This window comes from Lonchura striata, chromosome 27 (genome assembly GCF_046129695.1).
Source record: "Lonchura striata isolate bLonStr1 chromosome 27, bLonStr1.mat, whole genome shotgun sequence".
Taxonomy (NCBI): Eukaryota; Metazoa; Chordata; class Aves; order Passeriformes; family Estrildidae; genus Lonchura; species Lonchura striata.
Genome location: NC_134629.1, coordinates 4588806 through 4722431, shown reverse-complemented (window position 1 = coordinate 4722431; position 133626 = coordinate 4588806). Strand labels below are relative to the sequence as shown.

The window sequence follows — 133626 nt, the reverse complement described above, 5'->3', positions numbered from 1 at the left end:
CTCAAAAGATCTCCTTTCCCTGCTCTGCAGGTGAACACCCGGATCTCCAAGCCTTGTCCCAGAAGATCTCCAGGCCTCAGAGCAGCTCCATGGACTCCTCTGGACTCACTCCAGCAGCTCCACATCCTCCCTGTACTGGGCCCCAGGGCTGGAGCAGCTCCGCAGGTGGGATCTCTCCTGAGCAGAACACAACACCTCCTCCCCTGCTGCTCATGTTGGGGGCTCCGTCCAGGCTCAGGCATCTCTGGGCTGGGGCAGGTCCAGCTCTCACCCACCAGCACCCTCAGGTCCTCCTCTCAGACCTGCCCTCAGTTCTTTCTCTGTTCAGTCTGTATTTGTCCTGCAATCACCCTGACCCAGGGCAAACCCACTGGGGACTGTCAAGTGATGAGACAACACAAAAATATCTTCTCTCTGCAGTTTATTGGTACTGAAGGACCCTGGGACCAGGGCACTGGCAGGAAGCAGCTGATTCACACGACAGAGGGGTGCAACAGAGCCACACACTCCAGGCAGGAAGGAGAGGAGGGAAAAGGATCCATAAAACATTAAAGCTGCCAAATTACTCCATCTGGGGAAGGTGGACAACTCTAGAGAACTGCTTCTCACTCCTAAATGTGATTATGGGACATCATCTCCTTCTGTTCATGTGGGCTCCTGACACAGCTGGAGCAGGATGAGGGGACCCATGAGGTGTGCGGGGCAAACACAGGACTTAAAAAGTGACAGGAAAGAGCAGTTTTCCAAAGGCTCCTCCTCAGCTGGTGCAGCAGTGCTGGGGAGCTCTGCAGTGCCGAGGACCCATGAGGGAGATGTTTTACCCCAGTGGGACTCAGTGAGGGCCAGGCTAGGCCAGAGGGATATGTCTTGTTTTCAATCTCACTTGGGGAGATTTCCCCCAGAAACAGTTTCTTTCCTCCTGAATACCAATGGGGATGGAAGGGGGCTGTGCTGCTGGTGGGAGGAAGAGGAAGGTGCTGCTTTCCCTGGGAGGACGGAGAGGAGGGCTCAGTATTTGACCCCAGAGGATTTGACCGTTGTGGTGGTGACGCATCTCCGCACAGAGGAGGAGCCCCCCCCAGCCATGAAGTTGCCACCTGCAGTGCTGCACATCCTCCCACTCCCAGAGGAGAAGCCACCACTGAGGATCCCTCCTCCCATACCACAGCTGCTGCTAATGATGTTCCCACCACCGACTGTGCACACTCCACCACCGACCGTGCACACTCCTCCACCCAGGCCATTGCTGGCTCCAAAGTTGGCTCCAGATCTGCCTCCGCACACAGTGGTTCTGCCTACCACGGCTGGAAGAGAGGGAGAGGCTCATTGAACATGAGGCAACATCCTGGGGATCTTCACAAAACCAAAGATAAAGGTAATTGGGCAGAGAAAACAATGAGCGAATACTTACAGACATTCACGTTGGAGGGGTTCTCTAAGCAGAGCCTGTGTAGGGAGAGGAACACCAGCTGTAAATCTATATACAGTCCAAAGCAAAACTCTTTCCCAAATATTCCTTTTATATCATGTTTCATGTAAGACCAATCAAGCCCCCTGAGAAGTATTCCCCGTAGGAATCATGTTTCTATTTTGGGCTTCAAATTTTGGAGGAGAAAAGGAAAGTAATCAAATTTTATATGTTAAATGTGTTGTGAGGAATGATTAAAGATTAATCTGACCCACGGGGCTCAAAAGCCTGGCCCAGCCAATGGTGGGAGGTCTCACCTGTTCTCCTCCCCCTCCAGCAGCTTCCTGTACATGGCAATCTCAACATCCAGTGCAATCTTGATGTTCAGCAGCTCCTGGTACTCCTTCAGCAAGCGAGCCAGTTCCTCCTTGTCCTTGCTCAGGGCACATTCCAGCTCTTCCAGCTTCCTCCTGGCATCCTTGACGGCCATCTCCCCCCTCTCCTCGGCCTCAGCAATGGCTGCCTGCAGCTGCTGGTTCTGTGGAGAAGAAAGTAAATTTCCTAATTCCCTCTGCCCACCCTCTACTGGAGCATCCTCGTGACACAAACTGGAGGGAAAACAGAAAGAATCCGTGAGACACTGGCCAACCCCCACCTGCTTCTTCACATTCTCAATCTCAGCCCGCAGCCTCTGGACATTCCTGGACAACTCCTGGATCTCAATCTTGGTGTTGCGGAGGCTGTCCCCATGCCGGCCAGCCGTGCTCTGGAGCTCTTCATACTGTAGGCGTGGGGACAAAGGCACACATCAAGAACACAACTGACAAAAACTCAGGTGGTTTTGAAGCTCAGGTGCCTCAACCCCTTCCCAACTCACCCGGCTCTGGTACCAGGCCTCAGCCTCAGCCCGGCTGTTCTGAGCGATCTGCTCGTACTGGCGCCGAACCTCCTCAATGATGCTGTCCAGGTCCAGGTGCCGGTTGTTGTCCATGGACACCACCACGGACAGGTCCCGGCTGATCGTCTGCATCTGAGACAGCTCCTGCAACCAAGACATGAGTCAGAGGCACCATCTCTTGAGAGGAGAGAAGAGCAGTAGCTCCAGGCAACCTCTCCAGATCAAACCCACAAAGACGCCCAGTCCAACCTCAGTGTCTTTGGCCACCACACCCTCATTAAAACTTCACCGAGGGGAAGGGAGAGCACCTACCTCCTCGTAGATGCACCTCAGGAAGTTGATTTCGTCTGTCAGAGCTCCCACCCTGGCTTCCAGCTCGACTTTGGTCATGTAGGCACAGTCCACATCCTAAAGGAAAGATCTCAGAATTGGACCACGGCTTCCTTTCATCACACAAGAGCTGTTGGCTCTTCCTGTTGGGATCTGCCCGTCTTGGAGCAGAGTCCTTCCCATGTCTTTGCCTCCTGTCCCCCCTCACCCTATCCCTGCTGGTGTCTCCCAGACTCACCTTCTTCAGCACCACAAACTCGTTCTCAGCAGCCGTGCGACGGTTGATCTCCTCCTCATACCTGTGGCGGGGGCAGGACAAGGTGAGGCTCTGAGACCCCAAGTCACTCCACCCGTGGGGTCTCTGCATCAGCTGTGCTCTCCAGGCTGGTCCCTCCCTGTCTGTCCCCACACTCACTTGGTTTTGAACTCCTCCACATACTGCCTCATGTTCTGCAGCTCCGATTCCAGCTGGCCTCGCTGCCCCACCAGAGACTCCAGTCTCCTCCGCAGGTTCTGGATGTAATTCTCAAAGATCACATCCAGGTTCTTCCTCGGCCCTGTTGGTCCTTGCTGCTGGAGCAGCTCCCACTTGGTGGAGAGCACCTTGTTCTGCTGCTCCAGGAATCGGACCTACAGCCAAGAAAGGGTGTGAGAGACATTCACCAGAGAGACATCCCACTGCTGAAACCTCCTGGGAGCTTTGGAAAGCCATAGATCATTCCCCATTGCTTCCTAGGGCAAATTCCTCCTTTTTTTCTCCTCTTTTTCCCCATTATCCTTAAATTCCTATGCTCCTATGCTCTTTTTAAGAGGTAGCTATTGAATTGCTTCCATTCCAATTTTACAAATGATTTACAATACCAGCTGGGATTTTTTAACATTAATTTTCAGGAGCATCTGATCCTTTTTGACCTACCAGTGAATGAAATCCCATTGGTGCCCATATTCAAGAACATTCCTCTTTCAGACACTGAAATTATTCCATATACACATCATATATTTAAAAGACATGGAGCACACTTATAACCAACATTCTCCCTGTTCAGATAATTTAAACGGAGCTCATCTGCACTTAAAGTGAAAGAAGAAATGGTTGAGATTTTTTTAAAATGTAATTCCTAAATTTTAAGTTCCTTGTGACAAAATTATCCCAGAGAAAGGACGACTTAAAGAAACACCTTGGTCACTGAATATATTCCCATCCCTTTGGCCTGTCTGCACTGGAGTGAAAACCAATGTGAATCCACCAAACCTGGAGAAAGTTGTTCAGTAGCTCTTTGGATGCTAAATTTTGACACTTCCTCAGGAGGAAACCAGACGGAACCAAATGGAAACAATTACAGCCCAACACTGAGCTGAGAAGGACAATATTTCCTTCTCCAGAGCACAAGGAATTTCTGCTGTTTTCCCATTCCCAAGCAAATACAGGTCCAACCTCTCACCTTGTCAATGAAGGAGGCAAACTGGTTGTTCAGAGTCTTGATCTGCTCCTTCTCCTGGCACTTCACTTGCTGGATCTGAGGGTCAATGTCAACGTGGACTGGCCGCAGGAGGGTTGGGTCCACCTGCACTGGTTGGATGCCTCCAGGGAACCCGGGGCCACCTCTGATGGGGCCACCAAAGCAGCCCATTCCTCCACCAATGACACCTCCTCCAATGCCACCAAATCCTCCTGGAAATCCTCCACCAAAGCCACCAATTCTACATCCGTAGCCACTGCCATAAGAGCTGCCCATGGAAATTCTTGTGCTGCCCCCCAGGTTGTGGAGGCTCCGGCTGCTGAATCCTCCACAGCGTCCACTGCCACCTCCAATCCCCCTGGATGTGGAGAACGAGCTGTAGCTGATCCTGCTCCGGTTGCCGCCTCCAAAGCCACCACCAACAGCAGAGCAGGAGCTGAATCCCCTTTTGCTCCCCACTCCGAAGCTCCTGCAGACAGACTGACGAGACATGACTGCTTCTCCTCAAAAGAGCCGAAACTGGGGAAGATGAGGAGATCCACAGAGCTGAGCTGGTGCTGAGGACAGAGAGAAGCGCTCAGAGTCTTCTCTGGCTTCACAGCTCCAGGCATTCCCTTTTATCTGCTCCTGGAGGTGGGCTGGGACAACTTGGGCGTGAAGAGGAAACAAATTTACTGTCTTCATCAGCTTGGTGCGGTTAACAGTTTTTTGCCAAATTGGTGACTCCACCCAGAAATCCGCTTCGCCTTGCAGAAGGAAAAGCAGAAGCACTGAGGCAGGTCTCTGTGAGTAAGTGGACTCCCATATCTTTGTGTCATCTGGAAAAATATATTTTACAGTGATGTTGTCATGTTTTTCCTTCCTCCCACTTCCCTGCCTGCTCCTAACCACTCCACAGGTTGTCTGACTCCAGATTTTTTTGCCTGACACTCCACACCAGGCAAGGATTTTGGTGAAACCCAGACAGAATGAGGCTTTCACAATTCCCCCAAGCACACACCACATCTCCTTGTTAAGCCGAAAATTTCCAATGGCTTTCCAAGTGGAAAAATGCTGCATCATTAGCATTTAACAGGAGTCAGCATTTCTGCTTTATCCAGAAAGGAGCTGCTCAGTTCCTTCCTAAGAGCATCAGGTGGGATTTTCTCTCCAAAATGTGTCCCACAAAGTCTGAGACAGTCAGGTCCTGGGATTCTGAGCACCAGAGCAAGAGAACAAGGATGTCTAACTCTTTGCTTGTGTTTTTCCAATGACCACAGGGCTTGTCAAGCCACAAAGGACAGAAAGGACACTCCAGGCAGTAGATGCTGTAATGATGACTGACAATAATGTTTAATTTCATGCACCAGCTCCCCTGCAATGGATTCAGACATCTTTGATCTTTGGACTCGCATGAAGGACATCTTGCAGGTGAGCTGCCCTTCTGAGCTGCACTAATCAAATAAATATTTTAGTTACATTTATTAATTTTTTTTTTTTTTTTTTTTTTTTGGTAAAAACCACCAACATTTCCTTCATTCTTATTTCCAGAAATCATGAATAAAAATCAAGGGAAATATATATCTTAAAACACTTCAGCAGTCAAAAAATATCCCGTTTTTAAGCTTCCAATTGCATGTGTTGAGTTTCCATGGTCACACCAGAGAGATTTGGGAAGGTAAATGTGGTTTGAAAGCATTCCTAGGAATCAGCTGGTGGCCACAGACACAGCAAACACTTTAGAAAACCAGCCAGGGAAAACACTTCCAAAAGCCACTGGAGGAATCGGAAACATGAATGTCATTGACTGTCACTGGGATGAGGCTTCTGGAGCCACAGACTGTGTGGAATGGGAGGAAGGAGACGATGTTACTCTTGACGGGGGTTCAAATGTTGGCCAAGATTATCCCACCCCTAGGGACTCAACAGTTGGCAACAGTTATTCAGCAACTGACTAGCTGGCCAAAAATTATCCCTCCATTAAGGAACTGAACAGTTGGCAAAGGGTTGTCCCACCCTTGAGGGACACAAGTCATGGTTGGCCAAAGGTTACCCAGGTGTGTGTTCCTGCAGCTGGAGAATGGACAGCACCCCCACAGCACAGAGGGGAAGCCCTCCTTTCCAAAAGCAGCTGCAATCAAGATGGGCTGGTTTCTCCGTGGTCATCTCCCAGATGGAGATTTAAGTTCTCCACACCATCCTGCAGCCCAGCGCACTTATTCATGACGAGCAGCCCAGGCCAGCTGCAGAGTGGCTCAGGTTTAGGTGGGGAAAACAGGTTGTTCCTTCTCCTGGCCTCCCTCCCAGCTGCCAAACCCATGGTATGAAGGCACCAGGACTTCACTGGAATATCCCACGAGGAAGTTCCACAACGAGGAGGAAGATCTGCAAAGTCAGCCAGATGCCTGGGTGCTGACCACACTCAGCTCCTGCAGATAAGACGCCCAGATTGAGTCACTCTGACGTCTTCAGACGAGATGTGCAGATTATTCCAAACCTGGAGTCACCTGAGTCTCCTCCAGGTAAAACTCAACAGGCAGCTGGGCTCCAGCCATGCCCTCAGATCTCTTGTGCAAGGAGCTGTGCACAGCAGAATTATCAACACCAGGGAAAATGTGAACTCGGCAGAAAACATGAATCGAGACTGAGCTGCGCTCCAGCTTCGCATCTGACCCAGCCAAGAGCACGGAGGAGGTGTCGCAATGACTCTTCACAGCAGCGCTACAACGCCATGTAAAGCTCGTTGTAAAGTTTAGAAGAAACAGGCTTTTAAAATTATACACCGAAACAGGTGATTAAGCACCAAAACAGGTGACTCTTGCCCCAAGGCAAACCTCAAAGTGCTCCTGGCACAACACCAGCTTCACACAGGCATTGCCTACTCAGCATCTTTATTTGGGCCAAACCTAGTCACAATCCCAGCTCCAGCACCCTTCAAAGCAGGGAGAATCCCCTTTTCCAAGAGCCCACTGACTTTCCTGTACCTCTTCCTCAGTCTGCAGCTTCCTGTCCCACTGTAGGAACATCAGCAACTCCTAGAGGCTGTTGTGGGACTCCTGAACCACCACTGACAGCATTTTCTGCCTCTTTGATCTCTCCAGGTGGTGGAGGAGCCACAGATCAAACATTCCGGACTCCCCTCCCAAACCCCACCTTGAGCTCCTTCAAATCTCTCTCTCCGGCTCTTGGAGCAAGGATGAGCCACTGGAGAATTAATTGGCTTCTCAGGGAGAGGATGCTACCTGGGCTTATGGATGGGGATGAATCACACCTTCACAGCCCATCGTGTTCCCACAACTAGTCAGGGGTGGTACATGGCTCTCCGGTGCTCCCTCTCTCTCTGAGTGCTGAGCTGTGCCTCCCACCTGGCCGTCCACAGCCCAGGTGTGCACCAGAGGCAGGTGCTTGACCAACATCCTGATCCATTGTTATCCATGTTCACCAGCTCTCCCACCCAAGGGGCTCCTGCCCTGCCACTCCCTCATCACAGCCCAAACACCATTCAGAAGCAGTCACCTTAGATGACACTTATCCAGTGCTGGCTCCCATCTGCTGCTGCTGATTCTCATTATCCATCAGCCCCTGTGGGTCTCTACTGGTCTGGCAACAAGGCACTGGGAATGTTCCTGCCTAAATCCCAGGACACAGGTTTTTGCAGTCCCTTTGCAGAGCTTCCAAAATTCAAGAAGGGTTGAGAAAGTCTCTTTCCTAGAGCTTCAGGAATTGGAGTGCTGCCACATCTGGAGAGATGTGATGTGGCCACTGGGGCACTGAGGCACTGAGTGCCTCTGTGTGCCTAAAACTGAGCCCAAAACACTGGGACGTGGCAGCTCAGTGACTGGGAATATACCGGAACTCTTTGTGCTGGAGATTTCCAGACCCAACAATTGCAGAAATCTGCTGTGGGAGTAACTCTACAGGATTCCAGGGATGAACTGGATTATTCACTATAGTCAGGAGATGCCTAAAAATTGAGCAGGCTCCTGTATTCCTCAGTTTGGTCTTGTGCTGGCTCAGTTACTGAGCGTTGTGTGAACTGAGCATCCAGCATGCACCACCTGGACTTGTGCCCTCAGGTGAGAATCAGTCATCACTTGAGCTGTGATGGCTGCCCTGGTCCACCCCCAGCTGTCCACCTCCATCAAAGCACAGGTACAACACACTGAGCAAAGAATGACCCCCAGCCTCATAACAAGCTGCCTCCCCAAAGCATGAACCACCCTGCCCAGAGTGGCTCCTGAAGCATCGACACAACATCGTGAATGTTCTCTGCAATTTATTGGGAATGGCAACATCCCAAGGAAGGGCGTCAGGATACACACACAGAGGAAGGGATGTGGGGACACAGAACAGGAGGAGAGAGGAGGAAAGAGGAGTTTTATACACATTTGCCACAAGAAATGTACAACACAGCAAGGAAAGCAGAACAGCCCCTCCTGCCAGGCAGCTCCCGGTGCCGGGACACCCACGGCATCGCCACCAAACCGCCGGGTGGGACCAGAATCTGGGACAAGCTGGGTGGGAGGGACACAGTTCATCCCATTGCAAGACACCAGAGCTGGGCTTCAGGAGGCTGGGCTGCTGTCAGGAAGAGAGAGGAGGTGCTTCTTTCCTTGTCAACCTTCGGGACTCAGAATCTCACTCCCGAAGATTTGACCGAGGTGGTGGTGACGCATCTCCGCACGGAGGAGGATCCCCCGCCAGAGCCGCACATCCTTCCGCTTCCAGAGGAGAAGCCGCCAGCGTACATTCCTCCCCCCATCCCACAGCTGCCGCCCATGCTGCCTCCTCCAAAGCTGCTGCCTCCTCCGCAGATGCCGCCTCCTCCCATTCCTCCTCCCATGCCGCTGCCGCCTCCGAATCCTCCTCCCATTCCACAGCTGCCGCCTCCGAATCCTCCTCCCATGCCGCTGCCTCCGAATCCGCCTCCCATGCCTCCTCTGCCTCCAGAGACAGTCGTCCTGCCCACCACAGCTGGAAGAGAAGCACAGGTTATGTCCCGTTGCCCAAAAGAACAAGTTCTACTACTTCTGAAGGACCCCAGGGCGGATACTTACAGACATTGACGTTGGACATGCTGTCGTTGCACAGCCTGTGAAGGAAAATTGGACAAATTATTCTTCTGGGAAGTGCATAGCTCTTCAGCTAAGAATTTCCCGTTTTGAACAAGTTTATATTTCTCAATTATTATTTAAAAATTATCAACCTATTCAATTTTTTTCCGATTTTTCCAATTATTCTTTAAAGAAGTGAGCAACCCTTACCGTTCATAAGATGGAAAACCCACTTAAGTATGTTTATGCTTAATATAATTAATATATACTTGGAAATAGAGCGTGAATAACACAAAATCAGTAATTAGTGTGGATTCAAAGATTTTACCCACACATACTATAATCTGTTAAGAATTTAGTCAAATTGATGCCAATAAAGTACCTGTTCTCCTCCCCCTCCAGCAGCTTCCTGTACATGGCAATCTCAACATCCAGTGCAATTTTGGTGTTCAGCAGCTCCTGGTACTCCTTCAGCAAGCGAGCCAGTTCCTCTTTGTCCTTGTTCAGGGCACATTCCAGCTCTTCCAGCTTCCTCCTGGCATCCTTGACAGCCATCTCTCCCCTCTCCTCGGCCTCAGCGATGGCTGCCTGCAGCTGCTGGTTCTGAGGAAGAGAAAACCAGTGTGTGAGATCCCTTCTGCCCACCCTCTACTGGAGCATCCTCGTGGCACAAACTGGAGGGAAAACAAGCAGAAATAATCCATCTCCTCCAAAGGGTGTGAATTTTCCTGATTGCTTTCCTTCTCACCACCCAGCCCCATCCTGACCCAGCACACAGCTGTTACCCAATGAGGTGCTGATGGTCCTTTACCTGCTTCTTCACATTCTCAATCTCAGCCCGCAGCCTCTGGACATTTCTGGACAACTCCTGGATCTCAATCTTGGTGTTGCGGAGGCTGTCCCCGTGTTTCCCAGCAGTGTTCTGGAGTTCTTCGTACTGTAGGCATGAACAAAGCCACCCATCAGGGACACATCTGACCAAAAACTCAGGTGGTTCAAACAGCGGGGACTGTCCCAAGAACCTTGACCCCTTCCCAACTCACCCGGCTCTGGTACCAGGCCTCAGCCTCAGCCCGGCTGCTCTGGGCGATCTGCTCGTACTGGCGCCGAACCTCCTCAATGATGCTGTCCAGGTCCAGGTGCCGGTTGTTGTCCATGGACACCACCACGGACAGGTCCCGGCTGATCGTCTGCATCTGAGACAGCTCCTGCAACCAAGACATGAGTCAGAGGCACCATCTCTTGAGAGGAGAGAAGAGCAGTAGCTCCAGGCAACCTCTCCAGATCAAACCCACAAAGACGCCCAGTCCAACCTCAGTGTCTTTGGCCACCACACCCTCATTAAAACTTCACCGAGGGGAAGGGAGAGCACCTACCTCCTCGTAGATGCACCTCAGGAAGTTGATTTCATCTGTCAGAGCTCCCACCCTGGCTTCCAGCTCGACTTTGGTCATGTAGGCACAGTCCACATCCTAAAGGAAAGATCTCAGAATTGGACCACGGCTTCCTTTCATCACACAAGAGCTGTTGGCTCTTCCTGTTGGGATCTGCCCGTCTTGGAGCAGAGTCCTTCCCATGTCTTTGCCTCCTGTCCCCCCTCACCCTATCCCTGCTGGTGTCTCCCAGACTCACCTTCTTCAGCACCACAAACTCGTTCTCAGCAGCCGTGCGACGGTTGATCTCCTCCTCATACCTGTGGCGGGGGCAGGACAAGGTGAGGCTCTGAGACCCCAAGTCACTCCACCCGTGGGGTCTCTGCATCAGCTGTGCTCTCCAGGCTGGTCCCTCCCTGTCTGTCCCCACACTCACTTGGTTTTGAACTCCTCCACATACTGCCTCATGTTCTGCAGCTCCGATTCCAGCTGGCCCCGCTGTGCCAGGATTGAGTCCAGCTGCCTCCGCAGGTTCTGGATGTAATTCTCAAAGATCACATCCAGGTTCTTCCTCGGCCCTGTTGGTCCTTGCTGCTGGAGCAGCTCCCACTTGGTGGAGAGCACCTTGTTCTGCTGCTCCAGGAATCGGACCTACAGCCAAGAAAGGGTGTGAGAGACATTCACCAGAGAGACATCCCACTCCTGGGAGATTTGGGAGCCCAGGGAATCATTTCCCATCTATGTGTCATTCAGGTATTCAAGCTTCTGAATGGCATGAGAAGTATTATTTAATTTATTTATTATTAGACAATTAAGTTATGAGTCATTCTGAACTTCTCCCTTGGGGACAAAGCGGTGTTCCCAGTAGAAAACATCATCCCAATTTTCATTAGCATCAGGGTTGGACTTTGCCATCCTCTTTCCCGCACTGAAGTCAAGAAAGAAGAAATTTTTATTCCCTAACTGCCCATGCATTGTCTTTGGAGGGATTCTCTATTTCTTTGGCTTTTATTTGAAATTAAATAATCCAAGAGTATTGGAAAGGGGTTTAATGCTTCTTCTCAATGCTTTGAGAAGAAAATTTCACTAAAAAGCAAATCCCAGCAATGAAAACTCTTAGGATAATAAAATTTACAATGATGACTTTGCCCTGAATCACTCAAAATGAGGCTGCAGAAGTGCCTTGGCAAGACAATCCCCAGAATACCCTGCAGATGTTCTCTTTAATCTTCCACTAGCACAAAACCTCCTCTATTGTTCAGTGTTACTTGTTAAGTAAACCTAATTAATTACAATTCGATGCTGAGGCATTGGTCTGACAACTCCAACATTTGTTGGTAGGTGAAAGAATTCCCAGTCCATTTCCCAAGGAAGTTATTTGACATTCCACCCCCGAAAAAACCCATCCTAAACTCTCACCTTGTCGATGAAGGAGGCAAACTGGTTGTTCAGGGTCTTGATCTGCTCCTTCTCCTGATTTTTGACTTGCTGGATCTGGGGATCAATCTCAACGTGGACCGGACGCAGGAGGCTGGGGTCAACTTGCACCGGTTGGATGCCTCCAGGGAAGCCTGGACCACCAAAGCCACCCATTCCACCCATTCCCCCACTGCTCATTCCACCACCAAAGCCACCCATTCCTGCCCCACCACCTATTCCACCACCTATTCCACCACCAAAGCCACCCATTCCCATTCCTCCAACACCCATTCCACCACCACCCATCCCTCCACAGCTCATTCCTCCACCAAAGCCACCCATCCTGCCACCGTATCCACCACCACCATAACATCCGCCCATGGCAATCCTTCTGCTGCCCCCCATGCTGTGGAGGCTCCGGCTACTGAACCCCCCACAGTGTCCTCCTCCACCTCCTCCCCGGGATGAGGAGTACGAGCTGTAGCTGATCTTGCTCCGGCTGCCGCCTCCAAATCCACCACCAACAGCAGAGCAGGAGCTGAATCCCTTTCTCCCACCGACTCCAAAGCTCCTGCAGACAGACTGACGAGACATGGCTGGTTTTTTCCAAGTGGAATCAAAATCCAGAAGAGCAGAAAGACCAACGGAGTTGATGAGGGCAGAAAGAAGTCTGCAGAGTCTTCTCTGGCTCCAACAGCTTCGGGCATTCCCTTTTATCCGCTGCTGGAGGTGGGCTGGGACAGCTTGGGCGTGAAGGTGGAAAGCAATTTAATATTTTCATCAGCACAGGGTTGTTGACAGATTCTCCATGAGCTTTGCCATATTTGGGGCTGCCCAGAAACACGCCCTGTAATCTAGAGGTGAATAAAACAAGAGCATCGAGACACGTCTCCATGACTAAGTGGACTCTCGTATCTTTATGACATCTTGGAAGTCAATTTTATTCATAATCCCCTTTTATGAAGCCCTTCATTGGCTATCCAGCTCTCATTAGTGGCTCCCAATAATTCCAGATAGAGATCTCCCTATCAAAGCTCCACAGAAAGGCTAAGTTTTGATGAAATTCCATCTATAATATGGCTTTCACAATTCCTTACACACACCCTTAATCCCCTTTTTATATGTTAAATTGCATTTGCGTTTCAGGAGATGTTTCCCAATCCTGAATGGGAATTCACTACACCAAAATTTGAGGAGACTCAGCATATTCTCCTGCTAGAGAGGAAAAAAAATCTCCTCAGAGCATGTGGTGTCACTACAAAGGGAGTGTCTTCTGCCTGCAGACTCAATTCCCTCCACTTGCAACTCCGCAAATCTGGGACAACTAGCTGGAGTTTTGGATGATGCTGAAGCAGAGGGAAGAATGTGACTGGAATTATCCCACTCTCCTCAATGTTCTGAGGGTGACAGGGAGTGACAGCTTGAGGAAGAATGAAGGCACATATTGGGAACCCTTTGGCGACAATGTCAGAGACAGACAGACAAACACTATGGAAGAGGAGCGACAGACTAACAATTTGAAGTGGTGAGGGGTTCTTTCTACTCTGGTGAATCCCACAACCTCTGAATTACCTGTTTTTTCCCAAAAATGAGATGACTGACATGGAAAAACCTGCTGAGAAATGGAGCTGTTACAACCCCCAAGGCACAGTATAACCTTTTGCTTCCAAATAATTTATTGTGAAAGGAATGTGGTTTAGGAATGTGGTTTAGAAATGTATTTTATAGAATATCTCTGAAATAAACCTTTTTTTTTTTTGTATTACATGCAAATGAAATTGAATTAATTACAGAAAATACAAATAATATCAGTGCGTTCCAAAAAAAAAAGTCGATTCTAGTTCAAAAGGAAGCCAAGTCTGTAAATACTATTTAAGAGGCATTCTAAAGGTTTTATCTACCTGAATAATATTAATTAAATACCTGAATAATTTAATTAATTAATTATAAAATGAGTGTTCACATTTTCCTAGAAAAGAGCACAAGTAATGAAAAATAACAGAAAATGCACATTCTAGTCCTTGAAATACTTAAAACATGAATATAAGGCCATTCAAAAGACCTGTATATGAACACAGACCTTCTGAAGGAATTTTCAGAGACTCCAATGAGATATGGGCAACTAAATGTGGTTTAAAGTATCAAGTGTCATCAAAAACGAAAATGTCCCTGACTGTCACTGGGACGGGAGCCCCCCAGTGTGCATGGAACAGGGAGGGGAGAACATTGCCCTTGAGGGAGTCAATGGTTAGCCAAGGGTTATCCTACTCCAGAGGAACTCAGTAAGAGTTGACCAGGGGTTTTTCCACACTTGGGAGCTCAGTAACACTTGAAAAAGAGTTATCCCACTCCAAATTCCTGGTTGGTCAAGAGTTATCCCCCTCTTAAGGGACTCAGGTAAGAGCTGGCCAAGGATTGTCCCACCCTTGAGGGACACAAGTCATGGTTGGCCAAAGGTTACCCAGGTGTGTGTTCCTGCAGCTGGAGAATGGACAGCACCCCCACAGCACAGAGGGGAAGCCCTCCTTTCCAAAAGCAGCTGCAATCAAGATGGGCTGGTTTCTCCGTGGTCATCTCCCAGATGGAGATTTAAGTTCTCCACACCATCCTGCAGCCCAGCGCACTTGTTCATGACGAGCAGCCCGGGCCAGCTGCAGAGTGGCTCAGGTTTAGGTGGGGAAAACAGGTTGTTCCTTCTCCTGGCCTCCCTCCTAGCTGCCAAACCCATGGTATGAAGGCACCAGGACTTCACTGGAATATTCCACGAGGAAGTTCCACAACGAGGAGGAAGATCTGCAAAGTCAGCCAGATGCCTGGGTGCTGACCACACTCAGCTCCTGCAGATAAGACGCCCAGATTGAATCACTGTGACATCTTCAGACAAGATGTGCAGATTATTCCAAACCTGGAGTCACTTCGGCCTCCTTCAGGTGAGACTCAACACCAAACTGATCCTTCAGATCTCTTACACGAAGAGTTGAACATGGTAAATATCAACACCAGGAAAAATGTGAACTTGGCAGACAATGTGGATGGAGACCAAGCCGTGCTCCAGCTTCACATCTGACTCAACCAAGAACTTCCGTCATGGATCTTGCACAGAGGAGGTGTCACGACAACTCCTCACATGGCACTACAATGCTGTGTTCTGGAATTTAAAGCTGAGAAGAAACAGACTCTTAAAATTAAGCACCAAAACAGGTGACTCTTGCCCCAGGCTAAAACCTCAAAATGCTCCTGGCACAACACCAGCTTCTCAGAGCCTTCTCAGCATCTTCTTGTTGAGCCAAACCCAGCCATGTTCCCCAACCCTGGCACCCTTCTGCTGGGCTTCCAACAGAAGAATTCTCTCTTCCAAGAAGCCTGCAGTCATTCCCTGCTTCCTTTCCTGGACCTCTTCCTCAGTCTGCAGCTTCCTGATCCACTCTGAGAACATCAGCTACTCCCAGAGGCTGTTGTGGAACTCCTGAACTACCACTGACAGCATTTTCTGCCTCTTTGATCTCTCCAGGTGATGGAGGAACCACAGCACAGCTCAGATCAAACCTGTGGACTCCCCTCCCAAACCCCCTTGAGCTCCTCCAAATCTCTCCTTCCTGTTCTTGGAGAAAGAATGAGCCACTGGGGAACAAATTGGCTTCTCAGGGAGAAGATGGTAGCTGAGCCCATGGATGGGTATGAATCACACCTTTGCAGCCCATCGTGTTCCCACAGCTGGAATCATCCTAGGCCAGACAAGTTTGTGGCTGACTGCAGCCAGTAGCAGGTGCTTAACCAACATCCTGATCCATATTCACCTGCCCTCCCACCACTGCACACAGCAAAACTGGTGCCATCTCCTTCGCCTAACACAGGTCAATGTCTCCGGCACCTGGAGATCATCCCGAAGGAACCTTAGAAGCAGCAACTTAATTACATTGGTTGGTCCAAGGGTTGCAACAACTCCCACCTAGAGGAAGTTATCCCTGTTCATGGCAGGGGGTTGGAATTGGATGATCTTTAAGGTCCCTTCCAATCCAAACCATTCCATTATTCAATGATTCCAGGTCTCTGACCTGGGCTCTTATTTCTTATTGTTCAGCTGGAGGATCCAGACCTCCATCATACCAGATATAGGCTTGTGCCTCCAGGTGAGAGTCAAGAGCATCATCTGAGCTGGGGCACCTACCCTGATCCATCTCCAGAACTGATCTGTTCCACCAAAACACAGGGACGGACAGGAGAACAACCCCCTCTCCCACCCTGCCAAGAGCAGCTCCCAAAGCAGCAACACAACAACATTGTGAATATTCTCTGCAATTTATTGGGAATGGCAACATTCCAGGGAAGGAGGGCAGCCCACAGAGGAGGGTGGGAGGTGGGGACAGTACATCTGGGGAGTGCATCGCACTGTGTCATGGAACCTGAGCACTGAAGGACAAGTTTGTTCTCCTTAGGAATAGTACAGGTGTGTGTGAGGTGTGCCAGGTGTCACTGAGACAGGACTAGTGGAATGGAAGCCGGAGCTCCAGGGAAGATGTGCTGGCAGCACACCTGGAGCTCCAAGTAAGCAAAACTGCCCAGAATCTCCACCCTGGGCCAGCTCCCCCCTCTAGCCCCCTCCCCAAGGGCCGAGTCCCGCCTGCCCCACACCCACCCTGACCACAAAGGCCTGCAAAGGGAATAGCAGGATGGACGCACACAGAAGCACCCCAGGGACACAGAACAGGAGGAGAGAGGAGGAAAGAGGAGTTTTATACACATTTGCCACAAGAAATGTACAACACAGCAAGGAAGGCAGAACAGCCCCTCCTGCCAGGCAGCTCCCGGTGCCGGGACACCCACGGCATCGCCACCAAACCGCCGGGTGGGACCAGAATCTGGGACAAGCTGGGTGGGAGGGACACAGTTCATCCCATTGCAAGACACCAGAGCTGGGCTTCAGGAGGCTGGGCTGCTGTCAGGAAGAGAGAGGAGGTGCTTCTTTCCTTGTCAACCTTCAGGACTCAGAATCTCACTCCCGAAGATTTGACCGAGGTGGTGGTGACGCATCTCCGCACGGAGGAGGATCCCCCGCCAGAGCCGCACATCCTTCCGCTTCCAGAGGAGAAGCCGCCAGCGTACATTCCTCCCCCCATCCCACAGCTGCCGCCCATGCTGCCTCCTCCAAAGCTGCTGCCTCCTCCGCAGATGCCGCCTCCTCCCATTCCTCCTCCCATGCCGCTGCCTCCGAATCCGCCTCCCATGCCGCTGCCTCCGAATCCGCCTCCCATGCCTCCTCTGCCTCCAGAGACAGTCGTCCTGCCCACCACAGCTGGAAGAGAAGCACAGGTTATGTCCCGTTGCCCGGTCGCAGGCTGTCTCTGTAAAGACAGTCTGATGCTTTTTCTGAAGGACCCCGGGGCGGATACTTACAGACATTGACGTTGGACATGGTATCGTTGCACAGCCTGTGAAGGAAATTGGACATTTTAATTACCCAATAAAGAGAGGTTGTAAAAACTTTAAACTGTGTTTTGACTGTCAAACCATTTTCCTGGTTCATCCTCCTTTGGAATCACTAGAATATTGGAGGAGGGAAGGGGTTGGCAATTCCTCTTTACAATGAGATTTTTCCAGATCTGAGGGTCATTAAAAACTCACCAGTCACAGAGACGGGGCAGCAGCTTTACCATCTCTAGGGGGCCAGTTATGGGTCCTGACCCCCAGAATACCCCCACAAAGTATCAATCACAACATCCACCCATTAGCCCAAATAATTGGTTTGGGATTACAGTCAATATTCCAGGTGTAGTTCACAGCAGCCAATGAGAGCTCAGTTGTTTACCTGTTCTCCTCCCCCTCCAGCAGCTTCCTGTACATGGCAATCTCAACGTCCAGGGCAATCTTGACATTCAGCAGCTCCTGGTACTCCTTCAGCAGGCGAGCCAGTTCCTCCTTGTCCTTCTGTAGGGCACTCTCCAGCTCTTCCAGCTTCAACCTGGCATCTTTGAGAGCCATCTCCCCTCTCTCCTCGGCCTCAGCAATGGCTGCCTGCAGCTGCTGGTTCTGGGGAGCAAAACAGGAGCTTTCTCAGACCTCATTTTGTCCCTAATGACCAGTCCTCAGACCCCCAAGAGGAGAAATCAGGAGACAAATAAACATCTGCATGAAGTGAACTTGGTGTGACGGAAGGTTTCTGCCCCACTCATGGTCTTTTGTGATGTAACCTGCTGCCATCTTCCCCTGAGACACCAACCAGCCCCTTCCTTTCTTCATATCCTCGATCTCATCTCCGAGGCATCAACCAATCCCTACCTGCTTCTTCACATTCTCAATCTCAGCCCGCAGCCTCTGAATGTTCCTGGTCAGCTCCTGGATCTCAATCTTGGTGTTGCGGAGGTTGTCCCCGTGCCGGCCGGCCGTGCTCTGGAGCTGCTCGTACTGATGGCACCAAAACAGAACAATACATCAGGGACACATTCCTGGTGCCTCTAGGAGATTTGTCCCCAGTTTCAAGGCTCGGGTGACACTACAAGGACCCACTGCACTGCCAATGGATGCCCAGCTCAATGTTCAAGGTGGCTCTGGGGCTCAGTCATGGGGTTTGAGCCTTGAAATGGACCTTGGTGACACTAAAATCATCTCTTGGCTTCTGAAAAGCCACTTGGGCTGGAATTTTCTCATTAAGATGCATTTTAGGCCATTTTTATTGAGAGCTTTTGATGCCTGAAGTTTTAGCATTCATACTATCCAGACTCTGTACTCCATTGGCGGGTAACCCTGAACTTAATACAAAGTGTTAGCAAGTTCACTCTGAACTTTACATAAAGTGTTAGCAAGTTCTCCTCACAGTTTAGTAAGAAAAAACAATATTTTTCCAGCCCAAGAACCAAGCTTCAGGCCCAAAAAGTATAAACAACAGTGAATTGAGGAGAGCAGTCTGAAAGGATGGGACTGCATAACCTGGAGCTGGAATTGGACAATTAACCTCAATATGTAAATAAAAGTGTGAAATCTCATGACCTATCATCCATCTTGGATCCATATTGGGTCCATCTGGTCCTCTGCCAGGCCCTTGTACTGCCCAAGGTGTATTGTTTGAAGGCCTTTTTAATAAATACCTACTTTATTCTTTTAAAACTGTCTGGCCTCTGTTCTAGGCAGCCTCTCGAGGCATTGGTTTGCGCCACACACCTCAGTGAGTTTGGGACGCATTGGGAAGAGTGAGTCAGATCCCTCAAAAGCACTTCAATACCTCTGGACCTTCCTTGCACCACAAGCTCCAGCCCCGTTAGCTTGAAAAGGTGTCTCACCCAGACATAAATTATTGTAAAGCACCCAGCCACACCCAGGAGTCTCGACTGCTCCCTGACTCACCTGGCTCTGGTACCAGGCCTCAGCCTCAGCCCGGCTGCTCTGGGCGATCTGCTCGTACTGGCGCCGAACCTCCTCAATGATGCTGTCCAGGTCCAGGTGCCGGTTGTTGTCCATGGACACCACCACGGACAGGTCCCGGCTGATCGTCTGCATCTGAGACAGCTCCTGCAACCAAGACATGAGTCAGAGGCACCATCTCAAGCCTAAATCCACCCAGACACCCCGTCCAACCTCAGTGTTCTTAGCCACCACACACCTGATAAAAATTTCAGCCCCCCTGGAGAAGAGAGAGCTCCTACCTCCTCGTAGATGCACCTCAGGAAGTTGATTTCATCTGTCAGAGCTCCCACCCTGGCTTCCAGCTCGACTTTGGTCATATAGGCACTGTCCACATCCTAAAGGAAACATCCCACAGAAAATAATTTTTTTTCCTCTTGGGAATCCTTCAGGCTTGTGTGAATCGCTGTCTGTGCTGAGGGTTTGGTGTTATTCACTGGGACATCATTATGTTTATATATAATTCAGTAACCATATATGTAAATAATTTTAAATAAATAATATTATAGTGTCTCCAATTATGTAAATTAAATATAAGGGGTTCTGGATATCAGCTGGGAGATTGTAAAAACTCCACAATTCCCATTCAAGCACAGATAGAGCGAAATATTGAGAGATTATTTTGTGGTGCCTGTGACTCACCTTCTTCAGCACCACAAACTCGTTCTCGGCTGTCGTGCGCCGGTTGATCTCTTCCTCATACCTATGGAGAAGAAAAGTGCAAATTGTATTCCTGGACTTTCCTGCCTAAGGCCATTAGAAACAAACTAAAAGGGGAAAAATCCCTAAATTAAAATATTTATACTGAAAAACTATCTCTGCTATCACCATAAAAAACAGTTGGGGAAAATTAAAGTGACCAAAAGGCTGCTTGAGCTGCTCGTAGCTCCACACTCACTTGGTTTTGTAATCCTCGACATACTGCTGCATGTTCTGCAGCTCCGATTCCAGCTGGCCCCGCTGTGCCAGGATTGAGTCCAGCTGCCTCCGCAGGTTCTGGATGTAATTCTCAAAGATCACATCCAGGTTCTTCCTCGGCCCTGTTGGTCCTTGCTGCTGGAGCAGCTCCCACTTGGTGGAGAGCACCTTGTTCTGCTGCTCCAGGAATCGGACCTACAGCCAAGACACAGAGGACCCACCATCACACAGGAACAGCTCCCACCAAAACATCTCTTGCATCACTCAGAAAGTTTTGCATGGTGAGCAGAGAACCAATTAACTCTGGCTTTTTCACTTTCTGTTGGTGCCTAAGGTGCAAAATCAGGAAAATAAGGAAATTTCTAATATTTTTTCTGCTCAAAGGAGTTTTTATGCATTGCCCTTGGACTCCAAGTCCATCCCCATCATAAGTAGTGTAGAAATCTGATCTCCAGCCTAGATTTAAAAGCCTGGAGACTTGAAAGAGAAAAAGATATAAATTAATTCTTAAATGGGAGGTTGTTTGGGCAGAGAGTGGTGGAGGAGGAAGAATCTGTGCCTGAAACTTGCGGAGGTTGAAGGTGTTGAACCTGCTTGAGAGCATAACCTCAGAGTAGAGCTTGGTGCAACAGGACAGATGAAAGCCCTGGAGACATTGCTTTGATCTTGTGTGGAGGAGAGATTCCCATCTCTTCCCTTAATGAAAAGGCTCTGCTCAAGCTTCTCTGCGTGCTGGGATTTAGCTCCAGCAGGACATTTCTGCAGAATTGGAAAGTTCCTCCTAATTCTGGCCTTAATCACTCACAATCCCACCCTCTCACCTTGTCGATGAAGGAGGCAAACTGGTTGTTCAGGGTCTTGATCTGCTCCTTCTCCTGGTTTTTAACTTGCTGGATCTGGGGATCAATCTCCACATGGACCGGACGCAGGAGGGTCGTGTCAATCTGCACTGGCTGGATCCCAGGGCCGGCTCTCCCAGGGCCACCCATGCCAAAGCCTGGGCCACCAAAGCCACCCATTCCTCCACCACCCATTCCACCACCAAAGCCACCCATTCCACCACCAAAGCCACCCATTCCACCACCAAAGCTACCCATTCCTCCTCCACCCCCCATTCCACCTCCACCCATTCCTCCAAAGCCACACATTCCTCCTCCTCCTCCACCCATTCCGCCCCCAAAACTGCCAAGACCCCCATAGCTCCCGCCAAAGCCGCCCATCCTGCTGCCATACCCGCCACCGTAGCACCCGCCCATGGACATCCTGGCGCTGCCCCCCATGTTGTGGAGGCTCCGGCTGCCAAAGCCCCCGCACCGTCCTCCGCCTCCGAATCCCCTGGACACGGAGTACGAGCTGTAGCTGCTCCTGCTCCGGCTGCCACCTCCAAAGCCACCACCAATTGCAGAGCAGGAGCTAAAGCCTCTCCTGCTCCCCCCTCCAAAGCTCCTGCAGACAGACTGACGAGACATGGCTGGTTATCCTCAAAAGAGCCAAGAGTGGAGAAGCTGAGGAACTCAATGGGGTTGTGGGTGAGGAGGTGGGTGGAAGAAGGGAAGTCAGTCCCTCTGGCTGGAGGGCAGCAGACGCTCCCTTTTATGTGTTTTTGGAGGTGGGCTGGGTCTGCATGGGCGTGAAGGAGGAGACAGGTCCTGTCTTCATCAGTGTGGCGTGGCTAAAGATTTCCATCTCCAATTTGCCAAACATTGACCCGACCCAGAAACACACCCTCTAATGCAGAAGAAAAGGCAAAAAAGATACAACTGGGGCTCCCAGCACTCCATGACTAAGGAATCCTACACCTTGTGGAGCAGCAAGAGCCTCCCTGGGATATACCAGGCATTTTTTTTTCCACCTTTAATCCACTGGGGCTTTTTCCCTGCTTGTGTTTATCTTTAAATCTCTCACTCCAAAACCCCATTGCAGGCAAGCACTGCGGTTCATGCCAAATTGTAGCATGGCTTTCACAATTCCCAAAACACACCTAAGTTACACCCTCAGACTTCTTTTTACTTGGAAAATTGCCTTTGGCTTGGAGAATTAAATTTCTCAATCTACAGCCAGGGCTCAGCAAATTGCATTTTGATGAGGCTCTGCACCTTTTTGATAAATAAAACCTCACCGGTGACGAGACACTGGTGCTGGCACTGGAAATTCATTTATTGTTGGACTAAAGCATGTTCCACTGTCTTCATGCCAAGATAATCTCAGCACTGGTGAGGAAATACCCTATCTGGGAAACCTGTGTAGGATTTTCTGAAAGCTTCAGGACCATGAGGAGACACCAGGCACTGGCTGCCATGGTGGGATGTGCAGGAAGATGGAGGGACAGCCCCAGGAACGCAGTGGGAGGAGGGATCCCAAACCTTGCTGTCCACATCACATGCCCTGGAACAATTTAAATGCAATTAATAGAGCTCAACTCAGTTATAGAGATGTGAAAATCTGGAGAGCACAGGGCTTCTTTTCAGCTGTTTCACTTATTTTGGTGTTTATATGCAAATATATATTTTAGCAGATGTAGTTTTTAGAAAGGTAGGAGGTTGGAATTCTCCAGTTCTGATCCCAAACTGAGGATGGATTCAGACTATAATCTGTCACAGAATTCCAGAATGGTTTGGGTTTAAAAGGACCTTACAGCCCATCTCATTCCACCTCCTGCCATGGGCCAAGACACCTTCCACTATCCCAGGTGGCTCCAAGCCCCATCCAACTTGGCCTCGGACATTTCCAAGGAGTGGGCATGCACCACCCTTCACAGAATCATGGAATGATTCAGGCTGACTCTGTAAGTCTTTTAATCCAAAAATCCATCACAGATCCACCCTTTTGCCTTGCTTATCAAACAGCAATTAGTCTAATTTTCTTTTTTAATAAAAAAAATAGATGTCTTTATTACTTTTAAGCACTTTAAAGCCACCTAGGCCATACTGAAGTCCAAACCCACAGGTCTGGAAACACCTAACTGTATTGGCAGCCATCTGGTGCAGGTCTCAGAATTCTCACAGGACACATATTAATTTAAAGCTTCTGGAAAATCCACACCAGCAACTTCTGGTATCATCAGATGTTTAAATATCTCTAAAAATATCACCCAGACACCCATTTCCAAAAGTGCCTTGGGACCAGGACATGCAGCTAAACTGGCATTTCCACTGGAAAACATGACATTCCCTGTGTTTATCCCACCTCCAGGACCTGTGTGGGTCTGGGAGGACTCAAGGAGGTGGATTGGGAAGGATAGATAAGGCTAAGAAAAATCATGGAATCACAGAATTGTTAAGAGTGGAAAAGACCTTCAAGATCATCAAGTCCTACTTTTGCAAAAAAAAAAATAGTATCAAAATCTCACTGAGAGCAAAGGAAGGGAGGGGTTAGGAGTTGGACATAAGTTTTTACAGGCAATAAAACAAAAAATATACAAGAAATCAATACACAGACAATAAAAATGGGGGCTGGGGCACTGTCCCCCAACAGCCCAGGCAAGACCCACCTCCCTCAGTGTTATCAAACCTCTGGTTACACTTTCCTGGGGGATTTTTGTTGGGATTTTTTTTCTCCTTCTGTGGGCGGGAAGACACGATCTGAAAGTTCTCCTGTTCCCAGGGGAGGAGAGTTCCCGAGTCAGCAAACGGCAGAGCCCCGAGCACCCATGGAGAGATAACACAGGGCGTTGAGTCACGGCCATGACTTCAGCCAAGCTTAGGAAATCGAACTGGGATTTGGGTATCGATACCACCTCCCAGTTCAGACATGGTGTGCAGAGCTGGAAGGGCTTGGGTGGGAATGGAGTGGAAAGATCATCCCATCCTACCCCTGCTATGGGCAGGGACACCTTCCAGTAGACCACACTGCTTCAAGCCCCATCCAATCTGGATTTGGGCATTTCCAGGGATGCAGCAGCCACAGCTTTTCCAGAAAATCCATTCCAGGATTTCACCACCCTCACAGGGAGGAATTCTTTCCTGATATCCCATCTAATCCTGTTCTCTTCCAGCTGGAAGCCATCACCCCTTAGCCCATCATTTCAGGCCCTTTCCAAGTCCCTCTACAGCTCTCATGGAGCCCCCAGTGAAGGAAAATGAGCTTCAGAGGTCACTTCCCACCCAAACTGTTCCACAATGCTGTGAAAATAAACAGGCCTTGAATAACTGAGAGGAAACCATGAAATCACAGAATCATGGAATGGTTTGGGCTGGAAAGGACCTTGAAGTTCATCTTGGTCCACCCCCTGCCATGGGCAGAGACAAACCCTGATTAATCCAATCCTATTTTCAGACCATGGAAAACTTTGTCTCTCCTCCAACCAGAGGCAGGAATTATATTACCTCTGTGTCTGGCCTGGGATAATTTTTCCCTAATTGCTGGTGTGATCCCAGGAATAAAAAGGGAGGGATTTGTAAGTATGTTTGTTTTAGCAACGGCCTTTGTGCTCCTGGAGAAGCCCTTTGTCTCTCCTCAGGCAGGAGTCACTGCTGGAAGCGAGTTTGGATTGGGGTGACTCCGAGGGAAGTCAATGCCTTTTCATTCAACACCACTTCAGGTCACTTTTACAACTCCCTGAATGCTTAACCATCGCTCAAACCATGTCCCCACCCAAGCAGTGACAAGCCCATGCTGGCAGCATTGTGTCATTCCATTGTGACATCCTGCTGTCACTGCTGGTACTGGATGTCTTCAGCCTTTACCAGCTCAGAATGGAACATGGGAGAAATGGGATGAGTCACTCCAAGCACAGCCTGTGGTTGGCCAGGGATGTGATTCAAGGGCTCCTGAGCAAGAGATCAAACCACAGCAGGAGGTTGGGGATCAAAATTTATCCAAATACTCTGCTTTTGAGGAGAGGTGGGTTTGATGGAGTAGCAGGGGAAGGTCTTGCTCTTCCCATGGTCTCAGTTATCCTTTGGAGATGCCTTAAGAGCAATTCATGTATCCTCAGTGAGTCCAGACAGTAGGAAAGCTGCAGGGCTGGCTCCAAAATAATGGATACCAAGGAATTAGCTCCGAAGTATTTGGAAGGGTAATGTCCGCTCTTCCTTCTCCCACACCAACCATGGTAGGATGCTCCTAAAGCACTTGGAGTGGTGCGAAGAGTTTCCTGAGAGCTCCAGCAGTGGCACCACAGTCCTGGACCCACCTTGTAAGACATGGTGGGCAGTTGTGTGGTCAGGCACAGTGGCCAGGGAGAGGTGGGATAGCTGGACAACATCCAAATTGGCTAACTCCAGCAGGGAAAGGGCTTAGGAAGAGAAGGAGGAAGGGAAGAGTCTCCTAAAGTCCAGAGAATCTGAAAGTCTGCTCAGATCTGGTGGGAACAATGGTGGAACAACAATCTCTGCCATGTCTGGAGATCCTGCAGGACACATAGGAGGATCCAGGGGCTGCCTCTTTCTCTCTGCTAGGAGTGGGGTCATTCCCAGGGCTGTCAACAAAGACACCCCCAACTGTGTCACTGTCACTCTGCATCCAACGTCCCTTCAGCCTCCCTGGTGAGACCCTCCTCAAACTCTCCATATTTTTGGAGACAGAGACAGGTGAGAGGAGACCCAGTTGCCCCTTCACCTGAGTTCCTTTAAATTCAGACTTCAAAGGGCAGGAGAAAGTCAGGAAATGTTTTCAGATCTCATCAGAAGATGAGACTTGTTACAACATGAAACTCTTTGGTCGGAGAGAAAACCACACCAAGTTTCTGCCTCTTGTGTTTATTGGGGGATGGCACATGCCAAGGAGAAAGGCTTAAGCAAACACACATGACTGTTCTCGTAGTCCCAAGGAAAATATGAACCCTGAGTAAAAATAAACATTTTACAACAGCACGAGTGAAGCTTGGGGAGAAAAAGCAAACTAAAAGTCAGCTGGGTAAGAAACATCTTCAGATGGGCCAAGGCACCAGGAAGAAATTCCTGTTTTGGAGCTTGAGCTGCAGCTGATGAATGATACTGATTAAAGTTGCACTACGGCTGGATCCAGCACAAGAGCTTGAGAGAAGCACTCGGAGCTGTGATCAGATCCATCCCCGCTCCTCCTTGTGGTCGGGTGCCGCTTGCTTGGAGGGTGCTGGGCTCAGTCAGGTTTGGGGCTCCCCATGAATGGGCAGGTCCCACTCCCAAAGGAGAGCTGAGCACCTTGATGTCCAGCAGCTGGAGGGGAGCACAAGGGATGGAGCTGTTCTCGGCTGCTGTTGGGAATCTCAGTCCTTACCAGGTGGATTTGGCCATGTTTGTCTCCTAGCCACAGTCTGAGTGATGGTTTAGGGACCATCAGTGCCCATCACTCAGTGGTCACTGGGATGTCATTGTGAAATTTGCTCCCTTTCTCCTCTGGATGCTAGGGGTTGGATGCCTTTCCTATGGCCTCCGGCTGGTGGGGCCGCTGTTCTTCAGGACGGTGCCAGATCCTCCCACCACCACCGAGTTAGATCCCCCACTCAGGGAGCCAAATCCACTCCCGGCACCAAATCCACCCCCTCCCAGGCTGAAGCATAAACCAGCACCGCCCGTGCTGCAGCTGCCTTTCCCGCTTCCAAAGCCAATTCCTCCTCCTCCAAGGCACATGCCGCTGCCATATCCACCTCCCACGGAGCTGCTGCCGCCTACCACAGCTGCAGAGAGGAACAAAAGGCACCAGGTTACCTCTGATGCCACCAAGAAGTTTGGGAGCATGAATCCCAGCCCGCCACACTCCTGTGGGAACAGTACTTACAGATGCTGACAGAGCTCTGGCACTCTCCAGACATCCTGCAAGGAAAAGAGTTGGAGTGTCAAATCCAGCCAGAGCATCTGGAGTTGTCCAACTCCATAAAGCCAGGATTGGTCCACTGACACAGCCACAGGACCATGGTCCACAGCTCATGACAACACCATCAATGTTTATGATGGTACACATTTTTCCCATTGATTGATCAGGATACACTGAAATTCTTGCTGCATCCCACCCACCTGCACTCCTCGCCCTCCAGCAGCTTCCTGTAGGTTGCAATCTCCACGTCCAAGGCAAGTTTGACGTTCATGAGCTCCTGGTATTCCCGGAGCTGCCGGGCCATGTCAGTCTTGGCTTTTTGCAGGGCTGTCTCCAGCTCGGCCAGTTTGTCCCTTGCATCCTTGAGAGCCACCTCCCCGCGCTGCTCCGCATCCGCAATCGACGTCTGAATGGTCTCACACTGGAGGGTAAGACATGGGCAGGATGAGTGGGGTGGGGGCAGCCAGTGAGAGATGCAACCATAATCCCAGATCAGAGAAACATGTAACGTTATGGATTGGACATATCCTTAAAGATGATCTGGAGCATGCACAGGGACACCTTCCACTATCCCGGATTGCTCCAAGCCATGTCCTACCTGGCCTTGGACACTTCCATGGATGGAGCATCCATAACTTCCCTGGGCAACATGTGCCACAGGCACTCAGGCTCAGCCTTTCCCAGGTCCCTCCCACGCCTGACAATTCCCACCACACTTACTTCCCTTCAGGGAAGTTCTAAAAGGCATGACCAAGAGGTCTTCCCCATTGCTCAAAAAAGATAACCCCCACCTGCTTCTTCACACTCTCAATCTCAGCCCGGATCCTCTGGATCACGCGGTTGAGTTCCGAGATCTCAATCTTGGTGTCCTTGAGGCTGTCACCATGCTTGCCCGCGGTTGCCTGCAGCTCCTCATACTGGCGGGATGAAACAGGAAGAGCATGTTGAGTCCACTGTGACCTCACAGCTGCTCCCACATCACCTCAGGGAAGTCTAGGAGAGCAAGTCTGTGCCAGGTCCACTCTGGATGGACCAGTGCCAGCAACGTCCCAGATCTTGCCATAGCCTGAGCTGCCACCAGTAGCTCTCCCACCCCCTTGGACACTGGAGAACCCCAGCAGCATGTGCCACCCTCACCTTGCAGCGGTACCAGGACTCGGCCTCCAGCCGGCTGCGGTTGGCGATCTCCTCGTACTGCGCCTTCACCTCGGCAATGATGCTGTCCAGGTCCAGGTTCCGGTTGTTGTCCATGGACAGAACGACAGAGGTGTCAGACACTTGCTGCTGCATCTGGGACAACTCCTGCAGGTGACACCCAACCCGACTTTAGCCCTTCCAGAGCTTCCTTATGGTGCCACAACCCTTCCCCCATCCTGGTGCCCCAGAGTACTCACTGCCTCGTAAAGACACTTGAGGAAGTTGATCTCATCTGACAAAGAATCCAGTTTTCCCTGGAGTTCCACCTTGGTCATGTAGGCTCCATCCACATCCTGCAGCAGAGATGGGATGAGAAAACCTGCTCGGCACACACCAGTTAATCTAAAAGTTCATGGAACGGTCTGGGTTGGAAGGGACTTTAAATGTAATTCCACCCCATTCCATGGGCAGGGACACCTCCCACTCTCCCAGGCTGCTCCAAGCCCCAGTCAACCTGGCCTTGGACACTTCCAGGGGTCAGGCAGCCACAGCTGCTCTTAGAAATCCATTCCAGGGCCTCCCCACCCTCACAGGGAAGAATTCCTGCCCAATATCCCATCTATCCCTGCCCTCTGGCAGTGGGAAGCTATTCCCCCTGGTCCTGTCACTCCAGGCCCTCAAACCAAGTCCCTCTCCATCTTTCCTGGAGTCTCTTTAGGTAAAAAACAAGGACTGGACCTTCTTCAGGAGCACAAATTCGTTCTCAGCTGCCGTCCTTTTGTTTATCTCCTCCTCGTACCTGTGGATGGGAAGGAGGGAGATGGAATCGGGCTGCTTGTTTTGGCTCCGGCTCAGACTAATGAACATTGTTGGCCTCAGACTCATAAACCCGGCAAAAATAGATCTGCCATGAGGGAGATTTATGGACAGGGAACCACACTTTGCCTTTCAGGACAAGCCCTGGCTTCTGCACTTCCCGTGCCTGGGTGAGGAAAGCCTGGAAAGAGGAATTCTGGCTCTGCTAAAGGGAGTCCTGGTGCTTGCAGCCACTCCAAGTTCCTTCTACGAGATCCAAGAACCTTCAGCTCCTCACAAGTATAATGGAATCTCCTGATTCAGAAGGGGCTTACAGGGATCATCGAGTTCAGCTCCTGGCCCTGCACAGGACACCCCAGAATCCCAAATGGACCCAAATCTTCCAGATGCTCATCTCCAAATATAAAGTCAATTTTCACCCAGCAACCTCTTGCTGATCCCAGGTCTTGTGGATTCCCACAATTCCCAGACTTCCTTGCCCACTGTTTTTTGCAATTCCTCAAGTGGATTCATTTCTCCAGTCTTTGTTCTACTTTTTCCAAGTAGACACATTTCATCTTCATATTTATAGACTAAAATAAATTATATATTATAATAAATAACAGCAGGAAAATAATCTTTATTTTTCCTTTTTTTGTTCTTCATGTCAACCTTCCACAGAAATCCTCAAATCCTGAATGATATTACATGAAAGAATCATGAGGAAATCCATAAGGAAATTAGAGCTGGGTTTAGCAACTGATTAATTAATTCTTAATTATTATTAATGGTTCTTAAGGAATTCCTTCTTGAGAAAGACAAAGACTGGAGGATCCTCCTTCAGGAAGAAGCACAATTTGAGCAATATACTGAGAAAATCTGAGAGAAGTTGAGAAATACCTTGAAAAAGCCCCACTTTTCATCCAAACTCACTTTTCCCAAAACATTTTACATTTTCTAACCATCGGGGGAAAAAAAATCAATGCTGATAATTATTATCAATATTTCTTCTTTTTTTTAATGGCTGTTTGAAGTGAGTTTTTCTCTCTGTTTATTCACCATCAGGCACCCCAAGCAACCTACTTTGTCTTGAAGTCCTCCACCATGTCCTGGAAGCTCTTCAGCTCTGTCTCCAGCTGGAGCTTCTCACTGGAGAGACAATCCAGCTGCTTCCTCAGCCCACTGATGTAGGTCTCAAAGAAAGGGTCCAGGTTCCTACCGCCTGTTCCTGTACCGCCCTGTTCCTGCAGCAGCTTCCACTTGGTCTCCAGGACTCGGTTCTGCTGCTCCAGGAACCGGACCTAAACAGGTGGGGAAAGAGTCAAATTCTCCCTTCAAAACCCCATCTTTTTACTGATTGTTTTCCCCATGTGTTTTCCATATTTTATTCCCATTTAATGTGTGGTAACTCCCCAGTCCTATAGGACAGGTAGGACCACAGTGGATGGGGTGAGTGGGCAAAAGGGGGTCACGTCCCCTTCCCAATTTTGGAGCCTCTAAACAGGAGAAACGCAATGAACTTTGTGGGTTTGGCATCTTCTTGTTCAAAATAGTCAAAAAAGTCCCAACATCTTCAAAATAGAACAAAACATCAAAAAAGTCTGATCATCTCCTTAAAAATAGCCTAAATCACTACATATCCCATCTTCTCCTTAAAAATAGTCTAAAACACCCAAATCCCAACATCTCCTTAAAAATATTCCCCAAAAAATCCCACCTTCTGCTTTAAAATAGCTCAAGGCACCCAAAATTACATCTTCTCTTTAAAAGTAGCCAAAGCACCCAAAATCCCATTAAAAATAGCCCCAAACACTAAAAAAATTTCACCTGTTCCTTCAAAGTAGCCAAATTTTCCCCTTAAAACAGCCCATTTTGCCCTTAAAAACAGCCCCAAACACCTCCAGTTTATGGTGATCTGGGCAACTGCAGCTCTGGGTGCCCCTGGATGAGCATCTCCTGGTCATTCCCACCCTCCAGAGATGATCCTGCAGTGAAGCCCCTCCAAACCTTGTCGATGAAGGAGGCAAATTTGTCGTTGAGTTTCTTGATCTCCTCCCATTCCTGTGTCCGAACCTTCTGGATCTCGGGGTCAATCTCCAGATTGAGGGGGGCCAGCAGGCTCTGGTTGATGGTCACCTCCCTGATGCCGCCCGGGGGGCATGAGGGGAAGCCCTGGCCCCCCATCCCACCATCAAATCCTCCACCAAAGCCACCAAAGCCACTGCCAGGGCCTCCACCAAAGCACCCTGCACCATAGCTGCCCCCAAATCCTGCTCCAGCCCCAAAGCCAAAGCCTCTGCAGGCACCGCCGGCCCCACCAAATCCTCCCAGGGAGGTGCTTTTAGTGCCCCCCAGGGAATAGAGGCTCCTGCTGCTGAAGCCGCCGGCACCTCCAGATCCCCGGCATCCTCCACGGGGCACAGAGCCAAACATGACCTTGTTCTTGCTCCCGAAACACACTGAGCTGGAGCTGAACCCCTTGCCAAGAGCACAGGACTGGCGAGACATGGTGAAGAGTCCCCAAAATTCTGAGCAAAAGGCTGAGGCTGGAGCTTGGGAGGTGAGCAGAGCCAAGTCCTGTGGCAGCAGCTGCTGGGTCCCCCTTTTTATGGGCACAGGGAGTTGGTCGGTGCCAGGGGGGAGTGGAGATGTCATTTTTTGGGGATTGTTTCATTCCCTTCATTGTTTTCTGGTTTGAAAGGATGCCCTCCTCACTTTGCCACAACCATGACCTGCCTGCAAACACTCCCCAGAGAGCAAAGAAAAACAAAATTATTGTTGGTGTTGGAGCTGAACTTCAACCCAAATTCCCTGGGCCGTGGCCAAAGCCCCATGAACTCTCTGATGCATCACGCCCTCGAGGGAAACCTTGTTTTAACTAAATCTGCCATTTTCAGCCTGACACCAGCAGCTGGGTTCACTGAATTCTAACAAAAATCTCGGCTCCCAGGCACACCCTCAGATGCACTCAGTTTCAACCTCCTGCTCCGAGGAGGGGTGCTGTAGGCTGTCCAAAGTGTTTCACAACTGGGAGCATTAGTGTTGGGCAGGGTTCTAAAACTACTTTTATGTCAATAAAGATGATTTTAAAACCTTAAACCTTCTGAAAGGGTTTTGAAGTCATTCTGGATCCCTCTGAGTGACAGGTTGAGCTGGGCGGGACGGACTGGGATTTGCAGAGACTGAAATATTCCAATATATCAGTGTTGGGCCACACCCCAGCAGGGTCAAGACTGTTCCCTGAATTTGACAGGGGATCACATCCCTTCTCTGAGGAACCTTCCAGGGATTTTGCAGCGTTTCCTGAGAGTCTTTGTGGGTCTCCAGTCCCTCCACAGCACGTGGTATTCAGCAAAGCCACTCCCAGCCTACCCCATTGTTAAAACAACACAATTTAATTGCTTAATTGCTTTAAATTTCTAATTAAATGAGGTGTTGAGTTGTCTCCATTTAGGATCCTGGTTTATCCCACTGTTAAAACAAATAAAAAGCCCCAAAACTTCCCCCTAACCCCACACTGCCAATAAAATCCAGCTCTGGATTATCCTGTTCATTGGGAGAGGTTTGTGGAACCAGTTTCAGCTCCAAGGCTGTTCACCTCGTTGTTTGGTTTTTTTTTGTTCACTGAAAAGATGTAAATCTAGGTCTGGGTGCATGTCCCTGTATTTCCTCCTAAATCTCGCTGGGGATTCCTGAAGCTCCAGGATTTTCAGCCCCAGGGGATTTGCAGGTCAGAGAACAGGGAAGCTGATGCTCCCCTTAGACAATGCACACCCTGCACGCCCCAATCCCACCTGGAAACCCTCTCCCACCCTCCAGGGTTCCCCAGTTTTCCAGCTGGAGAAGAGAAGCGGTTTGAACTGACGGAAGAAGGCGGTGGCTGCATCTCCTCACCTTACGCAACCGGCAGATCAGCCCCAAAACCGAATGAACCTGTTGGAGCCCGGGTGGAGAGCATTCCTGCCAGGAGTTCCCAGGGTGGCTCCAGCACCAGCTCCTGCCCCAGCTGCTGCCCTGCGGCCAGCCCGGCACTTGCCCAAGCAGCTGCTGGGCCAGCAAAGCCCTGCCCCACCCTGCCACCAAGGGGTAAAGACACCTCACTGGGACATGGGATCAGTTCCCAAATCCCTCCTGAACTCCAAGGTGAGCATCTCAGGTGCTCCAGCACTTGCCGGGATGGGAATGCACCAGGAGCAAAGCTCAGGGCCCAAGGCTGGCCACTGTCACCCAGCCAGTGCTGGCCACCACCCCTCACCCACTGCTGTCCACCATCACCCACCTAACACCCCGGCACCCATCCACTCTAACGTGGAGGGCTGTCCCCACTCAGTGTTGGCCACCATCACCCACCAAACGTTGGACCTTGGGCCAAGACTCTGCTCAGTCTTGGCCACTGTCACCCACGCAACACTGGCCACCATCACCCACCCAGCACCCCAACATCCCAGCTTCCCCGTGTATCCCGTGGGAGCCGGCACCTCCAGCTCCGGGGTCCAGCAGTCCCAACCAGGGAAATGTGTAGCAGAACCAGAGCTCAAATACAGCTATTTTCACCCCAAACCTGTCCTGGTACTGGGTTCCACTGGGAAAACCTCAGATCCGGAAACTCCTGGCTGCTCCATTGGCAGCCACTGAGCTGGGAAATTGCAGGGCTGGGAGCAGGAACGGTGACGGCTGGAACAACAAGATGGATTCCCGGGAGATCAAAGCAGGTGTTGCAGAAGACGGGCGGCACCCTGGGACTGCCAGGAGCTCCGGGCGCCCCGGGATCCATGGCGGGAGCAGAGCTGGCAGCAGGGAGCTCATGGCACCCCCCGATCCCAGGAGTCACAACCCCAGGGGTGGGTTGACTCTCATTCCTGTTGGGATGCCATTGGTGTCACCTCTGTTATTGGTGTCACCTCTCCTGCTGTCCCACTGCCCAGGGGTGGGACCCCACATCATGCCCAGCCAAAGGGAAAGCTCTGGGAAACAGACCCCAGGGAAGGAGGATTGGGATCACCGGGGAGGCAGCCCCAGGAAGGAGCACCCACTTGGACTTGACAGCCCCCCATGATCCCTGTGAGGGGGTGAGGACCCTTCTGGGGGTCACAGGGTGGGGGTGGCCCCAGGCAGGGGTAGGGCTGACCCTGGGGGTCCCACGGGGATCCATGGGAATATCCCATGGGAATAAAGACCCATTGGACACCCAGGTGCCCCTGTTTCCTCCTACATGGGGGGCAAACAAGAACACCAAAATGGGGTGAATTCAGTGTTAAAGGTCAGGGTGGGTGCTTAAGGTGGGGGGATCCCATGTTTTTGAGGGAAAACCATTGGGATTGGGGTGCTTGGACCCAGTAGGTGCCCCAGGTGCAGCATCACCCCCTCCCCAAATTCCTGGGGGTGGGAAACAGGTGGGCTGCACCCCAGGGTATCCCTGTGCCTATCCCTCCCCTACCCTCCATCCCTCCCTCCCCAGAGCATTGGGAGGGATTTGGGATCCCAAATCCAGAACACTCTCTAAAGGGCCAGAATAGCTCCCAAAAACGAGACCACACCCCATGCCACCCCACCCCCCCAGTCTCCCTTCCTGGGGGTTCCCCAGCTCCTGGGTCACCCCACATTTCACCCCAATTAAAAAGGCAACAGTGACTCAAAATGTGCTGGGTCTGGGGGCGCAGAGTCTCAGGGGGGAATGCTTGGGAGAGGGAGGAGGTTTGGGGTGCTGGGAGGGGAGCAGTGCAGGGGTGTGCGTGTGAAAGTACCAAGAGTTTGGGCAGCTCCTCCCGACGCTAATTACGGCAGTTAATTGCCCCGACAGGCCCCAGCTTGTCACTGCACCCCAAAACCCCACCTGGGTGGCAGGCAAGGGACCAGCCCCCCAGTATGGGGCAGGGATACCCTGCTGTGGGGCAGAGACCCCCCATAAACACCCTGGACACATGTCTGTGAGGAGGTGCCTACGTGAACACCTGAATGCTGGGGGTCCCCACCGTGGGGAGGTGGGTTTTGGGGTGAAGGAGTCCATTCAGGAGGTGTGAGGGGCTGAGATGTGGAGGGAGTTCCACAAAGACAGAGATGGGGGTTGAGGATTCCCTGATCCAGAAAAATTTGGGGGGCAGGAAATGGCTGGCTGAGCTCCCAGATTTTGGGGATCCCCTCCATTGGGAGGTGGGGATTGAGGTGAAGAAGCCCATTCGGGAGGTGGATTGGGGGGTCTGAGCATGGATGGTCCCTCCCTGGTGGAAATGGGGGTTCAGGTTCCTTAGCAGAAAAATCTGAGGGGCACAAAGCCCCAAGCCCCCTGGGGCTGACCTCATCCTCAGACACGGGGGGACCCCCAAAGCACAGGGCCCCCCGCATTTCCTCCACCACCCCTCATGAGGCCCCAGAACCCCCCCAGCGGTTCAGCACCCCCAAACCCCTCACCCCACTCCCCCATCCCAAGAGTGACCCCAGGTGACCCCAAAAGGAGCATGGACTCCCCAAAGCTGTGAAAACCCAAACACCCTGAGCTCAACGCCCCCCAGACACCGGAGGACTCCCATTTCCTCCAGCACCTCACCCAGGCTCAGCGCCCCAAACCCCTCAGGGGCCCCCAGAAGGGAGCCAAGTTTCCGGGTCCCCTCTCCCGGCTCCCTCTCAATGCCCCAGAAGGCTCCGGGACCCCCCAAACCTGCGGGCCTCAAAGCGGGGTCCCACGGGGCAGGTGAGTCATGGCCCCACCCATGGGATGAGCTGGGTCCGGCCTCAGCCTGCCCACCCACCCCCCCATCTCTGGGGGGTCCCGAGATCCCGGGCATGAACCCCTAGGGTCGGTTCGGGGTCAAATCCTGCGGGGGGGGAGGCGTCCCCGAGATGTCCCCGTGCCTCAGTTTCCCTCCCCGGGCACCACCAGCATCCGCAGCTCTAGTGCTGGCAGGTTTGGGTGATGGGGGGATTAAACTCCCTCCCTAGGACCCTGTGGGTGCCCCGGGACCCCCGAGGTCCCCGCAGTGTCCCAGCGGGGTGGGGGAGACCCCCTGCCGCCAGACACCTGTCCATGGTTGCCCCCTCCCTAATTTGGGGTGACCCCCCCCGGGAAAGGGGGCGAAGCGGGCAGGGGATGCTGGCACTGAGGGCGTTATGGGAGGGGTCCTCTCCCACCCCCCGGAGTCCGGATGGCACTGAGGGTGACACGAGGTGACATCGCGGGGGTCCCACCGAGCTTGAGGGCTCCAGGTCCCCCCACAAACCATCCCTTCCTCAGTTTCCCTGCAGGGTCTCCGTGACCCCCAGTTTCCAGCAGGAGGGTCCGTGGGGCTTAACCCTTCCAGAACCAGCCGGATCCCCCCACACCTCCGAAGCCAACCCCTGAAGACCCCAGACCCCACCGCCCGGCCACACCCCCACAGCCCTCGACCCCCCCTTCTAGACCACCGCAGACACCCCCAGACGCCCCAGACACCCCCAAACCCACCCCCTGGCCCTCCCGATCCCCCCGCCTCTCCCAGACCCGCTCCTGACCCCCTCTAAACCCACCAGAGCCCCGCACGCCCCCAGATCCACCCCCTGGTACCGCTCCTCCCGCCCCTCCCCCAAATTCTGCGTGAAGCCGGACCCTGTCGGGGACCCCCTACTCCCGGCTCACCCCGCCCGAAATTGCGGGAGCCCCAAATTCCGCCGCCCCGCCGGCCATTCCCGCTCCTCTGCCGCCCTCCAGCGTCCGCGAACCCCAAAATCGCCCGGGCGGGAGGGGAGGGTCTGAGGGCTGGGGGAAACCTCGGGGGGTCCCCAAACCCCTCAAACCCCTCCCCCTCAAAGAACCTGTGAGCCCCCAAACCAGACCTCGCCCCCAAAAAGCAGGGGAGGAGACCCCCCCCCCAAAAAAAAAAAAAAATAAACGGACATAGCATCAGGGGGGAGTTGAAACAGGGGGGCAGGAAAGGGGGTGCAGGGAGGTGACCCCATTTTAACCCTCCCGGGGGGGCACTGCCAATCCCACCCCCTTTTTTTAAGGAGGGGCTGTGCCACCCCCCCGCCAGCCAGCACCCCCCTTCACCCCGAGGGCCCCCAAAAACTCAGGGACCCCCGAATCTCAGGGCCCCCGAGGGCCTGGCCCCCGACTCCCCACATGTGAGGGGCTCGGGGGGAGCCCTCCCGGGTTGGGACCACCCCCCCCCGCCCCCGCAAACCTGGGAAGGGTCTGCACAACTCCTGGGGTGCGAACTGGGGAGACCTGAGGGCTCCGTGTGCTGTGGGGCTGCAGCGCCACCCCAGCTCCTTAATTAATTACTCAGTTAATTAATTAATCCTCTGCTGGCACTAATTACAGGCACCAGGTGTCACCCCCCCACCCGCGGATGGAACTGGGGGGGACACCCCAAAATCCGCAGCGCACCCAGACCCTGTGGACACTGCCAGCCCCTCAACCCATGGAGGGACCCCCAGATCTGCTCCCAGCCCCAAAGCCTCCCTCCCTCCCGGGCCGGGCCCCGTGGGGTTAATCATTAACGGGGGACAAAGTCCACGGGCAGCACTGATTTTGGGGGGTCCCCCTTCCCTCCCGTGGGCTCTGAGCCCCCCAAAACGGCTCCGAGCCTCCGGCATGCCCCCAGATCTCTACCACCACAAACCCGAACACCCCAGGGCATCACCCTGACACCCCCAAACCAACTGGGGGGGCCCGGGACCCCCAAACTAAGCCACTGCCCTCCCTCCCTGCCACTCCAAAATGAAGGTGGGGGGCTCAGAGGGCAGCCAGGGGTTTTGGGGTGCGGTAGCACTCCGAGAGAAAAGGGCCCTGGACAAAAGCCCCCTGGAAGGAGCACCCCAAAACACACCCTGGTACCCCTGGATGAGAGCCCAGGAAGGGACCCAGGCACCCTAAAACAGATTCTGATCTACCAAATGGGGTCCTGGCACCCCAAAACAAACCCTGGCATTCCAAAACAGACCCAGCCACCCCAAAATGAGCTCTGACGCCCCAGGGTGGGTGCTTGTACACCCAAACAGACCCAAGTACCCTGGAATTTGGTCTGGCAGCCCAGAGGGAATCTGGGAACCCCAAAATAGACCCAGGCACCCTGACATGGGCCCTGGCACCCCCTGATGGAACCAGCCACCCCCAAAAACACCCTGACACTCCAAGATGGGTCCTGGAACCCCAGAAGGAACCGTGGCCCCCCAAAACTGGGATGGGTCCTGGTCTGCCAAAACAGTGCCAGGCAGCCTGGGATGGGCACAGACGCCCTAAAACTGGTCTGGGCATCCAAAATGGGACCCAGGCACCCCAAAACAAGGATTGCTGTCCCAAAACAAGTCCTGGCACCCCTGGAAGAGTCCTGATGCCCCAGGAGGGACCCTCAGACCATCAAACAGATATTGACAGCCCAGGATGGGTCCAGGCACCCCAAAACAAACCCAGGCACCCCCAAATGGGTTCTGGCACCCCAACACAGACCCGGACATCCCAAGATAGGTCCTGGCACCTGGGAGAGATCCAGGCAACCCATAATAGGTATTGGTGCCCTGGAATGGGTCCTGGCATCCCAAAACTGGTCCTGGCACCCCAAGAAAGGAGCCGGGCACCCCAAGATTGGTCCTGGCAGCCACATATAGGTTCTGGCACTCTAAAACAGATTATAGGACCCACAAACAGACCCAGAGACCCCAAAACTGATCTGGGAACACCAAGACTGGTCCCAGTCTCCCAAGAAAGACTCGGGAACCCCAAAACAGCACTAGGCACCCCGAGATGGAACCGGCCACACCCAGACTGATCCGAGCGCCCCAAGATCGTCCTGGCACCCCAAAACACCCCAGCAGCCTGGGAAGAGCTCTCCCACACACCTCTTCCCCCCACAGTTATCAACACTCCCGAATTTTCAAGGTTTTATTCCAGCAGCAAGCAGAACACCCGGGGGAGGCCCAGACCCCCAGTTCCCACCCCCCAGTCCGAGAGGGGACAATGGGGGGGTTGGAGCCCCCCAGGGGAGACTGGCACTGGCACTGGCTCAGGGTGTCAGCAGAAGGTGCCTGGTGTCCTGTCGGGAGCTGGGGCCTGCCAGGGAAGGGGGCCAGAATGGAGGGGGGACCCACCAAGGGAGGGGGGGCTCAGCAGGTCAGGACATGGGGGACCCCCCTCCCAAAAGATCCCCCCAGGACATGGACAGGACTCCCAGGAAAGGGGACTCGGGGAGCTCAGGTGGCCTGGAGTTGGGGAGATCCCCCCCCAGGCAGGAAAGAGGGGACTTGGGGTGGGCTCAGAATGTCAGGGCATAGGGGACCATCCCTCCCACCTCAGAAGAGGGGGTTCAACCTGGGAGGATATGGGGGGACACCCTGAAAAGGGGATGCCCAGGGGGGCTCAGTTGTGCTGGACATGAGGGACCCCCCAAGACACAGAGTGACCCCCAGGAAATTGGGGGGGCTCAGCTGGGCTGGACATGGGGAGCCCCTCTCAGGAAAGGGGGTTCGCCTGGTCAGGACTTAAGGGAACACCCTGGGAAGGCAGGGAACAAGGAGGAGCCCCCTGGGAAAGGGGGGGTTCAGTTTGTGTGGACATGCGGGACACCCCAGAAAGCGGGGCCCAGGGAGGGCTCAGCAGGTCAGGATTTAAGGTCTGCTCAGGAAAGAGGGGACTCAGCTCAGCTGGCCAAGCCAAGGAATGGGGGTCCCTCAGGAAAGGGGGTTCAGCTTTCCAGGACATCGGAGGACTCAGACACAAGTTTCCCGTCACGGGTCTCGATCTTCTTGATGACGATGGCACGGGATTTGAGGGGGGCCATGCTCTCGGGGGGTGGGGGTGGCACCGAGTAGCCTGAGCTGACCGTGGTGCCCCCAAATGGCCCCCCAAATCCTCCCCCAAAACCTCCCCCGAATCCACCTGTGGGGAAGAGGGAGCAGCTGTGAGGAGGGGCACATGGGGGAGCACCCAAAATCAGAGGGTTCAGGAGACGCCCCCCAGACTCACCCAGGTATCCTGAAGTCTTGGTGTGGATGCTCAGGTTCTGCACAGCAGCCTCGAGCCTGGTGGGGGTTGGGTTTGGGGGGGTTCCCCAAACAGGATCAGTGATGGGGTGGGGGATAAAGGACATGGCCTGGGGGGAAACCTGGGGGCGGTTGTACCCCAAAACTTTCCCCTAAACAGGAGCAGTGATGGGAGGGAAGGGTATTTAGGGGACATGGCCAAAGTGAGGGGGTTAGAGGGGGTCCCCCAAACTGAGTGTTTTTGGGGGCAGAGGAATAAGGGACACGGTCAAATGGGGAGGATTTGGGATGTTCATGAGATATGAAACATGGGACATGGAATATCCATGGGATATGGGATACCCACAGGGTATAGGATACGGGATATGGGATGTCCATGGGATATGGAATGTGCGATGCCCATGGAATATGGGGTCCTTGCAGGATACGGGACATGGAGTATGGGATGTTCATGGTATCCAGGATGAAGGACATGGTAACTGGGATGCCCATGGAATATGGGATGGAACACAGGACACTGGGTGTGAGATATGGATGCCCAGAGGTTATGGGATGTGCGATGCAGTGGGTTATGGGATGTGGAATTTGGAATCTGGGATCAGGGCTTCCCACCTGCTCTCCTCGCCCTCCAGCAGCTTCCTGTAGGTCGCAATCTCGATGTCCAGGGCCAGCTTGACATTCATGAGCTCCTGGTACTCCCGGAGCTGCCGGGCCAGGTCCTGTTTGGCCTGGGCCAGGGCCCCCTCCAGCCCTGCCAGCTTGGCCCGGGCATCCCTCAGCGCCAGCTCCCCACGCTCCTCAGCCTCGGCCACGGCCGCCTCCAGCCCAGAGCGCTGCAGGATGGGACACTGAGCCCAGGATCCCCCTGGGCTGGGATCCCCGTGACCCAAAGTCTCCAATATCCCAATATCCCCCTCCCCTCAGTGTCCCCATGTCCCAGTATACCCAGTGTCGCAGTATACCCAGTGTCGCAGTATACCCAGTGTCCCAGTATTCCATGCCCTGTCATCCTCTGGGGTCCAGTGTCCCCATGTCCCAGTGTTCCCCACTCCCCAGTATCCCTCATATCCCACTATCCTTCACCCCCCTCATCCCACCAGTATTCCCAGCCCCTCCAAAATCCCCAAGCCACCTCTCTCTCCTCCCGTTTCCCAGATGACATCCCAAGGGATCCTCAGGAATCCAGTGTGGGGGTTCCCAGGGGGTGCTGGGGGATGTGTGGGGGAGGGCAGGCAGTATGCTTCCAAATTTCCATCTGAGTTCCATCCCAAACCTGATTTTTCAGAGCCTCAATCTCTGCCTGGATCCTCTGGATTCGCCGGTTCAGGTCCTGGATTTGGCTCCGGGTCTGGCGCAGGTCGTCTCCCTGCTTCCCGGCTGCCGTCTTCAGCTCTTCATACTGGAGACACCAGGCAGGGGTGGGAATGCAGGGCACCCCCCAAACCCACCAGTGCCCCAAAATTGGTAGGAAAAAGCTGGGATGTGGGCAAACTTGGAGGAATAGTCCAGGGTGGGATGTGGTAGGTCCAGCTGGGTTTGGGGCTGGGATCTTGGGGAGCTGGAGATGGAAGGACTCCCCTTTTCCACCAGAACCCCAAAAACTGGGAGGGAAGAGCTGCGATGCGGTGGAGGCAGGAGGGATGACCTGACAGGGATGTGGTAGCTCCAGTCAGAATTTGGTGGGTCCAGTTGGGTTTGGAACTGGATCTTGGGGGGATGGAGATTGGAGGGACTCCTCTTTTTCCCCAGTACCCCAGAATTTGGGATGAAAGAACTGGAATTTGCCTATATCAAGAAGGATGTTCCAGCTGGGATCTGCGATCTCAGGGGGATGGAGATGAGGGGACCCCTCTCTTCCCCAGCACACCAAAACCAAAGAAAGAGCTGGGCCGTGGCCACACCAGGAGGGATGCTCCAGCTGGGATGCCGTGGATCCAGTTTGGAGTCAGTCTTGGTGGGATGAGGAGGGGGAATCCTCACTTTTCTACCAGCACCCCAAAAATTCAGAGGAAAGAGCTGGGATGCAGCGATGCTGGGAGGGATGACCAGCTGGGATATGGCGGCTCTCATTGGGGTGTGGGTCCAGTTGGGTTAGAATCTGGGACCCCAGTGGGATGAGGCCCCCCCCCACTTTCCACCAGCATCCCAAAATGGGGGATGAAAGAGCCTGGGAAGTACTGGCACTGGGATCTGCACCAGGAATGGAGATGGGGGCCCCTCCCTGCCCCACGGCACTCCGGGACTGGGATGAGCCCACGCCAGAGGGAACACCCCAGGCTGGGATGTGGCAGCTCCAGTTGAGTTTCAAGCCAGAATTTCTCCCACACAGCAGCTGCTCCCTCCAGGGCAGGGAGGAAGATGAGGAGGATGAGGAGGAAGAAGAAGAGGAGGAGAAGGAGGAGGAAGGATTTGGGGCAGGGAGGAGGAGGAAGACATGGAAGTTTCAGGAAGCAGGAAGGAGAAGGAGGATTTGGGGCAGGGAGGAGGAGAAAGGTTCAGGGACCAGGTAGGAGGAGGACAAGGAGGGAGAAGGATTGAGGTGCAGAGAGGGGGAGGAGGAGGATGGGGCAGGGAGGGTGGAGGATGAAGGCTTGGGAACTAGGACTAGGATTGGGGAGCAAGGAAGAGAATGAAGACTTGAGCAGGGAGGAGGATGAGGAGAAAAGCTCAGGAAGGAGGAGAATTAGGAAGACAGGATGGGACAGGGAGGATGAAGGCTCAGGGTGTGGAAGAGAAGGAGGAAGTTTTAGGGAGCAGGAAGGAGGAGAAAGCATCAGAGGAAGAGGAGGAGGAAGGATTAGGGAGAAAAGAGGAGGAAGATGAAGGTTTGGGGAGCAGGCAGAAAGGAGGAAGAGGAAGAGGAGGAGGAAGAGGAAGATGAAGATGAAGATTTGGGCGGCAGCAGGGCGTGCTCTCCTGACCTTAACCTGGTAGAGGCCCTCAGCCTCAGCACGGCTGCGGCCAGCGATGTCCTCGTACTGCGCCCGCACCTCCGCCAGCACGCCGGCCATGTCCAGCTGGCGGCTGTTGTCCATGGACACCACCACGGCCGTGTCCGACACCTGCGCCCGCAGCTCCTGCAGCTCCTGTGCACACGGGAGGATGGCTCAGCAGGGGGACACGCCCGAATCCAGGCACCCCAAATCCCAGGCACCCCCAAACCTCCTCATAGAGCTGCCGGAGGAAGTTTATCTCATCCGTGAGGCTCTCTAGGCGCGATTCCAACTCCACCTTGGACATGTAGGCTTCGTCCACATCCTAAGGGAACACCCCTGTCACCCTCTGTTCCCAGCACCCCCAGAGACCCCCCCAGCAACCCCTTGGTCTCAGGGACTCCTCCCATGTCAGGGTCCCCCCTCAGTGTCAGGGGTCCCCCACCTTTTTGAGCAGGACAAACTCATTCTCCTTCTCTGTGCGGTGGTTGATCTCTTCCTCATACCTGGGCAGGGGGAGACAAAGATGAGGGGACATTTCTCCCCATGGAGAAATGGGCATGGGGGACATGGTCACAGGGGGAATATGGGGATGGGAACTGGGCGGATGTGGGACATGGGAATGGGGTGACATGGGGGTACGGGAATGAGGGACATGGGGGTATGGTAATGGGGGACATGGGGACGGGGATATGGAGACAGTAGGGATGGGGACATGGTAACGGGAAGGGATATGAGGATGGGTGACATGGGAACAAGGGGATGGGACGACATGGGGAGGTGAGGACAGGGGGACAAAGGGACAAGGCGATGAGAGGATGTGGGGACATAGAGAGGACTCTGACCAGGGATGTCAGGACATGAGGATACAGGGAAACCCAGGGACATGGTGGGGACATTGAGGGCCATGGGGAAGAGGGACACAGGGATGAAGGGACATGGGGTTGAGGGCACACAGGATGGGGACACAGAGTATGTGGGGAAACACTCGGGGACACAGAAATGGCCCTTGAATTCCTCTGGGAGGCTGCAGGCATGGCCCGGGCGGCATCAGCAGCCAAAGGGGGGCTACGAGATGATACTGGGGGGCTGTGGAGAGGTCTGGGGAGACACGTGAGTACCCAGGAGATAGGGGGGACATTTGGGGACACTGACTTGGCCTTGAACTCCTCAACGAGCCCGCGGACGTGGCCGAGCTCTGCGCGCAGCCGCTGCCGTTCCTGCCCGAGTCCCTCCAGCTGCCGCCGCAGTGTCCCTGCGTAGCCCTCAAGGAGCCCCCCCAGGGCGCTGCGGGGTGGGGGCTGCGCCCGCAGGAGCCCCCACTTGGTCTCCAGGAGTTTGTTCTGCTGCTCCAGGAACCGCACCTGCGGACAGGGAACAGCACCCCAAAACCAGACAAAATCACCACAAAAATCACACCTGGGGAACGAGGGTCAGGAGCACTCCCACACCCCACAATTGCCTTCAAATCACCCTACACCCCCAAATTACCCCAAAATAACCCCCACACCCCAAAATCACACTTGGGCAAAAGCAGGGTCAGGGACACTCCCATACCTCAAAATCACCCCAAAAACATCTCCACCCTAAATCACACCTGCAGGGAAAGGGGGAAAAGGGAGCCAGGACCCCAAAATTACCCCCAAATTACCCCCGGGGAAATGGGTTGGGTCGGAGGGAGGCATGGAGTGGAAGGGTGGGAGCAGGCAGATTTGGGGGCCCGGAGCAAGCTGGAGTCTGTATGTCCTTGGGGAAGTCAGGAGGGGGTCAGGGCGTCCCCAAGGGGGGTGTCAATGTCTCTGAGGGTCTCAGAAGGTCCCCAAAGGTGCTCAGGACACCCCAGCTGATCCAGGGGGTCCCTGAAGGGTACCCGTAAAGGCTTTCCAGTGTCCCCAGGGGTCTCAGGAGGTCCCCAGAGGTGGTCGGGACATCCCAGCTGAGACTCAGGGGGTCCCAGAGAAGGTCTCAATGTCCCTAAGGGTACAGGAAGTCTCCAAAGATGTTCAGGAGGTCCCAAGGAAGGTTTCAATTTCCGCAGGTGACCCAAGATGTCCCAGGTGCCCCAGCAGGTCCCAGAAGAAGGCCCCAGAGTGGTCCCACCTCTCCTCGGGGTCCCCCCAGCCCCACCTTGTCGATGAAGGCGGCGAATTTATCGTTGAGGGTCTTGATCTGCTCCTTCTCCTCTCGGCGCAGCTCCTGCAGCTCGGGATCCACGGCCACGTCCAGCGGCGCCAGGAGACTCCGGTTGATGGTGACGGCCGTGATGCCGCCGCCCGCCGCCGGGACCCAGGAGGGTCCCCCGAGCCCCCCGGAGCCGCCGCGGAGCCCCCCGTAAGGGCCGAGCGCCGGGGCCGCGCTCATCCGCAGCGCCGGGCCGGCCGTGAAGGAGCGGGACGAGAAGGAACGGCCCGGAACGGCCGAGCTGCTCCGCAGCGCCTGCCGGGGGATGGAGACCGACATCTGAGAGGGGAAAGTGGGAAAAAGAGGCTGGAGAGAGCCTGGGAGGTGTTTGGGAGGTGGGAAAGGAGATTGGGAAGAGGTTGGAAGTTGGGAAAGGAGATAGGAGGGAGTTTGGAAAGAGGTTGGAAAGTGGATGAAGAAGGTCGGGGAGGGTTGGAAGAGGGCTGGAGAAGGCTGAGGGAGTTGAGGAAGCTGCAGGGAGGATGGAGAAGGTTAGAAGGAGGATGAGAATATTGGCGCAAGTTTGGAAGAGGGCTGGAGAACGTCCTCAGCCGACGAGGAGGACTGAAGGAGGCTGAGGGCGGCTGAAAGAGGCTGAAGAGGCTCAGGAGGATGAGGACGGCTGGAGCAGGTTGGAGAAGGCTGAGGAGGACGAGGCCGAAGGCCGCGCTCGGGGCAGGGAGGCTGCGGCGGCAGCCCCGGCAGGACCGGCCGGACGGGTCGCGGCGGGACGGGCCGGGCCGGGCGGAGCGGCCGGGCGGGTTCCGGGCGCCTTCCCGCTTTGGTTCTCGGGTTTACCCCAGAGCCGGGGGAGGAGAAGCGGGGGGAGGGACCGGAGCTTTAACCCCTTCGGGACATGGGATTCGCGGGATCACCGGGATCCACCGCCATCAGGACGGGCGGGGACGCGGGGGTGGGCATACCCCAAAATGCGGGTCCCTGTGCTCCCCGCCGCCCTCCGCACCCCCTCCCGGAGGAGGGGAGCCACCGAGTGTCCCTAGGCAGTGTCCCCAGCCCTGTCCCCACCGTGTCCCCACACCTGGGTCTCCCAATCCGAGTCCCCAACTCTAGGTGACCAAGTCCTATCCACCCAGTTTGGGTCCCCAACCCCCGACCGCAGTCCGGATCCCCCCAGTCTCAGTCCCCAACCCCTGACCCAAGCCCATGTCCCCAGCTTGTCCCCCAGACTGGGTCTCTAGATCAATGTCAGCACTGTGTCCCCCAGTCTGTGTCCCCAGCACCACATCCCCAATCTGTGACCCCAAACTATTCCCCCAGCCCATGTCCCCAACCCCTGACCCCAAATCTTTGTCTCTGCCCATGTCTCAATCCTGGGATCCCAAACTATGTTCCCACAGCATGTCCCAAATCCCTGACCCTAGCCCCTGTCCCCAGCTTACATCCCCATGTGCCCCATCCCTGATCCCACACTTTGCCAGGCCATCAAACTGTCTCCCCAGCCCCATATCCCTCAACACAGAACCCCAGTCTCTGTCCCCTGCTCTGAGTCCTCAGCACATGTCCCCAGATCCAAGACCCCAAACCCTGACCCCAGCCCTGTGTCCCGACCTCTGACCCCCAGTCTTTCTCCCCAGCTCCACGTTCCCCAGCCCCTGACCCCAGCCCCTGTCCCCAAATCACAACATGGGACTCCAGGCACATCGCTCCAAATCTGGCCCCAGACCTGGCCCCAGACCTGTCCCCAGGCCTCACCAGAGCCTGTCCCCAGTGCCAAACTCAGCAGCAAAATAGAGAAAACATCCCAAAAAAGACATCGGATGGATGGATGGATGGATGGATGGATGGATGGATGGATGGATGGATGGATGTGCGTGGGTGGATGGATGTGGATGGATGGATGGATGCATGGATGGATGTGAGTTCAGGTGTGTGCAGGTGGGTCTGACAGGTGCCAGTGTGTGCGGTGGTGTCTCCAGCCCAGACTTGCCCGGCACGAGGGCGGCACACGCTGGGCACTGAAAGGGCGGCACCTACAGCCTGGGAGTCACACCTGGCTTTGGGATCCTGGAGTTGGAATCTAAAGCCCCCTCCCCTCCCCTCCCCTCCCCTCCCCTCCCCTTCCCTTCCCTTCCCTTCCCTTCCCTTCCCTTCCCTTCCCTTCCCTTCCCTTCCCTTCCCTTCCCTTCCCTTCCCTTCCCTTCCCTTCCCTTCCCTTCCCTTCCCTTCCCTTCCCTTCCCTTCCCTTCCCTTCCCTTCCCTTCCCTTCCCTTCCCTTCCCTTCCCTTCCCTTCCTTCTCCCTTCCTCTCCCCCATCCGGATTCCACCGGGGGACGGGGGGATCACATACGTCTGAGAAGCCCAGCCCCACAGGGAGGGTCTCGAGGCCCCCCCAAACCTGCGACACGATCTGCTCCCCCCTCTACCCCCCCAGAGGCTCCCACCGCCTCCAGCTCCCTCCCCAAATCCGCCCGTCCCGTCTTATCAGGAAGGAATTTCCAGAGATAATGCTCGAAAGGGAGTAGGGTGGGTCCCAGACCCTGCAGGACACTCCCCCAGGCCTCCAAGACCACTGAGTCCCCCCAAAGAGCAGCCGGGAACCCCTAAGCCTTTGACGGCCCCAGCTGAGCCCCCCCCTCGCCATCAGATGGGGACACTGAGGCACGGAGGGATACGGGGGAGCACGCGGGAACACGGGGTGGCCGTGAGGTGACCGGGGGTTGGGGGGCGTTATGGGGATGGGGAGGACACGAGGAGTGGACACTGGGGGTGCCAGGTGACACGGGAGGGACACACCGGGGAGACGTGGGGGGACATCGGGGAACTGGGGGACAGAGGGGGAAGCCGGGAGGGGGAGCACGGGGGGGCGGGGGGACATGGGTGGGACACGTCACCCACCGGGAACGCCCGGAATGTTCCCGATAAGGGCCAGGGTGGGAGCAGCCCCGACACCCCGCCCCTACCCCCGCGCCCTTCAGGGGGTCCCGGGGGGGTCCCCAAAGAGGGACGAGGCCGCTGGATCCCGGGCGGGACCCCCGGGGACCCTCGGGTCCGGCACTTCGGGGGGCCCCCGGGGAAAAGGGAGAAAAAGAGGGGGAAAGGGGGCAGAAAGGGGGGGAAGGGGGAAGACAGGGCAGAACAGGATAAAATTTGGCATAAATAGGGGGAAATGGGAAAAAACTGGGCAGGAATGGGGCAAAACAAAGAGAATGGAAGGGGAAGGAATGGGGTAAAGCAGAGAAAAACATGGTGGGAAAAGGAAATGGGAGAAAAAGGGGGAGGAATGGGGCAAAATGGGCAGAAACTGAAAAAAAAAGGGGAAAACCAGCAAAATTGGACAGAGATGGGGCAAAATCACGCAAGAAGGGATAAATGGGATTTGAATGGGATAAAACAGGGCAAGATCAGGCAAAAAGGGTTAAAGTGAGACAAGAATGGGATAAAACAATAAAATAGGGCAAAAATTAGTAAAATGGGACAGGAATGGGATAAGACAGCAAAATGGGGCAAGACAGCAAAATGTTAAGATTTTGCATAAATGGAATAAAATGAAGCAAAAGGAGGCAGGAATATGGGAAATGGGGAAAATGAGAAATGGGCAAAAATGGGACAAAAATGAGTTAAAGCAAGGCAGGGATAGTGCAAAAGTGGGCAAAAATGAGTAAATGTGACATGAACAGGGCAAAATGGAGCAAAACAGAGTAGGAACAGGGTAAAACGGGTTCTCTGGTCAGGCAGGGGCTGCAGCAGTGAAAAGGTCAGTAGGGTGATGTGGGGCTGACTATGGGGACACAAAAATATGTGGGGCTGAGCTCGCCCCACATCCCACAGTTCTGGGGCCATCTCCTATTCCTTCAGCCCGCACCCCACAGTAATGGGATCGATCCCATCCTTCTGAACACACACCACAAATTCTGGATGAGACATCCATCCCTCCAACCCTCACCCTACAAGTTCCGGGGCTGATTGTCTCTGCCCCCCACTCCACAGTTCTGGGTCATACCCCTTTCCACTCACCCCCCACCCCACAAGTTTTGGAGTTGATTCCTTTTCCCCTGCCCTGCATTCCACAATTCTGGGTCAGACTCCCAAACTTCTGCCTCGCATCCCACGAGTTTTGGGGGTGATTGTTTTCCCTCACACCCCACTCTCCAAGTTTTGGGGCCGATCCTCACAGGAACAAAGCCCTGGGCCGGCTCCAGCCGCACCTTCCCTTCCCGGGAGCGAGGCCGTTGGGAGGTGCCGTGGGGCCGCTCCCGGCTATAAATCCCGGCCACAATTCCAGCCCGGAATTCCATCCGTGCGTCCGTCCGTGCCATTCTCCGGCTCCCGCCGTCGTGTCACCGTCCCCATGAGCTTCTCCCGCCGCACCGTCTATTCCAGCTCCGTCCGCTCTGGCGGGATCGGGACCGCCGGGATCGCCCCCGGCCGCCGCTTCATCCCGCTGGGCAGCGCCGCGAGCGTGTACGCGGGAGCGGGGGGCGCGGGGTCCCGGATCTCCGTCACCCGCACCCTGAGCAGCGCCGGGGGGGCCTTCGGGGCCGGTTATGGGGCCGGTTTTGGGGCCGGCCGGGGGGGCAGCGTCTTCCTGGGGGGCTCCGGGACCGTGGCCAACGAGAAGGAGGCGATGCAGGACCTCAACGACCGCCTGGCCACGTACCTGGAGCAGGTGCGGCGACTGGAACAGGAGAACCGGCGCCTGGAGACCCAAATCCGGGAGTTTATGGCCCGAAAGGGGCCCAGTGCCCACGACTGGAGCCCCCAGTGGGAGCTGATAGAGGAGCTACGGGACAAGGTGGGGGCGCGGGGGGGGGGGTTGGGGTTAAACATTAACGGAGGAGGGAGAGGGAAAGAGCTGAACTTTGTGTCTGTGGGAGGTCTGTAATGTGCCTGGGAGGGTAGAGGGAGCCATGGGGGAGGTCTGTAAGTCCCCGTGGGTGGGGGGCTTTGGGGGGTTTTGCTCCCCGCGGAGCCGTTTTTGCGTGGGGTGAAGGGACGTGACCAAGGCCACCGCGGTGGAGCAGTGTCGAAGGAGCCCCTCCTCCATTACCCCTATTTTTGGGTAAATTAGGCCCCCCCAGTACCCCCAACGCCCCTCCCGGAGCCTCCTCAAGGTGACCGGCACCTCTCCCCCGCCCCGACACCTAGGGGCCCCCCCGCCCCGCCCCCACCCTGGGTAATCGCAGCTTTTCCGGGGCGAGGCCCTGCAGGGAAGGGGGGCCGGGAAAATCATCCTGCCACGGTGACGGTGCCACGGTGACGGTGACACGTGTCCCTGTGTGCGTCCCCGTGTCTGCCTATCCATGTGTCCCACTCACCTGTTCCCCCATACCCATGTGTTCACCTGGCTCCTGTTTGTGTCTCCATGTCCATGTTCACCTGTCCGTGTGTCTCCGTGTCTGTGTGTCCACCCATGTCCCCCCACATGTCCCCTATCTGTGTATCCCCATGTCCATATGTGTCCCCATATCCGTACCTCCATGTGCCATCTCCCATGAGTCCCCATATCCCTGTGTCCACTCGTGTCCATGTTCCCATGTGTCCATCTGTCCCTACATGTCCCTGTTCCTGCACATATCCCCGTGTGCCCCCCTGTCCGTATGTCCCCTGTATGCACGTGTGTCCTCATGTCCCCATCCCAGATCCTGGAGAGCACGGTGGAGAATGCACGGACAGTGCTGCAGATTGACAACGCTCGGCTGGCAGCCGACGACTTCCGAGTCAAGTGAGGACGGGATACTGGGAATACTGGGAATGATGGGAATACTGGGAATAATGGGGGTGGGAACATGGCAGGGATGACATGGGAATGAGGATGGAGTGGGAATGGGGATGGAAATGGGGGTGGGAATATGATGGATAAGAGGGTGGAGATGGGGTGGGAATAGGGGTGGGAATAGGGATAGCGGTGGAAATGAAGATGGGAATAGTGGCGGGATTGGGTAGGAATGGGGATGAAGATGGAGTGGGAATGAGGGTGAGGATGGGGGGTGAATGGGGATGAGGATGGGATTGAGACAAGATGGGGATGGGGATGAGGATGAGGACAAGGACAAAGATGGAAACAGGGGGGATGGGAATGGGGATAAGGATGGTGAGGGAGATGGAATGAAGACCAGCATGGAAACAGGAGTGGGAATGGGAATAGCATGGAAGTGGGTGGAGATGGGAATGGAGATGGGGTCTGGGGGGAGAACAGGTGGCAGTGGGGGTGAGGATGAGGATGGGATGGAGTCTGGGGATGAGTGAGAAGGAGGTGGGTGAAGGGATGAGATTGGGTGGAGACAGAGATGAGGATGGGGCTGGAGATAGGCCAGGGGTGTTCACAAGGGCAAGGGTGGAAATAGGAGTGGGAATGGAGACCAGATATGGACAGGGACAGGGATGGGTGAGGAAGAAGATCAGGATGAGGACAAGGTCAAAGATGGAAACAGGAGTGGGAATGGGGGTGGGAAACTGGATGGGGACAGGGAAAAGGACAGGGATGGGGACAGCTATAGGTGAGAGATGGGATGGGACAGGAATGGGAACATGGATGGAGACAGGGATGGCACAGGATTAGAGATGAGGATGAGGAACAGGATGAGACAGGAATGGGGACGGGAACAGGGAATGAAGACAAGAAGAAGGATGAGAATGAGGATGGGGACAGGTACAAAGTGGAGGTGACAGAGGAGATGAGACAGGGATAAGAACATGGATGGAGACAGCGATGGGATAAGGTCAGGTAGGGCTGGAGATGGAAATTGAAAATGGAGATGAGGACAAGGATGAGGATGAGGATGAGGATGAGGACGAGGATGAGGACAGGAAAGGAAATGGAGATGGAAATGAGGATGGGGATGAGAATGAGGATGGATATGAGACTGAGGATGAGAATGATGGGAATGGAATGGGGATGGGACAGGGATGGGGAAAAGGATGTGATGGGGATGAAAATGGATGAAAATCAGGATGAAGATGAGAATGATGGGACAAGGATAGGGAGAAGGATGTGTTGGAGATGGAAACAGGGCTGGGGACAAGGATACATCAGGGATGGAAATAGGGACAAGGACAAGAACAAAGTTATGAACTGGCACGAGGCTGGCTCAGCTCTGGGTCCCATCCTGGCTCTGGCCCCGTTCCTGCGGCATGTCCAGGTTTGAGGCGGAGCTGGCCATCCGGCTGTCGGTGGACAGCGACATCGCCGGGCTGCGGAAGGTCTTGGATGACACCAACATGACACGGCTGCAGCTCGAGGGGGACATCGAGGCCCTGCGTGAGGAGCTGATCCTGCTGCGCAAGGACCATGACCAGGTAGGTCTGGAGGATTTGGGGGACTCAGGTGGGCCATGGGACCCCAGACTGACCCACTCTGCCTCCAGGAAGTGCAGGACCTGCGGGCGCAGGTCTCGCAGTCGGCGCTGACAGTGGAGGTGGACGCACCACGGTCGCAGGATTTAGGGAAGGTCCTGGGGGAGCTGCGGGCTCAGTATGACACCCTGGCCCAGAAAAATCTGGAGGACCTGGAGAAGCAGTGGGGGCAGCAGGTAGGGAACCCTAAAACCCTCAAATCCTACCTAAAAACAGCCCCAAAATGATCCTGGGGGAGCTGTGGATCCAGGACAATGGCCTGGTCTTAAAACCCCTGGAGGACCTGGAGAAGGGGGGATGGGAACTGGGGATCCCAAACCCCCACCAATCCACACCCAAGGGGCTCCAGTGATGCTCCATAGGGGTGTCCCCAATGGGGGGTGTCACAGGGGATTCCAAAAAAGGGGAAACCCCTTTTGGGGACTGTCTCCAGGCTGTCATGGGAGGTCCCCAAAGAAGCCCCACAAAGCTGGGGGGGGGAAAGGAATGGCAGACATAGGGGAGTGTGGGGTGGAGTCTTGGGACATTTGCAGGATGAGTCCTGGTGTGAACTGCTCCAGGAGTTTTCTGGTCCAACCTTAGGGACACTTTTGGGATGACCTCTGTCCAAGGGGGTCCAAGTTTGGAGCCCCTCCTAGGGCACCCCCACAATGCCTGAGTCTGGCTCTTCTTGGGATGGTCTCACTCCCCCACATCCCCTCCAGGACTTGGGGTGTCCATGACGGGTGGGACCAAGGCCCCCCAGACCCCTCCTTTCCCTCCCAGATCACGGAGACCACCCTGGAGGTGACGCAGAGCACAAAGGACCTGGACATGGCGCGAGGCACTGTCGGGGCCCTGCGTCGCTCACTACAAACCCTTGAGATCGACCTTGAGGCCCTGCGCAACCAGGTACCCCAAAAAACTCAACCCCCCCCCAAATCCTTCAATCCACAGCCTCACACCCCAACTCCCCCCCAAAAAAAACTAGCTCCCCTTAATCCATGGTTCCAGAGCCCCAAAACCCTTCCAACCCGCAACCCATAACTCCAGCCCCACAAAGGCCATTTTGAGGTCCTGATCTCCACCCCCTAAACCCTCCGAATCTCCCAGAATTCAGGAGGTGGTGCTGCTTGAGGCTGAGGCTCAGGCCAGGGTGAACCCCCACAAGACTCCCTAATCCTCCCCTGACCCGCCCCCCACAAACACAGGTTCGGGGTCTTCATTGACCAAAGCTCAAGGTGAACCCATAGTTTTTGGGGTGAACCCCACAGAACCCCTACGTTCCCCCAGAATGCGGGTCCGATGGCAGCCCTGGCTGAGTCTGAGGTGACTCCCCCCCACCATTTTCGTGGTGCAGATCCTCACAACCCCCCATTTTAGGGGTACTGGCTCCCCCAACCCCCCTAATTCCCCCACAAACACCCCAGAACATGGATTTTGAGGCTGTCATGGTCAAGGCTGAGGCTCAGATCAAAGTGAACCCACCCAAAATCCTCTTAATTCCCCAGTCTCTCCAGAACTTGGGTCTGGAGGCAGTGCTGGCTGAGGCTGAAGTTTGGGATGAACCCCTTAACCCCAATTTCTGGGGTGCTGACTCCCCCAAAGCCCCCTAATCCCCCAGATTCCCCCAGAATGCAGGTCTGGAGGCAGCGCTGGCCGAGGCCGAGGCCCGGGCGGGGGCTCACCTGGCGCAGGTGCAGCTCCAGGTGAGCGCGGCCGAGGCAGAGCTGCGGGACGTGCGGGCGCAGCTCCAGCGGCAGAACGAGCAGCACCGGGAGCTGCTCGGTCTCAAGGACCGGCTCGAGGCCGAGATCGCGACATATCGGCAGCTGCTGGAGGGCGGCGACGGCTTCAGGTTAGCAGGGGGGGACTGGGGAGAGGATCAGTACGGGGTGGGGTTCAGGTGTGGGGGGAAGGAATTCAGACACCGCCGGGGTGGAAGTTCAGGTGAGAGGGGAAGTTCAGTTACGGGGGGTCAGGTGAGTGAGGAAGTCTGGGGGAGAGTTCAGGTCGGGGGAGGTTCAGGTGAAGGGGAGGAGTTCAGGGGGTTCAGGTGAGAGGGAAGTTCAGGCATGAGAGGGTTCAGGGGGGAGTTTGGTGGAGAAGGAAGGAATTCAGGTACGGGGTGTTAGAAGTTCAGGTGAGGGGGGAATTTGGGGGTGTAGTTCAGATATGGGTGATTCAGGTGAGAAGGGGAAGGAAGCGAGGTACAGGGGGTGGAAGTTCAAATCAGGGGAATTCAGGTATAGGGGGAGAATGTGGGGCAGGCATTCAGGTACAGGGGCTCAAGTGAAAGGGGGAAGTTCAGGTTTTGGGGAAGGTGAGCACAGAGAGCTCAGGTGAGGAAGTTTGCGGGGTGAGTTCAGGTATAAGGGCTCAGGGTGGGGGGAAATTCAGAGGGGCAGACTTCAGGTGAAGGGGAAATCCAGGAACAGGGGGGTTCAGGTGGGGTGGAAGTTGAGGTGAGGGGGAAATGGAGACAGAGTGGGCGAGGAGGATACAGGCTGGGAAGGGGATGGGAAGGGATAATTCCAGGAATTAAGTGTCCAGGTGTTGTCCCTGGCATGGGGAGGAGACACCCAGGACACCCTGTGATGAGGTGTCCAGGTCCCACCAGTTACAAGATTCTGGGAACAGCCAGGGGACAGTGGTGACATCCAGGGGGATGATCCCAGGAGATCACATATCCCAGCTCTGTCCTTTGGGATGGCTTGGGGATGGGGACAGTGGTGATGTCAGAGGGGATGAACCCCAGGTGTCCAAGTGTCCGGGTCCCACCAGTTACAAGATTTTGGGAACAGCCAGGGGACAGTGGTGACACCCAGAGGGGACAATCTCTGGGGTGCTGGGACACCCCAGCCCATCTCACTGGACACGCCATCTCCATCACCTGTTGGGTGACACTGATGGGGGGGACACTACTGGCATGGGGAGGCGACCACCAGTGCCCCCACCGTAATGCCCCCTCCCCGCAGCCTGAGGGATGCCCTGGACAAGGAGACCACAGCCACCACGGCAGGGACGGGGACCACTCAGCGCGTGGTCACCGAGACCAGGGAGGTGAAAGTCCGCACATACTGAGGGGGTCACAGGGCATCCCCAGCCCCCAAAACCCGGGGGGTATGGTCCCTGAGCTCCTTCTGATCCAAATAAAGTGGTGATTCCCATGAACGGGAGATAGGATGCGTTGGTGTGTCCTTCCGGGGAGGGGGGAACATGGGGCGGGGGGACACAGGGCTGACTGGGAGAAAACTGAGGCACGGGGTGTGGGGAGCTGTCAGGGAAGGGATGGATTCCTGTACTCCCTCCTTGTCAGCATCCCGACAACGACCCCTGGTCACACATGTCCCCCCCGGGACACCCCTTTTGCCCCCGGTCATGTCAGGGTCTCTGGGGGCATCGACCTCCCAGAACCTGCCCAGAGAACCCTAAAACGTCCCTGTCCCGGCCGGCCCCGGGATCAGCCCCGAGCTCCGGGCACCGTCCTGTCCTGAACCGCTCCCAGCGGGACGCGGGGGTCGCGGGAGCCGGGGAGTGGGGGTCCCACTGCGGTACCCGGGGGGCTCGGTGCGGTGCTCAGGGGTCCCACTGCGGTACCCGGGGGGCTCGGTGCAGTGCTCGGGGGTCGCGGGCATCCTCGTGCTCGGGAGTCCCGGTGTCGGGAGTTCCTCGGGCGTCGGTGCCCGGGGATCCCGGCGCAGATGCCTGGGAGTGTCAGTGCCCGGGGGTCGCGGTGTCTGGGAGTCCCTCGGGTGTCAGTAGACCGGGGGTGTTGGTGCTCAGTTGGGTCACGTGCCCCGGGGTGCCGGAATCGGGGGTCCCGGGGGGCTGCCACGTGTGTCGGTGTCCGGGGATCGCGGTGCCTGGGGCTGCCCTTGTGTGTGGGAGCCCGCATGCGGGGCTCCTGGTGTCGGGGGTCCCAGTGACCGGGAATTCAGGGGGTGTCAGTGCCCGGGGGTCTCCGCGTCCTGAGCTCGGGGCAGTGACGGTGTTGGAGCATCTCGGTGTCCGCGCTGTCACCGCCCGGAGGTTGCGGTGCCCGAGAGTTCCGAGCAGCCCGGGTGGTGCCTTGGGTGCCGGCGGCTGTGGGAGTCGGCCGGTGCCCGGGAGTGTCAGTGACGGGGGTCTCGGTTGCCGGGGGGTGTCAGTGCCGGGGATCTCGGTTGCCGGGGTGTCAGTGATCGGGGTCTCGGTTGCCGGGGTGTCAGTGACGGGGACCCCCGTTGCTGGGGGCTCCCGTGCGCTCCCGAGGGTCCCTCCCCCTCCGGTCCCTCCCCCGCAGAACCATCCGGGTCCAGGCCCCGCCCCGCCTCAGGCCACGCCCCCGAGATTCGCCCCGCCCCCTGACAGGGCGCGACGCTCGTGGTCACGTGACGCCACCATCCGGGTCCTTTGCCTTCTCTGCCTCGTCCCAACATGGCGGCCCCAGGTGAGCGCTGCGCCGCGGGCCCGGGCCCCGCCGGCCCGCGCGGAGCTCCGCGGACACTGATGGCGGCACCAGTGGTGGCCCCGGGGCTGCTCCGAGCCCCGCCGCTGGCGGAGATGGTGCTGGGGGAGAGACGGTGGCGGGAAAACCGGGGGAAGCGGCGGGAAAAACCGTCCCCCCCCCCTTTCCTCCTCCGCCGCGTCCCCTCAGGGCGGGCGCGCGCCCTTCCCCCTCCCGCCCCCCCCCGCCACTTCCCATTGGCGGGGGTGCGCGCGCGGCCTGTGATTGATGTGCGCGCGCCAGGCCCCCCCCCCAGCACCCCCCCCGTCTCCCATTGGCGGGGGCGCGCGCGCCCGGCCGGTGATTGACGTGCGCGCGCCCGGCCGGTGATTGACGTGCGCGCGCCGGGCGCGGCCCGACGCGTGCGCGCGGGAGGGGGGAGGGGGCGGCGCGCCCACGTGGCCGCGGACGGGGCTCGGAGGGGCCCCGGTACCGGGAGTTCGGAGGGAGAGGTGGGGTCAGCCCCCCGCCATTTGCCCGCAGGGGCTTCACCGGGACCCCCTTCCCGGGCCCGCAGTGCCCTTGAGGCTCCTTGGGGTTAGTAACAGGGGAGGCGGGGCAGGATGTGACCCGTCCCGGCCCCTCCAGGGGTCGGTCCCGGCGTGGGGGGCACGCCAGACTTCCCCCGGTTCCAACCCGGCTCTCCCCTCCATTCTTGGGCCCATAGCATCCCCCGGGATCCCCGGCTCTCCTTGGAGGGGGGGGGGTCTCGCTACCCGGGTGAGCACGGGGGGTCTGGAAGGTGCTCCCCACCCCAAGGTTCAGTGTGTGCCACCTGGATCCTTCCTGTCTCAGCGTTCCCTGGGCCTCAGGTGCTTTCCACACTCTCAGCAGCGTCCCTGGCTGGTTTCCTGGGGGAGCTCAGGTTGGTCACCCTGGGGCAGCTCTGAGGGTCTTGGGGCTCCTGGATGCCAAGCTGGGATTCCTGTAGGAGTCCAGGAACGGCCCTGCACTTCCCTGAAATCCACAGTGGGGAGGGAAGGGATGTACTGGGAGAAGATGGAGCCATCCCAGGGGTCTCGCATACCACCACTGCCTCCCAATTCCCATGGGAAAACACCAGTGGTGGTTCTCTCCGTGCTGGATTTCCATGGAATAACACATTTCTAGGCCATTCTATGAGCAGTCCCACCTCCATCCTTTTTATCCTCGTTAAAGCTCTTCAGTTGATTAATTAATTATTATCCCTCACCAGAGATATCTGACAGGAAGCTCTGGCCATCCAAAAATTAATGATCTCTCCTTAAAAAAAAAGAGGGGAATGTTTTTCCAAGCCTTTCTCTTTCATGTCCTTGAAACCCATCAGTTTTCCTTCCCCTGGGACCACAATTGACCTCCCAAAAACCTGACTGGGAAAGGAGGGAAATCCACCATTTCTCTGGGGCTCCAAGACTCGCTGGCTCCACCCAGAGGGATTTTTCCTGGAAAATGCAGCGGTTTTTGCCAGGAAAGGTCCCAGATCCAGCAGCAGAGCTGCATGAGGGCAGCATTTCCTTCCACAAGGAGGGAAGAGCAGGAGAACTGTGAATTCAAACCCACTTTCCAGGAAATAGCCCAGTTTTGCAGGAGGGTCACAGCACGTGCCTGGGTGTGTCCTTGCAGGGGATGGGATGGGGACAGTTTTTCCAGTGGGAATAAAGGGGGCTGGGGGATGGCTCGTGGCTCCTGGCCCCTCCTAGTGCCTCCTGTCCAATTCTGGTGTCCGATGTCCCAGTCTGGAGCCCCATCCCCTGTGTCTCCTGTCCCTATCCCAGGTCCTCATGTCCAGCTCCTCATATCCCATCCCAGTGCCCCATGTCCCATCTTGTGTCCCATCCTGTCACTTCCTGTTCCTTCTTGGCTGCCTCCTGTCCCATCCCAGTTCCTCGTTTCCCATCCTGGTGCCCCACATCTGTTCCTGGTTCCTTCTGTCCCATCTGGTTCCTGTCCTACCCTGTGTCCCACCCTGTTGCCCTCATGGCCCATCCCAGCACCTCATGTCCTCTCTCAGTGCCATATTCCATCCAAATGCCGTGTGTGCCGTCCTGTGTCCCTTCCCAGTGCCTTCTGTCCCCTCTCAGTGCCTCATGTCTCATCTTGTGTCCCATCCTGTCACTTTGTGCCCCATCCTGGTGCCTCATGTCCCATCCCAGTGACCTCTGTCACATCTTGGTGGCTCCTCGCTTCTCTCAGCTCCATGTGTCCCATCCTGACATCTGTCTCCTCTTGACTCCTCTTGTCCCATTCCTGTGGCTGCTGTCTTATCCTGGTGCTCTGTGTTCCATTCCAGAACTTCCTGTCTCATCCTGGTGCCTTGTGTCCCATCTCATGTCCCCTCCTGGCACCTCCTGTCCCGTTCTGGCTCATCCCGTCCCATCCTCATTGTCCCATGTCCCCATCTGTCACCTTCTGTCCCATCCCAGGGCCTCCTGTCCCATCCTGGTACTCCATGTTCTCTACTGTTTCCTCCTGGCTCCTCCTGTCCTGTCTCGTGTCCCTTCCCAGTGCCTCCTGTCCATCCTAGTTCCTCCCATTCCATCCCAGTGTCCCATGTCCCACCTTGTGTCCCATCCTGTCACCCTGTGCTCCATCCCAAGGCCTCATGTCCCATCCTGGTCTTCTGTCCCATCCCAGTGTCTCATGTCCTGTATCCTGGTGCCTCACATTCCATGTCAGCTCCTCGTGTCCCATTGCAGTGTCCCATCCCCGTGCCCCATGTCCCATTCTAGTGTCCTGTGTCCCACCCAGTGTCCCCAGTCCCCTCTACCCCTGCCCTATTCCTGTCCCTGCTCTCATTCCACCTATTCCCACTCTGCTTCCCTCGCATTCCCACTCTTTTTCTGACCCCTTCCTGCCCTCATTCCTGCCCATTCCCTCTCTCATTCCTGCCCATCCCCACTGCCATTCCCACCATTCCCACTCTGATTCCATTGGTATTCCCTCTCTGTCCTGCCTATCCCCACTGCCATTCCCGCTCTGATCCGTGTCTCCGGTTGCTCCTGCAGTGGCAGCGAAGAAGAAGCCAAAGAAGGGGAAGACGCTGACGCTCACGGATTTCCTGGCGGAGGATGGGGGGGGCGGGGGGGGCCCCACCTACATCCCCAAACCTGTGAGCTGGGCCGATGAGACCGACGACCTGGAAGGTGAGCGTGGCATTCCTAGAGCCAGGATTCCCAGCTCTGGAGCTGGCATTGCCAGCCCCCAGAGCAGCATCTGCAGAGCGAGGATGTCATTCCTGGAGCCGGGACAGCATTCCCAGCTCTAGGATTTATATTCCCAGCCTCCAGAGCAGCAATTCTGGAGCCAGGATAGCATTCCTAATCCCCAGAGTGGCTTTCCAGCTCTGGGATTGGCATTCCTAGTCCTAGGATTAGTATTCACAGAGCTGGAATAGCATTCTCAATCCCTGGGGACCATTCTGAACTCTGAGATTGGCATTCCCAGCTTCTAGACTGTCATTCCTAGCTCCTGGAACATAATTCCCACCTTCCCGATTGGAAGGCTCCAGGACTGGCGTTGCTAGCTGCCCATGGCACTCATAACTGGAAAAATCCACTGGCTATTCCTTTTTTGGGGAATAATGAAGATGGGTGAGCCATGCTAGTTTTTCTTAGGGATGAGGCTCAGTGTCCAGGAAAGTGGGGGAGCAGCAATGGGATGTTGAGGGTTTTGGGGACCAGATTCACCAGAGCTTCCCACTGAGCCAGGCTGGAATCCAAGCCAGAATGAATCCTGGAAAGCCATCCCATGGGATTGCCTGTCCCTGCCTTGGCTGCTCTGGATGGCTTCAGGGCACCTTTTCCATGGATTTACCAGTGCTGCCAGCAGTTGCCTCCGGGTGGCTCTGGATGACTCCGGTTTCCTCCCGCTGCCTCCTTGTGGGTGGGATGTGGGATGATTTGCTGGCTCCAGCTCTGGATGCCCCGGTCAGCTCCAGCTGGCTCCAGCCAGGCACAGCTGTGCCCACATCCCGGATTTCTCCGCAGTCTCCACCATGTGGCACAGCAATGACGACGACGTATACCGGGCGCCTCCGATTGACCGCTCCATCCTTCCCACGGCCCCGCGCGCTGCCCGCGAGCCCAACATTGACAGAAGCCGCCTCCCCAAATCCCCTCCATACACGGCATTCCTGGGAAACCTGCCCTACGACGTCACAGAAGAGTCCATCAAGGATTTCTTCCGAGGGCTCAATGTGAGTGACTTTCCAGAGCGGGAATGCTGCAGGAACCCGGCTGGGATGCAGCTCTCTCTCCATTGGGCACCCGTATCCATTACCACGGGGTGTTTTCCTGGGATGTGGGTGTCTGTAGGTTGATCCTGAGAGAATCCCTTGATTTCCCAGCCATGGATCAGCCATTCCTGCTCCTCCAGGGGGATTGAGAAGCCTCCCGTGGGGGGTTTCCCTGTGGAATTGGGTGGAGGTTAGACTGGGGGGTGGCGTGGGGCAGGGCAGCTGGCTTGCTCCCAGGTGGAAAGAAAACAGCATCAGAAAGCTCATGGATCACATAGAGGTGTTGAAAACGACAAATTGGGAAAAAACAGTTTATTCCCATTTGAACCAACCCTGCTCTTTCCCCCTCCAGCTCTGCACCTGACCTTGGCCTTCCTCATTCCTTTTCCCTCTTTCTTGGCATTGGTCATTCTTTAAATATAATTCTATGGATGTGTTGTGGATTCTCTTTTGGTCCAAGCAAGAGCCTAGCTTTACAAGAGGTTTCCCATCAGAAAATCTATCCCAGGAAAATCTAAGGGATACTTTGGAGACCCCGTGACCCCCCATAAGATGTCATTTAGAAATGTGGCTCCTGGCATTTCCCAGGGCCTAGATCAGAAATGAGCAAGGAGCTCCCACACGTAGGGAGCCAGAATCCAGGGAAAGGAGGTTGTGAGCTGCCCTGTGTCCACGTGGGACTTATGTTGGACACATCCAATGCTGGTTGTCCACTGGGATGAGCTTTGAGATGGCTCCTGCTTTCCTGAGCTTGCAGAGCATACCTGGCCCTTCCTATTGTTCCCAGTGCAGCTCCCAGAGCTGGAATTCTCTTCCCAGTCCCTCAATCCAGAGATGTTGGAAAGCTCTGTGGTGTTTGGGGTGGGACACCCCTCTTCCTCCTCATGCATGGGGAAGCCCCTCAATCCCTCAATATCCATGAGTTGCTCCATCCCAGATCCTGCCACCCTTCCACATTCCCCTTTGGAAGCCAAGATCCTGAGGGGGGCTTCCCTGCCTTCCCTCCATTCACAGATCAGCGCTGTGCGGCTCCCACGGGAGCCCACCAATCCTGAGAGATTGAAAGGCTTTGGATACGCGGAATTTGAGGATATCGATTCCCTGTTCCAGGCCCTGAGCCTCAATGAAGAGGTGAGTCCAATCCCAGCTTCCAAGAGCACATCCCAGTGCCTAAAGGGGCTCCAAGGGCCTGGAGAAAGATTTGGACATGGGCCTGGAGTAATGGGAAAAGGGCAAATGTCTTCCAGCTGGAAGAGGGAAGGGTCAGGTGGGATATAGGGAGGGAATTCTCAGCCCAGCACTCACTTCCCACTGTTGTTCCCAGTCTTTAGGAAACAGAAGGATACGAGTGGATGTGGCGGATCAAGCTCAGGATAAAGGTGAGTGTCCAGCTGAGGACACAGATCAGGCAGGGTAGGGATTCAGGGAGAGTGGCCAAGGGCCCAGCCCTGACCCTGCCCTCTTTTTTTCCTTAACTTTTCATCTTCATTTCCTTTCCCTGTCCTTGTCCCTGTGTCCCTGGCTCCCAGCAGACCGGGATGATCGCTGCTTTGGCAGAGACCGGGATCGCTTCCGGGACTCAGAGCGGTTCGAGAGCGACTGGCGCGCGCGTCCAGCTGCTCCTGACACCTTCGATGACTTCCCCCCGCGCCGGAGTGACGATGGATTTGGGGACAGTAAGTGAAGAGAATGGGCTCAGCATTGCAGGCACTCCTCCTTCCCATGTCCTGGGAACTAGCCTTGTCCCAAGATCCAGGGCACCTGACACTGCTCTGCCTCAGATGAGGAGCCACCTGAGCTCGTTCATTCCCATCTGGGGTCCTCATTCATTCCCAGAACTCAGTTCCACCTGGAGCTAATGTATTTCTAGAACTCATTCCCCCACCCTGAGCTTGTTCATTTTCCATTTGGAGCTCATTTGTTCTCAGCTCTCATTCCTACTCCAAGCTCATTCATTCCCAAACTCTTCATTCCCACCTGAGCTCATTCCCAGTTTGTAGGGAAAAATGGGGCCTCCTCCTTTCCCATGTGGAGCAGTACTAGGATTTTTCTCCTTCCTCATGGAATCTGTGCCTATCCCAGTAAAACCCCATCCTGCTTCCAGGATATCGTGATCGCTATGATGACCGGTATCGGGACGGGCCACGGCGGGACATGGATCGTGGTTTTGGGAGCCGGGATCGCTACGATGACCGCAGCAGGGATTACGACCGAGGTGGGAATTCCCAAGTGTTTTCAGGGGAAAGAGAGAGTGGGAGACCCCCACCATGGCCAGCGAGTAACGGAATCCCCCAAATTCCTAGGCTTGTCGCTGGGAATCTGAGCTGCATGATCCCCAGTGACTCTGAGATGATCCATCTCCTTCCCCAGGCTACGATTCCCGAATAGGCAGCGGCCGGAGAGCCTTTGGAAGCGGGTACCGCCGGGACGATGACTACCGTGGCTATGAGGATCGTTATGAGCGGCGGGATGACCGGATGGATCGGTGGAATTCCCGGGATGATTACGGCCGGGATGATTTCCGCCGCGAGGACAGAGGTGGGGTGGGATCGGGGCTCTTCCTTTTGGAAAGGTTGGATAGAATGGGAATGATCCCTTGGAAAAGGTGGGATGGGGTTGAAAGGGTGTCTTGAGAAAGATTTATCCCTACAAACTGGGAATGAGCTCAGCATAGTACAGGAATGATCCACATGAAAACATGGGAAGGACAGACAATGGTCTCTCAGGAAAGGTGGGTTAGGTTGGAAATGTTGCCGTGGAAAAGTAAAAGAGAGTGGGAATGATCCCTTAGGAAGGATGGGCTTGGGAAGGGGATGATCCCTTGAGAATGGTGGGATGGGACAAGGATTATCCTGTCAGTCCCAGGACTGTTCCAGGTGGGATTGGTGCCTACCAGGATATCCTGGCTCGTTCCTAGGTCCCACCCAGAGACCGAAGCTCAACCTGAAGCCCCGGAGTGCTCCCAAGGAAGAGGAAACTTCAGGAGCTCCTGCTGCCCAGTCCAGCCGGGCCGCTTCCATCTTTGGGGGGGCCAAGCCTGTGGATACAGCGGCTCGGGAGCGGGAAGTGGAGGAGCGGCTCCAGAAGGAGCAGGAAAAACTCCAGCGGCAGCTGGAGGATGACAAGAGGATCGACAGACGGCCCCGAGAAAGGTGGGAATGGTGCCTTGGGAAAGAGGGAGTGGTCGCAAAAGGTGGGAAGGGCTGGGAATGGTCTCTTAGGAAATGTGGGATGGGTAAGGAATGATCACTTGGTAGTGTTGGGATGGGCGAAGAATGATCCCACCCAAAAGGTGAAGGGGGTAGGGAATGGTCTCTTGGGAAAGGGGGTATTGGCTAGGAATGATCCAGTGGCAAGGGTGGGGATGGGTAGGGAATGATCCCCATGGAGGGGTGGGAGAGGATGGAAATTATGCCTCAGGAAATTCAGGGCTGATCCCCACAGAGAGATGGGAGGGACAAGGAATGGACCCCATGGAAAAGTGGGATGGGTGGGCATGATCCCTTGGGAGTGGTTCGGGTGGGATGGTGTTCATCCTGTGGGAAAGGTGGGATTGGGCAGCCCTTTCCCAGTCCCCTGATCGTATTTCCACTCTATCCCAGGCATCCAAGCTGGCGAAGCGAGGAGAACCAGGAGCGATCCCGGACAGGCAGCGAATCCTCCCAGAGCGGCCCCGCGGGACCCCCAGGAACGTCCACGGGCTCTGGCCCCACCGGCCGGAGTGAGTCGGGATCCGGGGCGGCCGGAGCGTCCTGGCCCAGGGCGGCCAGCAGCTGCCACACGGATTTGTGTCTCCCTAGCCACACGGAGGAGGGAGAGCGAGAAATCCCTGGAAAATGAGCCCCTAGGAAAAGAGGAGGAGCCACCCTCACCGCCCCCCAAATCTCGGGAGGAGAAGCCAAAGGTGATGCCAGCGCCCCCTCCCAAGGAAAATGCCTGGATGAAGCGGAGCAGCCAGAACCCCCCTGGCAATTCCCAGAGCTGTGACTTGGAGCAAGCCTCCCCGACCAGGTGAGTGTACCAGGAAGGAGTTGCCGGGGGGGCCTTTTCCAGCCCAAAGCCTTCCATGAATCCCTGGCTTTCCCTAGTGGAGAACCCCAAGGGCTGGGAGAAGGGGAGAGACCCTGACTTCCCAGGGGTGATCCTGTAGTGTATCCCAGCATTTCTGCCACCCATCTCAACCTTTCTAAGGCCCATCCCAGCGTCCCTGTGTCACAGAGATGTTCCTGTGCACCATTCCAGTGTTCTGTGGTCCATTTCATGGAGTCCGTGGCACATCCCAACATTCTTGTGGCCCAGGGATGCTGCTACCACACATCCTGATATTACCGTGCCCCATCCCAGTGTTCTGTGGCCATGCCAACACTCCAGCCCATGGAGGCTCTTCTGCTCATCCCAACCTTCCTGTGCCCCCTTCCACCATTCTCAGGTTGTTCCTGAGCTCCATCCCAGCATTCTTGTGCCCGATTCCAAATTTCCTATGGCTCAGGGATGTTCCTGCGCCCCATCCTGACATTCCCAGGGCCTAGGGATATTCCAGTGCCCCATCCCAATATTCCTAGGCCCTATCCCAACATTCACATGCCCCATTCCACCATTCCTAGGAATGGGGCCATTCCAGGGACCCTCCTGATGCCCTTTCCCCCCATTTTCTCTCTCCCCAGTGGGGGCTCCCCTGGCCCCTCCCCCCCTGGAGATGATGGGGGCCCCCCCAGGACCCCCCAGAGGAGAGGTAAGACTAGGAGGAAGGGACTGGGAAAGCTTGGGGTGGGTTTTGGGGATTTGGGAAGTCTTGGGAGCACTTGTGGGGCTCAGAGGGTGTTAATGGGGTGTTTGGGGAATTTTGGAGGAGCTCAGGGCTTTCCAGGGGGCTCAGGGGGAGGTTGGTATCAGGGGATCTGGGAGGGTTGAGGAGTTTTGTGGGGGAGTTTAAAGGGGTTCAGGGGGTTCCAGGGATGTTGAGGCCTTGCTGGGGGGTTCAGGGGGTTTTGGGGCTGTAACCCCCCGACCCTTTCCCTGCAGAGGAGCTGAAGCCGGAGGGGGGTCGGGAGAGCAGCTCCAAGGGCCGGAGCTGCAGCCGCGGCCCCACGGGAATGGGGGACCCTGAGAGGTGAGACCCTCCCAGAGCCCCCTCCGGAGCCGGGAAACCCCCCCGGGCACCGGGAATTTCCCCGGGCATTGACCTCTGACCTCTGTTCCTCAGGAGGGACCCCCGGAAGGAGCACGAGCCAAAGAAACTGGAGGAGACCCCCCCCTCCGTAAGGATCTGGGGCACCCAGAACAGGGGAGGGACCCCCCTCAAATCCCGGGTTTGGGGGGTTTTGGGGAATTTTCACCATAACTGATGCCCTATGCCTCCAGTTAACAGGGAGGGCTGTAACTCCTGTTCGGGGTGAGTGAACCCCCAGGGGACTTCAACCCCTCAAATCTCATTTTTTGGGGTATTTTGGGAATTTTCTGCTTCACTGCCCCTCTCCCTCTGCCCACCTTCACAGTTCAGCCTTGAACAGTCTGAAACTCCCTGGGGGAGGGCTGTGAACCCCTCTTTTTGGCGTGCATGACCCCCTGGGGGTTTTCATCCCCTTCAAATCTTGTTTTTTTGGGAGCTTTGGGAGTTGTTTTTTTTCAACAGTGACACCCCCCTGGCCCTCCCAGCTCAAACACCCTGGCAATTTTGGGATTTCTCTGACCCTTTCTGAGGGGCTGTGACCCCCTGGTTTTGGGATGTGTGAGCTCCTGAGGATATTTATCCCCCTCAATTCCCATTTTTGGGAATTTTTCCTGGTTTTCCCCGCAGTTCAGCCATGCCAGCAAATACGCCGCGCTCTCTATGGATGGGGAGGATGAAGGTGATGATGAAGAAGGAGCTGAGTAGAAACTTCCTCCCCCTCTTCCTCCTCCTCAGCTGCTGCAGGAACCTCTGGAGATTCCCAAAAATCCCAACCTTGATCCAGGCGAGACAGAAATAAAGCCTAAAACTCATCAATTCCCTCAGCTACAGCTTCTTAAATCCTGAAAACAACCCCACACAGAACGCACGGGAATCACCCCAAAATCAGCACAGGGAGCGGGAGGGGTAATTCCAAGAGTTTTCTTGAAAGAAAAGCAGCTCCTCCCTCCTTGTTTTCCATGGAATAAGGGGTGAGGAAGAGCTGGCCTTCATCCTCACTGGAGCCCCTCCAAAACAGGGATAGGGAGGCAACCAATCCCCCCCAAATCCTCCGGGGTCTGGGATCCCCCTCTGCCCCCCTTTTTCCTCACCTCTGGAATGTTGATTTCCCCCTGGGCACCTTCATCATCCTCCTGCTCACAGGTGCCCCTCCAATTCCCCCACCCAATTTTTGGGATGCAAATCCCACCCTTTACACAGGAAAACCTGAATTTCCACCCCAGAACCTCAAGATACTCCGAGATTTTGGGATTTGGGGTGGGCTGTAAAATTGTGTAAAAAGAACCTTCCCAGAGGTTTTGGGAGGTCCTGGGGGAGTTTTGGGGTCCCCAGGGGGGCGTTTTGGGGTTCTCCCCCAGGTTGGGGGCTGTTTTGTTTTCTCCAATAAAATGAGCTGAAAAAGATCCAGAAAGGCCCCAGATCTTTCTGCCCTTCTCCTCTTCACCTTGAAGGGGAACAGGGCAGTTCCCAAAGCCCTCCAGGGGGAATTTCCTGTCCCGACATTGGCCTTCCTCTCTCTGGGCTTCCTTTTTCTTTCTTGCATCCCTTCTTCATTCCATCTTTTCTCCTTCCTCATCCTTCATTCCTTTCTTACTGCCTTTCCTCCTTCTTCATGTTCCTCCTTCCTTCCATCCTCTTGCTCTTTCTCCTCTTCCTCTTCCACTTCCTCACTTCTTCACTTCCTCCTCCTCTATCATTGCATCTCCTGCTTCCCCTTCTCCTTCCTTTTTCCACCTCATTTTCTTCCTCTCCTTTTTTCTTCTTCTCTGTCCTTCCTCTCATTGTTCCTTCTCCTTCCTCCTTCCATCTTCTTCCTCCTCATCCCTATTTCTTCATCCTCTTCCTCCTCCTTTTTAATTTTTCCTTCACCTTCATTCTGATTCTTCTCTGCATCCTTCCATTCTTACTCTTCCTCCACCCTCCGCTGATTAACGGTAATTAATTTGGGGTAATTAATTGGGGATGCAGGCACATCACCGAGCCCCGGGATCCCACCCCCTACCCCCCGCCCTTCCTCTTTCCCGGCTCTTCCCAACCGCTGGAATGCTGGAACCCGCCTCCCCCACCGCTGGAATGCGGCCCCCCCCGGGGCGGCTCCGGCCCCACAAAGGGGGGTCTGTCCTGGCCAGGGTGAGGGGGGAGGACCCCAAGGGCCGGGAGAAGGGGACCCTGACAACCCCAACCGGGAGGGGACCTATCAGGCCCCTCAATCCCCTCTACACACCTCAAGTCCCTCAAACCCAAATCCTCTCCCTGCACCCCAAAAACCTCTTCCCCAATTCCCCTGCTGAACCCAAATTCTCTCCCTGCACCGCAACCCCCCCTGCACAATAACCCACACCCCAAACCAGCCCTGCACCCCAAAACCCTCCTTGCACCCTGATTCCTCCCCTGCAACCCAAAACTTCAATAACCCCCACCCCAACGCCCCCCAAAACCCCCTCTACCCCAATTCTTCCCCTTGAAACGAGCTTCCCCCCCAGGAGTCTCACAAGGGAGGAGTTTGGGGTCCCTGCACTCCCTGGGGACCCCATCCCGGGATTGTGTGGGGTCCCTCGAGCCCCTCCAAACCAACATCCCCGCCCCGAGTTTGGGGGTACCATGGGCTGAGGATCCCCTTTCCCAATGAATCTGCAGGTCTCGTGGCGGGGGGGTCTCAGCTTCCCCCTTCTCCTTGATTTTGGGGGACCCCATGGGGTGGGTCCAACCCCCCCTTTTTCCCCGAGTTTGGGGGTCCTGGGGGGCCGCGGCGCGGGTTAGCGAGGGGGCGGTGGGAGGAGGAGGATGAAGAGGGGGCGGGGGCAGCTCCAGGAAACCGTCGGGGGACTCGGGAGGAATTTTGGGGGATCCTGGAAATGAGACGGGGAAACTGAGGCATGGTCGGCAGGGGGCGGTGTCATTCCGTGTGTCCCCCGTGTGTCCCTCTCCTTGTCTCCCCTGTGATCCTCCCGGTGTCCCGTGCCGTGTCCCCTCCGTGTCCGCCCCGTGTGTCTTCTCCGTGTCCCCCGTGTCGCCTCCTTGTCTCCCGTATGTCCCTCCTGGTGTCCCCTCCCCGTGGCCAGACGTGTCGCTCCCGTGTCGTCCCGCCCGTGTCCCCCCCGTGTCCGTGTCCCCCCCCGGCACGGGAAGCGGCTCCGGGCTCGCGGAAACGGCCCCTCCCCGCGCGCCTTCGGCCACGGAGCCGCTCGCGGCACCCACGGGCAGCCCCGAGACGCCCCCCGGGAGCGCCTGGGACCCCCCGAGGTCCCCGCGGAGCCCCCCCATGAAGCCCCCCGGGGCCGTGGGAACGCTTCTGCGCGCGCTTGGCCGCCGCGATGGCCCCGACACGGTAGGACCGGGGCAAGGTCCCGGTGAGGGTGGGTGAAACGGAGGTTTTGGGGGAGTCTGTTTATTCCGCGTACCGCTTCATGGGGGTCCCGCGTAGGGTGGGGACCCCCCGTGGGGAAGCGAGGGCTGGGTGCGGGGGCAAAAGCGGGGGAACCCCCCCGTGGCGCCCCCGCGGGGTTCCCCCGCTGTCCGCTCCAGCCGCCCCCTACCCACGCGTGACGCTGGGTGACCGGGGGGGGGAAGTCGAGTCTGACCCTCCTCCCCCCCCTCGCCGCCCCTCCCCATGTTTTCTCATGCTCACCCCTCGCCTCCACTTTCCCCTTTTCCCCCATTTTCCCACTTTTCCCCGTTTTTCCCGCGTCCCCCACCGTGCCCCCTCCCCCCGCACAGACTCCCACGCCCCTCCCCCTCCGTGGGAACGGCGGGGTCGTCCCAGGGGTCGCCACTTCCCGGGCTTGTCCCTGCCCGCTTCCTGCGGGACTCGATGTCCGTGGCCGGAGGCCAGAGGGGCCGGGGGGGACACGGGGGGGACACGCGGGACGACACGAGGTGGGGGACACGGGGAGGCACAAGTGGGAGTGGGGCTGACACGGGAGCGACGAGGAGTTACGGGAGGGACAAGCGGGGAGAGACGAGGGGACACGGGGGACGTGGGGGAGTTACTTGGGGGACACGGGGGTGGCACGGGGAGTGACATGTAGGACACAGCGGTGCCATGGGAGAGCACGGAGGTGACGCAGGGACGACATGGGGGGGACAGGAGTGGGATCCGAGAGGGGATACAGGGGACACAGGGGAGGACGGGGAGGGGGACACAGGGGAATACTGCGGGTGACAAGAGGGGGACATGATAGGGACACATGCGGGGACACGCGTGGCGTCATGGAGGGACACGGGTGACACGGAGGAGACGCGGTCAGTGAGAAGTCATGGAGGGAACATGGAGGGACACAAGGAGGGACACGGGTGACACCGACTGACACCTGAGGACGCATGAGGGGACCAGAGGAGGACTGCTGTATACAGGGGGGTGACATGAGGGGACACGGAGGTGACGCGATGAGAACTGGGTGGGACTGGGGCCGGTACACAGGGGGGTCACTGAGGGGACCCGGGGAGGCCAGGGGGGGGTTCACAAAAGAAACACAGAGGGTGACACGAGGGGACATGGAGGGGAAACGAGAGGTGACATCGGGGAGGACATGGAGGGGACAGGCGGTGACCGCCCCGTGTCTCCCCAGCCGAGGCCGTCCCCAGCCGCCCCCCACGCGTTCCGCGAGCGGAGCCTGCGCCGGGGGGCGCCCTGTGGGGGCTGCGGGACCCCCCTGGGACCCCACGGGCTCGTGTGCAGAGGTGACACCCCCGGGACAGTCCCGGGACATAGGGAGGGGCTGGATGGGGTGGGGAGGGGGTACTGGGGACAGTGGGGTTGGGACTGGGAGGTTACTGGGGCCAGTGGAGGTACTGGGGGCGCTGGGAGGGCACTGGGAAGTCACTGGGAGCATTGGGGGGTTACTTGGGCGGTTACCGGGGTCACTGAATTGGTCACTGGAGGCAGTGAGCGGTTACTGGGAATACTGGGAGGTTGTTGGGGGCAGCGGGAGGGTATGGGGGTGTATTTGGGGCCCTGGGGGGACGCTGGGGAAACCCTGAGGGGACCCTGGGGGTTTCTGATGTCGCCGTTGTCCCTCCCAGTTTGCAAAGTCGCCGCGCACAAGAGATGTGAGAGCAAGGTACGACGTGGGGCGGGGACGTCACCCAAGGGCGGGGGGGGCCCATTTGGGGCTGGGGTCCATTTGGGATGATCCCCGTGTCCTCCTCCAGGTGACGTCACCGTGCCAACCTCTGCCCCCACCGGAGCTGGTGAGTGGGGGGGGGGGCGCGACCTCCCCAGAGCCGCCGGGCAGGACCCGAGACCCCTCAAATCCCCCTCGAGACCCCCAAACCCCTCGGGCATGACCCGAACTCCCGAGGCACCCCCGGGCAGGACCCTCTGAGCTCCCCTCGGGACCCCCAAACTCCCCGGGCAGGATCAGGGACCCCACGGAAGGGCTGAAACCATCCCAAGCCCGCCCCGAGCAGGAGACGGGACCCCCCCCTCGGGACCCCTAAACACCCATGTCAGGATCCGGTACCCCCGATATTCTCCCTGGACCCTGAACCCCGCAAATCCCCCTCGGGACTCCAAACCCCGCCGGGCAGGCCCCATCCCCGGTGGTCGGGCCCCCCCTCAGACCCCGCCGTGTCCTTCCAGAGGCGGAACACGGCTCCGGTGCGGCGCAGCGAGCGCGTGGTGAGACCCCCGAAACCCCCAAAACCCCCTCGACTCACTGACACCCCACCCCTCCCCGTGATCCCTAACCTCCCCCGGGAATCCCCAACCCCCCTCCCAGGACCCCCCTAAACCTCCCCCCCGGGACTCCCAAAACCCCCCTGATCCTCCCCAGGATTTGGAGACCCCCCGATTCCCCCTCCCGACATCCTCATGACTCTGCGGTGTTTTGGGGACCCCTCTGACACCCCCCCTTGCCCCCCCCCACCCGTCCCTGACCCCTTATGAACCCCCCAGACCCCCTCCCGACCCCCCTCATGTTTTGGGCACTTCCCTGCCCCTCCCCTTGACCCCACGCGGGTGTTCCGGGGACCTCCCAACTGCCCCCGCCCCTCCCTTGACTCCCTCGACCTCTCCCAGTTTTGGGGACCCCCCCTGACCCCGCCTGCCTTGGCCCCTTCTCCGCCCCCGTGTTTGGGGACAGCCCTTAGCTCCCCCATGTTTTGGGTGCCCCACGACCCCCTTTTGCCCCCCCTCGTTTTTGGGGCTCCTCCGGGACCCTCCAGGGCTCCTCGCTCGACAGCGCCCCCCAGCGGAGCACCCTGCCCAGGTACGGGAGTTTGGGGGTGCTGAGGGGGGAATTTGGAGGTTTTGGGGTGCTGGGGGAGCCCGGGGAGGGTTGGGGTGCTTGGGGGGTGTTTGGGGTGCTGAGGGTGAAATTCCCTCCAGGGGTTTCGGGGGTGGCGCCCCCCAGTTCTGAGCCGCTCCCCCCCCCAGGACCCCCCGCGCCCCCAGCCCCGAGGCGTCGCCCCCCCCCCAGCTGGACCTGGCGTTCGTGACCGAGCGGATCCTGAGCGTGGCGATCCCGGGCGGCGGCGAGGGCGCGCCCGGGGGGCACCTGCGGCACCTGGCCAAGCTCCTGGGGGCGCGGCACGGCCCCAACTACACGGTGAGGCCACGGGGCAGCGAGCGGGCAACTGGGACAGCGAGCGGGCAACTGGGACAGCGACTGGGACAGCGACTGGGGCAACTGGGACAGCGAGCGGGCAACTGGGACAGAGACTGGGGCAACTGGGACAGCGAGCGGGCAACTGGGACAGCGACTGGAACAGCGACTGGGGCAACTGGGACAGCGGACTGGGGCAACTGGGACAGCGAGCGGGCAACTGGGACAGAGACTGGGACAGTGACTGGGGCAACTGGGACAGCGAGCGGGCAACTGGGACAGCGACTGGGACAGCAACTGGGGCAACTGGGACAGCGAGTGGGCAACTGGGACAGCGACTGGGACAGTGACTGGGGCAACTGGGACAGCGAGCGGGCAACTGGGACAGAGACTGGGACAGCGACTGGGGCAACTTGGATAGCGAGCGGGCAACTGGGACAGCGACTGGGACAGCGACTGGGGCAACTGGGACAGCGACTGGGGCAACTGGGACAGCGAGCGGGCAACTGGGACAGAGACTGGGACAGCGACTGGGACAGCGACTGGGGCAACTGGGACAGCGAGCGGGCAACTGGGACAGAGACTGGGACAGCGACTGGGGCAACTTGGATAGCGAGCGGGCAACTGGGACAGCGACTGGGACAGTGACTGGGGCAACTGGGACAGCGAGCGGGCAACTGGGACAGAGACTGGGACAGCGACTGGGACAGCGACTGGGGCAACTTGGATAGCGAGCGGGCAACTGGGACAGCGACTGGGACAGTGACTGGGGCAACTGGGACAGCGACGGGCAACTGGGAAGCAACTGGGACAGTGACTGGGGCAACTGGGACAGTGACTGGGGCAACTGGGACAGCGAGCGGGCAACTGGGACAGCGACTGGGACAGCGACTGGGGCAACTGGGACAGCGACTGGGGCAACTGGGAAGCAACTGGGACAGTGACTGGGGCAACTGGGACAGTGACTGGGGCAACTGGGACAGCGAGCGGGCAACTGGGAAGCAACTGGGACAGTGACTGGGGCAACTGGGACAGCGACGGGGACAGTGACTGGGGCAACTGGGACAGCGACTGGGGCAACTGGGAAGCAACTGGGACAGTGACTGGGGCAACTGGGACAGCGAGCGGGCAACTGGGAAGCGACTGGGACAGAGACTGGGGCAACTGGGACAGCGACTGGGGCAACTGGGACAGCGAGCAGGCAACTGGGACAGCGACTGGGACAGTGACTGGGGCAACTGGGACAGCGAGCGGGCAACTGGGGCAACTGGGGAAACTGGGACAGCAACTGGGGCAACTGGGACAGCGAGCGGGCAACTGGGGCAACTGGGACAGCAACCGGGGCAACTGGGACAGCGACCAGGGCAACTGGGGCAGCAACTGGGGCAACTGGAGCGGGTCTGAGGGGCACTGGGGGAGCTGCTGGGAGCAATGGGGGGGTCGAGGGGGGTGCGGGGTGCACAGGGAGCCCTGGGGAGGGGGGAGAAGACACGAGGGATCTGGGGGTGGCAGAAGGAATTTTGGGGGTTCCAGGGCTGTGCTGGGGCACTTCTGGGGCACTTCTGGGATGGTCCTGGTGGGTCCGGGTTCCCCCTGACCCCCCTGTGCCCCTGCAGATCTTCAACCTCTCCGAAAAGCGCCGGGACCTCACACGCCTGAACCCCAAAGTGAGGGGGGGTCTGGGAGGACCCCCAGGGGATTTGGGGTTCCTGGGGGGGTTCCTGCACGGTTTGGGGGGTCCCGGGGCAGGTCCCACGGGGTTGGAAGGGGGTGGGGGATGGGTGGGGGGTCCTGGGGGTCACGGGAGCCTTGGGGGGTTCGGAGGCTCCTGGGGGGTCCCTGAGGGGTTGGGAGTGTCTGAGGGGTGCTGGGGATGTCCGGGGGGTGTGGAGTTGGGGGTCTCCGAGGCATGCCAGGAGCTTTGGGGGTGTCCCGGTGGGTTTGGGGTCCCCCCGCGGTGTTTGGGGTGCCGGCTCTGAGGGTCCCCCCCAGGTGCTGGATTTTGGGTGGCCGGAGCTGCTCGCCCCCCCGCTGGAGCTGCTCTGCTCCGTCTGCAAAGCGCTCGAGGGGTGTCTGGGGGGGCACCCCCGCAACGTGGCCGTGCTGCTCTGCAAGGTGGGGAGCTGGGGGAGGGTCGGGGCTCTGAGGGGGCTTCTCGTGGGATTGGGGGGCTGGCAACAATGGGGAGGGAGCTAGGAGGCAATTGGGTGGTACTGGGAGGTACTGGGAGGCACTGGGGGTACTGGGGGGCAGGGAGGGACACTGGGGAGGGCACTGGGGGTTACTGGGGAGCACTGGGATTTTGGGGGGTACTGTGGGTACTGGGGAGTTCTGAGAGTCCTCACCCATGTTCCACCCCCACCCAGGGCAGCAAGGCCCCGGTCGGGGTGGTCGTGGGAGCGTTTCTGCACTACAGCGACGTGTGGGGCAGGTGAGGAGGGCCGGGGGGCTTTGGGGGTTCGGGGGGGGGGCTAACGGGGGGCTTGGAGGGCTTATGGGGATAATTAGGGGGGCTGGTGGGGGTTTATAGGAGATCATGGAGGGTTGGGGGGCAGAGTGGGGGTCCAGAGGAGGGTTCTCGGGTGCAGGGAGATGGGGGGATGAGGGGTGTCCTGGGAGGGTTAAAGGGGCCATGGGGAGGACTGGGGCTATGGAGAAATCGTGTGGGGTTTGGGGGAGTCTTTGTGGCCCCGGGGGGTCCCGGGGGTTTTGGGGGCACCTCACCCTCCTTTTGCCCCCCCAGCCCCGAGCAGGCGCTGAACGCGCTGAGCATGAGGAGGTTCTGCGAGGAGAAACTGGGGGGGGTCCTGCAGCCCTCCCAGCGCAGGTGGGGGTTTGGGGGGCGGCGCTGGGGCGGCTTCAGTGGTCCTGGGGGGTGGGGGAGGCTATGGGGTCAGGGTGGGTCATGGCGGTATTTGGGGTGTTTTGTGGGAATGGTTTCTGGGGTGGTTTTGAGGGATATTGGGGGGGTGTTTTGGGGTGATTTTTGGGGTGTTTCTTCGGGTGATTTTTGGGTGCTTTTGGGATGGGTTTTAGTGTTCTAGGGGTAACTTCTGGTGTGGTTTAGAGTGATTTTTGGGATGATTTTGGGGTGATTCTTAGGGGTGCTTTTGGAGTGGTTTTGAGGTGAGTTTTGGTGTGGTTTCAGTTGGTGTTTGGGGTCGTTTTGAGGGGATTTTTGGCATAGTTTTGGGGTGGTTTTGGGGTTACAGCCATGCCCCCCCCCCCCAGGTACACGGAGGATTTCGGGGAGCTGCTCTCGGGGCGGCTCCGCCTGAACAGCTCCCCCCAGTTTCTGCACCACGTCCTGCTGCCCCCCTTGCCCGGCTATGACCCCCCCGACGGTCAGTTTGAGGTGGGGGGAGGGACCCCGGCAGCCCCCAGGACCCCCCATTAATACCCCCGTGTCTCTCCCTAGGTTGCCGCCCCTTCCTCAAGATCTACCAATCGCTGCAGCTCGTCTACACCTCGGGGGTCTAGTGAGTGACCCCCCCCCCCCCAAATCTGACCTCCCCTGCACCTCGGGGGGTCCCGGAGCCCCCCAAACCTCACATCCCCCACTGTGCCCATTGAGGGCACCCCCAGAGCTCACAGCCCCCCACACCTGACCTGCACACCCCGACCCCCCTTTGAGGGATCCAGGGGCTCCCCCCAGTTGCCCCCAGTGCTCCATGGGTGCTGAGGTTTCAGAGGCTGCCCCTAATCTTGACACCCCCCAAACCAACCGCCCCAAGCCCTAACCCCCCAAAATGCCCCCCCGTTCTCCCCCAGCAGCCCCCCTGCCTCGCAGTCGCTCTGTGTCACCCTGGAACCGGCGCTGCTGCTCAAGGGGGACGTCATGGTAAGGGGGGGATGTGGGGAGGGGGGACCCCCCCGACCTTTGTGTGTGACCCCGAGTCACCTGTCCAAGCCCCTCGCTCACCTGTGCCCCCCCCCAGGTGCGCTGTTACCACCGGCGGCGAGGGGGACGCGAGGCGGTTTTTGGGGTTCAGTTCCACACGGGGACCCTGCGCGGGCCCCGCCTGAGGCTGCGCCGGGACGAGCTGGACCTGGCCTGGCAAGGTGGGGGTGCCGAGGGCAGGGAGATGCGAGGGACCTGCGGGACTGCCGGGGTTCGGGGGGCACGGGAGGACAGGGAGAGTTTGGGGGTGCTCAGGAGGCTGGGGGGCTCGGGGGTGCCCGGCGGCAGGACGCGGGGGGATTTGGGGGGCACAGGTAACGGTGACGCGCTCAGTTCCCCTGTGCCCCCCCAGAAGAGAAGAAGGAGGGCAGAGCTGGGGAAGTTGGGGTGTGCAGGAGAGATGAGGCCTGGGAGTGGGGCGATTGAGGGGTACGGGGGGATCTGGGGATGCGGATTGTGGGGACACCCCCGCGCCCCGACAAACCGCCCGTGCTGACCCCCAGACCAGCGCTTCCCCCGCGACGCCACCGTTGAGTTCATCTTCTCCTCAGGCCCCGAGAGGGTTGAAGGTGGGTTTTGGGGGGCAGAGACCACCGGGGACACCCCACTGGGCCCCTCTCACCGCCCACCCCTCCTGCCCCGCTCCCCCAGGCTGGCTCCCCCCACGCAGCCCCCCTGCCACCCCAATCGATTACGGGGTGCAGGACCCTGCAGTGCGGCGCGACTCCTACGAGGGGCACTGGGACAGCCCCGAGGGTAAGCGGGGGTCGGGGAGAAACTGGGGTACGGCGGCGTCCGTGGGGCATGGGGGGGAGTGACAGCGAGGCCGGGGGTCTGGGGGGTGCAGGGGGTCTCAGGGTGCTGGAGGGTGTTGGGGTGACCTGGAGTGTCAGGGGTGGGTGGCTGGGGGAGTTTGAGGGGCTGAGGGGACTGGGGGTGTTCGGGGCTTTGGGGGAGGCCGGGGGGGATCCCCGCCTGCCAAGGGGTTGAAGGTCCCCCCTTCAACAGGAGAGCTGAAGGCCTGGAGAAAATGTGGGGAACTGGGGGTGCACAGGGGGCTTTGGGGGGCAATATGAGCATACAGGAGGGGTCCCCACAGTCTGAAAGGGTAGGGGAGGACACAAGGGATCCCAGGGTGTTCCGGGGGTCCCGTGGGGTTTTAGGGGTGCAGGGAGGGGGGGTTGACCGTCCTTTTCCTGCGCAGAGCCCTCCCACACCTGGGGTCCCCTGGATGGCAGCCCCTATGCCCGTGTGCAGAAGAAGGGGGGTCCCTCCCCCCCTGCAGGGGACTCTGACTCCCCGCCCCCACCCGGAGCCCCCCACGGACGCCCCCCGCCCCCCACGGCTGCTGAGTGCCGGGAGCTGGAGCAGCTGCTGGGGGGGTTCGGGGTGCGGGGGGACCGCGAGACCCCCGGCCCGGGGGAGGAGCCCTGCGACACCCCTGAACCGCTTGGGACACCCACAGCCTATGGGACCCCTGAACCACTTGGGACCACGGCACCCTATGGGAATCCAACATCCTACAGCACCCCGATATCCCATGACACCCCCCCATTCCATGAGACCCCCGGATCCCACGAGATCCCCCCATCCCATGGGATGCCGATGTCCTATGGGACCCCAATATCCCATAAGACTCCCCTATCCCACGGGACCCCCCTATTCCATGGGACCCCTGCTCCCCATAGCCCCCCAGCATCCTGTGGGACCCTAACACCCCACGGCTTCCCCACATCCTGTGCAGTCCCCAAATCCCAGGGGTCCCCCACACCCTATGACACCTCAAAACCCTACAGGACCCTCGTGTCCCATGAGACCCTGACACCCCATGGCCCCCCAGCATCACAGGGCTCCCCAACTTCCTATGGGACCCTGGCGCCCCATGGCCTCCCAGTATCCCCCGGGATCCCAATATCCCATGGGGTCACAGTGCCCTATGGGACCCCAATATCCCACAGGACCCCAATATCCCAGGGGTCCCCGACATTCCACGGGACCTCGATAGCCCAGGGGTCCCCGACATTCCACAGGACCCCGATATCCCAGGACACCCTGGTGCCCAATAGCACCTCAATATCTCAGGGGACCTTAACATTCCAGGGGTCACTGGTGCCCTACAGCCCCCCAGCATCCTATGGGACCCCAGCATCCCTGGAGACCCCAACTCCGTATGGCACCCCAACATCCCAGGGGTCCTCATCACCCTATGGGACCCCAAAATCCTATGGGACCCCACCATCTCATGGATCCCCAACACCCCAAGGTTCCCACACTCCCCAGAGCCCCCCTCCAGCCCAGAAGTCCCCAATGTCTTACAGTCCCCTAATGTCCCACGGGACCCCAATTATCCATGAGACCCTAACACCCTACGGGACTCCCACAACCCAGGAGACCCCAGACCCCCACAGCCCCCTGGCATCCTACAGGCCCCCAAAACCCCACGGCACCCCAGCATCCCCTGGGGTCCCAATCTCCCACATCACCCCAATATCCGAGGGACTCCAGGCCCCCCATGGGACTCCGATGTCCCGTGGCCCCCCTGCAGCCCAGAGCCCCCCGGGAGTCCACGGGACCCCCTCACTCCACAGCCCCCCAGCATCCCATGGGATACCAATATCCCACAGCCCCCCCGCAGCTCACAGCCTCCCAGTATCCCCCAGCCCCCCGAGCCCTTGGGCCCCCCCCAGCCCCTGGGCACCCCCGTGCCCTCCCCTGTGCCGCCGAGCCAGCCTGGCTTCCCCCCGAGACACCCCAAAACGGGGAGTGCAGCGCTCGCTCTCCGAGGGGTTCCCTCCGTGGGGAGGCTACGGGCGTCCAGTGACGGGGGGGTACCTTCTTTTGGGGGGGCTCCCGCCCCTCTGCCCCTGCCAGGACTGCCAAGGCTGGGGGGGCATCTCCCCGCTCCCCACCCGCCAAATTTATGGCGGGCATGGCTGGGGGGGCCCCCCGGCGCCGCCTCTGGAGCCCCCAAATTGCCCCCATTGTGGCCGCCCCGGGCTGGGACTGGAGAGGGGCCCCCCTCCCGGAAAGGGGGGCTATGACCCCCCCGCCATGGGGGAGCCCCAGGAGCCGGCAGGTAAAGATGGGGGCGCGAAGGGGTTAATGGGGGCGCTGGGAGGGGTTTGGGGGGGGGTTTAAAGAGGGTATTATTAAAAGGGGCATTAAAGGGAGTACAGGGGGTCCTGGGGCGGATCCGTGGAAGGTAAAAGGGTCCATGGAGGGCGTCTGGAGGGGTCTAGGGGGGATTGGGAGGGGTCTAAAGGGGCTGGGGGGGCTTCTGGGGAAGGTTCGTGGCCACAGAGGAGCTGGGGAGGGGGCGCTTGGGAAGCTGAGGCATAAACTGAGGGAGGTTGGGGGGATTTGGGGGCTTAAAGGGGTACGTGGGGGGCCCGGGGCTGTTGGGGAGTGGCGGGGGGCAAAGGACAGGTCTTTGGAGGCCCTCCCAGAGAGTTTTTGGGGGGTGTCCCCTCTCTCTGTGCCCCCCAGGGCGGCGCAGCCCCATTGAGGGGACGCCCTGGCCGGGCCCCTCCCGCGGCCCCCCCGAGTCTCCGCGGGCCCCCTCCCCCGGCAGCGGAACGCCCGGCTCGCCCCCGCCCCCGCAGCCGCCCCTGCCCGAGAAGCGGCATCCCCCGGCCCCGGGGGGGCCCCGGGACCCCTCCTCACCCCAGCGCAGCCCGGGGGGGGCCCAGGGACACCCCCCGGCGGGGGCGGCGCCGGGCGGGACCCCCCCCGGGGGCACCTTCGCGCAGGACACGACCAAGTTCTGGTACAAACCGGGGCTGTCCCGGGAGGAAGGTACGGGGGGTCGGCGCTGGGGACCCCCGAGGGGCTGTGGGGCGCCATGGGGGCCGGAAGCTCCCGGGGGGTTGGAGGGGAGGCGCTTGGGGAGTCTTGTGGGTTATTAGGGGGTATGAGGGGCTGGGGGGTTGAGTGGGATCAGGACAGCATGGGGGGCCTGGGGGCTCAGTGGGTGGGGGGGGGTGGTCAGTTGTGGGTGCTACGGGGGGCTGGGGATTTCAGTTCTGGGATCTGCGGGGGAGAACGGGGGGTCGGGGAGATCTGTGGGGGGTGTCATGGGTGAGGTCTGTGGGTAGCTTGGAGGGTTGAATGGGGGGCTCAGTGGGGTCCCCCCCGTGCGACTCCCGCGTGTCTCCCCAGCCGTGGCGCTGCTCAAGGCGGCCCCTCCCGGCTCCTTCCTCGTCCGCCGCAGCAGCAGCTTCCCGGGGGCGTTCGGGCTCGCGCTCAGGGTGGGGGTCCCGCCCCCCCGCGCCACCGCCAGAGTGGGTATGGACTCCCCCGAGTCCCCCGAACCCCACAGACCGCCCCGGCACGCCCCCAATCCATCTCCGCCCTAGGGAATATTTGGGAGCCGGGCGGGGGGGTCTTGGCCATCTCTCAGGGCTCTGACGCTCCCAACACCCCAGGGACCCCTGAAAATTACCCCAAATTCCTCACCAGCAGCCCCCAAAGCCACCCAGAGACCCCCCGCCCCCGCCCCGCAGTACTTGGGGGCCGTGAGGGGCTGTCCATGGTGGGGGTCTGCCAGGGGAGGTTGGACACCCCCAACACCCCCTGAACCCTCTCAGATCCCCCCATGGGCACCCCCAAATGCCCCAGAGAAAACACTGGGGCGTCGGGGGGTGCTGGGGGGGGGCTCTCGGGGGTCTGACTGTGTCTGATCCCCCCGGCCCCCCAGGGGACCCCCAGGAGCAGCTGGTCCGGCACTTCCTGATCGAGACGGGCCCGCGGGGCGTCAAAATCCGGGGGTGCCCCGAGGAGCCTTACTTTGGTTAGAGGGGCGGGGGGCTCTGGGGGAACAGTGGGGGGGGGGGGGTCTGGGGGATTGGGAGGGTCTGTGGGGGTCAGTGGGGTCTCAAGGGGAACTCGGGGGGGCTCAGGGGGGTCGAGTTTGGGTTGGGGTCCGAGGGAATCTGTGGGGGCTTTGGGCAGTCAGTGGGGGGTTTTGGGGTGGGCTGATTCCTCTTCTCCCCAGGGAGCCTCCCAGCTCTGGTGCTGCAGCACTCCATCACCCCTATCTCACTGCCTTGCACCCTCCGCATCCCCCATGCAGGTGGGCACCCCAAAAACTGCAGGAACACCCAAAAACCCTGTGGATACCCCACAACTCCTGCATGACCCCAAAACCCCCACAGGGACCCCCCTCAAAGTGCAGTTACCCCACCCCAACCCCTTCCTGGGACACACCAAAACCCCCTGGGAGAAACCCAAAACCATGGGACACCCTAAAAATCTCACAGAGACACCCCCAAACCCCCTGGCAACTCTCCAAAAGCTCCCAAACCCCTAAAACTCCCCAGGGAAACCCCCAAAATCCACAAGGGAACACCTCAGAAACCACGGGGACACCCCAAAACCTCCATGTGGACCCCCCTGAACATCAGCTGGGACACCACAAAATCATGGGTCCTCCCCCAAAACTACAGGAACTCCCAAAACCATAGGAACCCACAGAATTGTGGGGACACTTCCAAACAGCGGGAACCCCCCAAAAAGCTGATGGGATCCCCCAGAGGCTCCTCCAGCCCCCCAAATACCCCCAGAGTCCTTCTAAACTCCCCCAGCCCCTCAATTTCCCCTGCCGGGACAGTTCCTGGTGGGGCACGGGGTGGGGGGGGGGGGACCCAGCTGCCCCCCCAGCTTGTGCCTTCCTCCCCAGAGCTGCAGGAGGAGCCCCCAGACCCCCCAGGACCCCCCAACGTCAGCACGGCCGGAGCCCTCCTGAGGCAGGGGGCAGGTGGGGCTGGGCACACGGGGGCACTGGGGGGGTACTGAGGATCCTGAAGTGGGGGGCACTGGGATGGGAGGGTTACTGGGGCAGTGCAGGCACTGGAATTGGGTCACTATGCAGGGTTGGCATTGAGACTGGGAGGATTGAGGGAGCAGGTCCTGGTTTTGGGGGGGTTGGTCCCAGTCTTGGGGTTGCTGCTTCCGGTTTTGGGGAGGTTGGTCCCGGTTTTGGGGAGGTCTGGGCCCCATTTTGGGGAGGTTGGTCCTGGTTTAAGCAGCTCCCCCTGTTGCTCCCCAGCCTGCTCGGTGCTGTTCCTGGGCTCAGTGGGGACCGAGGCCCTGACCGGGCCCCAGGCCGTGGCCAAGGCCGTGGGGTCCCTCCTGGAGGGGGCCCCGAGTGCGGAGGGGTCCCCCCGGCCCCCCCCCAGCCCCGTGCACTTCAAGGTGTCAGTGCAGGGGATCACCCTGACGGACCGGCAGCGCAAGTGAGGGACCCCCAAACCCAGACCCCTCTAACCCCCCACCCACCCCAAACCACCCAACCTCCCCCACCTGGACCCCTTCAAACTGAGATCCCCTCAAACACTGACCCCCCAAAACTACTGAAGCCCCCAAAACCACCGACCTCCCCAAATCTCCCAATCCCCCAAAAACCACCACCTCAAACACCCCAAAAACCCTGTCCTGAGCCACCAATCCTACTAAACCCCTCATCCTCCAAACCACCGTTCCCCCAAACCCCAACACCCCCAAAAACAAGCCCAACCTCCCACCCCCAACCCCTCGGCACCTGCCCCCCTGCCCTGCCCCCCTCACCCCGTGCCCCCCGTGTGCCCCCAGACTCTTTTTCCGCCGGCACTACCCCGTGAGCAGCGTCACCCACTGCGGCACCGACCCCCAGGAGCGCAGGTCAGGGGGGCACGGGGGAGGCACAGGGGGGACCCCCAACCTCCCAAACCCTCCCAGGCCTCCCAACCCTTCTAACCCTCCCCAGGTGGGCGAACCCCGATGGGACCGTGGCCAGGTACGTGGGGAGACCCCCAGAACGGGACCCCCAGAAAGGAGGTGGGGGGGGCACAGATCTGACGCTGGCCCCGCCCCTCTGCCCTGCCGGCCCCCCCCAGGATTTTCGGGTTCGTGGCGAAGCAGGCAGGGGCCCCGGGCGGGGGCAACACGTGCCACGTGTTCGCGGAGCTGGACCCCGAGCAGCCGGCAGGAGCCATCGTCACCTTCGTCACCAAAGTCCTGCTGGGGACGCGGCACTGAGAGACAGTGGGGACCCCCTGGCACCCCAAAACCGTCTGGGGACCCCCAAAGCCCCCTGGAACAGAGGGGGTTCAGGGGCACCCTCAAAATCCAGTGGGACTCTCCCCATTCTTCACCAAGGTCTTGCTGGGGACACGACACTGAGGGACCCCCAGAATCCCCTGGCACCTCCAAAGCCATCTGGGGATGCCCAAAACGCGCTGAAGGGGAGACAGGGGGACATGCACAACCAACCCCCCCACCACAATCACCTTCATCACCGAGGTCCTCAACACCCCCGAAACCCCCCAGACACCCCTGATTCGAGGGAGCACAAGGGGACCCCCATAATCGTCCTTCCCACCACATTCATTACCAAAGCTCTACTGGGGACTCCCAAACTCCCCCTGAGACCCCCACCCAGAGCCCTCCAAATACTCCCCAGACCCTCCAACCGCCCTTGAAAGCCCCCCAAAACCTCCTACACCCCCCCCAACGACCCCTCAAGTAAAGAAGGAGAGGCTGGTAGAAAGAAAGAGGCATAGGAACAGCCCCCTGCAATTTGGGGGATCCTGGAGGAACCCAAATAAATCCACATTTATTTTGGTGTAAGAAATGGGTTTATTTGTGCGGGGGGGGGGGGGGGGAAGGGTATGGGGACCCCCGCCCGCCATGTGCAAATGTCAAAGGGGACCCCAAAACCAGCCCAGGACCCAGCACAGAGCTGGGGACTCTGGGGGCTGTCATGGAATTAGAAGGGTTTGGTTACATTCATGATGGGGGGAACCCCTAATTCTGCCCCCTGGAACCCCCCAGGAATGGGGAGCGCTGGAAGAGATGAGGGGGCACAGGTGTGATTTGGGGGGCCCTGGCAGTCAGTGGAGTGGGAGGGGTTGAGTGGGCTGGGAAGAGTCAAGGGGGTGATTTTGGGGGCTCTGGGGGGGGCACAAGGGTCACCCATTGTGGAAAGGGCTGAGCTGAGACCACCAAATCCACCTGGGGGGGTCATTGGGGTGATTGGTGGGGGCAGGATTGAGTCCCCCAAAAACACAGGGATGGGGCAGGAATCGGTCCCCCAAAAACATGGTGGAGGCCATGGCTGAGAAGCCCAAAAACCATCTAGGGGGGCAACAGTGGGGTACTTTTGAGGGGGAATTCAATTAGGGGAACCACCCCAGAAGAGTGAAATTATGGAGGGGGCATAAAAGCCCCCCCTAAAAACCACCTTGGGGGGGTCTCCACTGTTGTGGAAACACCCTAAAGTGCACTGGGAGGGCCCGGGGTGGTTCCAGGAGCACCAGAGGGTTTCAGGTCTTGGGGAGCCCCATGCGGGCCCCCTTTTATCCGCTCAGGGGGTGCAGGTCCACCTTGACCCTCTCGCCAGTGCTGAGCATCCCCACAGTGGGGAAGAGTCCCCCGGGGGGGACCCCAACCTCCCTGCGCCCCACGACCATCCCGTTCCGCGTGAAGAACACCTGAGGGGGCACAAATCAAGGGGGTCACCCCTAGACTGGGGGCGGCAGGGGAGACCCCACCCCTCCAAAAAAAAACCACATGGGTAAAGGGGGGAGTAAGGCAAAGAAAGATGAGCCAAAAGGGGGATGTGGAGGGATTTTTGGGGCGAGGGGAGGTTTTGAAGGGGTACAAACACATGGAGGGGGTTCAGGGACACACAGCAAAGTCACCCCAAAACATGAGGGGAGGGCGAGGAGACCCCAATCTCTAAAAGTGGGGACAAAGGGAGTGACCCCAGGGTAAGTCACTGTGAAGTGAACCCAATGGGGGTTGGAGGGGGATTTCTGGGGTGATGGAGGGTGCAGAGGTGGGGCACAAATGTGTGTGAGGATCATAGACAAACGGGGGGTCACCCTAAAATATTAGGGGGGCAGGACACCCCCCCAACCACCCCAAAATCTGGGTGTTGGAGCCCCCAGACTGATTTAAAAGGATTCCCATGATGGACAAAAAAGACTTTTGGGGTGAAGGAGGACGTTTTGGGGGAGTTGGGGGTATTTTAGGGCACTGATTTTTTTTGGTGGGTGTCCCCACTCTTACCACGACCTTCCTGCCCTCCTGCTCCATGTCCTCCCCATCCTCTTCTTCCTCCTCCTCTTCTTCTTCCTCCTCCTCCTCCTCCAGGTACATCACGTTGTGTACCTTCACCTCAGGGGGCTCTGAGGTGTCATCGCTGTCACCTAGGGTGGGGAAAAGGGTGAGGGATCCCCCCCAGAGTCCAGCTAGGCTTTGGGGGTCCTCAGCCCTGCCATACCTTCGCTGTCCCGGCCGTAGTCCCGAGGGAACATGATCCCACAGCCCATCACGTCTCCCTTGTAGCAGCGGGGACCAAAGGGATCCCCGACCCCACTGCCATGGAACAGCTTTCCATCGTCTGGGGGGAGACCCCGAATTAGCGGGACCCCCCTAGTTCATGAGGGAAACCTCAAGATATCCTCCCTGGGGGTGCACCCCAAAAAAAGGGGGAGAAAGAAGAGGAGGGGGAAAGGGAGAAGGAGACAGCTGGGGACGGGGGGTGCACAGAGGGATCCCCAAATCCCATCATGAGGAGGACCCCTCCCATGGGGGTGCATCCCAAACAAAGGAGAGAAATAGGCTTGAGAGAGGTGGAAAGAAGAAGAGGCTGAAGGGGGCGAAAGGGAAAAGGGGAGAAAAGAGATAAAACGGTAGAAAAGGGAGAGGAAGAAGCCATAGGGACTCCCTGGCCCCTGAGAGGCTAGAAACCACCCCTCAGACTTCCACACGGGAGTGCACCTCAAAAAACGGGAGGAAACTGGGTTGGGAAAGGAAGAGGATGAAGAGGAAAAAGATGGAGAAAGGGAGAAGAGAGGATGGAGGGGCCATGGGGACCCCACAAATTAGGTGGGTCCCTGAGGTCATCCAGACCCTCATTATAGGGGTGCAACCCAAAATAGGGAGGAAAAATGGAAAAGGGGTTTTCAGGGGGAGAAAGAGTAGCAGAAGGTCCCACTACTGGGGCCCTGTGTTTGGGGGATTCTGGCATTTGGGGGGTGGGGTCCCACCCATTTTGGGGACCCCCCCCCTACTTTTGGGGTGCTCACCTGCATGATAGGCCACCGAGCCCCTGCTCCAGCCAGGGTGACGATTTTTGGGGTAATCCTGAGGGGGGGGACACAGGGGAGGGAGGGAGGTGTGGGTAATGTCGGGGGCCCAGCCCCTCAAACTCATAGACCAAATTTTCCCCCCTAAACCCTCATTTTTGACACCCCCCACAACTTTCAGCCCAGCTCCAGCCTGGTGGAGAGGTCCAGCCCCCCCCCCCCAATAACTCAAATCTGACCCTTCTCCCCTCCTTCCTTGCCCACTCCCAACCCTGGAGGAGGCTCCAGCCAACCTTTACTCCCTTTGTAACCCCTGGACCCCCACTTTTGACCCACATCCCAGGACTTCCCTGCCCCCCCAGCTCCACTGGCGTCTGCACACCCCCAGCCCCCCCGTACCCCAATTCCGAGCCCCCTGCGCACCTTCCTGGCCACGCCCAGGGCGATGTAGCACTTCTCACCCGGGTCCAGGATCTCCAGCTCGAAGTAGTGGCTGCGGGGGCTGAGCGGCCGCCGGGCCTGGGCCAGCCCCACATCCACGATGCTCTTCCCCTTCCCCACATACTCCAACACCTGGGACAGCACGGGGCAGGCTCAGAGAGGGGGGAAAGGGGGCACTCCCCAACCTGGACCAGCCCCAGATCTGTGAAATTCATCCCCTTCCCCACCTAAAAACAGCACCTGGGAGGGTTTCAGGGGTCCCAGGGGGATTTGGGAGATCACAGGGGTTATGGAGGGGAGTCATAAATAGTCGGGGGGCCACGCACATGGGATTTAAGGGGCACCCAAGAACCCCCAGACTCCCAATGTTGCTGCTGGGACCCCCTTACCCCATCTCCCATTTTCACCCTCCACAGGATGGGGACCCCTCTTGTCCCATCCCCAAAAACATCCTTACCCAAATTCCCAGAGCCCAATTTTTCTCACCCCATAACCTCAATTTCTGACCTCCCACCCCTGGGAGGGAGTCCAACCTCTTCCAACCCCACATGCATTCTGAGCTCCCTTGCCACTTCCCTGGGCCATCCCCAGTCCTGGGAGGGCTCCAGCCCCCCCATTTCCTCCTCCCTGAGGCCCCCAAACCCCGTGGGTTTCCGGGTGCTCACGGAGCCGTAGAGCCGCACGTCGTGGAGCCTCCCCCACTCCTCCTCCAGGCTGTCCACCAGCATCGCCCCCCCTTCATCCTCGGGGGGCCCGGGGGGGGGCAGGTGCAGCCGAACCTCCTCGCCCAGCGAGTGCAGCCCCACGGCTGGGAACAGCCCCGGGGGTGACAGCGGCACCCCCAGACCCCCCACCTGCAATTGAGGGAGTCAGGGGGGCTCAGGGACAAGGGCACCCCCAGGCCCTACACCTGGGATTTAGGGAAACACCAAAGTAGGATGTAGGGTGCCTCTGGAGGCTTTGGGGTTTCAGAAGATTTGGGGGTCCCCCCCTCCTCTGTCCGTTCTTTGTGAAGAACAGATGGGGGAGGGGTAGAAGGATCCCTGTTTAGGCAATCCTGGAAGGTTTGGGGGTGCCCCGGTGAGTTTGGAGGGTGCTCTAGGGCAGGGTAGGGATCACCTCACCCTCTGGCCGTTCTTGGTGAAGAAAACCTGGGCTGGGGGGGCTCCAAACGAGCCCCTCTCGACGCCACAGCCGATCCGGTCCCCAGAGCTGCACTTGGAGCCAAACTGGCGCCCCTTGGCCCGGCCACTGTAGAGCCTGGGGCACGCCAAAATCGGGGGGGACCCCGAAAATGGGGGGTTCAGAAGGGGGGGGGGTGTGTCAGAATGGGGGACCTCAAACCTGGAGCAGACCCCAAATATCGTGACAGGCCCCAGTGCCTCACAATACCTACCAGTCCTGCTGCCTCTGTGGCTGCCCCCAGTATCTGACACCCCCAAGGTCCTGACACTCCCCAATATCCCAATATCCCCCTGCTATCCCGACACCCTAGGTATCCCAAAGCATCTCATCCTTCGCATCACATCCCGCCATCTCCTAACGTCATGAAATCCCTTAATATCCCAACACCCGCAATCATCCCAACACTTCTCCTGCAGCTATCCCGACATCGCCCACTACGGGAACAATCCCAGCCCCCACTATCGCGACACTCACTTTCCATCATCGGCGTGGTAGGCGACGGAGCCGGGCCCCCATCCCGGGGGGTGCTCGAGGCTGTGGCAGTGCGGGACCAGCCCCACGGCGATGGTGCCGCGGACGCCGCTGTCCACGATGGACACCTGGGCAGGGCCCGGCGGGTCAGCGCTGCGCGCCCCGCGGCAGCCCGCGCCCCCCGGACCCCCGGCTCACCTCGAAGTAGTTGCTGTCGCGGGTCAGCGGCCGCGAAGCCACGTAGCAGCCGACCTCGCCCGAGGGGCCGCGGTAGCTGCGGGAGACACGGGGGGCTGGGACAGCGCCGGGGACCGAGACAGCCCCTGAACCCCCGGGTACCCTGCGACCCCTCCCAGAGCTGTGGGTGCCCCCAGCCCCCTCCCGCCCCCCTGGGTGCATCCCCCCACCCACCTCGGGCCCCCTCAGCCCCTTCTTGTGGGTGCCCCCAGCCCCCTCCCGCACCCCCCAGCCCCTTCTGCGGGCTCCCCGGGTACCTCAGGGTGTCCCCGTCCACCAGGATGTGCCGGGCGCGTTCCTGGCAGCGCAGGCCCTGCTCTCGGTCTCGGTCCCGGTCCCGGTCCCGGCCCTCCCGCACCTCCCGGATCTCCCGGATCCGCCGGCGCCAGTTGAGGAACCTGAAGTGCAGGTTCAGGTCATCCATGGCGGGGGGGCTCCTGCGGGGAGTCAACGCTGGGACCCCCGAAAGGACGGGCGGGACCGACACATCCGAAATTGACACCCCGAATCAGGCATGAACCCCCAAAACCACGGATCCCCCCAAATCGCCCCCCGAAACACACACCTGACACCATAAACACACACCCGACACCCCAAAATCGCCCCCCCAAACACACACCTGCCACCCCAAAATCGCACCCTGAAACATACACCTGGCACCCCAAAATCGGCCCCCCAACACACACCTGGCACCCCAAAATCGCCGCCCCAAACACACCTGAACCCACAAAACTTCCCCCAGAACACATCCAATCTCCAAATCATACCTGAAACCCTTAAACATCCCTGACTCCCTAAAATACACCTGAACTCTCAAAATCAATCCCCAAAACACACCTGGTGCTCCAAAACACACCTGAGCCCCCTAAACACACCTGACTCCCTAAAACACACGTACCCCCAAAACTCAGCAGGTCATCCAAACACACCTGGATCCCTAAAACACACCTGAGCCCAAAAAATCCACCGGACACCCCCCACAAAACTGTCCTCCCACTCACCTGAGACCCCAAATCCACATCTGGCACACCCAAATCACACTTGGGATCCCCCAGAACTGCTCCTCAGCACACCTGGCCACCCAGACCCACACGTGGCACACCCAGATCACATCTGCCAGCCCGAACCTGGCCCCGAGTCCCCGGCCCTGACCGCCCCCGCCCGCCCCCATGCCGGGGGTCCCCCTTTCCCAGCAGCCCCCAACGCCCTCATTGCCCCCGCACCCACCGTTATCCCCCAGGCCGCCCCGCCTCCCCGCAGGACCGCCAAGCCCGTCCCGTATTGCCCAAAGCAGGGTCTCCCCGGCTCCCCAGGACTGCCCAAGGCCCCCCGAGCCCCCCGGCCCCGCGCCCCTCACCGGGGGTCCCGCCCCCGCCATGGGCCGCGCGCACAGCCGGGCTCCGCTCCTTTCCGCCTCCCTGTGCCCGCCCACTGGGCCACGCGGGCCAATCGCCGCCCGCTGCGCCACGACTGATGGCTCCCTCAGCCAATTGGAGGACGAAGTGCGCGGAAGGCGGAGCCCACCGGTGAAAGCGAGGGTGTGTGCGTCAAGGTCACGTGATGCTGCGGAATCGGGGCGGGAGGCGCAAGGGCGCCCCCTGGCGGATGGGGGAACTGGAGGGACTGGGGGAACTGGAGGGACTGGGAGGGACTGGGGGAACTGGGGGGACTGGGGGGGGGAACTGGGGGAGACTGGGGAGAACTGGGGGGGATTGTGAAGAATGCATACTGGGAACTGGGAAATTTGGGAGGATGGGGGGCTTACTGGGAGGACTGGGGGAACTGCAGGATACTGGGGGCACTGAGGGGTTCAGCCTGGGGTCAATCCAGTGCTATGGTTGCAATGGAAACATGGCTGGACTGGGAGTCACTGGTTTGAACTGGGGTTGCTCTGGAGGAGTTTCAGTGTCCCCCACACCCAGGTTTGGGGGGCAGGGAGAGGAAGAGGACTTCACAAACACCATTATTGGGCAGGTTTATTAGAAATTAATTAGGGAATTAATTCACCCCCACCCCCATGACACCACGTGGGGTTGGTCACACCTAGCCTGGTGTCCCCTTATCCCCTCTGCTGTGCCCTGGGGGAGGTGGCACTGTGACCTGTCACAGCCCAGGTGTTATCTGGGGGCTGTGTCCCAGTGTCCCCGCCACATTGTCATGAGGGTGGCACCGTGACCTGTCCCAGCTCAGCGTCACCTCGGGGTGTCCCCATGTTGCCACCCAGAGCTCGTTGTGGTGGTGGCACTGGTAACAGGTCACCATCAGAGCTCTGTGTCACCACTGGGGTGTCCCAGTGTCACTGTCACCTACGTTTCATTCTGGAGGTGACACTATGACCTGTGACAGTTTAGTATCACCAGCGGGGTGTCACAGTGTCACTGTTACCCACAGCTCAGCCACGGGGGTGACACTGTGACCTGTCCTTGTCATGATTGGGGTGTCCCAGAGCTGTTGTCACCCACAGTCCATTGTGGGGTGGCACTGCGACCCACTGCAGTTCAGTGTCCTCAAGGGGGGTCCCAGTCACCCACAGTCCATTGTGGGGTGGCACTGTGAGCCCTCACTGCTCAGCATCCCCATGGGGTGTCTCTGTGTCTGTCACTCACAGCTCAGCATGGGGGTTACACTGACCCCATCACTGCCTGCTGACCGCATGGGCCCTCCTGTATCCCTGACCCTGCCACATTCTCGTGTCTCTGTGGAGCTGTCCCAGTGCTCCTGTCCCAGCCAGGTGTTACTGTCCTTGTCCCTGCCAAATCCCAGTGTTCCATCAAGGTGTCCCTGTGTCCCTGGTGTGCCCATAGAGCTGTCCTGGTGCTCCTGTCACTATGACATCCCAGTGTCTCTGCCCTTGTGATACCTCAGTGTCCTGGTCACACATTGGTGTCTCCATTGAACTGTCCTGCTGTCCCCGTCCCACCCCAGCATCCCCATTCCTATCACACCCCAGTGTCCCCACCAAGCTGTCCTGGTATCCCAGTCACATCCTGATGTCCCCATCAAGCTATCCTGATGTTCCTGTCAGACCCCAGCATCCCCATTACAACCCCATATCCCCATTGAGCTGTCCCAGCGTCCCTATCCCAGCCCAGTGTTCCTGTCACACCTTGCTGACCAAACTGTCCCCATGTTCCCATCACACCTAGGTGTCGCTGCTGAACTGTCCCAGTGTCCCTGTCCCACCCCGGTATCCCCATCGAGCTGTCCCAGTGTCCCTGTCCCATCCCAGTGTTCCTGTCACACCTTAGTGACCCCCTCGAACTGTCCCAGTGTTCCCATCACACCCAGGTGTCGCTGCTGAGCTGTCCCAGTGTCCCTGTCGCGGTGTCCTCCTCACTCCGCAGTGTCCCCCTCGAGCAGCCCCTCGTCCCCCACCCTCAGCCCCTCGTCCCCGCGGCTGGTGCCCAGGACGCCCCCGGCTGCCCCCAGCGCCGCCAGCGCCGCCAGGGCCGCGGCCCCGAACACCCCTCGCGTCCCCGCGGGGTCCCCGGGCAGGGCCGGCAGCGCCAGCGCCACCCCCAGCCCCAGGGGCAGCCGCAGCCACCGCGCCCCTCCCGCCGCGTCCCCCCCGCGCTCCAGCCGGCGCCGCAGGAACGCCATGGCCGGGAAGTACATCCCGCAGGAGAGCTGCAGCAGCAGCACGGCCAGGAAGCCGCCGGGGGGGTGCAGCGGCAGTGCCAGGAGCAGGAGGGCCAGCGCCAGGAGCAGCACGGAGGCGGGCAGGAGCCGCAGCGGCTGCAGCCGGAGCCTCCCGGCGACGCCGCGCCGGAACAGCGCCGAGCCCGCGGCACTGGCGGCCGTGAAGCCCGAGAAGGCGATTCCCAGCGGGATCCCGTGCGGCTCCAGGACGGGTGTCCAAAGGAAGGCAAAGATGAGGAGGATGCTTTCCACGAGAGCCTGCACCAGCCCCAGGAGCAGGGCCCGTGGGTCGGATACGAGGCCTCGAAGGCCTTCCCTGCAGGCCTTCCCACAGGGCCGGCTCTTCCCGTAGTTCTCATCCCAGTTTTTCCCAGCCAAGATCCCCGAGAGAGCCAGGAAGGGCACTGCCACCAGGAATGGGGCCACAGGGCCCAGCGCCAGCCCCTCGGCCACCAGCTCAGCTAGCAGGCCCGCTGCCACGGCCAGCCCGCTGTTCCAGAGGGCCACGCAGGAGAAGGTGTCAGCAATCCACTCGGCTGGGAAGTCGTGGCGCTCCAAGTGCTCGTGGATGTACCAGGACTCAAAGGCAGAGAAGAGCAGGGAGGTGCCGAGCCCCGCCAGCAGCCGGGCGGCTGCCAGTGCCAGGAAATCCTGGGAGAGCTGCAGCAGGCAGGACACGGAGCACAGCCCCGAGGACAGCACGCAGGACTTCTTGCGGCCGAGCCGGTCCACAAAAGACCCGGAGATGAGGCTGAAGGTGACGTTGGAGGCGAAGCCGCAGGAGTAGAGGGCGGCGATCTGGCTGCGCAGGAAGCCGCGGCTGTGCAGCAGCTGGAAGAGCAGCGGGCCCTGCAGCCAGTCCGCAGCCAGTGCCGGCAGGTAGCCCAGCAGGAACTGCCGCTGGAAGCCGCGGAAGGCAGGGTTGGAGGGCGAGGGGCGCCGCGGGGGCGGCTCCAGAGCCAGGCAGGTGAGGAGGAACAGGGCGAGGGCAGAGAAGGGCAGCAGCAACATGGTGGGGAGGGGGCTCAGGAGGGCCTGGGGAAGGGAAAAAGGGGGATCAGCTCTAGGAGGAACTGGGAGAGTCCAGAGGGACCACCCAGGTGCCCCAAATCCCCCAGACAGCCCCTGGGTTCTGTAGGGCCTCCTCACCCCACAGGGACCCCCAGCATCACTGATACACCACACAATCCCCCACAGATCGTCCACAGGCCACACCACCCCTCCCAAGCCCACCCATACCCCACCCAGCCCCCACAGAGCCCACGTAGACCGCAAACCCCCACCAGAGTTCCCCACAGACTCCCATACCCCTCAAAAGGCCCCCTCCACACGATCCAGATCCTCCACGGGCCCCACACAGGATCTCCACAGACTCCTCATAAGACCGTTACAGAACCCTCACACCTCCCCACAGGACCCTCTCACCCCAAATGCTCCTCAAGTCCCCGATGTACCCCCTACAGCTCCACACAGCGCCCCCTCCGCTCCCACAGCTCCCTCTCTACCCCACACAGACCCCCCCCGGCCCCGGAGTCGGCCCACAGGACCACTGAAGACACCTCTCAGACGCTCGAAGGCCCCCCACCCGTTCCGGTAACCCCGGTCCCTCAGAGCTCCCCCGTACCCCCGGTGCGGCCGCAGCTGCCCCGCGGCGCATCCGCGGAGCCACTTCCGCTTCCGGCCCCGCGGGCGCCGCCATGTTTGCCGGTGTCACGTGATACGGGGCACTCTCCCCGCCCCCTCCCAAAGGCGCCCACGGGGACCCCCGGAGGCCGCGGGACGGGTGGGGACACCCCCCTCAGGGACCCGGACAGTGCTCGGGGCATTGCGGAGAACACACCCCAGAGAACCGCCTGCAGACACGCCACGGGAGCTCTGCGGGGACCGCCGCCCTCAGAGAGTTCCTGCGCAGCCCCTCGAGCAAAGCCCCCCCGGTGACACCCCGATGACACCCCGATGACACCCCCCGGTGACACCCCCGGTGACCCCCCGGTGACCCCCCGGTGACACCCCCGGTGACACCCCCGGTGACACTTCCCGGTGACCCACCCGCACCCCCTTTCCCAGGCTCCTGCAAGGGGGCTGCCCTGAGCGCCCCTCTCTCACCTCCGCCTCGGGGGTCCCTGCTGCCGCCGGGGGCCGGGCCGGGCCCCTCACCGGACACTCGGGCGGGGCCGGGGGTGGCACTGGGGGCAGGTCAGTGGGGGGTGGCACTGGGGGCAGCAGGGTGGGGGGTGGCACTGGGGGCAGCAGGGTGGGGGGTGGCACTGGGGGCAGGGCAGTGGGGGGTGGCACTGGGGGCAGGGCAGTGCGGGGCACCAGGTGGGGCGGCAGGAGAGGTGACAGGGCGGGGGGCAGCAGGGCGGGGGGCAGCACGGGGGGCAGCGGAGGGGCGGTAAGCAGAAGGGGCAGGGCGGGGAGCAGAAGGCGGGGGCGCAGCACGGGGGGAGGTGACAGCGCGGGGAGGTTCCCCCGCGCCGGCAGGACCGGGGTCGCGGCCAGCCCAGCCCCATGTCCGAGCTGCCCCTCCCGCGACCCACGCCCCCCCCCCCCCCCCCCCCCCCGGGGATTTACCGGGCAAAGCGGCTGAGCGCGGGGAGCACGTGGCAGCACCCGTGGGTGAGGGACACGGGGACATGAGGACACGGAGGGGTACACGGAGACACCAGGGACGTGAGGAGCACGGGGTGTGAGGGGACACGGGGGACATGGGGAGGACCTGGGGATAGGGGGAATTCAGGGGATACAGTGGGTAGGGGGGGACATGGGAGAGCACGTGGGACACGGCAGGGCACGGGGCGCAAGGGAGACATGGAAGAAATTGGGGACGGGGAACATGAGTTTGGGGGGGATGCAGGGACACGGACATGGGGGGACGCAGGGGACACGGGGGATGCTTGGGACATGGAGGACGTGGGGATGTGTGGGGACATGAGGAACATAACTGAGGGGACACAGGGGACATAGGGGTGCACAGGGGACATGGGGAACACGGCTGGGGACATGGGATAATGGAGACATGGTAGGGCACAGGGGACTTGGGGGACAGGGGACACTGGGGGGACACGACTGGGAGAAGGAAAGGGTTATGGGACATGGAGCAGCATAAGGGACACAGGAGCCATGGGGAGAGACACGGGACATTGGGGACACGGCGTTATGGAGATGACAGGGGACACGAAAGACATGGGGAGACATGATTGGGGTGAACCCAGGGTTATGGGGACTTGGTGGGCACGGAGATTACAGGGAGATGCTACTAAGGGGGACACAGGTTGGGTACATGCAGGACACAGGGGGACGTGGCGGGGACACGTCTGGGGCTTACAGGGAATTATGGGGACATGGGGGCTGTGGGGAGACATGGGGGGACAGACGGGGGGGACACAGGGATTGGGCGAGACACACGGGGTGGGGGGGTCCGAGCGTGGCAGGGACAGGGCCGGGGCCACACAAAGGGGCCATTGAGCCTCCCCATAGTGGGGGAGGGGTGAGGAGAAAAATTTCCACCCAAAACTTTTTCCATGAGCCCATTCCCGCTCCTCCCCCACTCCAGCCCCTCCCCTCCCCTTTCCCGGCACGGGGGGGAGAGGTGGAGGTGGAGGGGGTTACACACGTGTCCGGGCATGGGGACGCATGCGTGCATGTGACATGCAGGGACACACCCCACACATGTCTCCCATGCCCAGACATGTGTGTGCACTTTGGAGGCTGAGTAAAAGTGTGTGACACATGCAGTGACATGTGATTATCCTGTGTAAAGGTGTGTGACACGTGATCATCCCATGTAAATGTGTGGGACATGCACAGTGACACGTGACCATCCTGTATAAAGATGCATGACACATGACTATCCCATGTAAAGGTGTGTGACATGCGTAGTGATCCCGTGTGCAGGTGTATAACACATGCAGTTACATGTGACCATCCTGTGTGCAGGTGTGTGACCTCTGCAATGATCCTGTGTGCAGGTGTGTGTGGCAGGTGTGTGACACACATGGTGACATGCACAGTGATCCCATGTGCAGGTGTGTGACACACGCGGTGACACATACAATGATCCTGTGTGCAGGTGTGTGACACACGCGGTGACACGTACAATGATCCCATGTGCAGGTGTGTGACACATGCAGTGACATGCACAATGATCCCGTGTGCAGGTGTGTGACACACACGGTGACACGCACAATGATCCCGTGTGTAGGTGAGGGACACCTGCAGAACCCCAGAAATGCAGTTGGGCAGGCGGTGCTGGCACAGGCTTTGCACACCCAGAGATGCCCAGGCACACTCAGACACAGACACTGACACACACCTGTGCACACCTGGATATGCTCACACACACCTGGACATGCCGACACACACCTGTCCACAGTGGTCACACTGGGAGAAGTGACAAGGGGATTGTAAGGGACTAGGAAGGACTGGGGAGATGACGCGGGGGACTGGGAGAACTGGCAGGACGGGGAGGGATTGAGGGGTGACAAAGGGACTGGGAGGGACTGAGAAGGGCTGGGGTAGTGACAAGGGAACTGCAAAGGACTGGAAGAACTGGGAGGACTGGGAAAACGGGTGGTGACATGACGACTGGGAGTGCACGGGTGGAATTGGGAGGGACTGGGGAGGACGTGACGCGGGGACTGGGAGGACTGGGAGGGGTTGGGGGTGAAGGGGTTGGGGGTGACGGGGGCGGGGCCTGGGTGCCCCCCAGGGAGGGAGGACATACGGAGGGGACAAGCACGTCTGATACCGCGTGGCACACGTGACACGCGTGTACGCGACACCGCGGGTCTGCACCCTCTGCTCCACTCCCCGCCCACTCCTAATTCAGCCCCGCCCACGAGTCCCGCCCCTCGCTCGGGCCACGCCCCATTCGAGCCAGCCCCGCCCGGCCCCGAGCCGCGCCTCGTTTCTATTCAGCCCGGCCACTCAAGGTCCCGCCCTCAGCCCGGCCCTGCTCAGTTTAGCCCCGCCCACACGCCAGCCCTCCGTTCCGAACGGCGCCGCCCCTCCAGGCCCCGCCCGGCCGCGTCCCCGGCCGCGCCCTCCGGGGCCGCTCGGGGCCGATCGCGGCGGGGCCCGGCGGGGCCCGGGCTCGCCATGTTCGGCTGCGTGGAGGCGGCGGCGGCGCCGCGGCGGCTGCACGACGTGACGAACCGCGGGGGCTGCGCCCTGCGCAGGGTCCCGGTGCCCGCCGGCTGCGGGGGCCCCGCCCGCAGAGGTATTGGGGAGGGGGGCGGGGGCGAGGGGGATCGGTCGCGCCCGAGGGGTGGGAGTGTTCGCGAGTGGGTGCGGGGGTGAGGCGGGAAGCGCATCCAGGTGTTAACTGACCGTGCAAATGGGTGTGAGAGCGAGTGCGGGTGTGCCGTGGGTGCGGGGCCGGGGTTGTTCGTTTCCCGAGTGGGTGCGAGGGGTGCTCGGAAACCCCCTGGGTGTTCAGCGGAGCGTGAGAGCGCAAATGAGCGTGAGCGTGCGGTTGTGCCAACGCGGGGGGGGCTGCGCGCGGGTGCGGGGAGCGTGGAGGGGTCGGGGCCGTGGGGAGGGGTCTCCGAGAGTGAGCCCGAATGTGGCAGCGAGTGTGAGAGCGAGTGCCAGCGTGCGTGAGCCGGCGGCTCGGTGCGGGCCTGGGGGCTGCTCCGTGTACGCGAGTGGGTGCGTGGGTGTGCCAGGAGCTGGGGTGGAGAGTGTGTCCAAGTGTGGAAACGCGCGTGAAGGGGGGTTAAGGGTGACCCGAGAGGGACGCGCGTGGGTGCCGGACTGGCCTGGGCGTGTGCGGGGATGACGCGAGGCCGGGGGGCGTGTGCGCCGTGGGGGGCGAGTGTATAAGGGGGCGACATCCCCAAAATGTCCCCAGGAGGGACGCGGGTTGTGGTGGGGTAGGGTCCCAGACCCGTTTTGCGGAGGGCGCAGGGACGTGGGGACCGCACTGGGGGAGCCCCTTTGCGGGCTCGAGGGACCTGGGGCCTGTTTTTGGGGGAGGTCGCGGTGTCCCGGAGCCCCTTGCAGGGGCAGAAATAAGGTCCCGGTACTGGAGGGGCACAGGGACGTGGACCACACAGGACCCCTTTCGGGGGATCCCGGACCCTGCTTTGGAGGCGCTCAGGGGCCCCGAACCTTGTTATTTTGGGGGGTTCGCACACCCTTTTATGGGAGTAGAAAGAGGCACCCGGTTTTTGGGGGGCCCATGACGGGGGTCCTGGAGGTCCCAAATGACCCCTCCGCGTGTACATCTGGGTACAAACAGGGTGGGAGGGGAGAGAATCCCCTCAAATGCCCCTAAATCTCCCCCCCTTCCTCCTATGCCAGTGGTGCGGTGCCTCCTTCTGTGTCCTCTCCCCTCCCAGTTCCTCGGCCTAACTGGTTCCAGTCGTGGCCGCGCCCGCGTCCCCCCGCGTCCCCCCCGCGCTGCCAATGTGGCACATTAACCCCTGCGGGGCTGCACCAAAGCCGCCCGAAACCCCACCTGGGCCGGGCGGGGGCTTTGCTCAGCAGGGCGGGGAGGGCGGCTCTCCCGGTTTTGGGGGGAACTCCCGTGGCCCCACAAAATTTCACCCTGGGCGGAGGAACTTCCTCCCCCGCCCCGCCAATTTAAGGCCTGATGGGAGACCGCGCCTTGGAGTGGGGAGACCCCAAAAATTGGGGGCCCACAGCGTCGTGGCCCCCGTGCCGCCGTGAATGTTTTTGGGGTGCTGTTTTTGGGGGGGTGGATGCTTTAGTTTGGGTTCCTCCGCCTTCAAAAATCAAACTTTAAGAGAAAATACGCACAATGGGGTCCACCAAATGTACCTGCACCCTCAAATGAAATCCTCTCCCCGCCTCAACCCTCCATGAGGAATCGCTAATATTGATTGGGGGGGTCACAACCAGCCCATCCCAAGCCTGGAGTACGCATGGGTGGGTCCCCGTGCCGGGGGGGCGGGGTGCGGTCCCCAATTTTGGCCCCGTTTTTAGGGTGGGGTCGTACCCCGCCCCCCCGGGTTATTTTGGGGTGCCCATGGCACGCGTTGGGAGGGGTCCTCCTCGCTCCTCCTCTCCCTCGCGGTTACAAAAAGCGCCGCTCGAGGCCGGAATTTCCTCAATTTCAGCAGTCTTGGGGTTTTTTTTAGCAAAACACAAAACCTACCCCAAAAAATTCTGAAACCAGCCGCCCCTCCCCCGTTGCCACCCGGGCTGTGCGCCGGGGGGCTCCTCCTTCCCCCCTGTGTCACCCCCCCCCCCCCCCCCCCGGCACTGTGCGGGGGATGTTTGAGGGGGCTGGGGACCCCCACCTTCTCCCGGATGTTGGGGTTTGGGGAAGCTGGGTACATCCTCATGCCAGGTTTTGGGGTTCGGGGGGCAGAGGGTACACACTGATACGTCTCCCACCCATGGTGGAACCCCTGGATTCCAGCCCCCCAGCCCCTGATTTTGGGGATTTGGTACTCAGGTTATAGGGCTGTAGAGGTGACAGCAAAGACCCCAAAATCATGCCCCCCCTGTGCTTTAGTTTTCCCCCACCCCCCAATGTGGCTGGGGCTCCTTTGAAGAGGGGTTGAGAGGGACTGTGTAACTCCCCCCACGTTTTGCCCCCCCAGCCCTGGAGCCCTCCCCTGGGCGGGTTTTGGGGGACACGGCCCCCCCCTCGCCACCGCCCCCACCCCGTGTGCACAAGCCTTGCTTCGTGTGCAGCGACCGCAGCTCTGGGTACCACTACGGAGTGAGCTCCTGCGAGGGCTGCAAGGTGAGGGGGAGTTGGGGGGCAGTAGGGACCCCCACGGTGCAGGGGGACCCCCTGAGAGAGTGGAAACCCTCAGTGGGGGCGAGCAGTGGGGGCCCTGTGAGGGAATGGCAGGGTGTGGGGACCCAGCAGTTGAAGAGGCGGGGGGTCCCGGGAACCCTGGGGACCTGCCCCATGAAAGGAGCCTGCAGTGGGGGATCCACTCGAGGAATGGTGATCCCTTGGGGGGGTGGGAAACCCCCAAGCACTGGAGAGTGTAATGAGGGCACCTGGGGACATCACGGACCCTGTGGGGTGAGTGGGACCATGCCTGGGGAATGGGGACCCCTTCCCAGGCCAGTGGGCACCCCCTAGGGAAATGGGAGTCCCCCAAGCCCTGTGCCCTGCCCTGCGATACTGAGGAGCTCCACCCGAAGCGTTGAGGAGCCTTACTGGGATCCGTGGGCATTGTGATACTGGTGCCCCCATTTTGGGGGCCCCCTCTGACCCCCTGTTTCCCCACTGCAGGGGTTTTTCCGGCGGAGCATCCAGAAGAACATGGTGTACACGTGTCACCGGGAGCGCAACTGCCAGATCGACAAGGTCACCCGCAACCGGTGCCAGTTCTGCCGCCTCCAGAAGTGCTTCCAGGTCGGAATGTCCAAGGAAGGTGCGAGGTGGTCTGGGCCAGGGTCCCCCGAAGTTGGGGACCCCCCCCAAACTTTGCTGAGGGGCCCTGGTGGTGTTCTGGTGGGCCTGGGGATGTTCCTGTTCTTGGGAGGGATTTGGGAAGAATTTGGGGCTATGGAAGGGACTGCTGCATGTCAGGCTTTCCCCCCTTGGTCCTACAGGGGAGTTGGCTAAAACTGCGATCCCTCCAAAGCTTTGCTGAGGGGTCCCAGGATCCTGGGGTTGCTCATGGTGGGAATGTTCCTGTCCCATGGGGGTATTTCTGGGGGAGAGGGGCAGAAACCCCACCTGGGAGGGATCTGAGGGGGCAAACCAATGCCCCCGACCCCCAAACGCCACCCCCCCCAGCCGTGCGGAATGACCGGAACAAGAGGAAGAAGGAGGTGAAGCAGGATTTGGGGGGAGATGAGCTGAGCCCCGAGCTGGCCGAGCTGGTGCGGAGAGTCAGCAGAGCCCACCAGGAGACCTTCCCCTCTCTGGGCCAGCTGGGCAAGTACACCACGGTGAGCAGGGCTGGGGGGCTGGGGACACCGAGGCGGGGCCCCAACCATCCCTCATTCCTCAGATCTGGGGCAGAGTCGCTGCTCCCTCCTGGTCCCCCCCAAACATGAGCACTGGGGGCAGCTGGGGCTGGGAGAGATGTTCAGGGGGAGTGGGGCACCAGGTTTCTGTTCCCAGGGTGTTTTGGGAGTCCTTTTGGGGCAGACCCCAACCCCAGCCCTCACACATACAATTGGGTCTCTGTTCCCCCTGACCCTTTCAAAACATAAGTACTGAGCACTGGGAGGGTTGGGGGACAAGTTCAGGGGGAAGGGGGCACTGGGACGAACTGCTGGAGGTTGTGGGTGGTGTTTGGGGGGTTACTTATGGAAGGGACCCTAACCCTGGAGCTCAGAGCAGGGTCTCTGTACACCCTCACCCCTGAAATCTCAACTGCTGAGTAAGGGGGGCAGCTGGACCTGGGGCTGGAGTTGGGTTCAGGAGCTGGGGCTCACTGAGTACCAGCAGCTTCCAGAGGGTCCCAGCAGGTCCTGAACCCCCATGACTGAGCCTGTGTCCCTTATAAATTGAGCACTGACTGCATGGTGCACCTGGACCTGGGGCTGGGGGTTACTGAGACTGGGGTCTTGGGGGGTCTCAGTTGTCCCAGGGAGTCCCAATCCACCCTGAATCCTCATAACTGAGCCCATGCCCCTCAAACCTGAGCACTGGCCACTGGGTGCAGCTGGACCTGGGGATGTCCGACAAGTTTAGGGTGCTGGGGTTAGGGTCCCAGGGGTTCCAGGTCCCAGGGGCTCCAGAACAATCCCCTAACAGCCATGGCCCCCCTCCCGTGCCCCCAGAACTCGAGCGCTGACCACCGGGTGCAGCTGGACCTGGGGCTCTGGGACAAATTCAGTGAATTGGCCACCAAGTGCATCATCAAGATCGTGGAGTTTGCCAAGAGGCTCCCAGGCTTCACGGGGCTCAGCATGGCCGACCAGATCACTCTGCTCAAGGCTGCCTGCCTCGACATCCTGGTGAGGGTTGGGGGGGCTCCTCAGGATGTTTGGGGGCTCATTGAAGGGGCTTGGAATGGCCCACGATGGTCCTGACCTCACCACCCCACAGATGCATGTCCTGAGACGGGCTGGGAGGTCTCCTGGCAGGGCCTGGGTGGGTTTGGGGATCCCCATGGTAAGAAACTTTGGGGTCTCTTAGGTGCTTTTGGTGACCTTGGGCTATTTTGGGGTGTCTCTGGCCCTGACCTCGTGCTGGTGCTGTGTCTGTCCTGTGGCAGAGCCAGAGCAGTACATGACAATGTTCCAGGATGGGCAGATCCTGGGTGGATTTTGGGGTCCCTGCCCTGCGGATGCTGTGGATTTGCACCTGCTTCATTCCAGAGCAGGACAGTGATGGGATAGGCTGACCCTGGGTGGGTTTTTGGTGCCCCTGGAGGTATTTTTGGGCCCTTCTGTGGATTTTTGGTATCTCTGTGTGGATTCTATTGCCCTTGGGTGATTTTGGTGACCATGGATGGATTTTTGGTGTTCCTGGATGTATTCTGGTGCCCCTTGGTGATTTTGGGGTCCCTGCCCTACAGATGCTGCGGATCTGCACCCGCTACACACCAGAGCAGGACACAATGACGTTCTCAGATGGGCTGACACTGACCCGGACCCAGATGCACAACGCGGGATTCGGGCCCCTCACTGACCTCGTGTTTGCCTTCGCAGGGCAGCTGCTGCCACTGCAGCTCGATGACACCGAGACCGGCCTGCTCAGTGCCATCTGCCTCATCTGTGGGGGTGGGGACATGGAGGCCATCGGGGGATGTGGCGGACAGAGGACTGTCCAGTGCCAGGGTGGGGACATGGGGGTGTATCAGGGCTGTGGCAGGCAGGGGGACATGGGACTGAGTTGTGGCCACTCGGCTGCAGTGAGGGGACACGAGGGGATGCTGAAGGGGGGGACATAGGGATATATCTAGGACAGAAGATGGGCATGTGGGAACATAGGGACTCAGGGACAGGGGAAATGGGGACAATGTCTATCCAGGTGGTCTCTCTCTCCCCAGACCGGATGGAGCTGGAGCAGCCCCGGCTCGTGGAGCGGCTGCAGGAGCCGCTGCTCGAGGCTCTCCGGGTCTATGCCCGGCGCCGGTGCCCGTGGCAGCCACAGCGTTTCCCCCAGATGCTGCTCAAAATCACTGACCTGCGTGGCATCAGCACCAAGGGTGAGCAACCCCCAGGTCCCCAGGGCCCACCCCAAACTGTGTCAACCCTGCCAGGACCCCAGAACCCCCCAAACCCCCTTGGGATCCCCCCAAAACCCCCTAGCCACAGTGATCTTCCCAAATGCTGTTCAAAGTCACCACCAAAAAGGGCAACCCCCAAACCTTCCCAGGACTCCTCCAGGATGCCAAAACCCATCAGGACACCCCCAAACCTGCCCCTGGCACCACAGGTTTTGAAGGTCTCAGGGAGGTGTAGTTGAAGGTCCTGGGGGTGTTTCAGGGTTTTGGGGGGAGGGGGTTTGAAACTCATTTTGAGGGTGTTCAAGGTATGTGGGGAGGTTCAAGGTTTTGAAGGCGTTGAAGCTTTTGCAGGGTTTTGAAAACTGGGGACTGTTGAAATTTGTGAGGGCAATTGAAGATCATTTTTGGGTGGGATTCAAAGCCTCCATGGGGGGGGAAACTCAATCTCTTGTGGGGGCTGTCAAGGCTTTGCAGTGATTGAAGCTCATTTTGGTGGTGTTCAAGTCTTGGAGGGGTCCAAGGTTTTGGGGCATCAGAGTTTTGCAGGGGGTTGAAATTTGAGAGGCTGTTGAATCTTTTGTGGAAGAGGGTTCCATCTCTCAGGAGGGGTCCAAGGCCCTGAGGGTGGCCCGAGTTCAGGGGTGTTGACATTTTGGCTCCCCCAGGGGCGGAACGAGCCATCACCTTGCGCACGGAGATCCCGGGGCCGATGCCTCCCCTGATCCGGGAAATGCTGGAAAACCCCGAAATCTTCAACGAAGTGGGGGAGGATGTCCCTCCCCCACCCCCAGACCCTCCTGCCGCCCAGGACAGTCCCCCTGGCCCCCCCACATCCCCATAGCTGGGGGATCCCCAAAACCCATCCCCAGTGGGGTGGGACATTCAGAGCTGCCTTCCAGGGATGCTGCCTTCCTTCTCCCTTTTGCTCTGGGGAGGGAGAGCTCCCCAAAGTGCCCCCCCCCACCCCCCGAATTTGGGGAAGGGGGCAGAGACTGACAGAGCAAAGCTATTGCCTTAAGCTGGGGGAGTCTGGGGGCGCCCCCAAACCTCAGCTTCACGCCAAAGCCTCCTCAGACCCTGCTGCCAACCACTCTTGTACTGGGGGGCCTTGAAAGGGGAGAGTTGGGGACCCCAGCCCCTCCCCACCAAATTAATGTCTGACACTCCCACGGTGCCCCCACAGTTTATTTATTTGACACAGGGTGGAGTTGGAGGGGGGCACACCCCCATTCTCCCCCAGGACATCCTACCCCCCAAATGTGGGGAGGACACCATTTATACAGGGGGGAGGGTGGGGGGGCTGCCTGTGGGTTTTGATTTTTGATGCTGTTGGGTTGGGGAGGGAAACCCTGAAATTGCTGTCCCCCAGTGCTCCCCCCAAACACTACAGAGACCAAAGATGGGGGACACAATGTGACCTCCGCAACCCCCTCCATTTCAGGGTGGGGGCTCAAGCCATAGGGTGACCCCAAAATCCTGGAGGTCCCCCCAGACTCAACTGCCCTCCCAAATCTCTGTTACCACCAGCCTGGCTGGCTTGTAGGGTCCAGCCTTATTGGCCTCCCTAACAATTGCCCCCCTTACATTTGCCCCCCCGAATTTGGGGGTGCAGAGCCCTCAGGGGGAGCCTGTTACACTACACAGAGGGGTACCCCCCCAGGGCTGCACTTTCATCCCTATTTATTCCTCTGCGTTTACAGCGGGCCCCCCCTCAGAATGGGCCCCCCCCCCCGCTGCTGTCCCCCCGCTAACTCCCCCTGTTTTGGGGGGCCCCCCTGCCATGTTTACAGCCCACCCGCCCTCCTCCCGTGCTGGGTGGGGGGACACGGGACTTTTCTATTTTTTGCAAAATAAAGTTATGGAAATTTTGGGGGGGGTTATGAATTTTGGGGGGGGGCTGTAAAGGGGACTTGTGGATAGAGGGGAACCTTGGGACCCCCCCGAGGTACGGGGTGGTGGGGGGCACATAGGATCCCCTCTGACTTAGGGATCCCTGCAGGGAGAAAAGGGACTACTTGGGGATCCTTCCCCAATTGGGGTGACACCCCAGAATAAGAGGGGCACTTGGGGACCCCCCAGCGATTTTGCCCCTCCCCAGTTAAAAAACCCTCATAGTCGCAGTGTAATGTCCCCTTACTTTGTTTGGCATGAGTGAGTTCTGGGGTCCCCCCTCACTCCCCCAAAGGACTTAAACTTGGGGTTAAAAAAAGCAAAAACCCAAATTTTTATTTAAATAAACCCTAAAGGAGAAGGGAAGACACACAGTGCGGGGGGAGGGGGGGGAAGACACTGGGGGTACACAGTGGAAAGGGGGAACACAAAATTTGGGGACCCTTAGAAAAATCTACAGTTTAAAAGTGACCCCCCCCCCACCCCCCTAGGGCTGCATCCCTCTTCCCCCCATTAGCAAAATAACTGTATTAAACCCTAAATCCCAATAAAACACCCCGAAAATAAAGCCTGGGGGGTGTAATGGGGGCTGGGAGCCCTTGCAGGTGGGGGGCCCTGGAGTTCCCCCCCCCCTTCCCCCAAGAATCCCCCAACCCCCCTCCCTCCCCACTGCCAGGCCCCACAAATTTGGGGGAATAGGCTCAGCAGAGCCAAAGTCCTTCTTGAAGTGTCATTGGGGGAGGCTCCAAATTTGGGCCCTTCCCAAAACTCCCACAGGCCCAGAAAGGGAGTTCAGGGCACAAAAATGAGGGGGGTGAAACTCATCTCTCCTGCCCCTTGGAGCAGTCTGTGATGGGGGGACAGGGACACCCCCAAAATGGTGAGAGCAGGGGCCCACCTCGCAGTTTTTGGGGGCTGCTCCTGCCCCTGTTACCTCACCCCTGATCCAGGGGTCTTCCTTTCCCTGGGGGGAAAAGGGAAACTGGGGGGGCCTCTTGCCCCCCCTTCCTTCCCCCCCACCTAGGGCACAGAACCACCTAGCATGGGGGGACATAGGCAGCACCCCAAAACTATGCAGAAGGAGAAATCCTCCAAAATCTGAAGGAGTTCCAGAGGAAATGGGAAGTGCTGCTGAGTGTCCCACAGGATGCTCTGCTCAAGGAGGGGCCCCCAAATTCTTTTTCCTACTTTCCAAAAAACCCAACCCCTCAAGCTGAGGCACCCCCCAACATCTTCAGTTTTCCTCCTTTTCCAGAAGAGAGTGATTGATCCTGTTCCCAGTGGGACCCTCCTACCTGTGCACAGGTATCCCAGATCCACCGGGATTTCAGGCAGTTTGGGGGTTCCCAGTTTTTCCTAGGAGGGGGAGGGGTGGATTCAGGGGTATAATGATGGTGGGGAGGCCACTTGAAGATTCCAGGAGGATTTTTGGGATCATAATCCAAGTTTTTAGGCCAGAGGGCAGGAACGATCTGAGTTTTTTCATGTTGGCAGCGCTCAGGTTCTTCCCCATCCTTACAGGGGTGAGAAATCCAGGTGAGGCAGAGCATGATGATGTGGGGGGGGGGGGTGAAGGAAGAAACACCTCCCTCCCGCACCCCCTGAACTTCCCGGTATTCCCAGATGTTCACAGCAGGAGCTGGGAGTCGGGAGGGGTCTTGGTCTGGCAGCCTTGGCACATGCGCTTGTGTCGAAGCAGCCGGTCCGTGCGGGAGAAGCTCTGCGGGGACGAGGCGGGGTCAGGCGTGGGGGCGGCACTGTGACTCCCACGGGTGCCCGCCCGGAATTCTCCCGGAATACCGAATACCTGCATGCAGCGCTCGCACTGGTAGGGCTTCTCCCCGCTGTGCACGCGCTTGTGCCGCTCCAGGTGGTACTTCTGGATGAAGCGCATGTCGCACATGTCACACTCAAACGGCTTCTCCCCTGGAATTCCGGGCAACAATTAGCGAGGGAGGGAGCGAGGGGCCGAGCTGCTCATTAACGAGGGCTCATTGCGGGTGGAGCAAGGGGGTGGGGGGCTGCTCATTAACGAGGGCTCATTACCGGTGTGGATGAGGATGTGCCGTTTGAGGTGGTAGCTGCTCCGGAAAGCACCAAAACAATGGTCGCAGATGAAGTTCTTGAGCTGGAAGGAGCCGTTTTGCTCAATCACCACCATCTGAAATGGGGAGGATTTGGAGGTTCAGAGCCGGGGGGACCCCCAGCAGCCCCCCAAATCCCCCCCCGGCCGTCCTGCGCCTGCCGGAGTTTGGGAGATTGTCTTCCTCCTCCTTCTCCTCGTGCGGCGCGGCGGCAAACCTGGGATCCTCGGCGGGAGGAGCTCGGGGGTCCCTCGGCGCCGGGAACCCGCTTGCGGCGCTGCCGGGGGGGCGAGGGGGTGTCAGAGGCCCCCAAGACGGCCCCCGACCCCCCCCAGACCCCAAAATCGAGGGGGGACCCTCTGCTGGGGGAGGGGACCTGCCTTTTTCATGGATTTCTTGGGGTTGGAGGCCTCAGGAGCATCATCGTCCTTGCGGGCACGGGGCTTGTCGGGATCCTGGCGGTGGGACTGGGGGGCACAGGAATTGGGATGGGGTTGTAGAGGGGGGGGTTTGGGGGGCACAAATTGGGAGGGGTTGGGAACAGGGCAGGAATTGGGATGGGGGGATTGTGGGACCAAGAATTGGAGGGAGGGGTTTGGGAAGGGGTGATTGGGGGGCAAGAATTGGGATGGGGGGATGGGGGCAGGGATTGAGGGGGTTTGGGAAGGGGGAAGGAAATGGGGGGCAATTGGGAAGGAGAGATTGAGAGGCCAGGAATTGAGAGGGATTAGGAAGGGGGAAGGAATTGGGGGGGAGGGATTGGGAAGGGGGGATTGGGCAAGCAGGCAGGTTGGGGGAACAGGAATTAGGGGGCAGGAATTGGGGGGGGTGGGGATTAGGGAGGGTAAACCAGGGCAGGAAATTGAGGAGGGGGGTTCAGGATGAGCAGGGAATGGGGAGGTTGGAGGATGATGGAATTGAAGTGGAAACAATGGAATTAGAGCAGGAAAATCCAAGGCAAAAAAGAACCAATAAAAGAGGAAAAATCCAAATGAAGGAGGAAAAGTCCAATAAAAGAAAGCAAAGGGCACGTAAAGGAAAGATAATCAAGTAAGGGCCAGAAATGGGAAATTAAAGGACAAAAGCAAAAAAAAGTCAAATGAGAAGTGAGAAACTGAAACTAAAGCAGGAAAACTAGAGGAGGAAAAAATCAAATAAAGGCAGGAAAAAGAAGTGGGAAGGGTCAAACAAAATATAGAAAAGGATGACTAAAGGGAGAAAAACTCAAATTCAAGGAGAAAAAATTCAAATCCAAGGAGGAAGAGGCAAATTAAAGGTGGAAAATGGCAAATCTGGGGCAGAATAGCCCAAATTAAAGCAGGAAAAAAATTAGTTGAAAACACCCAAATACAAGCTAGAAAAAAAGAAATTCAATGTAGAAAAAGCAAATTAAAGGTGGAAACCCCCAATGTAAGTGTGGAAGTACCCAAATTAAAGCAGGAAACCCCCAAATTAAAGGTGGGAGAAGCCAAACTAAAGCCATAAACCCCCAAATTAAAGGGCAAAATCCCCCAGTTAAAGGTGGGATCCCCCAGTGGAAGGTGCCAGATCCCAGCCAGGGCTTCCCACTCCATACCAGGAGGTCAGGGCTGGAGCCCCGTTCCCGGTTCCCGTCCTGTTTCCCGCTGGATTTGGGCATCATCTTCTTGCTGGCAACGGTGGGGACAAGGCAGACGCCCGAGAGCCCCTCGCAGGCCAGGAGACTCGCCTGGAAACAGGGAGGGACCCCCAGGATCAGCCCCACAGCCCAGGAACACCGGGGTGCACCCTGGAGGGGCTGTGGGCCAGCAGCCCCCTGCTCCTGGGCCCTGAGGGGAGGTTCGGGAAGATCTCAAGGGAAATTTGGGATGATCCTGGGGAAACTGGGGATGATGTCAGGGGAAATTTGGGATGATCCCAGAATAATTCTGGGAAGACACCAAAGTGGAACAGAGGGGGGTGAACCCTCTTCTTTCAGCCCAATGAGGGTTTAAGGTCAAATGGAAAAATTCAAGGGAATTGTACAGCAACTTTGGGATAATCCTGTGGAAAAACAGGATAAATCCATTGCAAAATGGGAAGACCCCAAAACTTGGAATGGAGGAGGTTGATCCCCCTTTTTTGAGGCCTGCTGGGACCTAAGAGTTAATGGGAAATTAGGGAATAATCCCAGGAAAAAAAAAAAAAAGGGGAATTATGGGGAAAATTTGGGATAATTCCTGGATAACTCTCTTAGAAGCCCTAAAGAACGAGGGTTTAGAGGGGACTGAAGCCTAAATTTGAGGCCTGACAGGACCTAAAGGCTACTGGGGAAATCTGGGGAATCCTGCAGAAAACTGGGACAATCACAAGGAAAATTCAGAATAAATGTGAGAAAATTTTGGGAGAATACCAGGGAAAACTGGGATAATCCTGGGGTAACTCTGGGAAGACTCCAGGTGAGTTTGGGGTTGGAAAAACTTCTTCCAGCCCAGAGAGGATCTAATGGATAACGAGAAATTTCAAGATAATCCTGGGGAAAATTTGGATTATCCTAGAGAAAACTGGGACAATTCCAGCGGAAACTGGGAGAATTCAGGAATAACTCTGGAAAACCCCTGAAAGTGGGGAGGGGAAAGAGGGGGAGGCAAAGACACCCCCAAACTGTCTACTGAACTACTGACCTGTCTTTATTGGGGCCCTAAAGGCTACCAGGGAAATTTGGGAAGTCCTGGGGAAAACTGGGATAATCAGGGGAAAAATTTGGGGTAATACTGTGTAAAGTTTGGGAAGACTCCACGTGTGGAGGGGCAACTTGAACCTCCTTTTCTGAGGCCTCATCAGCCCTCAGGGCTAAGGGGAAAATCAGGAGAATCTTGAGGAAAACGGGGATAATGCAGTGATAACCCCTGGAGCAGGATGGGGATGGGGAGGCACCCCCCACCCTGGCGCAGGGGGAGGGAAGCTCCAGCTCTCTCCCTTCTTCTTTCCCTTTCCCCATATTTTTGGGGCTGTTGTTCCCCAAAATTCCTGGGCCTGGGGGTGTCACGATGCAGGAGGTGGGGGCTCATTACCTGAGCCATGCTGTGGGAGCCTTTGGCCTTACTTCTCGCCCAGGTAAAGCTCGTTTGGGGTAAGAAAAGGTGGGATCAGTAAATTTTTATGGATTTTTGGGCGGGCTCCAGTACCCGCCACGGCGCCGCCATTCCTTCTCCTCCTCCTCTTCCTCCTCCCGAGGGGGCCACTGGGGCAGGAAGGGGGGGAGGCAGGGCCGGGCTCCCCCCAAAAGCCGGGACCCCCCGAGCTGGGTGGGTGCTGGATCTGCGGGGACGGAGCTGAACCCAGAGGGATTCGCCTGGGGGAACAGTGGGAAAATGGGGTCAGAGGGGGCCAGAGGGGTCAGAGGAGCCCAGAGAGGGTCAAAGGGAAGAACCTCGGGGTGGGGACCAGGGGGGCAACAGCGGCACCCCACGAGTAATGTGGGGAGGTGTCCCAGGACAGGATGGCACTGGGGGGGAAATTCCTGGAACAGGTGTCCCAGGGCAAGGGGGAAAAAGGGGGCCCCAGGGGTGGGTGACTGTGGGGAGGGGGAGGTGGGGGCGATTCTGGGGGCTCCCGAGGGTGTCTGTAACCTGCGGGGGCCGGAGGGGGCGGGGGGTGGCACAGGAGGGACCACCAAGGCGAAGGGTCTGGGGGGGGTCACAGCCCGGGGTGAGCGGGGAGGGCACGGAGGGGACGGGACACACCGGGGAGACCCCAGGGAGCGCGGGGGGAGATCCCGGGGGCAGTGTCCCGGGGAGGGGTCACACCGGGGAAAGGCCTGGGGAGGGGCACGTCGGGAGGGGTCACACCGGGGATCGGGGCCGCCTCTCTTGTTAGGGGCCCGCTCCCCTCCCACCATACCCCGTGGGAGCGGCCCCTGCTGCCGGGCGGGGTCCGGGCGGCCCTGAGGCTGCCGGCGGGTGCCGGGGGGTGTGGCGGGAGTTTCGGGGGGGGGGGGTCGGTCCGTACCTGCCGCGGCCCCTCCGCGCTCCGACCGCCCGAGCCGGGCCCCGCCGCCCCCCCGCCGCCGCCACCCGGAACCGGAAACCCCCGCCCCCGCTTCCGGGGCCGCGGGCCGCCGGGCGGAAGTGAAGCTGTCTTGCGCATGCGCAGAGTGGTGGCGGGACGGCGAGCGCCGCGCCGCCATAGTGGGGTGGGGAAGTTGCCATGGCAACGGCGAGGCCTGCACCCCTCCGAGAGCCCCCGGCCGTCCCTGACCCACCCCCGGGGGAGGGTCCCTCCCCTCGATCCCCCCTGACTCACCGCCATTGGGACCCACTACGGCCTGACCCCACCCCCGAACCCCCCCGTCGCCCCGGGAGCGGGACCGACACCCTCCCGCGGCGGCCCCCTCCGCTGCCCCCACTCGCGACACACCCTTGGGGACCTCTGCTACAACTGCCCTTTGAGCTCCCCCCTCACTCTGACCCCTTCCTTTGAGGTCGCCCCTGTGACCCCATTTGGGGGCCGGTCCGCCCCTCTCCTCTTCCCCCGATTATTGTCCTCCCCACCCCCCAGCAAGCACGGGCCCTCCCCGCGGTATCTCGGAATTGAGGGGGGTACTGGAAATGGGGCACTGGGACTGGGGGATACACTGGGAGTGAAGGGCACTGGGAATGGGTGTGGGGACACAGGGGACAAGGGGGACACCAAACACTGGTGGGGGGACACACTGGGAATAATGGGGGGGACACTAGGGATGGGAGGACATATGAGGTCACCACTCTTCCCACAGATCTGGGGACATAGTCCTAACCCTGCCCCCTGCCCCCAGAACCCTCTAGGGCTCCTTCCTGAGTCCGGGACTTTGCTCCTTGACCCTTGGCGACGTGACCAGAGGAAAATTCCATCCTGGGGAGGGAAGAGGGAGAAGCCGGGAGAGCCTGATCCAGGAGAGCCTGATCCCAGGAAAAGTTTCTCCTGGGAGCACCTAATTCTGGGATCACCTGGTCCCAGGATCACCTAATCCCAGGAGAAGCTGGTCCTGGCAGCACCTGATCCTGGAAAATTCCAGCTGGCAGAGGTGAGAGGAGAGGTGAGTCCAGAGAGCCTGATGCCTGGAAAAACCCATCCTGGGAACACCTAATTTTGCAATCATCTTGTCCCAGAACTACCTCATTCCAGAAGAACATCATTCTGGAATCACTTTATCCCAGGAGAATTTCATCCTGAGAGAGCCTTATTTCAGGAGCACCTCATCCCCGGAAGAAGTTCAGCTTGGGATCACCTTATCCCAGAAGATCCTTGTCCTGGTATCACTTTATCCCAGAATTATCTCCTAGGAGAAGCTCCTCCTGGGATTCCTCATCCTGCCACCTGCTACCAATCCCAGGCCCGGGGTCCCTCCTGGCGCATTTTGGGCTCTCCCTGTGTTCTCCTGCCATGGCTGAGCCCTCTGGGGCTGGGTACAGCATCCCATTGGATGATCCTGGCCTGGACATCGCTGCTGGGGAGGAATTCTTGCAGGAAGTGTTCCAGATCCTGCTGGAGGAGGGCGTGCGGAAGAGCACGGATGTGACACAGAAGGTTGGGGCACTGGAGCACTCGGGAGGGTGGGGGTCCTCAGTCCCATCCCATTCCTGTTTCTAGTCCCATTCTCAATCCCAATCCCTTTGCCATCCCCACAGGTATGTGATTGGAAGGAGCCCCCTTGGAGGGGGTGGGGTCCCCAATCTGTCCCTATTGCCTGTCCTATTCCCAGGCACTCCCTATCCCCGTCTCAATCCCATTCTCATTCCCAGTCATTCCCAGATGTGTGACTGGAAGCAGACATGGAAGGGGGTGGGGGTCACAATATTCCTCTTTTCCCAGTCCTATTCCCATTCTGAAACCCAGTTCCTGTTCCATTCCCAATTGTGTTCCTAATACAAGTCCCACTTCAGTCCTGTTCCACTAGCTAGTCCCATTCCCAATCCTTTTCTCAGTCCCATTTCCTGTCCTGTTCCCATTCCAAGTCCCCTTCCCAATCTTACACTTGGAAAAGGATTGGGAGTGGGACTGGGGTTGGGAGTGAGAGTAAGTCCCAGTTGCAGTCCCATTCTCATTTCCAGTCTTGTTCCCAATCTTGTTTCCATTTCCAGTCCCGTTTGCAATCCCACTTCCAGCCCCATTCTCATTCCCATTCCCCACTCTGTTCACAGTTCCAGTGCCAAGCCCATACCCATTCTGGTTCCTGGTTCCAGCCCCAGTCCCATTCCCAGTCTTGTTTCCATTCCCAGTCCCATTCTCAACGTCATTCCCAGCCCATTCCCTCTGCGGTTCCCAGTCCCTCCCAGTCATTCCCAGCGCATTCCCAGGTGTGTGACTGGAAGGAGCCGCAGGAGCTGCGGGAGCTGCTGGATCTGGAGCTGCGGAACGACGGCGAGGGGCGAGAGCAGCTCCTGCAGCGCTGCCGGGACGTGCTGCGCTTCAGCGTCCGCACTGGTGCGCTCCCAGTACACACCAGTGCACACCAGTACCCATGAGTACAGCCCCAGGGCAGGCTCCTCCTCCGTTTGGCATGGCACCTCCCACATCCTGGTTCGGCCCCAGCGGTTCCCAGTGTGGCCCCTGGTGCCTCCCAGTGTTGAACATTGTGGCCCCTGCCATGTTCCCCTCCATGTCCCCCCAATATTCTGTGTCTCCCTTGACTGCCCCTGTGCCCCCCCATTTCCCTCTGCATCCACTCCCTCACCCCACCATGTACCCCCAATCACCCATGTCCCTCCATGTCCCTTCCGTTCCCTCCCTACCCACCCCTGATCCTTCATGTCCCCTGATCCTCCATGTCCCTCTTGTGTTCTCACGCAATTCCCCTATATCCCCCCCTGCCCTCAGTTTTCCCATTTCCTCCCAAACCCCCATTCTGCTCTCCATGTCCTCCTCCTGTCCCAGTCTCCTTATGACCCCACCATGTCCCCACTGAACCTCCCAAATTCTTCCCTTATCTTCCTGTGTCCCACCTCCCATGTGCCATCCTCAGCCCTCTCATGTTCCCCCCATTTCCCCCATCCCCTCCCCTATGTCTGTCCCCTCCCATGTCCTCCCCTGACCACCCTATGTCCCCCCCCCCCCGCACCGTTTTCCCCCAGGTCACCCCCGGTTCTTCAACCAGCTTTTCTCGGGGCTGGACCACCACGCTCTGGCTGGCCGGTTCCTCACCGAGACCCTCAACACGAGCCCGTGAGCCCCCGACACCCCCAATTGGGGGCTGGTGGGTGGGGGGATCCCCCAACCTGCCATGACCCTTCTCTCTCCCAGATCTACCTTTGAAGAGCCCCTGGTGCTGATGGAGTGGGAGGTGCTGAGGGGAGGATGAAGTTTGGAGGGAGGGTTTTGGGCGTGTTGAGGAGCCCAAATGAGAAAGGACCTGCCAAAACCCTGTTCTGACTCCTCTGATCTAGCCCCCAGTGTTGGTTGTGATGGAGGGGGGGTTCTGCTGGTGGGGGAAGGGTTTTGGGTGCTGAGTGGGGAGGGTTTTGGGGTCCTGAGGCTCCGGGGGAAGGCGTTTGGGGTTCTGATGTTTCAGGGGGAGGGGAACCTGTGACTCCTGCTGGTCTCTTCCAGGTACACATACGAAATGGCCCCAGTGCTGGTGCTGATGGAGGAACAGGTCCTGGCCAAGCTCCGGGAGCTCGTGGGATGGAGCAGCGGTGATGGGATCTTCGCTCCCGGTATCCTGGACCCTTCCTGAGGGTCATCCCTGGCCCCCCTCTCCCCCTGGCAGCCTGTCCATGGTGCCCTGGGGTGAAACAGAGGTCCCTGTCCTGGGCAGGGGGCTCTATATCCAACATGTTGGCCATGAACGTGGCGCGATTCCGGCGTTTCCCGGAGAGCCGGAGCAGAGGGAACTGGGACCTTCCTCGCCTGGGCCTCTTTGCATCCCAAGAGGTGGGAGTGGGGGCTTGAGTTCACCCCAAAACCTGATCCTCAGGGTCATCCCAGTTTGGATCCATGAGGTCACTTCAAAACTAGTCCCTGGTGTCATTCCAAACCTGGTCCTGGCATCACCCCAAAACCTGATCTGTAGGGTCATCCCAATTCTGATCCATGGGGTCATTCCAAACCTTATTCCTGGGGTCACCCAAAACCTGATCCCTGTGGTCATCCCAAGTGTGTCCCCCTGAGATCACACGGAACCTGATCCCCTCAGTCACTCCAAATCTGATTCCTGGGATCTCCACTAAACCTGATCCAGAGGGTCACCTAGAGTCATCTCAAAACCTGATCCTGGTGTCACCCCGAAGCTAATCCTTGGAGATTGCCCTAAACCTGATCCATGGGGTCACCCCAAAACCTAGTCACTGAGGTAACCCTAAGTCTGGTCCCTGAGGTTACCCAAAATCTGGTTCCTGGGGTCTCCACAATCCCAGTCCTGTTTTCCTGCCCAGAGCCATTACTCCATCCTAAAAGGGGCTGCTCTCCTGGGAATTGGCACAGACAATGTTCACCTGGTGCGAACAGACAAGAGGTGGGTGCTGGGAGGTCCCACGGGACCCCAGGTCAGGGGGTTCCTCCATATCTCCATCCTTGTCCCTTTCCCTCAGGGGGAAGATGATCCCTGAAGAGCTGGAGAAGGAGATCCAGAGGGTGAAAGCTGAGGTCAGGACAGGCTGCACCCCCATGTCCCCAAAGCCCCTCAAACTCCCCAATGCCTCCCCGGTATTTCCAATGTTCCCAAAGCTCCCTCAAAGTCCATGTGTCCCACTCTAAGTCCCCAAAGCCTCTCCAGTGTTCCCAAAGCACTTCCCATATCCACAAAACCTTCCATGTCCCCCAATGTCCTCCCAATGTCTCCTCAAATCTCCCCAGTGTTCCCCCAAATAAACTGAATCTCCCCCAATGCCCGCCCACCCCCCAACTGTCCCTTCAACTCTCCAATGCAAGCAATGTCCCCTGTCCTCTCCAGGCCTCCTGTCTCCCCTTAAAGTCAGTCCCCTGTCTGACCCAAAGTCCTCTGTACCTCATTTCCTGCACCCACAATGTCTCCATGTATCCTCCAGCCCCCCAATCTGCCTCCTGAGCCCCCTCAAAGTTCCCCCAAATGCCCACCCAGGGCTCAAAGCCCCTTCTTTTCTGTGCCACTGTCCTGGCCACCTTCAACCCTCTGTGTCCCCCTGCCCCCTATTTCCCAAATCCCTCCAAGCATTCCTTGATCAACCCAAACCCCTGCAGATCCCCTCCAAATTGCCCCCAAAGCTTGCCCAAGTGCTCCTTCAGTACTCAGAGCCCCTTCTTTTCCTGTGCCACCATCCTGGGCACCTTCAACCCTCTGTGTGTCCCTGTCCTCCATCCCCCAAATCCCCCTCAAGGCTCCCCAGGCCCCCCCCAAGCCCCCTCAGATCCTCTGCAAATCCCCTTGAAACCCCCCCAGACTCCCCTCCAACCCCTCCCAGAGCTCCTCCAAGTGCCCCCCACCCAAGATTTTGAGCCCCTTTTTGTCTCTGCCACCGTCCTGGCCACCTTTGACTCCCTGTGCCCCCCTGCCTTCTACCCCCTTCCATGCCCCCTCCACCCCCCAATACCCCCAGACCCCTCCCTAATTCCCACCAGGGCTCAGAGCCCCTCTTCGTGTGTGCCACGAGTGGCACCACTGTCCTGGGTGCCTTCGACCCACTGGACGCCATCGCCGACATCTGTGCCCACCACGGGCTGTGGCTACATGTGGATGTGAGTCTGGGGGGCCCCTGGCTGGGGGGGAACTCAGGGGTCCCCCCGTGTGTGCTGATCCCCCTTTTCCTGCAGGCAGCATGGGGGGGCAGCGCCCTCCTGTCCCCTCAACTCCGTCACCTCCTTGCCGGCATCCACAGGTGTGTTCTTTCCCCTGCTCCCACAAAAGACTCCCACCCCTCCGCCTCTGAGTTTTTGGGGATACCCTTTTCCCCACAGGGCCCCCCCAAACTCTGCTGTTCCTCCTCATCAGAGCTGACTCGGTGACCTGGAACCCCCACAAGCTGTTGATGGTGGGATTGCAGTGCTCGGCATTCCTGCTCCGTGACAGCTCCGTAGGTGCCCCTCATTATGAATTCCTGCCCCTCGATGCCTCCTAGGCCCCCTCATTAATCTTAGTGCTCCCTGCCCCTCCTAGGGGCTCCTGCAGCGCTGCCATGGCGTGGGGGCCTCGTACCTGTTCCAGCGGGACAAGTTCTATGACGTGTCCCTGGACACAGGGGACAAGAGCCCCCAGTGCGGCCGTCGCGCCGATGGCCTCAAGCTCTGGATCCTCTGGAAAGCCGTGGGAAGCCAGGGGCTGGGACAGCGTGTGGAGAGGGCGTTCAGTGCCACTCGGTGAGCCCCGGGACTGGGGGAACACTCCAGCCTCCCAAACTCGGCTTCACCCCTTTGCTCCCCACAGGTATCTGTTGGAGCAGGTGAAGAGGAGGGAGGGATTCCAGCTGGTGATGGAGGTAAGGGTGATGCTGGAATGTGGGATGGGGGATATGGACACCTAAGAGTCCTGGAGGTTGGAATGCCATAGGTTTAAATCATCCTGGAGGTTTAACTCCTGGGGGATTAATCCCAAAGGTTTGAATCTCCAAGGTTTAAATTCCAGAGTTTTCAATCCCAGAGGCTGAAATCTCAGAGGTTTGAATTGTCCCATTTTAAATCATGGAGATTTAAATCCCTTAGGACAAATGAGATGTTTAAATCCCAGAATCTGAGATCCTGGAGTTTGGAATTCCAGAGGTTTAAATTATCCCAGGGGTTGAAATCCCAGAGGTTTAAATTCTGGAATTTTAATCCTGGAAGTTTCCATTTTGGAGGTTTAAATCCTGGAGGATTAAATTCTGGAGGTTCCAATTCCAGACAATTAAATACACATGACTGAATTCCTGGGGGTCTGAATCCCTGTCAAATTCCGGAAATTGGGTGAATGGCCATGATTTCCTTCCTCTTTCTGCAGCCAGAATTTATCAACCTCTGCTTCTGGTTCATCCCACCCAGCCTGCGGGGCCAGGAGAGCTCCCCAGAATTCTGGGACAAACTGGGAAAGGTGAGCCCAGAATTCCAAATTCCCCCACCACCACCAGTCCTCCAAATCCCAAAAAATCACCCAAAAATAAAACCAAAATCCTCCTGAAATCGTGCTTCCCCCTAGGTGGCCCCAGCCATCAAGGAAAAGATGATCCGGAGAGGCTCCATGATGGTGGGATACCAACCCCATGGATCCCACGTCAACTTCTTCCGGCAGATTATCACCAATCCTGCTGTCACCCGCCACGACCTGGACTTCTTCCTGGATGAGATACAGGAATTGGGATGGGATCTGTGAGCACTCCCAAAAACACCTGTGAAAGACCCCAAAACCTTCCCCCCACCCCTGAGGAAGAGGAGCAGAGCCTTGATTTCCTCCTCACATCCCAAAATTGGAAATGACCCCAAAATTCCATGCTTATGGAATAAAAGCGCATTTAATGGTCCTGATCTGATAATAATTTGATATAACCCCACCCTTGAAATGGGGTTTGGGGTGTAGGGGGTCCCTCAATTCCCCTGGAAGCTCCAGAGGAGGTTGTGGATTCTGGGATTAGGATGTAGTGGCCTTGTGACTCTCCTGACATTCCTACGACTTCTTGAAGCTCCAGAGGCTGGAATTTGTATGGAAGAGGATCTGTCAGCACCCAAAAAACTCTTGTGAGACTACCACAAAACCTGCTGCGTCCATCCCTGAGGAAGTGGAGCAGAGCCCAGACTTCCTTCTGGAATCTTTAAATCAGTAGTAAAGATGGATGTTCTCGGCGCTTGATCCCAAAATTCCACATTCATGGAATAAAACAGTATTTAATGGTCCCAATTTTATATTAATTTGCTATCACTCCCCTCCCCCAGAAATGGACTTTAGGGGTTCCTCAATTCTCCTGGAGGCTCTGGAGGAAGTCGAGGATTCCAGGATCGAGCTGGGCGTGCTCAAGGCAGGCTAGGAGCTGGGATGCTGTGGCTTCATGTCGCTCCCGGCGCTGCCATGCCCGCAGCATCTCAAAATTCCACAGGACAGGATTGCTGGGATTTTCCTCCTGGATCTGTTCCAGCCGGCTCCGCTCCAGCCCTAGATGCAGAATTCCCAACTCCTGCCACTCTCTTCCCAATCTTTGGGCAACTTTCATCAAATCCTTCTCCGTCAAACGCCGGGGATTCATGGGTGGAGCTGGAATCCCTCCAGCATCATGTCCTGAAGTGGGGTCCCCCCTCACATTGGGGGTGTCCCCGTTAGGTTCCCACGGAATTTTCTCCGGGATTTGCTCTTCCAGGGGCAGCTGGAAGCGCTGGATGAGGTCAAGGCGTCCGAGCTGCCGCAGGATCCCGGCGGTCACACCCAGGGAATTCCCCGGGAAGCGCTGGAGGAGGATCCGGCACAACTCGGGGCGCGATGCCGGGAGCAGAAGCCCGGCAGGAATTTGCTCTTCCAGCAGGAACTTCAGGTTCTGGAATTGCTCCTCCGGGAGTGCCTGGTGAACCTCCAGCAGCGTCGCCCGCTCGTCCCTTGCCATCGGGGCAGAAAATCCCGCAGGGAAATGGGGGTTACCCCTGGGACACACGGGTTGGGAGAGAGGAGTTACCATGCAGCCCAAAAAGTGGGGGGAAAAGGGGGCCACCCTAGGCCCCAAAAATTCGGGGTGGGGGTGGAAAGGGGTCACCGTGTGCTCCATAAACTGGGGTAGATGGGTCACCACCCACTCAGGGCTTTCCTGGTGCCCTCGGTGTCCCCACCCTGCCCCGGGGCTGAACCCTCCCAGTGTCTCCCTAGAACACCCCACCCTGCCCTGGGCCTAAGACTGCCGAGTATCACCCCAATGCCCCCCCAACCCTGGAGCTGGGTCTCCCCAGTGCCTCCCCATTCTTCCCTGGGCCTGGACCCCCGATGTCACCCCAGTGCCCCCACTCTGTCCTGGCTCCCCCCGATGTCCCTTCCGCTGTTCCCTCCGTGTGGCTAATGTCCTTTGTTCCGAGTGCCCACGATCTCGCGGCGCCCTCGGATTCCCGGATTCCCCCCGTTCCCTCCCTCCAGCCCCCGCTCTCCCCGCTCTCCCCGCGCTCCGTTCCCGCGCTCTCCCCGCTCTCACCGCGCTCCGTTCCCGCGCTCTCCCCGCTCTCCCCGCGCTCCGTTCCCGCGCTCTCCCCGCTCTCCCCGCGCTCCGTTCCCGCGCTCTCCCCGCTCTCCCCGCGCTCCGTTCCCGCGCTCTCCCCGCTCTCCCCGCGCTCCGTTCCCGCGCTCTCCCCGCTCTCACCGCGCTCCGTTCCTGCGCTCTCGGGGAGCGGAGCGGGGTTCGGCACGGGGCGTGGCCTCCGCTCCCGCCACAGCGGCTGCTCCGGCAGCGGCAGCGGGGCTGCTTGGAACGGACCTGGGGCCGTCCGGAGCGGCCTTTGGGGGTTCCAGGGGCGGTTCGGGGCTGCGAGGAGTGAGTCTTCGGCCCAGTGCCCAGACCCGGGTGCCGGAAGTGGCCCCAGTATCTTCCAATAATCCTCGATCCCCCCCAATCCTTCAGTCACTTCCAGTACCCTCAGTGCCCCCAGTCTCTCAGTCCCCCCAGTAACCTCCAATCCCTCAAACCCCCAGTATCCCCCAGTTCCCCAGTGGTCCCGTCAACCCCCAATCCCCTGATACCCCCAGTTCCCCAAGTCCTCCCAATGGTCCAGTCCTCTCAGTATTCTCCAGCCTCTCCATTCCCTCAGTTCCTCTCAGTAACACTGAGTAACCCCTCAGTAGTTCCTGCAATTCCTTCGTCCCTCTGTTATAAATTGTGACACGACAATTTGAAGTGTCTTAATTCAATAAAGCAATTTTATTTAAAATAGCAAGCGAGTAAGGCAGGCAAAGCACAGCGCTGGGCGGCCGGGGAGTCTCCTGCTCCACCAACGGCACGCAAAAATGTTCTGTCCCAACCTTCCTTTTATCCCCCCCCTTCTCCTTGCAGGCGTGACTCTCCAGATGTAGTCTGAGTCTGGTCGTTGTGATAGCTTCTAAGTCTCTTCTTTTGAGATACAGCAAGCAGACCAGATACACACACCCAGGACTCTAATCTCAACCTCCTTATCACCTTGTAAGCAAATAAGCATTTCAAAGACACACCAGTACATTCTTATGCAAACCAAGGTAAGCGAGCATATCACAGTGAACAAATGATCTTCCACTTATCTCACCTCCAGTATCCCCCAACTCACCACAGTCCTCCCCAGCATCCTCCAGTGCCCCCCAGGCCCACTAGTATCCTCCCAATTCCCCAGTTTTCCCCATCCCCCCAATACCCCAGTCCACCCAGTATTCCCCAATCCCCCCAGTAGCCACAGAATCCTCCAATTCCCCATTCTCTCCATTATCCCTGACACCCCAGTATCGCCCAATTTCCCAGTCCCTCCAGAAATCCATTATCCCCCAGTCTCTGCAGTCACCCCAGTATCCCCAAATACCTTGGTAGCCACCATATCCCCGTGCACCTCCCAAACTCCTCAGCATCCCCGAACCACAACCTCCCCAGTGTCCCACCCAGTGTCCCCCGCAATCAGACAGTCCTGAGCACCCCTCCCCGGACTCCCCCAAATCCATCCCACCACCGATGGTGGGAGTGTTTTATTGTTCCTTCCTCTTTATTTTTTGGGGGGTGGACTCCCGCCCGGGGGCGGGTTTAGGTGGGGGGTCGCCCGGGACGGATTGAGGGGATTCGAGACTTCTGTCTCCCCTGCAGCGCGCTGCGGCACTGGTGGCCGCGGGAGCCCTTCCTTCCGCCTCTGCCGATCCCTCTGAGCCCCTCGCCGTGCATCCCCCAACACCGAGAGCGAGCAATTCCCCCTCGCTCCCCTCGTCCTTTTCTTTTTCCGCCTTCCCTGCCCAGAGCCCCCGTGATCACTGCGGTGCGGGGGAAGGGCAAGGGAAAGCGACACCCCCCCCCCAAATATAGGGGTTCCTCCATGGGGGGGGGGGGGGGGGGGCTGTGGGGTGGGACGAGGGCAGTGCCGCCATTTCGCCGTGTGTACGGCCCCCAGCATCGGGAGGAGCACAGAGGACATTGGGGCAGGCAGGATCCCTCCCTTGGGGGCGGCAGCGACCCTCCCTTGGAGTGTCCTCGGGTCACCCCAGCTCTGTCCCTGCCCCCTCTCTCCCCCCCGGCAAGGTCCTTCCGTCTAGGGGACGGTGGCAATGGACGTGGGGGGGTGTCAGCCCCCCGAGACCCCCCTGGCCCCACAGATCCCTGGGAAGCCCCGCTGCTTGAGGGCCCCCCCACGGGTGAGACCTTTCCACCTCCCCCAAAGGAGACCTCTGGCCACTGTAATGAAATAGAAATTTTTGGAATTCACTTAAGTTAACAAAATTAATTAAGCGTTTATATTTTAGTTTGTAGAGTTAATGTGTTGAATTTTAAGCTTTTACTTAAAGGACCTCTGCCATAAGTACAAAAGGGCATAAGAAAATGCAGATTTCTGAAGCTGATTGCACAAAGAACAATGCCTCAGGATGCAAAGAACCCAGATAAGCTTCCCTGTCTCCAGGCCTATCAAGACTGACAGACATACACAGATAAGCGCCGAAGGACCAAAAGCGCACGGGCAGAGAGGAAGAGTTCAAAAGTTCATCCATGAAGAAGACCACGATCTTCAGCCCCAAGAGACCACCAAAGAATCCCTCAGGACCACCACGGCAAACCACACATGCCCAGAAGGGTGTGGACCTATTTGGCATGAGAGGTGAGGACAGGTGGGGCCAGGGGTTGAATATGCATAAAAAGTTGTGCAATGTACTGCATATGGAACACCTTTGTGAATAAAAGTGTGGGTCAGACCAAGGCTCTGCGCACAAGTTTTCAGTTATCTCATTTCTGCTGGGCACTGGCAATACATACCTACTTCATAACCACCCCAGATTGTGGAGTCTATTTATTTATTCTGCATATTGCTTCAGTAAGAAGTTCTGAGGGGGGGCCCTGGAATCGTGGAGGTGGGAGCTTTTTTTGGGGTCCACTAGGGATCTGCAATGGGGGGGGGACCCTGTCCCCATGGTACAGAGAGACCTCAAACCTGAGGGCGCAACCCGGGTCCTGGGGGGTCCCAGGGATGTGGGGAGGTTGTGGTCCCATGCTGTGGAGCCACCCTGATCCTAGAGTATGGAGTTGACCCCATCCCAGGGTAGGGGAATCCTAGGAATGGGTGACCCATTCCCATGGCACAGGGGTACCTCAATTCCAGTGTAAGGGGGGACAGAGATGTGAGAGAAACCTGTTCCCATTGTGTGGGGTACCCCAGTTCCAAGGTATTCCCATTTCCCATGCCCCAGGATACATGGGTGTCACATTCCTGTGGCCTGGGACCACTTCTAGGGTGTGGGGGTGTCCCAGTCCCATTGAATGGGGTACCCTGATCCTGGAGTATGAGGATTCCCCAATCTCAGGGTATGGGAATCCCAGGAATGTGGGGTTCCCTGTTCCCAGGGTATGGGGCTGTCCCAATTCCAGGGTAAGATGGTGCCCTGATCCCACATCTTAGGGATACCATAGTCCTGGGATGCAGCAATGTCTTATTCCCATGGAATGGCGGTATCCCAGTTTTGGGGTGCAGGGATGTCCCATTCACATGGAATGGGATACCCCAATCCCAGGGTATGAGGTGCCCTGATCCCAAGATATGGCGGCACCACAATCCCAGAGTTCAAGGTCAATATCGCCTGATTTGTGGGTGCAGGGTTCTAATCTCATGACATGGGAATGTCCCAGTATTGGAATGCAGGGTTATGGGAATGGGATTTTGGAGAATGCCCCAGTCACACCCTGATTTTGGGGTGTGAGAATGTCCCAAACCCACATATAGGGATGTCCCAGTATTGGGGTGCAGGGTTGCCGCAAACCCATGGTATGAGGGTGTCCTGATTTTGGGGTGCAGGGGGCATTTCTGGGTACCCCAACTCCATCCCTGGTTTCCAGAGGGAATTTTGGTGACACCACCCCTGGATTGTCCCAGCCCCTGGCCCCCCTTGCACCCTAATCCCAGACCCTTGTCTGGGTGGCAATGAGGGGCTTGGGGGGAAATGAACTCTGGCTTTGGAATATGATAGGGATGGGGGTAGGAAAAGGAAGGGAGGAGGTGGCAACAGGGATGGAGAAGTGGGAAATGGTATGGAGAAGGCTTAGAGGGGGTGGAGAAGGGGAAGAGGACATGGAGAATGGAAAGATGGGACGGAGCAGATAAGGATGGGAAAAGGAAAGGGAAAAGAGATTGGGAAAAGGGGAAGAGGGGCTAGAGAAGGTGAGAAAGCATAGGGAAAGGACAGTGGGAATAGAGAAGCTACAAACAGGATGGAGAACGTTGGAAAGGAATGGAAAAGGGGAAGAGAGGATGGAAAATGGGCAGAAGGATGAAGGTACCAGTGGGACCAGGGTGGGACAGAGGGCCTGGAGCAGGTGCCAGTTGGAAAGGGCAGGTGTCATTGAGAAGGGGCAGGCAGCAAGGGGTCCCAGGCCCCTGTGCCTGCCCTACCCTACTGGTGTCCACCTCCTTCTTACATAGCCCATCTTGGCCTGGCAACACCGGAAGCCCCCCAGGTCCCCTGTGGGGGCATCAAGTCCCCTGAAGGATCTGTTGAGGCCAGAAGGGGCCAGACTGCACCCCACTGTCTGTGGGGAGTGTGGGAAGGGCTTCAGCTGGAGCTCGGACCTGGCGTGGCATCACATCACTCACACCAGAGAGCGACCATTCACCTGTGGTGCCTGCGGGAAAGTCTTCAGCCAGAATTCCAACCTGGCCAAACACCAGTCCACACTGGGGAGAAGCCCTTCACTGCTGGGGCTGCAGGAAGAACTTTGGGGAGAGCTCAGTGCTGGTACAGCACCAGTGGACACACACCAGGGAGCAGGCGTACAGATACAGGGAATGTGGGAAGAGCTTTAGCGTCAGCTCCAACCTGCGGCGACAGCACCGTACCCATTGCCAAGAGTAGCTCCACCTCTGCCCTGAGGGACACTTTCTGGAACCCTGGCTAGCTCCGGAGGCACTGCAGGGAGCACGTGGTGTGAGGGGGAAGTGGAGTGGGCATGAGGACAGGGACACCTGGTTGGGGATCAGGACACCTGGATAGGGTTGAGACACATGGGTGAGGGTTGGGACACATGGAGGGGATAGGGGCACCATGATGAGGACACCAGGATGAGAATGGGAAGGAGGGGATGGGATGGGGACAAGGGACATCAGAGTCGGGGTGTTGGGATCGCTGTCTGCTCCAGGACAGTATAGGTGAATGGAGACAAGAGATCTCTGAAGGCTGCTCTTGGGGTATAAGGTTTATTAGGGATGGAGGAAAGGTCCTGCTTTGAGCTGCCAGACACAGCACGTGGCGAGGCTTGAGAGGATGGGGGAGGGGAGAGACAAAAGGACGCTCTAGGAGAGGGTGGAGGTCCTATGAGGGGGAAGATCCAAGAGACCATCTAGACCCTCGGAGCCCCCTTATCAGGTGGCTTCAAGATGGGCTGGAACAAGACTTGGGCCAATGGGGTTACAGGCACTTGATGTTTTAGGGGAGGGTTACAGGTGCGGGGTGAACCATACATTTTAGGGGGTGAGATGGAACACTCCACTTGACCCCTGGACCCATCCGTAGGCAAGGGCATTGTCCGGCTAGCAGAGAGGACTGTTCTCATCCTGGCTGTATTATTTTTGAATAATTATATTTATCTATCCTTTCCAACAATTCCCCTGTTCTGTTAAACCATTTGAAATGCTAAACCTTGACTTAACTACTATTTTCTGCACACTCAGGTATACAGGGTATTGCTACTGAAACTACACTTATTGCTTTTAGAACAATCAAACCTACTTCACATAGTTTCTTCAGCCAAGGTGCAAAGCTCAAACCATCAAATAAACTGTTCAGCTAAATTACTGATTACACTAGAGGTGGCATTTACTTCTTTACTGAGCCAACATCTTAACTTGTTTAACTGCTTTAGTGTAATGGAAGAACTTAACTGAGGTAGCATTATCAAAACCTTCGGGAAAAAGTCCTCTAATTAAACAGGTTGAAAAAGGTCTATTAGGGCTTGTGTCAGCTAGAGAGATGGTACTAGAGCCTGCAGATTTGGCTAAAGCAACTCAGGCTTTTGTCTTTGGTTGAATTACAGGTAAAACTTCAATACAAAAACTAAAACAAAAGAACAATAGCAACATGCAAGCATGCAAACAATAAATCTCCATTCTTTTCTTGAGCTGTTTCTGGCAGGTCATTTCTTCTTGACTCTGTGCCGTTCAGGTCTGGAATTTTGCTTCTTGGTTTATACTTGCAGGAACACTGCCTGGTGTGGGGGTGCCAGCAAGCTTCACATTCTTCGCTGGGACCCATTTGGGTCCTTCACATAAGCAGACCCTCTCCCCCATGTTAGAAACTTGCATGGTCCTTCTATTTGTCCTGGATTTAAGGTTTTGATTAAGACTGGGGGCGCCCTTTTATTTTGCTTTTTTTCTTGTTCAGAAAATGTCTATAAATCAGGGGATCAGGCCCTCCTGCAGAGCTATTTAAAAATTGTAAACATACAGAGGCTTGCTCAACTTCTTTTGAGGTGCAGCCTGATAAATTCTCCCTTTCTGTTTATTTAACCTGCATTTTAGGGCTTGATATGTTCTTTCTATGGTACTTTTCAACAGTTGTTTAACACAGGAAGAGCAGATACCACCGTTATTTGCTGCTTTTAGGAATTCTTTCTCATCCTGATGTGGGACAGCTGTCCATTTTCCAGGACCACCAGCTTTCTGGCTGAATGCCACAGACATGTATTGGGGATTCAGAATGTCCTCTTTGTGACTATCACATCTGAGTCCATGCCAGTCTATCAGTTGGCGATTATCAACACCTTTCTGGGGATTCTGTGAAATCAAGGTAGTGGGGGTAGTATTAGCAGAGGCAGCACAGATTTCTGTGTGTCCTTTATTTGTCAAAGCAGCTGCCAGGTTCCATTCTTCTCTCTCTCTCTGCGTGCCAAGCTGTGATGGGGTACTGCGTGAACCGGATGCAGGAGCTCATGGTAGCTGGGGCAGTGGAGCAGGAGGAGTGGAGTCTGGGCGATCTGCCCAGGAGCCGGGATCTGGGAGGGCCCGGCGCGTCACCCCCCTCCCCGGGCCAGAGCCCTAACCCCCCCGCGGAAACCTCCCAAATATCCGCGGTTTCCCCATCCGTCCTGCCGCCGCCAATCAGCGACCCGTTGCCAGAGGTGCAGCAGCACGTGGAATGCTTTTGGCAGGGGCTGGCGAGGGAAGCTAGAGAGGCAGAAACCGCGGCTTGGGAAGAGATCCGAGCCGTGCCACCACCCTACCCCGCTGAAAATGGCGCTGGCAGCCAAGGAGAGGGGCAGGGCGTGGGCGGTCTTGGCGCAAAAAGCCCGGAGGCGCAGGGTTTTACGAATGTGTGTATGCGGGGGAAAGAGGAGGAGAGCGGCAGAGGGCACAGAGCTAATCGGCAGCCATGCCGGACGTTGCTACCATTCAAGGGAGAAACCCCCCCTGCAGGAGGCAGGGCGAGCCCAGGGGGCGGGAGCGGTACCACCCCTGGGCGGAGGGGCGAGGTCGGAGCTGGACAAAAAGGCACCAAGCCCCGGAAGTGCGCTGGCATTCGACTTCCGACTCTGAATCCAGCAGCAACTCCAGCAGCTCGGAAGAGCTGACGGAAGCCAGCTGGGACTCTGAAACGGAGGAAATGGAGCCAACGCAATTTAAAACAAAACCGAGTAAAGCTTTAAGCCGCACCGAAAAGCAACCACAATACGAACCAGCCCAGTTTACCGACTGGAGAGAAATAAAAATAGCTTGTGCTGAATGGTCCTCAGCGGCTGCCATCCAAGCCTTCCTGGTGAGGATCACCGGTCCGGAAGGGAACCAGCAGAGGGTATATACCCCGGTAAACCCAAAAGATGTACAGTCAATTGTCAAAGCCATTGCAGAAAAAGGAATCAATTCGGCCATGGTCTCCACTCTAATCGATGGTCTTTTTGGTAATGACGACTTGCTTCCCTTTGATATTGAACAAATAGGTCACATGATACTTGATGGTGCAGGAATGATTGTGTTTAGACAGGAATGGGAAGATAATTGTACAAAGCTATTAGCCCAAGCATCTGGCGCGAGGCAACCACTGCACGGCTCGAGCTTATCCAGGCTGATGGGAAAGCATGATGGTATGATCACGCCTCTGCAACAAGCCATGCAGATGCGGGCTGAGGAGGTCAGGGTGACCACTCGGGCTGCTAGGGAGGCTATTCATGCCACCTCTCTGGTTGTGGCCAAGCCGTCACCATGGTCCACCGTGAGGCAGACAGAGAGCAAAAGCTTCATGCAGTTTGTGGATCGCCTTCAGGCAGCGATAGACTCCTCTACCCTGCCGGCAGAGGCAAAGGGCCCCGTGGTAGCTGACTGCTTGCGCCAGAAGTGCAACTCTGTCGCCAAAGATATTTTATGTTCCCTGCCAGCTGGAGCCAGCCTGGTTGACATGATCAGACATGTAGTAAGGGAAGAGTACCTGACACTCACCCTGAGGCACCTGGGAACCGAGCCGGCAAGAATCCACCTTCCCTTCCGCAAACGACTGACCATGGAGTCAACTGCGATATTGGAGAACCTGGCCCTTGCTCTCTCTGGTTTCAGAGGAGAAATCTCCTACACCACCAGACCACCTTGGACTCAGCTACTGACCATTGTCGACATAGACATGCCACCAAAAAGTCATGGATCAACCGCAGCCAGGACCGATGGTCTTTACAGAAACTTCCTCCATGACTTCTACTGCGGCGGCGGTGTGGCAGGCAGGAGAACTATGGCATTGCGTCAAAACATGTGACCCCACACTGTTAGTGCAACAACTGGAAGCAGCAGCAGTGGTCTTGGCATGCAGAGTCTTCCAAGATGAACACCTCAACATTGTAACGGACTCCATATTCATGGCAAGGCTTTGCCTGGCCATGTTGGGACCAGGTGTGTCAATATCTACAGCAGCCTCAATGCTTGAAGAGGTGCTCTCCTCGCGACGGGGCACCATGTCTGTCATTCACGTCAACAGCCACAACCCAGTCAAGGTCTTCTTCCAGACCAGCAATGACAAAGCGGATGCCACAGTGAAGGGAGTGTGGACGTTGCAGGAAGCTTGTCAACTACACGTGTCACTCCATATCGGAGCCAAAGCACTGGCGAAGAGATGTGGGATCTCGACCACTGACGCAAGACATGGTGGCCACTTGCCCTCACTGCCAGAAGTCACCCCTATGGACCAGTGGGGTCAACCCAAAAGGTCTCAAGGTCTCAGAAATCTGGCAGTCAGACTTCACTTTTTGTCAACTGCTGAAACCCTGAGCATGGCTCGCAGTGACAGTGGACACTTACAGCGGAGTGTTCGTGGCCACACAGCACCTCAAACCTAACTCTAAGGCCACAATTCAGCACTGGCTGACAGCTATGGCATGGCTTGGTATCCCCAAGCAAATTAAAACTGACAATGCTTCCAATTTCATCTCCAAACCAGTGCAAGAATTTGCCTCGAAACGGGGCACCACTTTAGTGCATGGTATCCAGTATAACAGCACCGGACAGGCCATTGTTGAGCGAGCAAATCAGACCCTAAAAGCCAAGTTAGAAGTATTGGCAAAGGCAGAGGGCTTTGCCAATTCTATTCCCTCAGGAGACCAAGCACGTATACTGGCAACCGCTTTGCTAGCACTGAATCAATTCCTTAGGGGAGATGAAACAAACAGTCCCGTTCGAAAGCACTGGGTCACCTGAACACTAGAGGAGGGCCCGCAGGTCATGTTCAAAAACGAGTTAGGTGAATGGGAATGGGGCTGGAGACTGGTGCTCATGGGGCGAGGGTACTCGGTTTTAAAAAGAGGGCAGAACCAGGTTGTGTCCACTTAGGTCAATCAAGCCTGACCTTCAGAATGAGATTAATGAAAAGTGTGAGTTTCTGTCTGCAGGACATGTTCGTGGAGTGTCCCCATAATGTGTACACCCATGTTCCAGAAGGAAATGACAAACCACCAAGCTGCCAGACAGCACCCAAGAGTCCCGCACTGGTGAGACCCAGACATGCACAGTGTTTTTGTGTGATTTTGCTGTTGGGGCTTGTTGCCAGAGGCCGAGCCGGCCCAGACTAATTACCCCCATCAGCCATTCAGGTGGGTCATGCAACATCTCTCAAGTGACAAGGTGTTCAAAGAAATCACCACAGCGAGCGCCCCATCCTTCATGTTCCACATAGCTGACCTGTTTCCAGGACGACCAAAATTACAGCCCACATATCATGCTCATTGTACCTAGCCTACTGGTGCCCAGCCTCCAACCCAGGGAAAAGGTATTGCATCTACCTGGGGTGGGGATATTGCAGACACTGGGGCTGCGAAACCATTGTTACAGATGCCAGACCATGAGGAGAAGGGTGGCAACCGCAGGAGCCTGATACATTTTTACAGTTCACCTGGGCACTCACTGGCTGTAGAAAACCCACCGTCCTAGGAGGAGTCTATAGCAGCTATCATACACTGCCCGGATATCGGGGATGCACGGATTATAACATGACCGTTTTACAGCCAGATCACCCTAGTTGGGCCACAGGCAGAATGTGGACAGTGGTCCTCAAAGGGCCAAAAGAGTGGGTAAATGTGCAAATTATTAGGCTCCAACTGCCAGCGTCCCGACCGGTAGGACCTAATAAAGTTATTAAAGACGTGCTGAGAGGGAAAAGCATAACCCACCCCAAAACCTTGCCTGCAAAGGCCACTGATATCCCAACCGGCCATGCAGATGCCTTCCAGACAGGCCACTTAGCCGAATCAGACCTGAACCCAATCATACACATGCTAGAAGCTACCTTTCTATCTTTGAACGAATACAACCCGAACCTAATTGATTCCTGCTGGCTTTGCTACGATGTTAAACCTCCTTTCTACTAAGGGATTGCTTTAAACATCCCCTTCAGTTACTCCACAGCCCATGCCCCCCACCAGTGCAGATAGGACACTCCCCGCAGAGGAATCACCCTGAGTCAAATCACAGGACAGGGCAAATATTTTGGCAATGCAGCCTTAGCAAAGCAGAAAGGCAACTTCTGCACCGAAATTGTCAAGCCCAACAGAAAGATCAGTAAGTGGGTGGTCCCATCCGCATCTGGGATGTGGGTTTGTCAGCGATCTGGGGTGAGTTCTTGTGTGTTCCTTGCCAAATTTAATGACTCTATCGACTTCTGTGTCCAAGTTCCTAGGGCCCTGTGCCACTCAGACGAAGAGGTATACCAACTTTTTGAGGAACCTGACAAGGTCCACAAAAGAGAAATAATAAACAGGTATAACTATTGCAATGCTGCTTGGCCTGGAAGCAGCTGGCACAGCCATGGGTGTCTCAGCCCTCGCAACCCAACACCAAGGACTTTCTCAACTGCAAATGACCATCGATGAGGACTTGCAGAGGATCGAGAAATCCATCTCCTTTCTAGAAAAGTCAGTCTCCTCACTTTTTGGAAGTGGTCTTGCAGAACAGGCGAGGACTGGACCTCTTGTTCATGCAACAAGGAAGATTGTGTGCCTCCTTGAAGGAGGAATGCTGCTTTCATGCGGACCACATGGGAGTCATTAAAGACTATGGTGGAACTCTGAGATAGACTGGCTCAGAGAAAGAAATACAGGGAAACCCAACAGGTCTGGTTTGAATCCTGGTTCAATCAATTGCCGTGGCTTACCACTTTAATTTCCACCCTCATAGGTCCACTGGCAATGCTGCTTTTAGCTCTTACCTTAGGACCATGCCTGCTGAACAAACTGGTCTCGTTTGTTCAGGCCCGTCTGGAACGGGCCAACATTCTATTTATAGGCCAGCAACAAATGCTGTAAACCATAAACTGCGAACGCTGCCAGTTGCAGAAACTTTCTACACTCACCTTGCGAGAGTTACTCAGGTTTACCAAGCCCCTTTTCCCCTTATCAAGTTACAACTTTGTATCTCACTTCAGTGCCTATATCTACGACTACCTCATTTATTTGTGAAAAGGGGGGGAGATGCGGTAGATAGGGACAGGCGAACGGAAGATCTCGGGATGTAACAGAAAGCAAGACCCTTTGCCCCTCATCCTGTGATATGTAATCCATCACCCCTGAGACATGTAACCTCTCCTAACTCAGTAGTTTTCCACCCCTTACTAACCCTAAAGACCCTAACCTTCTTCCTTTGATGTAGCAAAGCTCCCTTGACTATTTAACCTCACGAGAGAAGGTAATAAGTGCCATTTGACCATCCACCACATTGGTGTCAGTGTATGTCTGTGGCCCAAGTGGCCTGGGTGAGGCCGGGCTGCCATGCTGTCCCTTGGAACCAGGTCGCCTGCCTTCGCAGCAGAAGGCAACACCAGGGTGGATAGGTGGGGTTACAGGAACCAATGGGGGAACAGGGAGTGAAGAACTTGCTAGAACATATATATATAAGGGTAAAAGGGCTAGGGAAGGCAACATACCAATGGGGAGGACAGAACTTTGGATAATTTACATTGTGCTGTGGGGCACCCTTGGGGAAGACTTTGTCATCACCCTAACCTGTAGGGAATGCCTGGAGCCTACAGTGCATCTCTCCAGGGCATCACCGTTGCCCACTCTTAGCAGGCTTACAGGCCTTCATACCCCAGAGTTTCAGGAACAGATTAGAGCTGAGCCAAGCAAGGTCAAAGCCAGCCAGACCTGTCTGTCCTGGCAAATTTAATCTGGGAGGGTACTATGATGTAATGCTCACTTGCCTTGCCTTGGAAACCCAATAGTTTCCTTGCTTTCCTCTGCTCACCCTCCCGTGCCCTTAATTGCCTTGCATGCTAACTCCTACTTTTGACCTGCCTACTGCTCTCTAGGGCCTTGCTTTGCTAGGCCTGTACCTCGTTTACATTTCCTTGCAATTCCTGACATTCCCTTCCCTTCCTTTGCCTTCTGTATCCATGTGTGTCCTTC

General features: G+C 57.7%; 13 protein-coding genes across 17 annotated transcripts; 5 read left to right on the top strand and 8 right to left on the bottom strand.

Annotated features, from left to right (window-relative positions):
* Positions 1-1008: 1008 nt before the first annotated feature.
* LOC110477826 (keratin, type II cytoskeletal 4) lies at positions 1009-4623 on the bottom strand. The gene is made up of 9 exons (XM_077788609.1): positions 4079-4623; positions 3052-3266; positions 2875-2935; positions 2619-2714; positions 2286-2450; positions 2064-2189; positions 1726-1946; positions 1412-1446; positions 1009-1304 (listed from the first exon to the last, which is right to left on the bottom strand). The coding sequence occupies exons 1-9, from the start codon at positions 4586-4588 to the stop codon at positions 1009-1011; spliced, it is 1725 nt and encodes a 574-aa protein (XP_077644735.1). The 5' UTR covers positions 4589-4623.
* Positions 4624-8503: 3880 nt separating this feature from the next.
* Positions 8504-12515, bottom strand: LOC144247571 (keratin, type II cytoskeletal cochleal-like). The gene is made up of 9 exons (XM_077788608.1): positions 11922-12515; positions 10939-11153; positions 10762-10822; positions 10506-10601; positions 10173-10337; positions 9941-10066; positions 9512-9732; positions 9133-9167; positions 8504-9049 (listed from the first exon to the last, which is right to left on the bottom strand). The coding sequence occupies exons 1-9, from the start codon at positions 12513-12515 to the stop codon at positions 8706-8708; spliced, it is 1857 nt and encodes a 618-aa protein (XP_077644734.1). The 3' UTR covers positions 8504-8705.
* A 4119-nt stretch (positions 12516-16634) lies between these two features.
* Positions 16635-21703, bottom strand: LOC110477827 (keratin, type II cytoskeletal cochleal). Its single transcript, XM_077788591.1, has 9 exons — positions 21056-21703; positions 20215-20429; positions 19959-20019; positions 19559-19654; positions 19260-19424; positions 18198-18323; positions 17728-17948; positions 17316-17350; positions 16635-17214 (listed from the first exon to the last, which is right to left on the bottom strand). The coding sequence occupies exons 1-9, from the start codon at positions 21701-21703 to the stop codon at positions 16907-16909; spliced, it is 1875 nt and encodes a 624-aa protein (XP_077644717.1). The 3' UTR covers positions 16635-16906.
* Positions 21704-26578: 4875 nt separating this feature from the next.
* On the bottom strand, positions 26579-31445 carry LOC110477824 (keratin, type II cytoskeletal 4). The gene is made up of 9 exons (XM_031507234.2): positions 30909-31445; positions 29985-30202; positions 28845-28905; positions 28364-28459; positions 28107-28271; positions 27761-27886; positions 27170-27390; positions 26934-26968; positions 26579-26832 (listed from the first exon to the last, which is right to left on the bottom strand). Exons 1-9 carry the CDS (start codon positions 31407-31409, stop codon positions 26579-26581), a joined length of 1677 nt encoding a protein of 558 aa, XP_031363094.2. The 5' UTR covers positions 31410-31445.
* A 7295-nt stretch (positions 31446-38740) lies between these two features.
* On the bottom strand, positions 38741-45244 carry KRT8 (keratin 8). The gene is made up of 9 exons (XM_021543933.2): positions 44912-45244; positions 43940-44148; positions 43230-43290; positions 43014-43109; positions 42773-42937; positions 41125-41250; positions 40464-40684; positions 39835-39890; positions 38741-39747 (listed from the first exon to the last, which is right to left on the bottom strand). Exons 1-9 carry the CDS (start codon positions 45242-45244, stop codon positions 39554-39556), a joined length of 1461 nt encoding a protein of 486 aa, XP_021399608.1. The 3' UTR covers positions 38741-39553.
* A 3968-nt stretch (positions 45245-49212) lies between these two features.
* KRT18 (keratin 18) lies at positions 49213-55432 on the top strand. Its single transcript, XM_021543909.3, has 7 exons — positions 49213-49718; positions 50566-50648; positions 52066-52222; positions 52291-52455; positions 53045-53170; positions 53893-54116; positions 55237-55432. Exons 1-7 carry the CDS (start codon positions 49275-49277, stop codon positions 55340-55342), a joined length of 1305 nt encoding a protein of 434 aa, XP_021399584.1. The 5' UTR covers positions 49213-49274; the 3' UTR covers positions 55343-55432.
* Positions 55433-56608: 1176 nt separating this feature from the next.
* Positions 56609-66942, top strand: EIF4B (eukaryotic translation initiation factor 4B). Its single transcript, XM_021543931.2, has 15 exons — positions 56609-56690; positions 59732-59869; positions 60713-60921; positions 61975-62091; positions 62285-62339; positions 62493-62636; positions 63065-63175; positions 63331-63498; positions 63878-64112; positions 64563-64681; positions 64761-64971; positions 65625-65692; positions 65983-66070; positions 66164-66218; positions 66758-66942. Exons 1-15 carry the CDS (start codon positions 56678-56680, stop codon positions 66833-66835), a joined length of 1809 nt encoding a protein of 602 aa, XP_021399606.1. The 5' UTR covers positions 56609-56677; the 3' UTR covers positions 66836-66942.
* Positions 66943-69392: 2450 nt separating this feature from the next.
* On the top strand, positions 69393-84185 carry TNS2 (tensin 2). Its single transcript, XM_031507216.2, has 27 exons — positions 69393-69458; positions 70699-70810; positions 71153-71190; positions 71282-71320; positions 71712-71807; positions 72296-72339; positions 72507-72678; positions 74292-74342; positions 74668-74790; positions 75042-75106; positions 75419-75502; positions 75907-76019; positions 76094-76154; positions 76447-76516; positions 76614-76737; positions 77080-77145; positions 77228-77332; positions 77781-79652; positions 80063-80371; positions 80735-80860; positions 81273-81365; positions 81570-81647; positions 82254-82331; positions 82623-82809; positions 83165-83233; positions 83319-83348; positions 83449-84185. Exons 1-27 carry the CDS (start codon positions 69393-69395, stop codon positions 83588-83590), a joined length of 4413 nt encoding a protein of 1470 aa, XP_031363076.1. The 3' UTR covers positions 83591-84185.
* SPRYD3 (SPRY domain containing 3) lies at positions 84126-90398 on the bottom strand. The gene is made up of 11 exons (XM_021543923.3): positions 90338-90398; positions 89238-89417; positions 88942-89017; positions 88747-88871; positions 88212-88347; positions 87753-87941; positions 87070-87219; positions 86647-86704; positions 85839-85958; positions 85625-85764; positions 84126-85044 (listed from the first exon to the last, which is right to left on the bottom strand). The coding sequence occupies exons 2-11, from the start codon at positions 89402-89404 to the stop codon at positions 84910-84912; spliced, it is 1296 nt and encodes a 431-aa protein (XP_021399598.3). The 5' UTR covers positions 89405-89417; positions 90338-90398; the 3' UTR covers positions 84126-84909.
* Positions 90399-90938: 540 nt separating this feature from the next.
* Positions 90939-94268, bottom strand: SLC61A1 (solute carrier family 61 member 1). Its single transcript, XM_077788590.1, has 2 exons — positions 94244-94268; positions 90939-93654 (listed from the first exon to the last, which is right to left on the bottom strand). The coding sequence occupies exon 2, from the start codon at positions 93628-93630 to the stop codon at positions 92314-92316; it is 1317 nt and encodes a 438-aa protein (XP_077644716.1). The 5' UTR covers positions 93631-93654; positions 94244-94268; the 3' UTR covers positions 90939-92313.
* Positions 94269-97719: 3451 nt separating this feature from the next.
* RARG (retinoic acid receptor gamma) lies at positions 97720-104911 on the top strand. Its single transcript, XM_021543906.3, has 8 exons — positions 97720-97840; positions 100194-100339; positions 100844-100985; positions 101354-101508; positions 102349-102525; positions 103089-103293; positions 103563-103721; positions 104408-104911. The coding sequence occupies exons 1-8, from the start codon at positions 97720-97722 to the stop codon at positions 104581-104583; spliced, it is 1281 nt and encodes a 426-aa protein (XP_021399581.2). The 3' UTR covers positions 104584-104911.
* A 2128-nt stretch (positions 104912-107039) lies between these two features.
* ZNF740 (zinc finger protein 740) lies at positions 107040-111746 on the bottom strand. Of its 3 annotated transcripts, none has more exons than XM_021543929.2 (8): positions 111686-111746; positions 110749-111029; positions 109293-109424; positions 108097-108183; positions 107934-107993; positions 107679-107793; positions 107440-107558; positions 107040-107352 (listed from the first exon to the last, which is right to left on the bottom strand). In XM_021543929.2, exons 2-8 carry the CDS (start codon positions 110755-110757, stop codon positions 107260-107262), a joined length of 615 nt encoding a protein of 204 aa, XP_021399604.1. In that variant the 5' UTR covers positions 110758-111029; positions 111686-111746; the 3' UTR covers positions 107040-107259. The 3 variants fall into 3 exon arrangements, with proteins under 3 accessions (XP_021399604.1, XP_021399602.1, XP_021399605.1); XM_021543927.2 differs by having other exon boundaries at positions 110863-111029; positions 111686-111740; XM_021543930.2 differs by lacking the exon at positions 107934-107993 and having other exon boundaries at positions 110863-111029; positions 111686-111740.
* A 74-nt stretch (positions 111747-111820) lies between these two features.
* On the top strand, positions 111821-119489 carry CSAD (cysteine sulfinic acid decarboxylase). Of its 3 annotated transcripts, none has more exons than XM_077788606.1 (16): positions 111821-111869; positions 112491-112739; positions 112905-113242; positions 114013-114139; positions 114787-114877; positions 115262-115368; positions 115470-115585; positions 116068-116165; positions 116242-116296; positions 117248-117364; positions 117440-117504; positions 117618-117699; positions 117783-117982; positions 118050-118101; positions 118599-118688; positions 118794-119489. In XM_077788606.1, the coding sequence occupies exons 3-16, from the start codon at positions 113099-113101 to the stop codon at positions 118965-118967; spliced, it is 1518 nt and encodes a 505-aa protein (XP_077644732.1). In that variant the 5' UTR covers positions 111821-111869; positions 112491-112739; positions 112905-113098; the 3' UTR covers positions 118968-119489. The 3 variants fall into 3 exon arrangements, with proteins under 3 accessions (XP_077644732.1, XP_077644733.1, XP_077644731.1); XM_077788607.1 differs by having other exon boundaries at positions 112491-112751; positions 116086-116165; XM_077788605.1 differs by having other exon boundaries at positions 112491-112751.
* The last annotated feature ends 14137 nt before the right edge of the window (positions 119490-133626 follow it).

Bases quoted from the DNA above. Each gene is read 5' to 3' on its own strand.
- KRT18 (XM_021543909.3), top strand. From the start codon at position 49,275: ATGAGCTTCTCCCGCCGCACCGTCTATTCCAGCTCCGTCCGCTCTGGC. The intron at 52,223-52,290 runs GTAGGTCTGGAG...CTCTGCCTCCAG, and splicing joins TGCGCAAGGACCATGACCAG to GAAGTGCAGGACCTGCGGGC. The intron at 52,456-53,044 runs GTAGGGAACCCT...TTTCCCTCCCAG, and splicing joins AGAAGCAGTGGGGGCAGCAG to ATCACGGAGACCACCCTGGA.
- LOC110477824 (XM_031507234.2), bottom strand. From the start codon at position 31,409: ATGTCTCGCCAGTCCTGTGCTCTTGGCAAGGGGTTCAGCTCCAGCTCA. The intron at 28,272-28,363 runs GTGAGTACTCTG...TGTCACCTGCAG, and splicing joins TCAAGTGTCTTTACGAGGCA to GAGTTGTCCCAGATGCAGCA. The intron at 26,969-27,169 runs GTGGGTGGGATG...TTTTCCTTGCAG, and splicing joins CTGGAGGGCGAGGAGTGCAG to GATGTCTGGAGAGTGCCAGA.
- KRT8 (XM_021543933.2), bottom strand. From the start codon at position 45,244: ATGTCGGTCTCCATCCCCCGGCAGGCGCTGCGGAGCAGCTCGGCCGTT. The intron at 40,685-41,124 runs GTTTGGGATGGA...CCCATCCTGCAG, and splicing joins TTGAGGCTCTGAAAAATCAG to CGCTCTGGGCTGGAGGCGGC. The intron at 39,891-40,463 runs GTGGGAAGCCCT...AACCCCCACCAG, and splicing joins CTGGAGGGCGAGGAGAGCAG to GCTCGAGGCTGCTGTGCAGA.
- SLC61A1 (XM_077788590.1), bottom strand. From the start codon at position 93,630: ATGTTGCTGCTGCCCTTCTCTGCCCTCGCCCTGTTCCTCCTCACCTGC.
- LOC110477827 (XM_077788591.1), bottom strand. From the start codon at position 21,703: ATGTCTCGTCAGTCTGTCTGCAGGAGCTTTGGAGGGGGGAGCAGGAGA. The intron at 20,430-21,055 runs GTGAGAGGGTGG...TCTTGGCTGTAG, and splicing joins TTGCCTCCTTCATCGACAAG to GTCCGATTCCTGGAGCAGCA. The intron at 17,949-18,197 runs GTAGGGATTGGT...TTTGCTCCCCAG, and splicing joins TTGAGAATGTGAAGAAGCAG to AACCAGCAGCTGCAGGCAGC.
- CSAD (XM_077788606.1), top strand. From the start codon at position 113,099: ATGGCTGAGCCCTCTGGGGCTGGGTACAGCATCCCATTGGATGATCCT. The intron at 113,243-114,012 runs GTTGGGGCACTG...GCGCATTCCCAG, and splicing joins GCACGGATGTGACACAGAAG to GTGTGTGACTGGAAGGAGCC. The intron at 115,586-116,067 runs GTGGGAGTGGGG...CCACAATCCCAG, and splicing joins GCCTCTTTGCATCCCAAGAG to TCCTGTTTTCCTGCCCAGAG.
- SPRYD3 (XM_021543923.3), bottom strand. From the start codon at position 89,404: ATGGATGACCTGAACCTGCACTTCAGGTTCCTCAACTGGCGCCGGCGG. The intron at 88,348-88,746 runs GTGAGTGTCGCG...GGCGTGCCCCAG, and splicing joins TACCACGCCGATGATGGAAA to GCTCTACAGTGGCCGGGCCA. The intron at 86,705-87,069 runs GTGCGCAGGGGG...CCCCCCCCTCAG, and splicing joins CCCTGGGCGTGGCCAGGAAG to GATTACCCCAAAAATCGTCA.
- EIF4B (XM_021543931.2), top strand. The intron at 62,340-62,492 runs GTGAGTGTCCAG...GGCTCCCAGCAG, and splicing joins GGATCAAGCTCAGGATAAAG to ACCGGGATGATCGCTGCTTT. The intron at 63,499-63,877 runs GTGGGGTGGGAT...GCTCGTTCCTAG, and splicing joins TTTCCGCCGCGAGGACAGAG to GTCCCACCCAGAGACCGAAG.
- LOC110477826 (XM_077788609.1), bottom strand. From the start codon at position 4,588: ATGTCTCGTCAGTCTGTCTGCAGGAGCTTCGGAGTGGGGAGCAAAAGG. The intron at 2,451-2,618 runs GTAGGTGCTCTC...TCTTGGTTGCAG, and splicing joins TGAGGTGCATCTACGAGGAG to GAGCTGTCTCAGATGCAGAC. The intron at 1,447-1,725 runs GTGAGACCTCCC...CTCCCTACACAG, and splicing joins CTGGAGGGGGAGGAGAACAG to GCTCTGCTTAGAGAACCCCT.
- RARG (XM_021543906.3), top strand. From the start codon at position 97,720: ATGTTCGGCTGCGTGGAGGCGGCGGCGGCGCCGCGGCGGCTGCACGAC. The intron at 101,509-102,348 runs GTGAGCAGGGCT...CCGTGCCCCCAG, and splicing joins AGCTGGGCAAGTACACCACG to AACTCGAGCGCTGACCACCG. The intron at 103,294-103,562 runs GTGGGGACATGG...CTCTCTCCCCAG, and splicing joins CATCTGCCTCATCTGTGGGG to ACCGGATGGAGCTGGAGCAG.
- LOC144247571 (XM_077788608.1), bottom strand. From the start codon at position 12,515: ATGTCTCGTCAGTCTGTCTGCAGGAGCTTTGGAGTCGGTGGGAGAAAG. The intron at 10,602-10,761 runs GTGAGTCTGGGA...TCTTTCCTTTAG, and splicing joins AGTTTGTGGTGCTGAAGAAG to GATGTGGACTGTGCCTACAT. The intron at 9,168-9,511 runs GTACTTTATTGG...TTTCCTTCACAG, and splicing joins CTGGAGGGGGAGGAGAACAG to GCTGTGCAACGACAGCATGT.
- TNS2 (XM_031507216.2), top strand. From the start codon at position 69,393: ATGAAGCCCCCCGGGGCCGTGGGAACGCTTCTGCGCGCGCTTGGCCGC. The intron at 74,791-75,041 runs GTGGGGAGCTGG...ACCCCCACCCAG, and splicing joins TGGCCGTGCTGCTCTGCAAG to GGCAGCAAGGCCCCGGTCGG. The intron at 83,349-83,448 runs GTACGTGGGGAG...GGCCCCCCCCAG, and splicing joins CCCGATGGGACCGTGGCCAG to GATTTTCGGGTTCGTGGCGA.
- ZNF740 (XM_021543927.2), bottom strand. The intron at 108,184-109,292 runs GTATGGAGTGGG...TGTGCCCCCCAG, and splicing joins GCTCCAGCCCTGACCTCCTG to TCCCACCGCCAGGATCCCGA. The intron at 107,353-107,439 runs GTATTCGGTATT...TCGTCCCCGCAG, and splicing joins AGTGCGAGCGCTGCATGCAG to AGCTTCTCCCGCACGGACCG.